Source organism: Myotis nattereri (assembly GCF_964212035.1).
Source record: "Myotis nattereri genome assembly, chromosome: 14".
Classification (NCBI taxonomy): Eukaryota; Metazoa; Chordata; class Mammalia; order Chiroptera; family Vespertilionidae; genus Myotis; species Myotis nattereri.
This window is the reverse complement of record NC_138089.1, coordinates 51,332,026-51,476,204: the sequence shown is the minus strand read 5'-3', so window position 1 is coordinate 51,476,204 and position 144,179 is coordinate 51,332,026. Positions and strand designations below refer to the sequence as shown.

The 144,179-nt window shown below is 42.3% G+C and overlaps 1 protein-coding gene across 1 annotated transcript; it reads right to left on the bottom strand.

Moving 5' to 3' along the window:
- Positions 1-29,534: 29,534 nt before the first annotated feature.
- On the bottom strand, positions 29,535-125,190 carry STAC (SH3 and cysteine rich domain; the record flags this gene model as incomplete). Its single annotated transcript, XM_081106384.1, has 11 exons — positions 29,535-29,633; positions 39,233-39,370; positions 39,486-39,537; positions 51,203-51,291; positions 52,833-52,897; positions 61,794-61,872; positions 64,038-64,153; positions 65,223-65,304; positions 66,782-66,882; positions 88,315-88,591; positions 125,080-125,190. 11 exons carry the CDS (start codon positions 125,188-125,190, stop codon positions 29,535-29,537), a joined length of 1,209 nt encoding a protein of 402 aa, XP_080962510.1.
- Positions 125,191-144,179: the final 18,989 nt, after the last annotated feature.

The window sequence follows — 144,179 nt, the reverse complement described above, 5'->3', positions numbered from 1 at the left end:
TACCCATTGAATGGAACACCTGGAGGTTAGCTGTCTTCTTTAAGGAGTGAAAATAAAGCTTTTGCTGGCAAGGTTGCTTCTACCAATTGCTACCCATGGTGTAGTTAGAGCTTAAAATAGTACAAGGCACTATAGGAGGCAGGAGGGAGTGTTGTATTGACATTTATTTTTCTTTGAATTACTGTTAGGGCCACAATAAAACACGAGGAGAGAATGTTTTGCAAAAACCAGGAAGTTATAAAGTCTTTTTATTTCAGAGCAATTCGGTTGTGCTAAAATGTCAATTAAATCAGCAGATGGTTAGCTATTCTTTTTTACAAGTTAAATGATATAATTTCAGAATTAAAAAGACTGACATATCCTATATACATTCATTCTATTTCTTCATTTAAAGATATGAGACATGTCTTTAAAGTTAATTTTATGAACATTTCCCTACTGCCCCCCCCCCCCCGCCCCCAGAAGCCTGGCAATGAAATAGCCATGGGGTCTAGGGCCCTGGTGTGACTTCATATACGAGTGTCCCCAAAATGTATACACACTGTAACAGCTGACAGCTCAATTTTGAAAATAAAATGTATTTTAATAAACACTGCCTTTATAATTATTCAAAGTGTGTGTATACATTTTTGGGGACACCCTAGAGTTTCTTTTGATTCATCTGGATTATCATCTCAGCTTTTTTGCACTAACGGATGCTGTATGTTTTAAGAGCATTGAAAAGGAAAGATGTGAGAACCATCAACTTGCCAAAAGACACTTAGGTAGGCATTGGCAGAGCTAGAACTGGATTCAGGCATTCTTGTAGCCACTGAGGGCTTATTCACTGGATAGGATAGATGCGGCTTCTTGCTCAAAATACACTTGCTTAGCGCTTAAATCATAAAATCACAGAAAATCATTTAATAGTCACTGGGCAAGTCAGCTAGTGACAGGAGCCAGTGTGACTTCTTTATTGGTGTTTAGACCTAATCTGGAGATAGCAAGAAAGCAATAGGCGCCCTTATCTCTGCCAGAGGCGGGGCAGGGCAGGCCAAGGAATTATGATAGAGATAGAAACAACCTGGGGCACTGGTCTGTCTGGTTCTCTTTGTATTTATTCTTGACAAATGTGATTTATGAATCCCGGCTCTTTTGTCCCATTATACAATGAAGCGATTGGCTTTGTGCCCTGACACCATAATTTTGTTCTAAGCTGTTCTGTCTATCCATATGCATTTCCTGGCCACGTTTGTGCACCTGCTTGTCAGTTCCATAAATCATTATAGATAAGCAAATCCTCCTCATAACCTTTTGGAATGATAACGTGACCAATATTTTCTGAACATATCCTTGCCAAGCTTGCTCTGGGGAGATAAATAGAGCCTGCCTTGATAGTGCATCATTGAGCAATAGCATGATTTATGAGGGGGAGTGGGGCTTGTTTGTTGTAATTTACCCCAAAAGACTTTTCAAATGCCTTTTTCTTGGAAGAACCACGGTGAGTTGTAAGAAGACATAGCAAAGATTTTTGAAAAAACCTGATTTCTGCAGCATTTTCTATACCAAGGCAAAGCCCAGTCACTTGCATTACCTAGATATTCTTTTTTGAAGGATGCGAACATTCCTTACATTTTTTCTGGATATTTACATAGATTCCACCAAGAAAGTCTCAATCAAGAAGCCCCTGTCAGCTCCCCATGGCACATCTATACAGTCTGCTGTTAGAATGAAGGGGATTTAAGATGCAGAGAAGAAGTGGAATGCATATGACCCGGAGAAACAAACAAAGTCCCGACCTCATTCTGCCAACACTGAAGAATATAATCTGGGCATTCTGTGGATTCTGGAGATTGAACTAAATATAAAAGCCAGCCTTGGGAGCTGAAGCTCAACCCCCCAGCTCATGGGCAGTGGGTCAGATTTGAACACCACGAGGCAGACCCCTCCAATTTTCCTCTCCAGTGGGTGTGTTTTGGGAAGAGGAATAAGGATTGGAAATGGGCAATAAAAGGGACAACAAGTAAAGTAATAAAGGAGAGACTCTGCAGGAAGTATGGATAATCACTGAGGAGTAGGTATGATCATTCCAATTCTCCATACCAAAGGGGAAACAAATGCTTCATTGAAAACCAGGATAATGTCTCTCTTAATCTTGACAACACTCTGAGGTACATATACTCCTCATTTCATAAGACAGCAAAACAGGTGAACCTGAGATAGGTTCCCACTAGTGCCCAAGTTCATGCCATTGACAAACAGGGTTTAAACCCCTCCCCTGCTTAATTCCACAGCCTGTGTCAATCATGACAGTCTCCTTCTATGATGCTTATGCTGGACATGATTTTCTATTGATATGTCCTTTCTTTAGATGTGAGATATTATGGTTATGCGATAGTAAAAGGCTCTTTCTCATCACAACTAAAAACACAGTTGGGATGTGAAGTGAAGGACTATTTTATCCTTAAAGCCCAGAACACCCTGGTGTTTAGTCTGGAATCTCTCCCTGTGAACCACTGGAGTAGTGTCTTGGAGGTCACGGTACTTCTCCCTGTGATTAGACTTATTATGTTGAAAAAAAATTGAACGTGGAGCCCAGGCTGGCTCTACGAAGCTGCTATCGGAGGTGAAAAAGTCTATTCTTTTTAAAAAACAGTTTTTTATTTATTTCAGAGAGGAAGGAAGAGGGAGAGAGAATCATTGATTGGCTGCCTCCTGCACACTCCCCACTAGGGATTGAGCCCACAACCCGGGCATGTGCCCTTGACTGGAATCAAACCTGGACCCTTCAGTCCACAGGCTGATGCTCTATCCAATGAGCAAAACCAGCGAGGGCGAAAAAGTCTCTTATTCACACTCCTGGGATGACTTGTCAGAAACCTGGCATCCCAGGTCTGCCTGATGGTCCTCCTCCCAACCCTGAGGACCAATCAGCTTCTCCCAGGTCTCTGGATTCTGCCTTTAGATTTAGCTTTAGCACATGGACGAATGTGGATGGCTCCTCAAGTCATTGGTCAAGACTATATTTGACGTGCAAGACTTGGCTCCAAACTACTTTAGGTCCAACCTGTTCTGTCTGGACCTATCTCTTCAAACTGCTGTCCACCAGCCACCAAACGGCTCATGGTAAATCCTTCCTATCTGAACAGAGGACCCTCTGTCCTTCCTGTCTCTGTGTGTGTGGTCATCTTGGCCTCACCCCTCCTGGTCAGGAATTCTTTCCTGTGTATGAACATTTAGCGATAGAAACAAGCAGCCTCTCATTCTTCTCTGTGTTATCATGCTGCTCTCCCACTGAAGATGGGGTCAGATCCCACCTGTGAGTCAATAATTGGTGGCCAGGGGAGCCAACAGTTACAAACATGGCAATACCCAGTGGAATGATGGATACAGAGTGGTGGCTGGTGGCTGGTGGGGGAAAGGGAGTTTATGAAGAAGGGGTGGTCCTTGGGTTGTCATCCCTTATTGGTATTACAGTAGGGATACTTGTAGGTAAAAGAACAAATGCTAGCTAGGTATTAGTCAGCTTTAGCAGCAGTAATAACCCAATTCTCAACAGAATAAAACCGAACACTTATTTCCTTCTGACATTAAAGGAAGGCTGAGACTGGCTGTGATTCTGGAGGGATTTCCTGGGCTCAAGGCATCTTCTCCTTCCAGGACTCAGGCTGAAGGAAAAGTCTCTATTTTCCATACTGTTCTCATGGAAGAAAGCAAGAATGCAAGAGGCCACAATGAAGGGAGTGAACATTCTACTGATAGGTGTGTCCACACTCTACTGATTCATTTCAGCCATCTGGTCAGCATGTCAGTGGGGTAGCCTGGGGAACACTCAAAGTCTCACGGCAAAGACTGTTGATGAGTGACTCTCATCACTTAACGTGGGGGAGGGAGCAGGGAAGTGAGAGCGAATGGGAGTGAGGGCAGGACCACATGCAGATTTCTCTTTCAAGGAGCTTGGCCTTTAAGGAAATGGAGGTGTGGTAAATTCTAAGGATGAGTGGTAGATCAAGTTTTTCTCTCCCTTCCCTTCTTCTTTAATGGAATAGACTTCTGCATTGAAGCCAAAGGAAAATACAGGGAGAATATGATGAAATGATTTAATACTTTAAGCCAGCATTCTTTGAGAGATTATTCTGTGTGGCCACTTTACATTTGTCATCTTATCAGTCTTCAACAATTAATGAGTCAGGTACTACTAATGACTTCTTCTTTTTTTTTTTTTTTTAACCAATGAGGCAGTGAGGCTGATGTTATATAACTTGCTTAGTCACAGAACAAGCGGAGTTGCTACTTCAGCCAGGTAGATGGACTACAAAGTGCTGGCTGTTTCTTATTTAATAAAAGGAGATGAAAGAAACAGTAACTTCACCCCCCACCCTCCCCTCCCCCCTGGCACCATCCAAGAAATCCAATATGCATGTAGATGGTTCTTTTCATGTCTTGGAGCAGATGTTTGAGGTCATTGAGAGGTGCAGAGTGAGATTGTCCTGCTTATAGGAACATGTCACCCTCCTAACTGACTCCAGGTGGGCAGCTTTGCAGTGAAAACACTGGTCTTGGGAAGGCTTTCGGTCTCTCTGCTACATGTGGCCAAAGCAGACAGAGCTCTTGGCGACTGTATCCAGATGTTGCCTGTAGCTGGAAAACAGTGTACCTCAGTCTCCCTCTGGATCCAACAGAAGACATTTTCGGTTTAGTGTCCTTCTTGGTGGACTTGCTAACACATTTCTTTTTATTTAGGGCCACATGCTAGGAAAGCAGAGCCTGCATTGTGTTTGCCAAACATGCATAAGAACACAAACAAAATTCATGTTCACAAGCTCAAGTAAGTGCTTCTTATGCCTTAAGTGCCTGTTGGAAACCATCCAGTGCCCCAGTATGTAAGCTTTCTAAACAATTCTCCAGAATTGTGTATGCAAAGGGTGTATATTCACAATTGTGTGAATGTCTTTAATTGCCTTTGATTACATGGCACACTCTGTTCTACCCTCTTGCAATGGCGTTTCTTTATATACCAGTGGCTTTCTAAATTTGATATAGGTTCCCGTGGAGTGGAATTTTGTACAGTGAAAATTTCTAATTGGAGCTGGGGTGAAAGGAGAGGGAGGAGAAATGGAAGGGGACACCAAATTCTGAACAAATAAAAGAAAAATCGAAGTGTAAATTGTTACATCCCACTGCTTTTCTCCAAAAACACTCTGTAGGCAGAATAGCATTGGCACCTTAGCCAAGTTCCCTCTGGGTGGTGGATAACCATAAACAACATCTGGTGCTTCTTAGAGTCTTGTTGGGTAAATGTAAAGTTTAGAAGGGCCAACCATAGGCAAGACAGAAGAATGTGTGGGGGAAGCGTATTTTATACTTTCCATTCATGCCCCCAGGCTCCCCAATATTCATCTATGCTGGGGATGAGGGTGGAGAAGACTTATGAGGAACCCAGTTATCAGATGGTGATTGTCCACATGGGATTATTTGGAGGGAAGCTGGACAGAATCTCCAGGATCAGACCAGTGTCAGTCTGCATTAGATGGCAAGGAGGTGGGTTGTGGTCCTTATCAGAAGATAATGAGGACAACTTAGTACCTTCTTGGTTTACTCAAACTCTTCACTCAATGCTGGCATTACAAGGCTGACTCTCCATTTCACCCTCTCTATTCCATCAGGATTGGCCCCTTCACTGCTTTCTCCAATGCTTGGTGTCTTTTATTTTAATATTTAAAAATTTTAAATTACAGTTTACATTCATTTCAGGTGTTCAACGCAGTAATTAGATATTTATTTAATGTACAGAGTAGTCACCCCGATAAATCTAGTACCCATCTGACACCATACATAGTTATTACAGTATTATTGACTATATTCCATGTGTGGCACTTTACATTCCTGTGACGATTCTGTAACTAACAATTTGTACTTCTTACTCTCTTCACCTTTTCCACCCATCCCCCAACCCTCCTCCCATCTGGCAACCATCAAAATATTCTTTGTATGTATCAGTCTGTTTCTATTCCGCTTGTTTGTTTACTTATTTATTTTTGTTTTTAGATTCCACATAGAAGGCATATGACCTTTGTCTTTCTCTGTCTGACTTATTTCACTTGGCACGATACCCTCTAGGTCCACCCATATTTTTGCAGATGGAAAAATTTCATTCTCTTTTATGGCTGAGTCATATTCCATTGTATGTACACACCACTTCTTCTTTATCCATTCATCTATTGATGGACACTTAGGTTGCTTCCATATCGTGGCTATTATAATTATTTACAATAGTGCTGCAATGAACATATGTCTTTTCAAAATGGGGTTTTGGAGGCTAGTTCCAGAGGAGCTGTTTCCAAAGGGTCCTACAGAAGTCTGAAGGTGCTGGAGTAAGGTTTGCCTGCGTGGCCACTTACAGAGTCTTTCTAGACAAAAACAAGGCCAAGTGGGACAATACTCTGCAAAGGGACTGTAGCACTCCTCCCAGACCTCCTGTACTGGGCTGGCGCACCCATCTGCACAGCTTCTGTGAATGTTAGCTGCTACTGTGTCACCGCTGGAAAACTGCCCTGGGCTGAGGGAAGCTACTTGGCCTGAAGAGCTATGCAAGTGACTAATATAGGAATATAAGCTCCTAAGTCCTCCAGGGTGTGGACTTAGCTCTATACCCTTGGCTCTACTTCAAGGGACATTGACCTAAATAGGTTGTTTACTTGTTTGGTCCAATCTGAGCACAGAATTCTGAATGCAATACCCTAGCAAGGTCTATCTTAGTCAAGTAGCCATCCACAATTGTATCTGAAGGGGTCATTTAATGAATTTTAGAAAATATTATAAAGACTATTTGAGCACAATTGAAACCACTTATGGAATAACAACCCTATAAACTTTTCCAAGAAATTAATTTATACATAAGTCCATACAACAACATCGGATTCTTTGTAAAAGGGCTCAATACTAATTTCTTACTCTATTTTCACTTAAAGTTTGGTTAGAGTCCTTGACTAGATAGATTTTCTCAAAGACAAATACCATATGACCTCATATGTGGAATCTAAAAAAACAAAAGGGAATATTCTCTCTTGTCATCCAGTCTGGACTTCCTTTTCTTTCTTTGTCCATGTTCTGCCGAGTGTTAATTGCTCCTCTCAGCCCACTCCATTTTTTTTTTTTAAGAAAAATATACTTTATTGATTTTTTACAGAGAGGAAGGGAGAGGGAGAGAGAGTTAGAAACATCGATGAGAGAGAAACATCGATCAGCTGCTTCCTGCACACCCCCCACTGGGGATGTGCCCACAACCAAGGTACATGCCCTTGACTGGAATCGAATCTGGGACCCTTCAGTCCGCAGGCCGACGCTCTATCCACTGAGCCAAACTGGTTAGGGCTCAGCCCACACCATTTTTGCCTTTTGCAGGTATGTAGGGGGAGCAGTTTCTTCGTATATACTTGTTTGGAGTTTATTTTAAATATTGTCAAATGACTGGAAACATGCGTTAGTGCTACATCCTTATTGTTGGGGAAACATTTCTTTCTCTGCTTTGGGCCTTTGCTCTCTGTCTAGAGCCCACAGCCACGTGCTGTGGCTTTGCCAGTTTGTCCTGCATTACACAAGTATTTTTTCCTAAAATGATCCTGATTGGAGTCTGAGCTGAAAACCAATCCCCTTTGGGGTTGAATCAGGGCGCCAGGAACATTCCTGTGTACATCACTAAACATCATTCTTGTTGCAGATTAGAGGGTCCAACTCTTGACCTACTTCATGTCTGATATACATAAATTGTTTCATCTGGTGTATATTTTTTTGAAGTTTGCAGGTTTCTGAGACTATTGTCCTTTTATGTTTTAAGTAATTTTTTTTCCTTCTGGATGCTTCTTTTGGATTCCTAAAATCCTTGAAGGAGGGGAAGAAAGGAAGATAGGAAACGAATATCTCTGTTTTCTATCTAACTTTTGTGATATAGGAAAGCAATCACTGAAGTTGGCCATGGGTTGGTAAAGTTTTTCTTCTTAATTATATTTTTATTGATTTCAGAGAGGAAGGGAGAAAGGGGAGAGAGAAAGAAACATTAGTGATGAGAAAGAATCATTGATCGGCTACTTCCTGCATGCCCCTCACAGGGGATCGAGCCCACAACCTGGGCATGTGCCCTGACCGGGAACCCAACTATGATCTCCTGGTTCATAGATTGATGCTCAACCACTGAGCCACCCAGCTTGGCGGTAAAGTTTGTCTTTTAATATGCAAGGGATTTTCATCATCCCAAACCCACTGAACCAATTCCTACTGATGTGCCTTTGTTCCCACCAATCCCTCTGCCTGAATGCTTTAAGCTCTTCTTTCCACTAAGCTGCCTGTCATCCATTTTTCAAGCTCACGTCTCACTCTCCTCAAGAAGTCTTCTCTAAGTGTTCCATTCTTACATCATTCCACCCTCTTTTAAATTCCTTGACTATTATCTATATAAAAATATCGAACAGATGTTATTACCTGTTCTGACTGATTGGCAGGGCTTCCAGGTCACTGGATTGAGAAGATGCTGAGATGAGGCTTCACCCAGGCGCACTGGGGGTAGGAGTATATCAATGATGTCAGCCAACGAGATCAGTGATAGGAATGGCCCTATGTGTGCCACACTTGTTCTATACCAGGAATAGGACAATTTTATTCTCCCTACTTTGTTTTTTAGATACCTTTTAGAAACATTATCTTCCCTCCAGCTCTTATAATCACAAGAAGATGACCGTGTACTTGTCTGCAGCCACAGAGTTTGGCTTCTGGCACATAGAAGGTTTTCATTATAATGAGCCATTAATGATCTGTGCCAGATAAGTAATATCTAGACTCCTAAGGTTCCATTGTTCTCTACTCATAGAACTTCTCTTGGGTGTTTAAGCCACACCAAGCAGGAAGTCTCAATTCAAGAGTTACAGGCATGAAACATGGTTTTCCAAAGCTGAGAGAAGGAAGGTGAGATTTCAATTGACCAGAAACATTAGACACATACTCATTTGCCAGTGGAGATGTGAAAAAATTTTTCCATTGCAAACGATGATTTTTTTGAAATGAACTTTAAATTCAAACTGGGATTCTTTAATGGAAAATCAATTATGAATTACATCTTTATTAAATACATGTCCAAAAACACCAGATGAGGAACATATTTCCCCCTTAGTGGGGAAATTTAATATGTAAATCCTAGGAGAGTTTGCATCATTGCTTCACTGGAAAGACAAAATGTTCAAAATCCAAACTTATTAAATAATATAGGACCAGGGTCAATAACTGAATGAACAGTTTTCTTATTTGATATTTTAATTCCTGAAGTTTATGATATAGCATATGGGGGGTGTTTTTTGAGAAAGTGAATAAGTAGAGTAGACCATCACCACCAAGACTTGGACATTAAAGCTTGGTTTGATCATCTAGTGGAAAGTATAGAAATTATCAGGATCATTTTCAAAATCATCAGTCAAGAAGCTCAAGAAATCATGCTTGGACAGTGTGGCTCAGAGGTTGAGCTTCAACCTATGAACCAGGAGGTCGCGGTTCGATTCCCGGTCAGGGCACCTGCCCAGGTTGTGAGCTCCATCCCCAGTGTGGGGTGTGCAGGGGGCAGCTGATCAATGGTTCTCTCTCATCATTGATGTTTCTATCTCTTTCTCCCTCTCTAAAATCAATAAAAATGTGTATTTAAGAAAAAAAAGAAATTATATAAGTTTAAGTTTTTAGAATGACACCCTCCAGTGAAGGAACTAACACTAGAGAATGATACAGGCTAAAAGGCACACATATTAGGTATCTAATGTTGTCAGTCATCTCATACTTTACAAAGATGAATCAATGCAAAGTAATTAGCAAGGGCATGTATTTCACACTTACATAATTATGGATGCACAGCTGTCACTGTAATGGACTAATTTTAGGAGCCTGAGGAGGTTGCTAACCTTTCCTGAGCTTCAGCTTCATCATCTAAGGATGCTGATTCAAGTGCTGTTGTGTGAACTGGGTGAGATGAGATGACGTAGATCTAAAGGTAACTGAGGGAGAAAGAGAAGCTGCCTGAATAAGCCTTGGATGGGAGGCTGTTCACTGTGGGAAGCTAATGCACTGTAAGTTATGGTATGGATGTTCTTCTTGATATTAGTCAGGAATCTTCAGGGAAAACAAACCAATGGGAGATCTGTATGTCTGTCTATCTATTATCTATCTATCTACCTATCATCTATCTGCCTCACACCCATATGCCAGCATATACATACATACATACATACATACATACATACACACATACCTATATGCAACCTCACTAGAGCCTTATTTATGGATAGTTTGTCAATGGTAGAATTGAAAAGAGAACTTGATCTTTCTGTCCTTTCCTCCTAGTCATCTCCTTCTTCCCCCACAACCCAGACTGTTCTCACGTCTGGCTTGAATATTCCATAATCTTAGCTCCAAGTTGAAGCAAATTTAAAAATGATGTTATAGTTCTGTTTACAGTAATATGAAAAAGGAAGTAACTTCTACTTTAGAAGTCCATCTGAAAGCAAACACATACAAATAGGAACAGCAGAATGAGTTTACATCGATGAATACAGCCATTTTAAAGGCAGGAAAAGGGAAATTGTTGGTTATGGCACAGAAAATGTCCTTAAATGGTACATTACAACTTTCAGGAAAGAAAATAGAAATGTGATCTGTTTACTGGATCTCAATTTCTGTATAGCTTTAAACTGCTTTGGAAAAATAAACTTCCAAAGCTAATAGCAGGAAAGACATTTCTCGGCATTACTACCTAGGTTGTTATATGATTATATCTTTTGGAATAAACAGACTATATTACAAATGTGGGCGAGTTTTACCTGAATTGCTGAAAATTGGCATAAAGCTTTACTAGTATTTTAGAAATACCCATTTAACCTTTTCTGAATACATATAGTGTTCCATATTAATCCCTGACAAAATGCTTATAGGAGACTATTTTTAATGATTAATAATTATAACGTATTATATGCATTGATCTCACACTCTGTCTTATATATTTTAGAGTATTTGTGGGAGGATCCAAATGAATCAAAAAAGTTAAGTGCTATTATGTGTTCTCATGTTAGGAATTCATACTTTTCCTTCATTAGCTACATTAGTTATGAAATAGAGGAAATCAGCCTGTTTTTCTGAGCATCTGGCATATGTTGTAATTTATCCAAAGGAGCAGGTACTTGATAATTTTCAAGAGGATTTAAGGATATTTTAGAAATGTAAGAAGGAAAGAAGGAAAAACCCCTAAAATTTTTGAATTTCCATATTCATTGGTGGTCAAACTCCCCTGCATATGTCCATGACGACGAAGTTATTCGTGGTGTAGGTGCCTCCTGATGGAACTGTGCCTTTAGACCAGGCAGTGAGTTGTGAGACACTTATTTTTTCCATTACCTATTATTTTTCATAACGATTGATTAATTCTTAATGAAATTATGGGCCAATCAGATTGAGAAATAGAATTTGGGCAGAGGACAAAAATAATGCCTTGGACTCTGGCCAGTGTGGCTTAGGTGATTGGAGCAGCATTTTTGCAACAAAAAAGTGATGGGTTCGATTCCTGGACAGGGCACATACCCAGGTTTTGAGTTCCATCCCCAGTCGGGGCACATGCAGAAGGCAGCCTATCGATGTATTTCTCACATCAATGTTTTTCTCTCCCTTCCTCTCTCTAATATTAATTAAAAATAATTTAGAAATTAAAAAAATAATTCCTTAGTTGTGGTGATTCAGTAGTTGACAGAGGTGGTCAATGAAGAGTCTATACAACCCTAGAAGGCTGTGATCCTCTGAGGGCTCCAAGTAAAACCAACAGGGTGTGCTCCTAGTGAGCCATCCACAGGAGTCAGCTTAAACGCTGGCTTATCTACCACTGTTAACAGATTTAAAGGGACCACAGGGTGCAGAAGAGTGTCCGCACGGTCTGGAAAGGGGGTCATAAGCACCAGTGGGCTGGTCCTCTTGGCGGCCAGGTGCTCTTGGGGGAGAGGAGCATCAGGCATTGGGACCTGCCACAGACTCCTCCTTTCCCTCTTTTCTGTGCTTCATGCAGCCTTAAGGTTATGATTTCTACCACCATGTGAACTTGCCTGTGTGGGAAAGCATGTCTACCTGTGAATGTGAGTATTAATTTACAGAATGCTGCCATTGTGCCACTTTTATGTCAGGCACTTACTATGCACTATCCTAATTTATCGCACTTTAGCCTTACAATAAAAATATATTTTTTATTGTTAATAGTATTACAGATATCTCCCATTTACCTCCCCCCCCTCTACCCCCCTCTTCCCAGCTCTTACCCCCCACTCCAGGTCAGTATATAAGTTCTCTGGTAAGTATTTTTACTGCCCTGTTTCACAGGAGTTAAATCACTGCCCAGGATCACACTTTTGTTAGGGGCAGAGCTGAGAATTGAAATCCTATACAGAGGAGGGGTGGCAGGCAAGGAAGAGAATCACCATGGAAGGCTGTTTGTAGTTCCCCTGGAGTAAGTAAGTGGCTTAAGGGAAGTTTTGTGAGGAAAAAAATGTTATTTGTCCTCAAATCCACAAAAACTCCAAGTTCATAGGGAAACTATATACTTTTAGAGATTTGGCAATCTGCATCACAAAGAATATGTGTGTATGTGTGTGTGTGTGTGTGTGTGTGTGTGTGTGTGTGTGTGTGTGATGTCAAGGCGTGTCCTTGAGAGAAGTTCCTGATGTCTCTGTATTTGATATGTATAAATATGAGTGGTTTATTTTGAGCCAATAGAGCACTGGTCAAAGGTTCGGAATTTTCAGCCTTCAGGTTCCAAAATGCCCTGTTTAGCTGCATGGGAATTTGAATGACCTCTCCCCCGTCTGGGGTGCCCTGCATCCTGGGCATCCTGTCCTGCCTTGCTCTTTACTAAGTATTGTGCCCTTGATGGTGAATAATCAGCTCAGCCGGTTGCTTTGTCTGAGGCTAAATCACTTTTCTTTTCACTGAGCAGTATTTGGCACACAGAGGGTACCCAGTAAATACTACGTGAAAGAATAAAGGAACCAGAAGTTTCAGAGAAAGTGGTTGGAGAAGAAATAATATCAGAAATGAAAGTAAAGCATTTATCTGGCTCAAGAAAGGCACAAGTTTCGGACTATAATTTCCTACCTGGTGCTAAGGAAGATAAATTTAATGTAGTCAGAGTCTGGTAATGTTTTAAACATTTAAGGGGAAAGAGAAAATTCTAAAACCTTCGGGAGAGAAAAAAATACTTCAAAAGGAACTAAAAGAATTAAACTGACATCAGGCTTTGTATTAAGTGCTAAAAGGCAAATTGCTATAAAAGTCATTATTGGGACAAGGAGGGAAATTTAAATAATATCTGATGGTTAGATAATCGGATTATGTCAATGTTAAATTTCTCAGTCTTGATAACAGTACAGTGCTTATGTAAACAAGTGGCCAAGTGGCCTTGTTTTCAGGAAGTCCACATGGAAATATTTAGGATGAATATTTTGTCTATAATTTAGAAACATCTTGTCTATAATTTATTCTCAAATGAATAAAAAGTAGAGATAAAATAAATAAACGAATACAGAAAAATATGAATTAGTAAATATGCATACAGCATCTATAGGAGTTCTTTGTATCATTATTGCAAACTTTTGGAAGTTTAAAATGTTGTCAAAGTTAAAAAATTAAATTACGAATAAAAGTAGTTTGAATTCAAAACACTATAATCAAAAACTAATGTGAATTAACTGTGAGGGAAAAAATTAAGATATTGTTGCATGTCCAAAAGGAAATAATAACATTTCCCATCCTCTAGGAAGTACTTAGTGATACTAGGTCAGTGAAATAAAAAAGATATATAAGACAGAAGCTTGAAAACTACACAACACTGGTGAAAGAAATCAAAGATGATCTAAAAAATGGAGAGACGCCGAAACCGGTTTGGCTCAGTGGATAGAGCGTCGGCCTGCGGACTGAAAGGTCCCAGGTTCGATTCCGGTCGAGGGCATGTACCTGGGTTGCGGGCACATCCCCAGTGGGAGATGTGCAGGAGGCAGCTGATCGATGTTTCTCTCTCATCGATGTTTCTAACTTTCTATCTCTCTCCCTTCCTCTCTGTGAAAAATCAATAAAATATATTTTAAAAAAAATAAAAATGGAGAGACATATCAAGTTCCTGGATTGGAAAAAAAAAGTCAACATAGCAAAAATGTTAGTTTTCTTGAAACTGATATGTAGGTTTAATGAAATTCTTATAAAAATCCTAGAAATATTTTTTTGTAAATATAAACAAGAGTATTCTTAAAATTTATATAGATAAAAACTAGAACAGTTAAACAATTTTGAAAAGGCAGAATAAAGTAAGAAGGATCAGTCTATCTAATTCTATGTTTACTGAATAGCTACAGTATTTAAGACAGTGCAATATTAGCTGAGGGTCAGACACATAAATCAATAGAGCAGAATAAAGAAGTCAGAACTAGAACACAGAAATATGCCCGACTTTTTTGACAAAGGTATAAGAACAATTCAATGGAGGTAAGGTAACCTTCCCCCAAAATAAGGCTGGAGCATTCATATATGTATAGGCAAAAAACAGACAAACAAACAAACAAACAAAAAACCAACCTCAACTTGTCTTACATCTTCTATAAATGTTAACTGGAAATGAAAATGATAAAATTATTAAAAAAATAATAGAAGAAAATTTGGGGGATCTAAGGCTGGACAAAGAGTTCTTAGACTTGAAACATCAAAAGCATGATCCAGAAAAGGAAAAATTGATAAATGGGACGCCATTGAAAGAAAAACCATTGTTCTTACTCTTGCCTCTGTTTTGGATACCTCCCTAAGTTTCTTGTCAGTTAAGTTTTCCTCTGCAAAGATTACCACATATACTGAGGCCAAAGAGTCGAGTTTTACTTCTGTATCTGGTTTGAGTTTTTGTTGTTTACTTCTCGGTGTTTATGACTGTCATATTGGCACGTACGTGGAAAAATAGGCACAAGCGCTTGTCTCATTCTTGGAAAATTGCAGGTTCCCATTCCCAGGAGAACGTGGGGTGGAGGGGGAGGGTTTTCAGTAAAAGGCAGATCCCTGATCAGTCACCCCGGATTCTATTCTCAGCAGTTGTTGAGGTCATTCACGCATGCAGTTCATGCTTCTTGACGTAGCAAAGCGTCAAAAAACTTAGCCAGTCCTTCCTGGGTGACCACTTCTCTCGCATTCACAGGTCCAGATGCTACATCTGTCCCTTGAGCTTCTGGCTCTGCCCAGCTCCAGATGCTGGTTTCAGGATGAGCACCATCATCTCCTTTCTTAGTCCTGTATCTGTCATTGGCTTCATATTAAACTTCTTGCTGCTCAGTGCAGTCCACTGACAATCCTGCTATGGTCCTTCTGACACCTCTTCTCTGGGAAATCTCTATTCATTCTCCTTTGTCTCCATCGTTCATGACCTATACCTTTTTAAATAAAAGCATCCTGGACTTTTTCCCCCCTCCCTGTGGGAGTTTATTTCTGTCTTAGAAAATTTACTGGGTTCTGCCCTGCTCCCCTGGTAAGTTTCCTTTGGCTGATTTTCTCAGTTTCCCCTCTTCCCTTCTCTGTCTGTCTCTCTCTCATCTGGTCTCCGGCCTCCTGTGTGCTTATGTTTGATTGCTTCTATTTTACTACTAGAGGGTAGCAGGTGTAGGGTTCAGGCAGCCTCCAGAGGGAAATGCCAAGGTCTGGGTTATCAAAAGGGGCTGATGGACCAATGTTGGTTAGGCAGTTTGAAGAGCTGAGCATGCAATTTGGAACTAGAGCAGTGATGGCGAACCTATGACACGCGTGTCAAAGGTGACACGCAAACTCATGTTTTTGGTAGCTTTTTCTTTGTTAAATGGCATTTAAATGTATAAAATAAATATCAAAAATATAAATCTTTGTTTTACTATGGTCGCACATGTCAAAAAATTTCTATATGTGACACAGCACCAGAGTTAAGTTAGGGTTTTTCAGAATGCTGACATGCCGAGCTCAAAAGGTTCGCCATCACTGAACTAGAGTGTATGGTCACATCTGTGTGTGTGCACATGGGTGTGTGCATGTGTGCGCATGTGTGTGTGGTAGACAAACAGATAGCAGAGAGCTACTTAAGGAAACAGGAAAAAAAATTGAATAGTTAAAGGACAGATATAAATAAAAATATAGAGGTCCAGAAGAAGGATGGAGGAAAGTTTTCTGAAGATGTTTTAGAAGTGTTGAAAATACTCTCTTTTCTTAAAAAAAAAAAAAAGTGGTCAGGACAGAAGCCAAACTATGTGGAATTAAAGGTGAAATAAGTAAAAAATTGAAACTCAGGCTCTGGAATCAGACGGTCTCTGTTTGAGTCCAAGCATCACCATCTAAGTGATGGTTGCTTTACTTCCATATTTCAAGGCTCATACAAAATTTCTCTTGTGATCTGCACTGAGTGGATCCATTTGAGGAAGGGAATTCTGGGAGATGTAGTTCCAGCTTAGCTATGCTGTCACAGCAGAAAGCCTACAAAGCCAGCATACCATGTGAAAGACTGGGTGTAGAGTAAATAATAGTAGATGTTCACTAATGGCATGGTTGAGTTAAGGATCCACTGGCGGTGCATGTTTGAGACGCAGGTAATTACTCTGCAAGGTGACAATCTTTCTGCTTCTTCCTCTCATCCTTGTCCACTCTGTCTCAAGCTGGCGCTCACAGCGCACCCTAGGCATGCAGGCTCCCCTTCTTATTCCCTCTTGGGCATCATTTTTCTTCCTGAGAAGAGGCTTACTGTAGCCACAGGAACTTAGCTGAAAATAGGAACTTTGTGCTTTCCATGACAAGTGCCACAACCACGCACCCTGGGAGTTCTAGCTCATCTGCTTGTGCCAACATCACTGACTCGGACTCTTCACCCACTCAAGGCAACCCCACCCTGGGCACCCCTCCCCCATGTCCCACAACCCTCCTAGCCGTGTTAAGAGAATGGTAGGCTTGTTTTCTCATGAGACCACAACCATGCTCTGTGGGGGATCCCTGCTGACACTCCGTGCGTTCCCACGAAACACTGGTCGTCATATATAAAATAGAAGTGCACATAAGAAGTTAAGAATCTGTAGCAAGCCTTCTGATTTACCCCCTTCACGCCTCAGTTTATTTTTATGAAAGATAACGTTGTCAGCCACCTTCCTCAAAAGGATATTCTGAGGTTTCACATTGGAGACTTGACATTTATTAACCAGGATAATCTGAAAGCCCTGATTTAATCTCCGGAAAAATGCTTTGAGTGTTTCAGACATAAGGACCATATAAGCATAAAGAATTTTGCTCATAGCTCTTGAAGGAGACTGCAACCAGTCAAGGGGGGGGGGGGAAGGGGAGCGGGGCCAGGCCTCGTTGTGTCCTGTGTACAGTTGTATCCGGACAAGCTGAAGTGGAGAAACAGAGGAGACTGATATATAATACTCTGGTTTATTAACTATTAACTATTCACATGTTGAACAAAGATATTCTGAAAATATTTACCATATCATAGAATAAACTTTTAGTCAACAGGTTACAATAGGACAATAGCCTCTCGATACGATAATGTCACTTTTGGGGGCAACAACAAAAACTTTATAGTCAGTGACTACTCTATATCCTTTCATATAAATATCTCCTTTAATTCTCTTGAAAATTCTTCTGGTAGGTATTAATAGCTCTGAGGCTCATAAAAGTTAGGTAATTTGTTGGAGGCCACAAGCTAGTAAGAGACTAAATCAGGGTTTCCAATCTAGGTTGTTTGTATTTTTAAAAAATCCATGCTTTTCTCACTATATTAAAACAAACTAATAGTTGCTTCAATGAACATGGGAGTGCAGATGTCTCTTTGATATCCTGTTTTCATTTCCTTTGAAGATATATCTATATATCTATATCTATATCTATATCTATATCTATATCTATATCTATTTCTATATCTGTATCTGTATCTCCTGGGTCACATTAGTTGTATTTATTATTTTTTTCGGAGCCTCCATACTGTTTTCCACAGGGGCTGCACCAACTTACATGGAGGCTTTAGACTTTGTCAGGCCATGAACTAGATACAGACTCTCAAGTGACCCTCTCTAGATTTCAAGGGTTGAAAAGACCCCAGATATTACCTCTGTTTTGGAGAAAATTTCAGTTTAATTCCCAAACCAGTAATGGAACATTCACTATTAGTGGAGAACTGTGTTGGGTATAAGGAAAACAGATTCAGCTAAACATTCCATCAATGTGTATAAAAAAATCAGTCCCTCCCTTAAGTTGCTCAAAATCGAGAGAGAGAGAGAGAGAGAGAGAGAGAGAGAGAGAGAAGAGAGGAGAGAAAAGCTTATAAAGCAGAATGAGTCCTGACTGGGCAGTCAGTTAGAATGAGAAGTAGGGTCAGAGAAGTTATTCTTGCCACATGCATGATGTACATTTATATATATATGTTTCACTGGGTACTTACTATGTACCATAACTATGCTAAGATTTTTCTATTTAATTCTTCAAACAACCCTATGAGATGGGCATTACTTGTTTTATTTTATTTTTTAAACAACTATTTTTAAATTTTCAATTACACTAGACATTTAATATTATATTAGTTTCAGGTGTGCAACATAATGGTTAGGCATTTATATAACTTATGAGATGGTTTCCCTATAGGTCTAGTACTGACATGACCCCATACATAGTTAGTACAATATTATTGACTATATTTCATCCCATGACTATTTTGTAACTGCCAATGTGTACTTTTTAATTGCTTTACTTTTTTCATCTAGTATCCAACCCCCCTCCCATCTGGCAGCATTATTTACAATAGCCAAGATATGGAAGCAACCGAGGCGTCCATTGATAGATGGTTGGATAAAGAATATGTGGTACATATATACAATGGAATATTATCATATAAAGAATGAAATCTTACCATGTGCAACAGCATACTAGTAGACGGACCTAGAGGGTATTATGCAAAGTGAAGTAAGTCAGACAGAGAAAGACAAATACTATACGATTTGTCATGTAACTCCACTTTTATGTGGAATTTTAGAAACAAAATGAATGAACAAACAAAACAGAGGTGGACTCAGATAAAGAGAACAAGCTGATATTGGCATTTAGTTTACGGCTGAGGAAATGGCTGTAAGGTCACACCGTGGGTGAGTGGTGAGCCAGACTGGAACCCAGCCAGTCTGAGTGCAGAGCTCCTACCAGTCACTCCACTGCATGGGGACTGGGACAATTGGTTGGAACAGCTGAGCGAAAGGCTCACAGTCCCTCCTTGTGGATGCTAACGCAAGACTTACAGTGAATCTAAGACACAGACTCACTCAATACACTTTACTTTTAACATCAGTCATGGCTTGAGACTTAAAATCATAAACTGCAAACAGTTCTTATTCTCCCCTCCCCCCTGCCCCAACCCTCATCTGACCTGAGCGGTCTCTAACAGCAATAGAGATGGAGAGGGGTAGATGCACAAAGGGGCTTTGTGGAGGCAGCCCTGCCATCACATGCCCTTTCGGTTGTTTTTCTGGAGGTGGTGAAGGATCTGTAACATCAAACCCTCACCTTGTGACTGGGGCTGGACCTGCATTCCCTGCCAAGATCATGACAAAAACCAATCTCTAGTCCAGGCCTTAACCTTGATCACTATCTTGATGGGCTTTGCTGACTGATTTCACCTGCTATAGGCAGAGGTCATGATCATCTGGTGGGAGCTGTTGGACCTGACAGACAGGACTCGGAACTTTTCTGCTGATGCCAATATTCTGTGGTACTTGAACTTCTCACAAAAGATGGTGATTTCTTTCTCCAAGGCAATGTAGCACTGTGGCCTCAAGGTGTATAGAGGCTATTCACGGAAATAAAATTTAAAAATTCCCTCCGGTCCAACGTGAAGTAGTAGATGTCAATGGAATGGTTTTTTTGGGGGCTGAGCAGTTTTTGAGCTGCTGAACTTCATCTGTACCACCGGAGAAGACCCCAAGGCTGGGCTGGCTTCTTGTATCTGGGAGTCACTGCGGGTTCTGAGCAGAGAACCAACAGGAGCCAAGTGATGCTTTAGAAATCGGATTCTGGCTTTGAGGTGCCCCAAAGAGCCACCACCAGAAAAGGCTTTGCAATGGTGGGAGAGCTGTGAGCACACGGTGCCAGGATGCTGTTGCCAGGCAGACTGGCTGGCCTTGCTGTGCTGCCTGGGTCCCTGGTTGTTGCCCAATATGACTCTAGTCCAGCCGTGGGCAAACTACGGCCCGCGGGCCAGATCCGGCCCATTTGAAATGAATAAAACTATTGAAAAAAAAGACCGTACCCTTTTATGTAATGATGTTTACTTTGAATTTATATTAGTTCACACAAACACTCCATCCATGCTTTTGTTCCGGCCCTCCGGTCCAGTTTAAGAACCCATTGTGGCCCTCGAGTCAAAAAGTTTGCCCACCCCTGCTCTAGTCTCTGCCACTCAGGCACGGGCCTCCCTCATTTCTAGCCTCACTCTCTTGTTTATAAGAGTATCTTCCCCTTAGTGTTGGCTCTCCCAGTAAAGACTCTTTGTCCCTCCGGCCCTCTACAGAATATTGATTTCACGACATCCCATAGCCTCTTCTTGTTTTCTTTCCCCATCCTGAATCACATCAAGCTTGTTATATTCTCTTTATTTCCCCCAATCCTCTCTTGGTTAGACATCTCTTTCCTCCATGTTTTGTAATTTGCTTATGCTGTGTAACCATGGCTCTGTCTTGAAATATAAATCAAAGATAAATTGCACCTGGGGTAGAAATGCTCATCACCCAACCACCTCCTTATCGTTTCGCACCAGCGCTCCTCTTTGACCCTGCTCCCGTATCATGCAAATCAGAGGTCACTGGGCCAAAATTCACCCTTCCCCTCCGGGAGACACAGAAATTGGGAGGAGGAAAAAAAAATCATGTACATGCACCTGAAATTGACAAGATGTAAGTGTCATTTCCTTAAGGAGACCGGGTTGTTTCTGTAGGAACTGAGTGGTAGTCTTGGCTGGTGGTGGTGGTGATGGGGTCAGTGGGGGAGGAAAGTGTTAAAGAGATGAGAGAAGAGAGAGGTCTGTGGAGACCCCTTCCACAGGCCTAGGCAACCAGACTTGCTTCTTGTGTAAAAATCAAGACAGGAATAGTTTTGAAATTCAAGACCAAAAAAACCCCCCTGCTTAAATCTCTTTTTAAAAAATACATTTTTATTGATTTCAGAGAGGAAGAGAGAGGGAGAGAGAGATAGAAACATCAGTGGTGAGAGAGAATCATTGATTGGCTGCCTCCTGCACACCCCCTACTGAGGAAGTGCCCTTGGGCATGTGCCCTTGACTGGAATCGAACCTGGGACCCTTCAGTTTGAAGGCTGATGCTCTATCCACTGAGCTAAACCGGCTAGGACACTGCTTAAATCTTTATAAATTCCATAAATTCCAGTATAAATTCCAGTATAAATTCCATATAAGAAAGTGTGTGTGTGTGTGTGTGTGTGTGTGTGTGTGTGTGTGTGAACACGTGCATGCTTCGCTTAGATGTGGTTCTTCTGGCCAAACTCAGTGATCTCTCCTCACTCTTCTCATCCCCAGAGGCTAGCTCAGTCTATTATTTCCCAGAGAAGAAATTACAGCTCTCTACACTGGTTACACATTACTGCCATGCTATTGGGCTTTTTCTTATTCTCTTTGCTTGGCTTTTTCTGAGTTTGGGAACCTGTTTCTTTGGTCCTAACCTGTATTTTCAGGCTTTTGTCCTCCTTGGCAATATTCTTAAGGCACACCATGAGGTTCAGTTAGATTTCCCCCATCATCTCTCTACCTTCTCAAATGGTTTTCTATTGGTGCTGTGACAGATGACCACAGACTCAGAGCCTCAAGCAATACAAATTTATTATCTTACAGTGATGGAAGTCAGAAGTCCTAAGTGAATCTCATTGGGTTAGGGCTCAAGAGTTCTCTTGTAGGGTTCAAGGAGCCGCAGGTGGGGTCCAGCTTGCAGGCTCCGTCACCAAAACTGTAATACTGCAGGTAGCAGGACTCATCTTCCCTACAAGTCAGGTTAGCATCCATCTGTTGTTACTTCAGCTGGTCCCGTGGGGGGTCTCACATTCCAAACCAAGGGATCTTAAAGTATTTTGTTTTTCAGCAGCCACCTCCCAAAGAGTTCAGAGAAGTACCGCCTGCTCAGTCTTGCTATTGTGCTCGTGATTCTCTAGTGGCAGGTGCTGCTCCGTCCCCACCCCAAGATTGCCAGGAATCTCATCTGAGTCCAGCTCTGCGTCCTGCGACTGCCCTCCTGGCTGAGTCCTTGCACGCTCACTGCCCTCTTTCCAACAAGATTACCTGGAATTCCTCAGATGGCTTTATTTTCTTGTGAGCACAGTAACATTTCTTGGGCCTAAAAGTCCACAGAGTTTTTCTTTTATTTCCTGCACTAGCTCAAGATTCGCTTTGGTCGGCCGCATTGCATTGCATTTTAGAGTTTTGGTATCACATGTCTGCATGAGTCATGGATCTATAAAACTGATTCCTATCCAGCCGGTGTGGCTCAGTGGTTGAGTGCCGACCTGTGAACCTGGAGGTCAGGTTCGATCCCCTGTCAGGGCGCATGCCTGTGCTGCGGGCTCAATACCCAGTGTGGGGTGTGCAGGAGGCAGCCGATCAATGATTCTCTCTCATCATTGATGTTTCTATCTCTCCCTCTCCCTTCCTCTCTGAAATCAATAAAATATATATTAAAAAAACCTGATTCCTGAATATTTAAGATTTGAACTTTTCTTCTATGATGGAAAGGGGGGAAAGCAACTTTTGCAGCAGTCAGGGTAGGCAATTTCATGCCTCTGGCCTCTCTCTTGCAGACAGGCTCTTGTGAAGTTCATCATGAGTATGACAGGAATCTGACGCAATCACAGGATGCCGGTGGTTAACAAAACCAAACCAAACCCTTGTTCTCCCTGTTGTGAAGAAGTCTGTATGTTTTTTTCCATTTTGATGATGTTTTAACTTTTATTAGTCAATGAGTTAATTTTTTTTTCTGGGGTTTAAAATGTCAGGATTGGTGTGGGATGAGGGAGGTCTTACCTAGATAACTCACTCTCCTTGGGCTGTTTCTCTGGAACGGAGGCGTGAAGCTAGACCTTGTTTGGAATGAAATATAGCCTAAAGAAGTAAGCAACATCTTCCTTCTACCCCTGTGATCTCAGCCAACCCCACCCCCCCCTCCTCATCTCCTCTGTTCCCCACCCAATCTTATAGTAATAACTGCTAACGTTGCTCAAATATTCAGCAATACAGCACGAAGGGAGCATACTGTTGGAAACATCTATACTAAAGAAATAAAAAGAATTGCCTTACCTCCACAAAATCTAACTCCACATCATCTCCACAAAACATCCTCCCTTATCATCCAAAAATTCTAGTGAAACTAAAGTGCTAAGAGTGTTAGGGAAATTACGAGAGAGAGCTGAAAAGCTTCCTGATCATTTCCAGCCTAACATTGCCTTTTTGGAAAGTGAGGATACTTTAAGACCTTTTGTAGCCCTTGTTCCTAATGAGACCAATCTAGTTCTAATTCTTGTGGTTCACCGTTCTTTCTATATTGTAGCACTAATCATACATTTTCAGTATTACTGGTTTGATTCATCTGTCCCAGTGAATACCACACATACTCGTTAATTTCACTGCAAACATAATAACCATCATGATGACCAAAGGAAAGTGGGAACCAGCAGCTTGTGATACATCATGTCCAGATTTAGACTCTCAGGTGTGAATACATTTTATCAATTCATTGTGTGATTTTTCTCCCTTACTACTTTGATAGTAGACACTGGAGCCCTTCTAACAGTGATCCCTGATTTCAACCTGTAGCTTCTCTATCAAAGCTCCTTGACCCAGTATGGAAGTTTCCCAATAATACTTTTGGATTCTCTCATCTTAAGAAGTGGTTTCTTTAGAGTTTTCTCCAGGGAACTAAAGATAATGTTTAATGTTTATTTAAGAAATGTCCTTAGTGATTAGTCCTAAATGTGGAAGGGGAAGCTGTGGTGTAGAGCACTAGCTGGCATTTCCTTCCTCTAAGACAGTGGTTCCCAACCTTCCTAATGCCGCGACCCTTCAATACAGTTCCTCGTGTTGTGGTGACCCCCAATTTCATTGTTACAAACTGAACATAATTAAAGCACAGTGATTAATCACAAAAACAATATGTAATTATATATGTGTTTTCCGATGGTCTTAGGCGACCCCTGTGAAAGGGTCGTTCGACCCCCAAAGGGATTGCGACCCACAGGTTGAGAACCGTGCTCTAAGAGCTGGAACTAAATTAAAGAAGCGATTGGAGGTCCTCGAAAGGTGTCTTTCATTTCAGTTCCACTGTTGTCTGGTCTTGACTTCCTTATTTCGGAGAGAGCACATGAGCAAAAATAAGTGAGAACATAGATGACCTGCATACTTTAAGCATTTATTTAGTAAATACATATTGTACTTCATACACTGCAGACATGACTTTTCTAGCAGCATCCATTGAACATTTATAAAGATTACTCATATATTAGAATACAAAATAAAAAATGGTAATTCCTCAAAGCAGAAACCAATATGAACCATAATTTCTGACCACAACACATAATGATTGTAATCACACACACCCACACACGAAATAAAATGCCTAAGAGAAAAATCAAAACTGTAATTACAGAGTAATTATAAATAAATGAAAAGGTGAACACTTTAATATGGCCAAAGCTGAACTTAGAGGAAAAGTCATAACCTTGGATGACATCTTTACCTTAACGAAGAGTGAAAGTAAATGGTAAATGAACTCAGCGCATAATCTTCAACAGCTGGTTTGCAAGGAGAAGATGGACAAAGAAAAATATTGCCGGGCGTAGAACAAGATGGGGTCAGGCAAGCAAGCTGAGCATCCGAGTAAAGGAGGCCGGAGGAGGAATTCTAAAGATGATCTCCCGTTTTCCTTGGAAATAAGTATTATACTTTTCCAGGTGTCTTTTCAGGTCTTCAGCACATCCTGACTTCCATGAGGACATGGAAGATGCTCAGTAGTTTTTTAAAAAAATTGATGATGTGGTGAAAAAAAAATTTCTCTTTTAAATTTATAGAGAGAAACTATAAAGTAAATTGCTGTTATCTTGTAAAATTTCAAGGTACAGTTAAAAGCTTCTACTACCCACAGAAAGATTGAGGACTATTTACAGCTCTTAGTAAGAAAGCTGAGAAAAACAAAACAGAACAAAACATGTTCTAAGGGTCACAAACACCAGGTGTTGTACAAAACACACAACCGAATGGCAACTGAACAGAATCCAAGTGACCTTTACAGGCTGTCATTAAGCTAGTTTTATTTTTTATCGTCTGCTTTGTTTGTAAGGGTCTTGTTTTAGGATAAATCCGTGGAATACACCTGCTCACTCTGTTTCCTGAGGATTCTATTTTGAGCAATGCGGACTTTTCTTTTATTCCCAGATTTATATCAGCCTGTGTCCTGTGGGTCAGTACTTGCTAAAGTTATCAAAGTCAGATACAGCTACTGGTCCTCCTGTGTTTTCCACCCCTTAGAAAGAAGATCCCGCTTTCTCCTGCTCCTTACACACTCACATTCCAGGGTGGATTGTCCGTTAGCCTTCATCTGTACTACGATCGTACACTTCTGTCCTTTTGAACATTTTGCAGGTATCTTAGTGAGATGTAGGAAGAGAGGGAGTATCAGAAAGCATTGGCGCTATTAGGCGGATACAATATTATGTGCTAATTCTCTACTGCAGCATTTTCCAATCTATATTCCTTGGAATGTTATGACCGGTGTCATTAGCTGATCGATGGTTCTAAATCCCCCTTTATTGACTCTCCATGAACATTAGCAAATTGAAGGCTCTGGGAAGTCCTGAGCGAAGAAGTCTGGTTCACTTGATGTAAACTGAAGCTTCTATGTGAGCATACGGGACTTTTTCACAGCTGCCGGGGCCTCGCTCTAGGCCAGGGCTGACCAATAGGTTTCCTTCCTGGCTGTCTTCTCCGTGGAGCAGCCATGACCTGGACCCATTTTTGGACTTTCATGCTGTTTCTTTTATTTTTATTTTTACTTTTACTTTTAGCAGGATTTGGCACAAGGCTATTTACATGTGTTGTGATCTTTTCATGGATTTTATTTCTCTTTAATAGCAAAGTGCATTAACTCTAATAAGCTCCTACTATGTACCACCCCACTAGCTGATTTAAATGTGTAGCCCAGATGCTGGACTCTTTCTCTTGGTGGGAGAGAGGAAGAGGGAGAGGGAGGGGGAGGGAGAGAGAGAGAGAGAGAGAGAGAGAGAGAGAGAGAGAGAATTTGGTTGTGGAGAGTTAGGCAGTTACAGTGCTCTGTGCAATCAGCCCTACTGGTAGCTAGCCAGTCACCTATCCATGGGTTCTCTTTGCAGCCCCACTGCCCACACTAAGGAGGCCTCAGGCTGCTAGTGATGGGGGTAAAAGAAGTTTAATTCTTCGCCTTCTGGAAGCCTGAGGAAGGTTTGACCAGTTCCTTATTTCACACCCACCATGATTGAATGCACATCCTCCAGCCTTGGTGGGGAAGTGTGGGGCACGGCTCCCCTGGGTGTGGTACATATGCACCCCCCCTCAGCTGGAGGCAAGGCCAGGAGGTGAGGGGGTACCAGCCTGTTCCCTCACCCTCTGAAGAATACTCCCCAGGACCTTTGTTCTTCTTCATTTTAGCATTTCCCTCTCCTTCCCTGACCCCTCCCTAGAGTCGGAGTCCTGAGGCCCTCATTTCATTTCATCTTCTGCGATTGTGGCCCTTCTTCCAGTCTCTTCTTGGGGCTTGGAAACCTTCAAGACTTTGGTAGGTCACAGCTATCCTTGTTCTAGCTATTCCTGCAGACAGGCAGGAGAAAAAATGCTGTGGCTCCTAAAGTCAATCTCTCTCTCTCTCTCTCTCTCTCTCTCTCTCTCTCTCTCTCTCTCTGTAAGCATCTGTGGCAGTCTGTGCTGTGAGGAACACTGCCTTTTTCTCTAATATCTGGGTGACCAGACCTCTAAGGCACACTACGTAGATATCTTGCATTTGGAGATATCTTGATGTATGCAAAAACTTTTGGGCCTCATTTTGCTGAAAGTATGTCTTCTCCTTTCTAGCATTGGCTCAAATTACAAAGTCCCTGTTCCAGTTATGCATTTTTTATTTAAAAAAATCACTCAAAAATGGATTGAGTGACCTACTGCAGAAGCGTGTGGTCTCTCCACTGGCCCCACCTGCATGGTGGCCTCAAAGCAGACAAACATACATGGTGGCTCAGGATCCCCCGGGTGAATGTTCCACAAGGTCGAGGCAGAAGCTCCAAGGACTCTTGGACCCAGCCCCACATGCCCTGCAATATCACCTCCGCTGTGTTCTGTTGGTCTCGTAAGACCAGCCCTGACTCAGTGTGGCCGTGGGCTACACAGAGGCAACACTGTCAGGAGGCAGGGATTGTTCATCGGGGGACCACTTTGGAGGCTGCCTATCATAGCCTCCTCTTCAAAGGACAAACTGACTTTTCATTTTATTTTATTTTAAATGTATTTTTTATTGACTTCCAAGAGGAAGGAAGAGGGAGAGGGAGAGAGAAACATCAATGATGAGAGAGAATCATTGATTGACTGCCTCCTGCATGCCCCACACTGGGGATGGAGCCTGAAATCCAGGCATATGCCCCGACTGGAAATCGAATCGGGACCTCCTGGATTATAGGTCAATGCTCAACCACTGAGCCATGCTGGCCGGGCCAAACTGACTTTTAAATGCAAATTTGCATATGATGTGACACCCCCTTACCAAAGGGCTTCAGTGGATATTCTACCAGAAAGAAGAGATCAGGACACATGTTTTCTATGCTCCTTCCAGCCAACGTGTTTGTTTTTATTAAATGGAATATTGAATTAGAGGCAAAGAGCGTTGGTACCTGGCATTCTATGTTACAGAACGGCAGTCATATTATCCACCCTGGCTCTCAAAGAACCCGCCCAACTCTATACACTCGGTTTTACATGTTGTATCAGAGAGGGGGGCTGGCTTGAAAACAAGAGTAAGGCATCCAAAGTACTGTGAAACCAGCAGCCACCCAATTTCCTCTCCCGACTTCATGCTGAGCAGTAACGAAAGAAGTACATGGAGACGGATGAAGCTTTGGTTTCCCAGTGATGCTTACATGCACAGGATGCAGCCACTTAAGTCTTTTTAAAACCAATTGTTCTAATGCTTTATTGCTCTGCACCAAAATACATCAAACTGACATTGATTCCAAGGTCATGGTGAAGCTTAACCATAGTAAAGAGGAATAGGATGCACGTTGGAATGAGGAGGAAGGCATCACAGTATATTGCATTCTTGTAAACATTAGTACAAGTACAGAGTAACAGAGACTCCCCTAGTTGATGCTAAATAGGCCCCACCTTCCTCCGTGTTCAGAGGCTGAAGGACTCAGGATTCTTTTCCATTTGCCCTCTGCGAGGGTAGAATATACTGCCCTAAAGAAGAATGGATTCCAACTTGGCTAATTTTCTCCTAAGATGCTATTGGATCTCTTCCATGTTTCTGGTCCTTTGCAAGGTGGACTCAGCCCTCCAAGCGGGAGTCCCACAAAATGGCATGATGGGAAATGTTCCCCTAACACAGAAGACATACAATGAAAGTGAAGCTCTGCATGGAGAAAGCTTTCTGCCACATTCTCTTCCCCAGCTCCATCTCCTTGGGGAAAGGACTTCATTACGGAAAGGGCTGTATAATCTTCAATAAATAAGGGCCCCTTTCCCTACTCTATCCCCACTCTGCCCTTTGAGTTCAGGCCTCCTGTCCCGCTCTGTCACCTGTCGGTCCCTAGAGCAGCAGGGGAGACTGCCTGTCAGCCATCTTTGAGCAGGTCAGGTCTTTGTAGTTGGTCACACATCAACTTGGCTCTCCCATGTAATGCACACCTCTAGGACCCAGAAGAGATAGCACAACCACAAAGTGAGGGGTCCTGGGGAACCCTGGAATGTTGGGAGCTAGGAAGTGGGACTTCCTGGTGCTCTGCAGAGGGACTGCTTGGGGTCTCAGATGTGATGGTGCTCATTGGTTGGTATTGAGGACGAAGGTCTGGAATCCGAATCACACTTGACTACATGGACCTGCACCTCACACTGGGCCACACTGCAAACTGGAGTCCACTTCAGTGGGTTAGCTTACACCACATGGGCAGGGAGGGAGTTGGGTCCTGGGGAACAGCTGTGGTTGCTGTCCTGCTACTGCCACCAGGTAGGGACCTCAGCTTTGCCAGTGGCTCTCTCGGCCTCATCCCCACCTTGGGCAGCCAGGATATGCTGCGCAATGGACACTCTGTCTTGTGGCTGATACTCCACAGTCTCAGATCCTTGAGTCTGGTCTCCCTGTTTCTTGGGTGGCCGGGTCATTGCGACAGCTCCTCTGGGTTGACACAGTGTGAGATGAGGCATCGCAGCAGGGCTTGCCTACTGCAAAAGGAGGAGGGGCCCGCAGTCAGACATTTTCTAGGACATCCAGGGGGACAAGGCCTCTCTTCTTTCCACTGAAGACTCTGATGAAGCCGTCCTGTTCTTCTTCCGAAGTCAGGCAGATCTGAGTGCCAAGGAAAGAGAAAGCAAGTGTCAACAAGAAAGAAGCTAGAACCCACACCGGAATCCCTGCTGACGGAGGTCAGCGGGGCATTGAATTGGAAAAGAGAGAGCAGTGTGAGGGTGGGAAGTTGTGGCTCTGTGAGAAAAGGTTTGATAAAACATTAGGCAGCCCTGGCCAGGCAGCTCAGTTGGGTAGAGCATTGTTCTGATACGCCAAGGTTGCAGGTTCGGATCCCTGGTCAGGGCATATCTAAGAATCAACCAATGAATGCATAAATAGGTGGAACAAAAATAGATGTTTTTCTCTAATTTTTTTTCTCTCTCTCTTGTTCTGCCTCTCTCTCTCTCAAAACAATAATTTTTTTTTTAAATTAGGCAGAACCCTGGGTTTGGAACTAGTCCAGGGATTGAATACTTTCTGAGATTCAGCTTGATGAATGAGGATCAAGAAAAGCTTGAGAATCTACCATTTTAGGAAGCAGGGGCAGAGCTGGGAACATTTCCTTTCATTTAGAGGTGGAATGGAAAGACCAGCTCAGAAGATTAATTGTGAGTAGAAAGGGGTGGGAGCTGAGGGAGAACCAGAGGAGCTCCTTTGGGTTGAAGGGTCACAAATAGGGTGACAAACTTGTTTTGGTTTGCCCGGGACATTCTCAGTTTTAGCACTGGACGTCCCATATCCTAGAAAATGCCTCGGTCCCAGACAAGCTGGATGGCTTATTATCCTAGCAAATATTTAACTCATTAGGCCATGTCAGAGATACCTCAATTGTCTAAGGAACCTGTCTTATTCCCTGCTTTCTGCATTCAATCAACAAATTTTTATTGGGAACCTACTATGTGCTAGATACCATTCCAGAAGCTTGGAAATTAGTGAAGACAGACTCCTGCTCTCATATTGTTTATTGAGCAGAACTGGGAAGAAAGACATTTCATTGAGTAATTCTGTGCATGTTGAGTGCAAGGACCATGCCTGTGTTAGTCACTGATCATCCAGTGAACAACACTTCGTAAAACTTGACTGACAGCTTAAGTAACTAATATTTTTGAATGATTAATGAGTAAAGAAAAAGGTGCTGATGTGAAAATAGATGGCAATCTGATCTAACCTAGCAGGTAACTTTGTGGCACCTTGGAATGACGAGCTAGAACAATGCAGCCAGAGATGGAGGTGGCGAATGGTGTGAGATAAAGCCAGAGAGGCTGCCAGGGCCAGGCATGTGGGGACATGCAGCCATGCTAAGCCTGCTAAGTCCCTTAGCTGACCTTCTGACCAATCTCACTGACTGGACCTGGGTCACAAGACAACCACCAACATAATCACCAGGAAGGAGAATAGGACCCATTCAATCAGTTCAGTTAGGATTTACCTGAGTCATAGAAGATACAGATGGACAAGAAAACAAAAATCAGGACTCTGCAGCATGGGAAAAAGGCAAAAATGAATGTTGGCATCAATCAACAGTTGGGTGTTAAAGGATTTTAAGTGGAGAAAGGAGAGGGTCAGATTTATTTAAAGCAGTTCTTTTCCCATTCCTTCCCTCTCCCCTCTATTTCTTTTGCTACCTGTTGTCATCCTTCTGTGTCTCCTTTTTCATTCTCTTCCTTCCTTCCTCTCTCCATCCCCTCTCTCTTTACAGCCAAAAGACTTCCAAAGACTGAACCAATTTCCTTCCCACTGCTGACCTATCCTGACCTGTCCACTTGGCTCGTTGACAATGGTGTGGACTTGACTTTGCTGCATCATGTGTAGCTGTGGTAAGCTGGGCATCTCAACACCAAGGTGGGCGCAGCATATACAGAGCAGAGGCACCTCACATACTCAGTATTCCATCTTCAGCCAGCCCAGTGCTTAGCTAGCTACCAAGCCCAGCTATAGCCAGCCCTGCAGCATCCCTCGGAGACTTTTCCTTTCTAATATAAAACAAATATTAGTTATCATTTTCTATCTTAAAGATTTACCTCATTTCTTCCCTGATCTCATGCCCCAGAGCCTAGACTCTTTGCTGGGGTGCAAATTCAGCTTCATAGTTAATCTTCAACACTTAGCATTCACTCTTTGGCCTCTTAGTCTATATTATTACTACTACGTTAACACCAGCCATCCATGCTTCTGCTCCAGTTGGTGCATTTGTAGCTCTACCACTCACCTGTTCTCACTCCCCCTAGTTCTTAAAGACAATGGGGTGGGCTGGATTTTCCACACTCTTATCTCAACTTGATATCTGCTTGCTGACTCACTCCCTGGTCCTCTGCTTCTTCTCCTCTGTTGCCTCAAATTCTGTTGCATAATGGTCAAGTGTCTCTATTGGCTCAGCCCCATTTGGCCCTATCTGGTTAAAATCCCGAAGTCTTCTGGGATCACATGTACTTAATACCATTTAAGGTTGTCCCCTGCATGTCTTCCAAACTCATTAACATTAAAATGATTGCCACTCATAGATGAGCAATCGTTTTATTTAAAAAGATTTTTTTGCCTGGCCTCTTGGATTGAGTCCTCTCCTCAAAATACCTATGAAAAGATACAGGGTTGGAGGTAGAGAAGAAGGGTCATAACCCTAAATGCCAAGACTGATGGCCATTCAGAAGCTGATTGGAATTTCTTTAAGACCTTTGGTGCTGAACTCAGTTGATGACTGAAGCAAGTTGTGCTGCTGTGTCAAGGATAAATCTACCAGCCTAAAAGAGACCTCCTCCTCCAAGGTCAGTCTCAGGCTCACAGATTCAGCAGCTGCCCAGAGCTGAAAACTGGGCAGCCATTTCTCTATTATTAGGGACTCTACTCCTCCCAATCAATGCTTTTCTTTCTATATTTATTAGAAGCTATGGACCTCTTAGAAAAGGAAATGACAGGAAGTAGGGCAAATTAGATAGAGGTGGCACACGTGTCTCCTGGGAGTTAAGGTCCCAACAAATAAAACACAGTGGGTGGGAATGGAGACAGAAAGACTATGGGGGTAACAGACAAAGCTGAAAGTGGTTTTTATGTACTCCAGGAGTTCAGAATGTTGGGGGAAAAAGCAATGGCGAAAGAAGCAAATCCTCACTCCACCTAGCAGACCAACATTAGATAAATGCTTCTCAGGTGCCGGAGGTCAGTATGAGTCATGCACAATTACCTGCTCCTCCAACTGAGTCGACCTGAGTACACCCGAGTGGACCCTGAGCTGGACCCACACTGATCCACTCATCTTTTCCACTGGGAAAGCTCAGCTCTGCACCGATCACTCCTTGTTCTAGGAGAAGTAAATGGCTTGTGGCTGTTGGTTGACATCTATAGTAATTCCTGCTCGTTTCCACACAGCCGAGTTCCGACTTTTGTTCTGTTGTCTTTATCTCTGCAACATGATTCAGGTAAATCCTAATTGGTGCAAGTCTGCTTCTACTCCCCTGGCTAGTGATTCTCTTAGTGGTTCCAGCCAATGAACCAGGATGGGAAAGTGTGTTTTCCTCTTAAAAGAGATGGATTAGGAAGAAAATCTCTCTCCTCATCTGGAAGGGATGCTTGGAGTGGCTGCAGCCATCTATGGCCAGGAGGGGAGGTGGCTAATATCGCAACAGTGGCAGAGCATAAAGGTAGAAAAATCTGAAGCTTGACCATGGAATCCAAGAAGTTCCCTGAATCCAGATCTCTTATTATACGAGTAAAATATACCTTCTGAGCTTGACTCAATTTGAGTTTTGCAACTCGAGATGTGTATTAGTTTGCTATGGTTGTAACAAATTACTACAAACTTAGTGGCTTTAAACGGCATAATTTATTATCTCACAGTTCTGTAGGTCTGCTGTCTGGTGGGCTTTGCTAGTTTTCTCTGCTCTGGGTTTCACAAGGCCAAAATCCAGAAGTCAACGGGGCCCTATTCTTTTCTTTCCTTTCTGTTTCTCTAGGAGAGAATCCAATTTCAGGCTCACTTAGGTTGTTGCCAAATTCAGTTCCGTGGGGTTGCAGGACTGAGGTGCCTGCTTTCTTGCTGACTGTCAACTTCAAATGCCACCTGTATTCCCTACCTTGTGGCTTAGTGCTACATCTTTGAATCCAGTATGGGTGGGTTGAGTCCTTTTTACACGTAATCTCTGATCTCATCTCTCTTTGGTCCTCTTTTTCGGCATCTCTGACTCTAGTCAGATACATTTCACTGCTATTAAGGGTGCAAGTGATTAGATTTGGCCAACCAAAACAATTTAAGATATTGCCCATCACAGGTCCATAACCTTAATCTACCTGCAAAGTCCCCTTTGCATTAGTTTCCTATGGCTGCTGTAATAAATTTGGCGACTTGATAGAACACAGATTTATTTTCTTGCAGTTCTGGAGGTCAGAAGTCCTAAAATCAAGGTGTCAATAGGGCTGCCTTTCTTTGGGAGGCTGTAAGAAAGAATCTGTTTCCTTGCCCTCGGCTATTCGAGGCCACCCATATGCCTTGGCTCCTGGCCCCTTCTTCCATCTTCAAGGCTAGCAGCATAACTTCTTCCAATTTCTCTCTCTGACCTCTGCTTCCGTCGCCATGTCTACTTATCTGACTCTGACCATCCTGTCCTCCTCTCATAAGGACTCCTGTGGTTACACTGGGCTCATCTAGATAATACAGGATAATTTCCCAGCTCAAGATCCTAAAGTTAACCACATTTGCAAGTCCTTCTTGCCATGCTAAGGCAACATGCTCAAAGTTTTCAGGATTAGGACATGAGGCTGTTGTTCCGCTTACCACAAGATAAATGGATCAAGGCTGTTACTATGAAACATAAGAAAATATTGCAGAAAATATGTGCATATGTCTGAAAGAATAAGTGGGTAGAGTAGGTTGAAGGAAGACTTAGCCTCGATGTTTTAAGGAAAGAATCTCTTGAGGTTAAGAATGATGTAATGAGATGTAAAGAGAACATGTTGCAGAAGAAAGGGGGCTAATTGAGAAGAAAACGCTATAAGGAAATGATCACTAAATTAAAATCTGTGTGAGAAGCAATGAGGGACTGAATTGAAACTTCAGAAATTAAAGTGAAGCAGGTCTCTTGAAATGTTCTCTTAGGAAGAAGTGGAGAGTGATAAAGTAGAAAGCGATACAGAGATTAACACTTGAAGGGAAATATGATAAAATGGAGATGGTTCAATCAAAGAATTACTAAGTTTCTGAAGGGAGAAGCGTTAAGATTAAAGGCCAAATGATAAATAAGAAAATGCTGGCCACATGTGGTAAACCAGTTGTAAATATTCTTGAAAGAGAGGAAATTTTTTCAGTAGTGCAAGAAAATAGATAAAGTACTCAAATCGATTATTCTGTAAAAGAAATATAATGCCTAATACATAGTGATAACATTTCAACCTCTCTAACTATCCTGGAAATGCAGATCAACATGAAATATTATTCATCTACCAAGTGATATAAAAAGTACTAATGTTCAATTCTGGCAAGGATGTGGTGACCTGAATATTCTCATAAACAGTTGATGTGGGTATAAATCAGCCCAACCTTTTTAGAGGCGATTTTGTGAATGTATCAAGAATTGTAAAAATCTTTTATACGTTTTCCTATAAGCTCTAAAGTATATCCTTAGGAAGTAGTCAGAGGTATGGAGAAAGATTTAGGTTTAAAGATGTTTATTGTAGTTATCAATAGCAGTTAAACAAATAAAAACTCTAAACATCCAACAATAGAATACTTAAATACTTGTACACCTAGATTAGGGGTCCACTAACTTTTTCTGTAAAGGACCAAATAGTAAATATTTTAGGCTTTTCAGGCCATATGGTCTCTGTTGCAATGACCCAACTCAACCATTGTAGTGTGAAAGCAGTATCAGATTATATATATGCATGAGACTATGTTTTAATAAACTTGGTCCTAATAAACTTTATTTAAAAGCCAGGCCAGATTTGATCAATGGATTTATCAACTTCTGATTTATATGACATGTTTGTTATACAATTTGTAAAAAAAACAACAACTGTGTTTGCATAAACATTTAGTGACTAAGTTTAAAAAATTAGTTGGGAACTAAACAGAATATAATATCAAAATATAAATTAGAAGAAAAGTTTGGTAGGAAATATACCAAAGTGCTTATGTTAATAATAGTAGATCGGGTGAATTACTTGTGATCTTGATTTTTTCTTTATACTTTTCTAGTTTTTCTCCACAATAAATGCAGTCTAGTTTTATAATCTAAAATATTTTTATTTATATAAAGCTTTATAGAACACAAAGAATCAATGAAAACAGTTTTGTAGGGATGACAGGCTGTGGAATGAACTAAAAATACGTTTATGGTGCTTAAAGTTGGTTTAATAAGGATACTTTTAAAATTTCAAAAATGAAGAAAACATACTCATGTCATGGCAGACTCTAGCTGTGTTCACAACAAAAGGGTAACTTAATTCGATTTGGAAACAGAGGCTTTTTGAAAAAATAATATAATGACTTTGAGACAAATTTACCCCAGAGGCAGAAACATGATTTAATCAGAGATGCATTTATTTTCAGAATCAAATTTCTTCTATTTCTCTGCTAATGAGTTTTTTGTCTCTTTATATTTTTAGGGCTATAAATATCATACTGGCTATTTTTGGATGCTTAATAGGTAATTTTAGGCGACATTGCCACTGCAGATGAATTCCCCATTTAGGCTTAACTCTGAGTGATGATGGCAGGAAAGGAAATGACTTTACTAAGCTTCCACTCTGGTCAGGCACTGTGCTGGGACTTTATACAGGTGATAGCATTTAACCCTCACTGCAAGTCAGGAGGGAGATGCTACTATACCCATTTTACAGATGGGAATGTTGATATTCACAGGTGACTCTGCCAAAACCACATAGAATATGGATCCATTTTGGTATGACACTGGAATCCATGTTCTTGTTACTACATTGTACTCACCTCCATTAACAAGCAGGCTTTGAAATTTTATAGCTAAAATAATTTAGGATACTAAAGTGCAGACAAATTTAAGTTTTTTCTCAATAACAGATTTGTAAAATGTAAATTTTCGCCCGGCCAGTGTGGCTCAGTGGTTGAGTGTCAACCCAGGAACCAAGCGGTTGCAGTTCCATTGCTAGTCAGGGCACACATCTGGGCTGCTGGATCCATCCCCGGTAGGGGACGTGCAAGATGATGTTTCTCTCTCATGGATGTTTCTAGCTCTATCTTTCTCTTCCTCTCTCTCTAAAAATCAATAAAAACATATTTTTTTAAAATGTAAATTTTCTTTCAAGTGGCTGACCCTGAAATTGGTTGACACACTGACAAACTTTGAAAATAGAGAATTTGTGTAGCGATAAAGAGACCTCAGTGGCTTTTGTTGATCAGTATGTAATTGGAAATAAAAATGCCTCCAGCTCTCACAGAGCTATAACAGGACTTAAAGTGAGGCAATAAAAATGAAGGTCATTCTCAACCATTAACTTTGATCAGAACACTTGGGGAGTCTGTAAAAGAGACTGATTCTCTGCCTTTTACCCTGAAAGGTTCTGCTTCAATAGGTCTAGGGTGGAGTCAGGAATCTGCATATTCAGCAAGCTCCTAGGTGATTCTGAATCAGGTGGTCCAAAGACCACACCTTAAGAAACACCAGGCTGGGCACCTATCAGGGATTATGTTACTTTCCTACAGAATTACAGGCAGATCTATGTGGTTCTAGGTTCAGGCTGAAAGCTGTGTTGTGTCTTAAACATCTATAATAATAAAAGTGTAATATACTAATTAGATCAGAAGTCCTTCCGGACAAAGCTGGGGCTGTGAGAAAAGCCTGGGTCCCGGGTGCAGGAGGGAAGCTGGCCAGCAGCCGGGGGAAGGAAGGCCTACTCTTGCATGAATTTCGTGCATCAGGCCTCTAGTGTCTAAGTGAAGAGGCTGGGTGGTATGCCCTACCCAACCCCACAGATTGCCATTCAACCATGGAATGTTGCATTTCTATCAGCAACAACTACTGCAATTAGATGCAATAATGGTGGAATGTGGTGGTGTGCTGTGTGAATGTGTGTGTGGGTGTGTGTGTGGGTGTGTGTGTGTGTGTGTGTGGCCTGAGCATGTGTAAAACTGAGGGCCAGAAAAATCACAGCAACCCTGTGTACTTTTACATCATTGGATTCAGAAGATAAGATGGAGCATTTTTAACTTTGCTTCTTTTAAAAGTTAGTTTTTAAACCTTTACTCCATGAAAGTAATTTAAATGCAAAGAAAAAACCCTTAAACAAACCTTCCAATGTTTTCTCTTTCCCCTCGTGTTTGTCTTACTTTTTCACCACCCTTGTATCATTAATACTTCACTTACTCCTTGGCTGTTTATGAAACCACCATTTAAAATGGTGACACAGTATTTGAAGGTTTCGATCCCCTCTCTTAGCTCTGCCCTCAGTTCTGCAAAGGGAGACGGTCTGATTGGAAATGTCCCAGGGGGTCTACCATTATCTCTTAAGGCTTCTCCTTTCTGGTCCCTCTGGGAGGCATCAGGCTACCTTGTTTCCTATGCCAGTTTTGCCACACTCCTTCCTGGCCCATCGTCCTCTATGGGCCACCTGGTGCTGTGGGGTCCTGAGATTCAGACGGGCCTGGGTGGCAGTGGTGGCAGTGGTGGGGCTGTGGTGGAGAGGACTTTCAGGCCCCGAAGTCCCTTCAGATTCACTATTTTTCCAATAATCAAAACATGGCATCAGGTCCCATTTTCACTTCTCCCTTTGGGTTTGCCTTGGGAGAGTGATGAGTGGGATCTGGGTCTGGATTCTAATGAGACTTTATTAAGAGGGAAAATAAATGTCTCATGTCTAATTTCTGAAAGTATCCCCAAATACATCAAGAGCAAACACGAAGATCTGCACATACTATTTCGGTCTATAGTGAGGACACAGGACATGACAGGAGGGGAGTTGCAGTCAGAGGAGAGGGGGCAGGAGGAAAGCCTCTCTCTGCTGGACAGAGGGCTCAGCTGTGCCTGTCTTGTCTCTTTGTCTCTGTCGACATTCCAGGAGGAAATGGGGGAGCATGAAGCAAGGAGGCTGAAGTCATACAGGTACAGGGGGTTCCTGCTTCCTGCCTCACTTCTCAGGAAATCGACGTCATCACAGTGAACTCCACATTCATCTCTATATTCGATGTAGGGCGATATCCAGGGCCTGGGCCTGAGACAGTCCCTGGTTAGGGAGTGCCATGGTTTCCAGGGAGCAGGCAGAGGCTTGGAATCTGCACAAGGAGACTTACGAGGGGGTCTTTGTGACTGAAAGCAAATGCAGTGAACTATGCAACACAGCCCCAAGTAACAGCCAAATATCCCCAGGAGACCATGAAAAGTGAACCACACATTAGTGGAGACCAGCACAGAGCCCAAACTGGAGTAGCTGCCCACATCAGAGACTAGTGATCCTCAGAGAAAAGCATGGGGACCAGACGTCCTCATCCTGCTGCCATGATGTTACGTACATTTCCTCTTGTGGACAGACACCACCCCGTCAGCTTCCTAACATTTTGGTTTTGCATGTTGAGATCCTACTGCACTCATATGGTTGGCGGGAGCATATCTTTTCTCAAGGTGAAGACTTGGCATATGACCCGCTCTTTCAGATTTGTACATGGCTGTTACTCTATTTTGGTCAGACTCAATATTACTCACCTGATTCTCTTTCAGTGTGATCTGTCCCTGTTCCTTACACCCAATGAAGGTTCTAACACATCTGAAAATCTTCTCATTCTGTTGTACTCTCTGAACAAAGTTGGCTGGAAAGAAGCCAATCCTGTCTTGAATTTTCCCCTGAAAAGGAGACATGCATCCACAATTCATTGTAATTATAGCATTCATTGCAGTGACAGTAACCAAATGATTCTTCTTCTTCTTTTTTTTTTTTTAAAGAAAGAGAAATACGTACTTTCCACCAGTCTTCATTGGAGTCTTCTAGAAGAGTGATCATGTCTCCTGGTCTAGAATGCAAAGTGAATGAGTTGGGTGAGAAAGCAGATAAAACAACAAAAAAATGCTACTTAGAAGTCGGAAGCAACATTTTCATTGATACAAATGATCCTAAAATACACAGGAACAAAGTAAACATGACTTTTACCAGTTCTTCCCACTCATGAAAATAGCTTTGTTACATATTGAAAGCAAGTAAAATTTTATAGCTGTATTAAAAAATAATTCTTAGCTTTATTTTTATACAAAAATGATCATATTTGCATCGTTAAAAACTCCAAAATTTGGATGTTGGTAAGTTTCAAGGTGCACGTTGACCTTCACATTCTGCCCTACAATCTCCTCGCATTGCCCAGAGGCGACCACTGTCAATGGTTTCCTGTGTTTCCTCCTAGATCCTTCCCATACACTTACCTTTATATGTGAGTAGGTACTAGTGTATGTATTTTGATTTTTCTTTTGTTTACTAGTGACATCTAAAATTAGTCATTATATTTTCTCAGTACCTTCTTAAAACCTATTATACTTTTGCTTAGCTCTACTTTCCTGGCCTGCCACCTTTTATGTTGGCATAATTTGGAATTTTGTTCTAGACGGGTGCGTGCGCATACACACTATGTCATTCATCAAGAATTACTTGAGTTTAACTGAAGACTTAGATGTTTTGTTGATGTGGTCGTGATTTGCCACTTCTTGTTTGATTTTCACATCTGCATGTGTGTTCGAGTGTGTGGATGTATGTTTTACTTCCCTCTATGCATTGTCATGTCTATTGGGCAAAGCAAGTCATGAGGCCATTTCAGACTCAAGGGATGGGGTAATAGGTACCACCTCTGTGGTAAGAGGAATTGCAAAGTCTCACGACAAAGGGCGTGAATGCAGGTTGGGGTGGAGATACAAGCCACCAGAGACAACTCATGCTCTTCAGTAAATTTGCTGAGTTCAGTGTCTCTTTGTGCTCTTACATTTAAAGTTGTTTTTTTTCCCTCTGAGCATTCCTTGGTCTCTGGCATCTTCATTGTTTTCAACTCAATTCTATATCCTAGGCTGCCAGGAAACTCCCATTTTTGGGCCTCCGATAGCATTATTTCTTGTTTCCTAGTACTGGTATGGATGTACTCTTTAAAAAAATATATATTTTCTGACATTTTTAGGAATTGTAGAAAGAGGGGAAGTAGATTTGTGTGCTCATTTTGCTCTTCTGATTCAATCTCCTCTGCTGTCATTTTCAATCATCAGTTAATATCTATCTCTGTAGGGGATTCCAAATAGAACAGGCTGTTGCCCCTGAAACATTAAACACAACTGGCATTTTGGTATTTCAAAAGTCACAGTTTCATGCTGATGCCACAGAACGCAAGATGGCTGAAAATTACTCTTTTCCCAGGTGAGGGATTTAATTAAGCAGCAAGGATGAAAGTCGATGCAGAAAAATCTTTCTAGCTCCAGCAGATTTTATTTAACCTAATAACCCGAGAAACCATGTGTTAGTATCAACTTCAAAGACGTTGCTGATGGTTTGGTAGAAATTGTAAGTGGAAAATAAAACTGGAGGTGGGAGGGGGCACCTTTTCCTAAGGGTGGAAGAGGGTCCTGCTAAATCCAACCTCTATCCTTCTAGTCTAGCTAGAGCCTCTCTGGCCAAGGTGGACTGCCCCTGTGTGCACGAGCCATGTTAACTAGACACGAATAAGGCACTCCCTGGATACAAGCTATAATTTTATGAGAAATACCAGACATACTCCTGACACTGTAATGGGGATTGTTTTTTCCTTAAAAAGAACTCCACCAGAAGAAAAATAAATTGCTTGTTGAGTAAGGAGAGTTACATTCATCCATTTATTGTTTCATTTATTTTATTTTTTAAAATATATTTTTATTGATTTCAGAGAGGAAGGAAGAGGGAGAGAGAGATAGAAACATCCATGATCAGAGAGAATCATAGATTGGCTGCCTCCTGCAAGTCCCTCACTGGGAATCGAACCCACAACCTGGGCATGTGCCCTTGACCAGAATCGAACTTGGGACCTTTCAATTCGCAGGCCGATGATGCTCTATCCACTGAGCCAAACCAGCTAGGGCTGTTTCATTTATTTTTATTCATCGACTCCTTCAACAAATATTCTAGAATGCCAACTCTGAAAGAGCTGTTTTACTAGGCACGGGCTATACTCTGGTGAATCAAGTAAGTCCCCACTGGAGCTAATATTCTAGTGAGAAGATGAATAATAAACACACAAATATATAGTGAAACACTTAATAAATATATAAATAATAAGTATAGAATGTGCATACATAATTGCAAATGGTCTTAAGGGCAATGAAGAAAATGAACCGGATGCAGTCATAAAGAATGAGTTGACGCCTGCGATCAGTCCCTGCTCTAGTCATCTGGTGAAGACAGCTAATGTCTCTTTTTCACTGTAGGGAGGCTCTTGCTCTAAGGCAGCCCTGGAATTCTAGACGGCAGCTCTCTGCATCTGGGTCAGCTGTGGGAGTTGTGCTGCCTATACTCCTACCTTGCCTCACCCATCCATCTCAGGATGCTCCCTGCTGAGCCTGCACTCAGAATCCTTTTCAACTGGGCTCCAGGCGATGGATCTGAGTAGGCATGCAAAATAAAACCACTTTGTGTCATATAATGTTTTACATTTATTTTTTAAATGTGTCTTGACCCAGTTTTGAAACTCTGGGTAGAGACTAGAGAGTTTCCCTTAAGAGCCGATTAAGTCAACATCCCAACCAATTCCCTTCAAGCTCACAAACTCCAGCCACTAGGCACCAGCCCCAGCCCGAATTGCTCCAGGGCCACATACCAGACAACTAGTTACTGCTTTTGTGTCTTGGAACCTGTGAACTTATTCAAATTAGCTAATTCACAGGTAGCCTGGCAAACCAAGCTTATCCCAGGTACTGGCCCTACAGCTCCAGCCTGCTGTTACCTGACTCCAAGGTGCTAGCCCATGTGACCCTTTTGGCAGCCCTTCTCAAACCAGTTCTCTTCTCCTTCCCGTGGTGTTGGGTGCTATGCCTTGCCATCAAAGAACTAAATCCAGCCCTGGCAAGTGTGGTCAGTTGGTTGGTTGTCATCCCATGCACAAGTACAAGGCAGGCTGCTCTGGGCCTTCTGTGCTTTTCTAATGTTTTGGATAGACTGCATATTTTGGAATACAAAGGATATTATCTTCCTTTATCCTGCTATCTCTGCCTATTGGGCTGAAGGAAATTATATGACAAGTATTTATTGAATGCTCATGACAGGTTAGGCTTTGGGTGTGCACTGAGTGTACAGAGATGAAAAGATTTGTCTAAGAATCAGTTTTCTTATCTGTAAAATGAAGATAATAATAGTACCTATCTTCTCAATACTTTTGATAATTAAGTGAGGTAATATTTGTAAAGCACATTTAGATAAGCCTCCAATAGATGGTGGCTATTATTGTTGATAAGACATAGATACTGCCCTTAAAATGTTGGTAATCTTAAAGGGGAATGAAATGTAAACTGGTAATATATACTAAGCGACTGAATGACCGAACGACTGAACAACTGAATGACCGAATGACTGGTTGACTGGTCCCTATGACGCACACTGGCCACAGGGGACAGATGTTCAATGCACAGGATTGGGCTCCCTCCTGCCTGGATTGGGCCTTTGAGGGTCAGGCCAAAACTTGCTATCCGACATCCCCCAAGAAGTCCCGGATTGTGAGAGGGTGCAGGCCAGGCCGAGGGACGCCACATGTGCTCAAATCCGTGCACCGGCCCTCTAGTATATAAGTGTGATTGCTAAAAGAGAACTATGCTGGGGGCACAAACAAATGTGAAATTTACCCTCTAAACAAAACAAAATATGCCTTTAAAAGACTCAGCTACCTCAATTATGTTTATATAATTACATACTATGCACAACAAATAGATAATGAGTTATATTTACTTTGCAAAGTCATTGTGTGGATTAAATGAGGGTGCATATGTGGAAGTCTTTAGCACTGTGACTGATATACAATAAGGATTTACAAATTCTAATTTCTTCCTAAAATGTAATTTTTCACTTGGAAATTAGAAGATCTAGTGATTACTACTTTTTAATTGAGTGTCCTCTTAGATTTTGGCAGGAATAGTTGACTAATGAAATAGCCTTTGAACTCCCTTGTCTTAAGTGACTTTAGACACTAATCTTCGGGGTGATTCAGAGTTTCAGAAAAGCTTCTTCCTTCTTTACATCCCTCTTACCTCTTGCCCCTCTGCTTTAGGTGGTGACCACAGAGGTGTGGGAAGGCCTGGGGGACCACCACCCAGGGGCTGATTACAGTAAAGAGGCTGAACAGATTGAGGAGGACAGCTCAAGAGCCTGGAGGGAGACAGCGATGTTCACTGAGTGAAGTGGGCATGACATATTGCGTTGTCACACGAGAGAGAGAAGGTTTAGGGAGCCTTCACACTAGTAGGCAGGGTTTGAGTCCATTTCTAGCACCACTAGGGCAGGCTGCCTCTTGTTCTACTCCAACCTTGTGAGAACTCATCAGAACTGCCCTATTTTCTCTGCAGGCACTTGGAGAGATCTTTAATGTTTCTCACCCCTTCCCGTATATTAGGCAAAAAGAACCCCAAATGAAGCTTACAGCAGCCATAGTCACTCAGCCAAAACAGATGTCCTGGAAAAACCAGGCTAAGGGAAACAGAAAAGGGAGCCTGCCCAAGGGCTCCATTAATTTTAGATCTCCTGCTTAGTTTTTTTGCTAGACCCATTTCTCATTCTCCATAGTCCTGGTCCAGAGCCTTTTACAGTCTGAGAACACGGGTAGGTAGCAAGGAACTCCGGAACGAGGCAATTTGATTTTGTCTGAAGCCTGGTATCCATAAGACTGCCTGCACTTTCCCAAGTTCAGAGACCAGCTCAGAGGAAAAGCATTCAGCGAAAGGGCCGTTTGGATGGGATTTGGCGAATGTTCCTGAACTGTCATGGATCACGCTCCCCAGAACCTAATCGGAAGAGGCATTTGAGTGAGAGGGAGGCAGCTAAACACATTAGTGACATTCGGGAAGATCTGGGCTTCTTGACACACTGCAGCATCAGAACCTAAAATGCATCAGAGACTTTCCTCAAATAGCCCTAATTGCATTTTGATGTCCTGGTGACTGTGAAGATTATTTTTAAATCAAATTGGTGCATTAGAATTACATTCAGTTTTAATTATGTTGATGCATTTGCCAAGTAGTAATGTACTTAGAGAATGGAAATGAGACACCAAGGGAGTCTTATTCTGTCTTACTCTGTCTTAAGGGCTCTCCTCTTCTTCTTTTATGGCAGGTGTATAAGGCCTTACACAGTGAAGGACATCATCACATGAGATACGAGACAAAAACCCAACGAGTGTACTGAACCTCAGGCCTGAGACTCAGGAAACCTGCATTCTGGTTTTGGGTCTGCCACTGGCCAACTGTGTATTTTTGGATCAGTTGTTCTCAAATCTGGAGGATAATGAGAATCTAGGAAACACTTAACATACATATTTCCAAATGGGATTTGACTCTAGGCTTGGATGGAGCCCAGGAATCTCTATTTTAATGATATTCTCCAGAAGGTTCGATGGCTTGTTAACAAGTGTGAGCCATCCCAACCACAGTTTTCTCCTCTGTAAAGCACTACTTGCTTGGGTAACCCAACAGATTTGCTAAAAGAACACAAGGGCCGGTCAGAAAAATTGTGAAAGACTTCGAAATGGCCCAAAATGATTGCTGATCTGGGTGTCTAGCTCACCCTCCCAAGTCATCCTCCCCCCTTCAATGTCTTTGAGCTATTATTTTTCATTTCTGCAAGTTGTACGGAACTGATGATGATGCCAATGACTCTTGTCTGTCCATAGACATGCATGGGAATTGTGTCTGGTGGAATGTAATCAATGATTACCCTGTGAATACTGACCACTGTTGCATGTATTTGCAAATTCACATCAGCACCTTGGATCGCCTACGTATGTGTGATGCTTGAATTCTCCTTTGAACCAGATGTGACGTATTAGTGGTTCTCTCATTAATGAATGAGTCTAAAAGCAACTTTGACATGTGTTCATTTTATATTTGTATAAGAGTCATGGTTTCATCTTAATTAAAAAAAATTATCCTTGAACAGGAGTGACTTTTCATGAACACATTCTATAGAAACAAACTTCCTGGTCTTATAAATGAGTGGAACAATAGACTTGTAAGAAGTAATGTGAGTGGCTAACACAGGATACATGAATACACTGTCCGAACCTGCTGATTGAAATATCATCGGCAACCTCATCACAGAGGAATCCTACCACAACAATGCAGGATGGAACGCTAGGGATAAGAAAGATGAGTTGGACCCCAAGTCTGCCTCCCTGGTTGCAGCCCTGACTCTGCTTTCTACCTGTGAGTTCTGGGTTCTAGTTCTCCCACCTTACCCTCCCCCACATATATACAGACCTAGAAATCGTCTCATTTAAATATGAACTAAACAGTTAAGTGTCCATTCACTAAGCTTCACTGAATTTTCAGACAGTCTTTTCAGAATGAAGACTGGAATGGCTGCAATTACCTAAATAAATACGCCCCTGAACCGGCAATGATTGCGCACCACCCCTTCTTCTAATGGAGTTTGCATCTGCACCCCCTCCCCATTTGGTGACTTTGGAAGTCATCCTGTTGGACTGTTATGTGAGCTGTTCTTCCCTATCCTTTCCTTGCGGTGAAGAGAGAATGCGCACTAACAAGCGGAAGCCCGAGCATGGCTGTGATGTCACCTGCCTGCCAAGTCTTCCTTGGTTTCCCAAGGCTGCTTGGGTGCCTCCCCACCCACAAGACCCCATGCTGAAGGGCACCGTCTTCTCTACTCCTCTGCCACCCACCCCAGCCCTTGCCCACTTGAGCTTTCTGAGCACAGGGCCTGGGCATTGTTCCCCCAGAAGAGGGTAGGTGCTCACTCACGATGAGTGGAGGAAACAGCCATGCACGGGTTAAAGTCAGTTCTAAGGTGCTTTGAAAAAATCGGAATGAGATGAATTCAGGCCATCCCGTCTCCAGAGCTTCTGATGAATATTAGCTAATGAGACAAATAGCTGCCTGGCTTCATTCAGACGCGCCCATGGAAAAATCCGAGGTCCAGGCTGCCAGGAAAGAGTCTGGTGACTCAAGAATCTAAATCCTTATTTGGGGTTACAGCAGCCGACAGGTTTCTCTTTGAAGCTTCCCCCCCCCCCCCATGTAGGTGTTCCAACACACTGAAGTGGCAATTAATTTGTGTCTTTCTTAGAATTTAATAAACTTGGAAAAGTGGTTCCTGCTTTCCCTTTCTTGGCTCCTAAGCTTTTTTTCTCTTTCCATCTCATTCCCTTATGAAACATGGTCATTATCATATAAATCTGTTTGGGGAGAACTAATAAAAATGAAAATGACTTAGATGTGGGAAACCAAAATGGTTTCTTTGGAACAGGCATTATATGGCCACTGAAATATGCATTTGAATCTTTAAGTCTTCTATTTACTCTTGATCCTTTATTTCAGAGTTCTTATGATGTTTAGGGGTTTGTGCTGACTTGGAGTTATTTACATCTGCTGATTGCTTATGTGATATATCAACTCAGCAAAGCCATAAAAGTAATTCTTATTGGTTTTTTAAAGGTGCGTTGGTGTGAATAACAAGCAATGGCTCTAAGATTGCAGACTTCTGACCCCCAAAGCAGTGAGGATAATGGGACTGGTTACTTTGTACATATGGAGGGCAAAACTTTCTTACTTTTTAAAAAAATATATTTTTATTGATCTCAGAGAGGAAGGGAGAGGGAGAGAGAGAGATAGAAACATAAATGATGAGAGAGAATCATTGATTGGCTGCCTCCTGTACGCCCCACACTGGGGATTGAGCCCGCAACCCAGGCATGTGCCCTTGACGAGGAATCAAACCATGACCTCCTGGTTCATAGGCTGATGCTCAACCACTGAGCCACACTGGCTGGGCAGGATTTAATTCCTTTAAAAAGCTAAGCATGCATTATCAAGCTTGCACTCATGATGTGTGTGTATGAATGTGTGCACATGAATGTGTGTGTGTTCATGCAGATCTGACTGTGAGTGTGTGGGAATGGATGTCCATAGGTAAGTATATCACACACATACCCACCCACTTGGCCAAGAGGATGATTCAGCAGGAGGCAATATGGGATGATAATGATGTTAATACTGATGAGAATGGGGTTCTCCAGTTTGTATTTCAAAGCATTTTAAAGAATTTTGCTCATAAATTAGGCTGGCAGTCCATGAAGTGACATTTCCCCAGCTCTTTATAAAGCTTGATAATAAGGGTTATTGGTAGACATTGTCTAAGACCCTTAATTACAGAAGGTTATCTACTTACTATACAAGCTCTTCCACTCAGAGGAACCTGGGTGGCCCTTTAATGTTAGGAGACCACAAATCCTCAGCAATGAACTGGAGGTCTCACACAGGATGGCATCGTGTCTTTCATGTCAGTGGTAAAATTCCATACCTGTGACATGTCACACCAGCAACTGCAAAACCTGCTCAGAAGATGAGGGACAGGGTATCACAGCCTCCTTATCACGGGGCCAGTGAGATAAAGTCTCACGGGATGTGCTCAATGGCCAGACAGAGTCTTTGACGGTGTTAGGGTTGTGTTAATGAGGTTGTTCAGAAAACTAGGAAATGAAACCTATTGTGAAAAGATGCAAATTATGAACAGAAGGCATCTACAATATAGTGTGCACCTTGCTTTGTACTGGGAGTGAAATCCTAGCTTTTATTTTAAATGATCTCATTAAATACTCAGTCGCCCTAGGAAGGAGAGAACAGAGAAGAAACAGTGTACTCAACTGAATGCAGGTAAAGAGAGGTCTCTGGTGGCTGGAAGCCTGGGCAGATGGTGATGTCATTCACCCTAAGGAGCAGGTTTGTGGGAGGGAGGGAAGGAGGCCCTGCTATTGCCATCCACTCCTAGGGTAGGCAGGTAAGGATGTGCAACTGGAAGTCGATAGGGAGATCCGGACTGCTAGCTGTTGGCAGAAAAGGCTTTCCTTACTATTGAGCAGGCATATGACAAATGCTTGCGGAAGGGATCTATGATTGTTGGGCCTTCTTTGCCATCAAGCTCACACTCCTAACGTTCCCTGTACTCTCGCTTCTTTTGTTCTCTTTCCTGAGGACAGTACCCAGCGTGCTCCCTGGATCACAAAGCAGGTGGATGAGAATGGTTATTTTGTTAAACAGAATTTGTTTTTCTCCTTTATGGTTTAAGGAGAAAACGATAATTCACAAAGCTCCAGTTCATTCACAGAATTATATGAAATCCGCATTCTAAATCAAGTGCCTGGCTTTTAAAATGGGGACCTAGAATCTCTTGGCAAAAGAAAAAAAATGTAAGTCTGACTTATCCCTCTATTCTTGTAGTCGGTGTAATGCAGACATTCCCTCCTGGGGATGAATAGTCCTGTGTGCCTCGAAGAGGACTGTAAACGTTTGATTCGTGACCAGACACTCTGGCTGTGAAAGGCCTGAAACCCACTAAAATAAGCATGAAAAGTTATGACATGTCACATCAACAACTGCCTGACCACCAACAGGCAGCTAGATGACATTCCTCAGTAACATTCTATATTTATCAGGAATTGTGGGGGGTTTTTTCCTCATCTGATGGCTTCAGACAATTTTCTAATATAAAACGGTGTGACCTGCACAATAAGAAATTGTTAAATTTAAAATTTTAGATACCCCAAATGACAATCTCAAGAAGAACAAAATATACTGTATTTATTGCAAAGTAAATATATGTCATCCTTGTCTTCATCAGCAGGTAGTCCATTGGGGACCGTTTGCTGAAGGGCAGATACCACCCCAGTGATGAATCCTAGGGGGGCTCTAACCTTCGGGGCTTGTTATATCCCCACTAGAATAGGCCTGCACTTGACAAATGCCACCTCTCCTCCTGCACCGATGCCAGACAGTTCAGGCAGTGTTCACAACTCCAGCTGGTGATTTCAGTGTGGCAATTCTTACCCAATGGTGGAGAAAACTCAGAGCCTAAACGTCTGCAGGAATCTAAGGAGCTGAGTTCCAGGCTCTGAACTGTGCTCTGCAAAGACCCAAGAATGACTGGGAGCAGACCAGGGCGGACACTGAACACAGCTGACCTCCGTGTAAGCCAGGAGGTACCAGACTCCGGCAGGATACACCCATCTGCTGTGGAGTCTCACTGAATGCTGCGCCCTGAGGGCTGCTGGACTTGACCCAATAGCCTGTGGAACCAGGGATACAGGGTCTAACTAGACCCTTTTTGGCAGCTCTGTCCTTTTGAGGGGCTCTGGGGAAGAGGCAGGGGAGCGGCTGATTCCACTGAAGTGGGAAACCACATTCAGGCAAGTACACATGGACTATTCCTGGGACGTGGCACAAGCCTGAGGACGGAGAGAACCCACATAGCCCAGGACGGAGGGACAGGTCCCTCTGGATGCCATTTAAGGGGAATGACATGACTGGGACTTGGTCTGCGGGGCATTCAGGCAAGGGGAATCCACCCCAAATGGAGGCGATTTCACTAAGACTGACATTTCAGTAGTTTTTAGTGTTAACATCTCTCCATTCTCTTTGGACTTGGAAAGAACCAATGTCTAAGGGCCCACTGGACGAGCAAAGCAGCCCTTTCTCCCCTGCTCTGGGATTGGGAAACACCAAAGCCTTCTCCCCAGGCTACTTACGTTTTAGGGCCATGAGTGGAGGAGGGGAGCCAAGCCTTTCCTTGGAGACAGGCCAGTGAACACACCATATTATACAAATTGGAATAACTACCAGTTACTGAGTGCTCACAATGACGGGGCACCATGCTATATGCCTTATGCACTACTCATTTCACCCTCACAAGTACTGTAGGGGGAAGAGGTCATTCTTATTCTTTTACTAGAGGCCTGATGCATGAAATTCGTGCAAGGGGCTTGGCCCTCACAGCCCCAGCTTTATCTGGAAGGTCGTACGGAAGGATGTCTGGTCTAATTAGCGTATTATGCTTTTATTATGATAGATACCTAAGATGTTTATAAAGTGCGTCAGGTCACACAATAAACAGGATGTGAGCAGAGGACTGACTCTACACTGAAACGCAAGGAACAAAAACTGTGGTCAAGAGAAAGATTCCCAAAGCTCACCTTTCTGTCCCCAGGGGTCAGTTACCGTAAGTGGGATGGATCCTTGTGAGCCAGGCAGAGGTGCCCGTCTCCAGCAGGAGAAATAAATGGCTTTAGTTTGATTCTTCAATCAATGCTAATTTGGGGATGAAATATAGTTTTTTGATTGCCTGGACTCCACAGGATGACAAGTGCATCTTATGCGCAACTTTCGTGAAAACTCCCATGAGCAGTTCTGTTGGCGGCATGCTAAAACCGCGTTTTTGAGGTGTGGCCCTGGGTCAGCAGCAGCGTAGTCACCAGCAGACCAGTTAGAAATACAAATTCTCAAGCCCCGCCCCCGACCAGCTGACTCAGAAGCTGCAGGGACTGGCCCAGCAATCCCAGCGAACCAGCCCTGCAGGCTGCATGCACACTAAAGTGTGAGAATTGCCCTAAATATCCCGGAGGTAACACAAATTGAATTATTCTTTCTTTCATTCTTGCTTTTTTCTTTTCTGTAAAAAAATGCTTTTACCTCATTTCCAAATCTTCATTCTCCTGTGGTACAAATTTGTACAAGGCAACATAGGTGTTCATCTGTAATGGGTCTTTGGAAAGAGGTCCCTGAAAGAGGAAATGAAGACAAATTAGGGAAGGAAGGAGGGAGAAATGGAGAGAAGCAAGGGGAAAAAAAGGCAATGGTGAAGTGAATGCAAAGTAAGTCAGTGTATGGCTCTTAAGGGTTAAAAGAGCTAAATGTTATTAAAGACCGTTTCAACCATTGGTTTATTTTTTTAAATTTCTTAGCTGAGATTGATTTTATTGCAAACCATTTGAAAACAATTATGTGGAGGTCTTTGTCAGAAATACTGTAATTTTTGCCTGGCTGGTGTGGCTAAGTGGTTGAATCCAGAGGTCACTGGTTCAATTCCCAGTCTGGGCACATGCCTGGGTTGCGGGCTCGATCCCCAGTAGGGGTTGTGCAGGTGGCAGCTGATCCATGATGTGTCTCTCTCATCGATGTCTCTATCTCTCTCTCCCTCTTCCTCCGTTTCTCTCTACAAATTAATAAAAACATTTAAAAAAGAGAAATACTATAATTTTTTTCAAAATAATATTTTTTATATGGTTGTTCATGAAAAGTGATACAGGATTGGCCCCAGGAGTGAGAATATCCTCTCTATAGAAAGATGGACATGTGAATAGGAGTAACACAACTTTCACTTCCTAAAATTCAGTTTTTTTTAAAAAAATTATTTTTCAATTACAGTTAACATTCAATATTATATTAGTTTCAGGTGGAAAGCATAGTAGTTAGACATTTATATACTTTTTGAAGTGATCCATAAAACTGACTTCTTTTCAGTAAGCCTAAAATTTGGTGTCTCAAGTATCCAAGGGGACCAGGTGTATATACAGGGCAATTAGTCCATTCATCCTGTGAAGAAAGCACAGATTTTGCCATCAGGCAGATTTTGGTTATGTCATGGGATCACCATCTTCTGGCTGTGAAGCCTTGCAATAATGATGACAAGAACTACTGTTTTGATAACGTACCATGTGCCAGGCAGTGCGGTACATGCATGAACACGCTGGATCCTCACAAAAGCCCTGTGAGGTGGATTTTATTGTTGTCCCCGATTTGTCGACTATGAAGAGTATTGTGTTATATAAATATTAGCTACCATTATTAACCAATTAAATATGAATGCTATATCAATGCTTACACCTTATAATACATATGATAAATTAAAAATTATATAATATATAACATAACTGTATAATATAGACACATGTATATATATAATATGTACAGACATATTATGTATTACATAATATATAATTCTATACTATATTGAAATACATTATGTAATAAATACATATTATCTATAAAACAAACAAAAGTTGTGCACAACTATATCCTTTTTATTTGATTCACTCTGCTATCCAAAGCTCAAGTATCTTTTATTCTATCAATTTATTCTATTCTATGGATTCTATGCTAATTATATACAAATGAACATAAAAATATAATAACTATATACTTATGTACTATAAAATACAGCCGCTATATTATGTATAATGTACACACGAGGGAGTCTCTATCTACTTGTGTGTAACACATATGTGGACACAAACACTGCCTTTGCGACGCCCGTAAATACCTGGTGGTTTAAGCTCTTCGCTTGGTCTCTGAGGTCGTCAGTGCCGTTTTCTGGATACGTAAACACTGAGGAGACAAGGGGAAGCAGGAGCTTTATGGATCCAGCCACTGTGTTTGAAAACTTGGTTTCTTACTCCCTGTCACAGAGTCTATTTCACTTCTGCCTCTGCCTTGCTCTCGGTGGCCCAGCTTGCCTGCTGTCTGTGGGACGCCTCCCGGGCTCCCTGTGCGGGCTCGGCACCGCCTGCTCCGCGCGCTCACACCCTTGCACACGCCTCCACGGGCACATCCTCTCGCTCGCCTGGCCGTCGCGTGTTTACAACTGGGCCTCCCTGGGAAGTGCTCTTCTCATGAACAGACACCGCGCCCTGCGTCCCTGTTCCATGTATCCAATCACTCGTTATGGGAAGGAGGGTGATGGAGGGCCCGATTGAATTGCATCCGAATGACCTTTTCTAAATACCGGGTTTTTCCTCATCTATTGTCAATATCTTGTTTCTAGTTTGTTAATGTTATCTCTATTCTATTTTTCAGCTTAAAGTGTTAGTTTTGAATTTCAAAATAGTTCCTTGATCTCTTATTGTCAGTGCACCGAGGCAGTTATTCGGATTAAAGAGTAAAAGTGTGGTTTCTCATTTGGTTTGTTCTTGGGCTGCGGAATTCTCTTCCTTTTGGGTTTAAGCAGCCACTCGGTGGCCTTTGCTAAGAACAGGGCTCTGACCACGGGCAGGCGTTTCCGCTGCCCATTGCACAGCTGCGGAGGCCCCTGGTGGCGGTGAGGGCTCTGCCATGGCCCGTTCCAGGAGCCGGGTCTACCCTGGTGACAACGGCATGGCCTTATTCTCACTGCGTGTCTCCTCCTGAAACACAAATGTGGCGAATGTTTCCAAGTTTATAGAGTACAGTCACGGTGTCCAAATTAACCCGCCTTTGAGAAGACTCCACATTTAAACGTAACGCTGCTTTATTCTTCCCTTTGGTCTCCCTGCAGATTATCGAGGCAATCTCGGGAGAGGAAGAGACACAGGCCACCCAAAGCTCTACCCCCTACTTCAGTCAGTGCACCTCCGTGTCCCTAAGAGGGACTCAGTCACTGGTGTAGAGAACACGCTTCAGAACAAGAGCCGCTGTAAATGTGCCGATGCTTAGCAAACGTCTCTTCTCCAGAGCCTGCGGACACAACCCCATCATCCCTAGGAGGCCAAGATGCACTCGTCGGAGGAGCTCTGGTGGGTAGGTAAGTGGAAAAGGAAGGCCCAAACCGATGGGCCTTGTCTGCCTCCATATTTGGCCACTCAGTAGTTAAAATGAGTAGAGGCCAGGTGATATAATGTGATGACCTAAAATCTTGGTGTAAATATTTGATTCCCTAAGTAGAAAACTGGAAACTTCTAAAAGAATATTAAATTATTGAATGAAAACACACAAAGAGAATCTTCCTAGATTTGATTGGAGCTAAAAAGGGGAAGTACATAAGGTGCATAGGCAATGAACAGCTTGGATGGCATTTACAAGTTGGTAATTCCACGTTATTTTAGCTTTTTATTGAATATCCCTTAAGTATCTGGTTTGAAATGTGTATCACTTTTGTGAACTACATTAAAAATCACTTGAAGTGACCCCAAATGTGTTTTTAACTATATTGTTGCAAGCAGAACTGAACAGTGCCAAAATGATTTTTAAAACCCATTCCTTGCCCTGGCCAATTTTGTTCAATGGTTAGAGCGTTGGCCTGTGGAATGAGGGTCTTGGGTTCGATTTCCAGTCAAGGGCATGTACCTCAGTTGTAGGCTCTGGCCCCAGGAGGGGTGCTGTCAGGGCACGTGTGGGAGGCAACCAATCAACGTGTCTCTTTCACATCTATGTTTTTCTCTCTTCCCCCTCCTGCCTCCCTTCTACTCTCTAAAAAATCAATGGGAAAAATATCCTCGGGTGAGGATAAAAAATAAATAAAACCCATTCCTTTCAGAATCAAGTCTATTTACCAAAAATATATCATACAACTTTTATGTTTGCTGCTTTAAATTATTTTATTAAAAATAATTTGATTGCTAATTTCATTCAGAACAAGTATTCAAAGAATATATCCCTAGTGCAGGCATATTTTTAAAATTAAATTTATTGGGGTAACACTGGTTAATAACATTATATAAGTTTCAATTGTACATTTCTATACTACATCACCTGCATATTGCACTGTGTGCTCACCATCCAAAGTCTATCTCCTTCAGTCACCATATATTTGACCTTCTTTACCTTCTTCATCCTCCCCTACCCACTTCCCCTCAGGTCACCACCATACTGTTATCTGTGTCTCTGAGTTTGTTGCTTTTTGTTTTATAGCCTACACATGAGTGCAGTCATATGGTTCTTATCCTTTTCGATATGATTTATTTCACCTAGCAATATTTTCTGGTGTTATAGATGCAAAATGAATCTTTAATGTTGTCACATCCCCAAAGGACTGTCTTCTGTTCCTTTTCCATATTCTGTCTTTCTTTTTTGCTTTTCAGTCCTGTGAGACCCATGCTCACTACTGTGCTTTCTAATGAGATGATTATTCTTATCTTTAACCTGATAATGCAGCCAGTGACCTTATTGGCTTATCTAACATTGACCCAAATTTGCATCCCTGGAAGAAGTCCAACTTGGTAATTATGCATTGTCTTTTCAAAATACATGATTGGATTCAGCTTACTAGGATTTTGTTTCAGATTTCTGCTTCCATATTCAAGAGGGAGACTAGCCCGTGATTCTCCTTTCTCCTACTGTCTTTGTTGGTTTTAAGGTCAGATTCATATTAGCCTTATAAACTAAATTAGACAATGCTGCTATCCTTCCTCCTGCCACTTTTCGTTGTCTAGAATGAGCTTCTGTAATATGGAAACTCTCTTTTCCTTAAATGTTCGGTAGCATTTACTTACACAGTTGCCTGGGCCTGGTATTTTCATAGTGCAAACATTGGAAATATTGATTCCATTTCTATCATAATTAGAAGCAAATCCAAGATTTCTACTTCTATTACTTCTTGAGTCAGACTTTGCTCAATGGCATTTCTCTTGGTATTTGCCTATTTAAAAATAGTTTTAAAATGTATTGGCATGAAGTTGGCTATGAGATTCTTTTATTTTACTTTTGATCTGTTATATTCATTCTTTTTATTATTGCCTTTTGGTTTATCTCTCTATTTTATTTTTAAAATTGTTAAATGTTATGCATTTAATTTTTAAAGAACCACTTGTAGGATTTATTATCTATCTTTGCCATTTAATCATTTCGCTCTAATCTTTATTTGCCTTTCTTTTGTGGGCTCTATTCTATTTCTTTTGACTTCTTAAATATAATGCTTAGATGATTACTTTTTAGCATTTCTTATTTTTTAATTGAATAGTTTCAAAGGTATATAGTTACAACTTTAGCTGCATTCCAGTTTTGATATGTACTGTTTTCCCTATTACTTAGTTTTAAATATATTCCAATTTTCATTGGAATATACTTCATTTCTTTTTTAATACACAAGCTTTTTAAAAGTTTATTTTAATTTCTCAAATTATAGGTTTTCCTACTTATCTTTTGACTATTGATTTTTTGGTTGTCAGAAAGATGTGTTCTATATAATATTAATTTATGAAGCTTGCTTGTGGCCTACCAGGTGATCAATTTTTATAATTGTTCCAAGTGTTCTTAAAAAGAATTTGAATTGTCCATTTGTTAGATGGAGTGTCCTTTTTAAGTCAATTAGAATTGTCAAACATGTCCTCATTTCCTCTATGTCTATACTAAATATTTTTGTCTATCCAACTTGCCAATGATTGAAAGGTGTGTTAAAATCCCACACTATGAAGGGGAATGTCAATTTTCCTAATAGTTCTATCAATTCCTCTTTGAGTTTCTGTAATTTAAAGGCTACACATTAGGTGGATGGAAGTTTAGAATTTATATCTTCTGGTGAAGTTGATCATGTAATGATACTATTCTCTAGTGATGTTTCTTTTTTGGGGGTTCTTAAAGTCCACCCCCAATTAATATAGCTATATAATCTTTCTGTTGCTTAATATTTGTCTACAGTAACTTAAAATTTTAAAAAAATTTTTTTTAATTACAGTTGACATATAATATTATGTAACTTCAGGTGTATAGGACAGTGATTAGACATTTATATAAATTTTGAAGTGATCACCCTGATAAGTCTAGCACCCATCTGACACCATACATAGTTATTACAATATTATTGACTATATTCCCTCGGCTGTACTTTATATCCTTGTGACTGTTTTTATAACCGCTCTTTTGTTAATCCCTTCACCTTGGCAACCATCAGTTTGTTCTCTGTATCTATGAGCTTGTTTCTGTTTTGTTTTGTGTGTTTTATAGATTCCACATATAAGTAAAAATCCGATGGCCTTTGTCTTTCTGTGTCTGATTTATTTCACTCAGCACAATACTCTGTAGGTCCATTCACGTTATTGCAAATCATCTGGACGCTAATTATGTGTTGCAAAAACACACCATAATATTTGCATTTGTAATTTGGGAATTGTCCACTGGAGGGGGACCAGAACCAGGGGCATCTGCCAACAGAGCCATTAAAAGATTTGCTTCCTTTTTTCTTTTCTTTTCTGGTGACAACTCAAAATTTGAGATATAGAACCAGTGCATACTAAAGGCAAGCATCAATTTTACAAACATGAGCTTGCCATTTTTCTTCCTGGGCAGAATTTCTTTGCTTTAGTGCAACGCAAGGTACTATTCAGCTTTGTAATATCCTCAAGTGAATGTGATCACCCAACCCTTTTAAAAGAATAGTTCTAGGAATCTGTCTTGCTTATGTTCTCCCCGCACCCCCCGCTTCTTTTCCAGGAAAGTTATGATCACATCTAGTTAGACTGAAATGCAATTATTGAAGGCAGCCAGTAACATCATTATTTGGCATTTCATGCTGAAATAGGCAGCCTAGATTTTTCTTCTCCCTTTGCTCATTACCTTGCTTCCCGTGGAGTCGCTGGCAGTTAAAGCAAAGGTGAAGACCAACAATTCTCCCCGTCTACATTTCTAATGCATCCAGCAGTAGTGTTGAAAACAACAACCAGAAACGCTCAGACCTGCCCACGATCTTCTCTAAAGGAAATGCAGACTGCATTCTTACCAGTAAAGAAATGAGCATGAATTGTACCCTCTTCTAAGGTGGCTTTGGAAATATTCCTCCAGGTCTGACTCGTGTGGCTTAGTGGTTGAGTGGCGACCTATGAACCAGGAGGTCACAGTTCGATTCCCAGACAGGGCACATGCCCTGGTTGGGGGCTCGATCCCCAGTATGGGGGGCGTGCAGGAGGCAATCAATCAATGATTCTCTCCCATGATTAATGTTTGTATCTCTCTCTCCCTCTCCCTTCCTCTCTGAAATAATTAAAACTATATTTTAAAAAAATAGTTCTCTGGGATTTGACATGCTGCCTGGCTTGGCAGAAGTAATATCTGTGTGCACTGTGCATGTTTTAGAACATAAAGGAAATATGTAATGCAGAACTGCTAGTGACTGGAAGCTCAGGCGCTGCTTCTGCAAAGCCAGCACCATCCTTGCCATGACGGTGAGAGGACTAGTGAGACCTGGGACCCCGTAAGCAGGGGGTTTTCTCTGTTGTTTCTCAAACTGCACGGACAGAGGATTAAATCAAATCAAAGAAAATGTTCTGAAGCAAACTGCTGCATAATTAATCTCTCCTGCTTCCAAGGGTGCATTGTAAAGAAAGCTACTGCTGATCAAAGGAATGGCTAATAGATCTCCAAAGCTTTTTAGAGGTTTATTGCTTGCTAAGTTCTTTAACAGATTTCTTTGAATAAGTCAGTAAAAATGCCCCTTCACATAAAAGAGATGGTGAATAATCAACGTTGAGTCTTTGAGTGTGTTACTCAGTGCCTTAGTTTCTTTATGTAACAGGATGTGTTGTGTGTAGAGGGGAGAGGGGGGTTTGTTCCATGATTTCTAATCCTGCTTCTTGAACTTTAATAAGATTCATATCAGAGATTCACATATAAATTCTGATCCTGGTCCTAGCCAGTTTGGCTCAGTGGATAGAGCGCCGGCCTGTGGATCAAAGGTTCCTGGGTTTGATCCCAGTCAAGGGCACATGCCTCAGTTGCAGGCTCCTCCCAGGCCCAGGCCCTGGTCAGGACACGTGCAGGAGGCAACCAATCAGTGTGTTTCTCTCACACTGATATTTCTCTCTGTCTTTCCCTCTCTCTTCCACTCTCTCTAAAAAAATCAATGGAAAAATATCCTTGAGTGAGGATTAAAAAAAAAAAATCTGATTCTGCAGATGATCTGGAACAGCCTGAGATTCTGCATTTCTAACGGGCTCTCAAGGGCTGCCCGGGTTGCTGGCCCAGGGGCCACACATGGAGTTGTGAGGCTCTAGGCTGCATCCCTGACACTTTATGACCTTGTGATGACTTAGTTAATAGCAATCCTACTTCATATTGATGATTCCTATATGAATGATGATTCCTTCACATTATAAAATCCTATGAAGACTGCTTTTGGAGTAAAGAAACCCTTGGACAAATAAAGACCATAACTATTAAGGGAATGGGCGAACGACAGCTTCAGTAGAGCTGGACCAGGATGACGGAGACAGAGAGGCAAGGTGAGGGGCACATACTGGGCAAGAGTTTGAAGAGCAGCAGATAAGACCTGCTGACAGATCAGGTAGGAGGTGTTAGAAGAATGGGGAGACAAGGCTGATGCCCAAAGGTTTGGCCTGATCAACTAGTGGAATAGAGTTCCTACTTACTGAGCAGAGGCAACCTGGGAAGAGCCGGTGTGGGTGTGTGGGTGAAGCAATCAAGAGTCCAGTGTTTACTTAAAATGCCTATTCTGCATTCAGATGGCCATGGCCAGTAGGCTGCAGGGGTCTGGAGGCAGCAAGGAAGCCTAGTGCTGGAAACGAGGTTCCAGAGTCATCAATGCATACATGGTATTTTCTTCAAAAAAATTTTTTTTTAAATTGATTTCAGTGAGGAAGGGAGAGGAAGATAGAAACATCAATGATGAGAATCATTGATTGGCTGCCTACTGCATGCTCCCTACTGGGGATGGAGCCTGCAACCCAGGCATGAGCCCTGACTGGGAATTGAACCATGACTTCCTGGTTCATAGGTCAGTGCTCAATCCCTGAGCCACACCGGCTGGGCCATTCTCATTTAAAGATGAAAATATCCAATGGATTTGGAGATAGGATTATCCTCACTTTACAGATGAGTCCATAGAGGCAGAGAGGCTGGGTCACTGCTTCATAGCCATGTGATCACCAAGCGAAGCCCAGCAGGCTGTCTCCAGAGCAAGGAGGGATCAAGGACTGGCGTGGTTAGTGATGAGGAGACCATCACATTGTTGAGAAGTGTCAGGTAAGGGGAGCAGGCAGAAGGCAGACTCAGGGACAGAGCAGCCGACCAGACCTGAAGCATGAAAATGCAGGCACGTCTGGTTTATATCTCGGTCTCTCGTGAGTTTGTTCTCCAGATGCTGAAGGACTTAGGGTTGCTGTCCAAATTCAGTTGCTGGACCTGTAATGCTGGACAGACTTGGGCTGGATGGCCCTGCCATGTCTCTGCTTGTTGTGAGGGTCCCCTGGCTGTCGCACTCTTTAATTTGGCTCTCCAATGGCTCTGCTAAGTGCTCAGTGCATGTGTGCACTGACCTGAAGGGCAGTTTTCCCCGCGTGGTGCAAAAGAAGCCTTACCCTCGCTGTGTGCTTTCGCAGATGTGAGCAGGCTTGGAAGGGGGCCCGTGCTATTTAGGAGGAAGGGTCATGGGGGAAGCTAAGCATGTGCTGCCTTCAGGGACTCACAGAGGCACAGTCCCAGCGAGACAAGGGGCACACGGGAGTTCCTAGAACTGAGGGAGGGAAAGTGATACCTTGCCAGACAGCCACTGACAACGCAGCTGTGGGATACCGTTTCCGGTCTGGAAGAGGCAGGGCAAACAGTCAGGTGGGAAACTGATCCAAGGGGCACATCCCCACGCTTTCCATGCAGAGTCGGGCGGGGTCACCTTGAGGATGCACTCAGCCCATGACTCAAGTCGGTACATGCAGCCGCACTAGATTATGAGCGACCTGAGGACAGCATTGGTGACCTAGGTACCTTTGCAGGTGATGGCAAATGCTCCAGAAATTTTTTTTTTGAATAATGGAGTGGAGATTAAGTAATTTCCAGTATCCACATTAGAGAGCATTGGCAAGATGAATTCATAAGAGGCTCATTATGTTTTCTTAAACTCTAGTTTAAGAGGCAGCTTTTCCTTAATGTTAGCAAGCAATATATGTAGTTAGCATCTAATAATTATTTTAGAAATCATTGTAACAGGGCATAAGTAATGAAAGAATAATAGTGTGGTGAAGGCTGGGGGTGGGGACAGGTGCGGATGGACGGGGGTCATGGGGGGAAAAGGGAACATCTGTGATACTGTCAACAATAAAGATAAATTTTGAAAAAAGAATGTTTGGTTAGATTGCACATACCAGAGACTTAGTTTTCTCTGCTGGGGAGGAGCCAAGTGTGAGGCCCCTACTCCCCTCCCTGGCACCACCACCCGCCTGGTTCGAGTACTTGAGGTGTAGCCTGGAGTAGCTTCTCCGTGGCTTTGCTGATGTTACAAAGGTCAGTGCGGGAAATGATGCATTAACAAAAGGTCTGCAAGTGACTCCTAAACCCCATTATGTTAAGCCCATAAGGCATGAGAATGCAGGAGACAGAACGCAAGGAACAGTGTAGTCAAATCACTGACACCCACCAGCAACGATGCCCTGTTTCTCTGCAGAATGCCGAGCACTTGCCCTGGTTGAATTCTAGGGCGAGCAGAGAAACCAGGGGACTGGACATGGACTTTCCCTGCCCCCTGACTCAGGCTAATGCGATTCACCTTTGTGCCAGGACCTGATTTCCCATTCATTCCCTCACTCACCACTGTTGCTGCGTTTCCGTAGGTCGTACCCATCTCCTGGCCCGTCGGCTTCTTCAGGAACCTCCACCAGGTCCGAAGTCTTGGAGAAAAGAGGGAACAGCATGGGATGAGCAATGTCACATCACTAGGCCAACTGAACAGAGATTTCCATGTCTGAACATCGAAGGTAGGATTTGCACGACACTGTCCTAAGAATCTAGTCACGGCTGTCTTGTCTGCCTGGCTAACTTCAGAGGGTGTACGTTCCCTCTTGGGCACCGTCCCTTTTTTCAGATTGCCTCTCTCCTAGGGCCAGATGCCCCCACTTCTCTCTGCCTGGCTCCATAAAAGAGGAATTTAAGGGGCCTCGATGGAGAGTCACACTTTGCAAACATTTTATGTGTATCTTATCAGAGGAGGGCAAGGCTCCCTTCCTACCTCTCCCAGTCCGCTCTAGAGCACTTTAGCACCAGTCTCCAGAGACTAACTTTTATTATAAAAAACTTGTCTAAGGTTTTTCTCAGCCTTTCTTACTCTCATGACACCTCAGAAATAAGAAATGTCACAGGGTCTCCAAGCCCTCTGCATCCTGCTCCTTTGAAGCTCACTATTTCTGAACAAAAGTTGCTATTGTGTTCATTTAATTTTATGAAACTGAAGACTGTTCATGAATCAGTCAGCCAACTCCCAGGAAGTGTTTTGAATTCGGTTTCAGCAGGCCTTCCCCAAGCCATCAAACCTTTTATATTCTAGAGCACTTGAAAGCCATTAAAGGAGACATAACGATTTAGAAACAAGCCAGGCAGTGACTTCCCAACAATGTAAAGCAAATGCCTCTCTAGCCCTGGGAGAAAAGCAACCTGTGGGCCCGAGCTTTGCGATGTGGGAATATGTTAGCTTGCGGCCATAACACCGCAAAACCGGCAAGAGGCTGAAATGCATTATGATTTGCCCCTGCAGAAAGGAAGTAAAAGCATTTTAAAGTACCAATCAATCGTTTCTGTTTTCTTCCATCGAGTCCAGTTGGACTCCGGGGAAGGAGTGAAGTGACAGATACTTAAGCACAGTTGGATTTATCTTGGTCTCCCTGCAGGTTTTAGAACAATGCTGTCACAGAGCAAAATTCCAAGAAATCTTCCCTGATGGAACCAGTGCCAGGAAGCGTAAGTGGACTGTGATAAATGGACACCTTATTGACATTCAGAAAACGATGCTCTTTGCTCCTAAAACCAGCCTGTAGGGTCCAGACATTGCTAGCAACAAAGCTATTTTAGACATGAAAGGGAACTGGACAAATGGGCTCTCTGATGGTCTTGCTGCTTCTTGGCTTGAGCCCAGAATGTGGAGGCCGAAATGGCCATTGCCTGCTGGGAGTGCATCTGAGGCGTCTCCTCCCACAAGGGCAGCGCCATGGGGTTGATGAGGTCAGGCCATGTCTGGGGAAGCCTTTCTGCTCTTCCTTCCCGGCTGGCTTTGCATCTGCCTTCCACACAGGCCAGCCTCGGGCGGGCACGGGGGATGCATGAGCTGAGAGGGGCTGAGGATGTGGTGGCTCACCCCAGAGATGTGAGAAAGGCCTGCTCAGGATGCAGGGCAAGGTGAGTGGACAGAGGTCTCCCTGCTCTGGCCAGCGCTGTCTGTGCTTTTCTTTTGGATTGCTGGGTGGTGTCCACACAAAGGCTTGACATGCACAGAGCACTCCTTTCCAGCGAGGTGAAACACAGGAGAGGGGCGTGGGAGGGGTGACTGTCCCATGGAGAGAAGCCCCCCTAAGTCACAGGTCAAGCACCTCTGGGGAGGGTTTTTTTGTGTGTGAATCCAAGGGTATACCTTGCCTTAGAGAGAAAGGATTGAGGAAATGTGAGAAATGGCTGTATTGTTGAACTGGGATGGAGCTGGAGGGAGAACTGGGCCAGCTGGGACTCCCTGCTTCTGCCCATTATTTGAGTCAAACCTTTCTGTGTTGTTCACATGTTACATAACATTGGTGGGGGGGGGGTGGCGGGGGGCGGGGGAGTGAATGAGTATATAAAAGAGAAAGTCAAGGAACATGAAACCAAGAGTGAGGTCTTTGAGGGGGAAAGTTAAATGATTCCTGGGTGTTGGCAACAGAAAATTAACCTTCAGTGGCCCAAAGGCTTTTGGGTTTCCATTTGGAGGCTGTCTGACTCACAACAGCCCCACCCTCATGATGCATTTAGGTGGAACCCACTGACCACAGTGCCTGAGCCCCACCCTGCCCAAGGGCACCAAGAGGACAGTTACAGAGGTTCTGTGAGGGGAGTCCGAGCCACTGCCAGAGCTGCTCTTCTTTGTCCTCTGAGCCAGGGAGGTGCCGAAGCGGAGGGCCTCGTAGACAGGGTCCACCTTATTGCCACAGGCTGCAACAGAAGAGAAAGCTCATCTGAGAGAAAGGTTTGAATTCACTGTCAGGAATGCAGCCAAACACCTTTCACATATCCTGGGCTGCATCATGCATCGCCTATTCCATGCACCTGAGAAGTGGGTGCTGCTCAGACCCACTGCCCCCTGGGAAAATGGGGCTTTTGAGGTCAAGCTTTCCTCACATGTGTGTCCACCATGACATGTGCCCATTTGCTAGGGACCCCTACTGCACCTGGCACCCTCTACTCCCAAATGTTTCCTGATGGATTGATTTTCCTCTGTTTTTAATCCACCCCCCCAGACTCCAATTTCAAGGTTCTTTCCAAAGATCATCTTTACTTAATCAAGTGCGAAGTGAGGCTTTCCCAGGTATGAAGCCTTTGAGACCTGAAGTTTGCAGGAGGAAGCAAGTGTTTTTGAAAGATTTGGACATTCCCAGGCTTCATGAATTGTAATGCCAAACACTTTAGTGTATACATTTTTAGTTTAAAACTTGCCACTCTGCTCCCTGAAAGACAAACATCGATGTAGAGATTTTGTTAGGGAGAGAAAAATAGAAGTACACTGAATGATATTGTTAAAGAATAAATTCAGTGTCTATAAATATAAGGCATTTTTTTGGTCTCAATTGAAGAATAGCTGATATTCACTGAGTTCCTTTCAGGCATAGCCATTACTGTTCTCATTTTATAGGGTTTGACAGGGTGGGTAGCTTGTGCAGACACACATTGGTCAGCGGGGAAGCTGGGACTTGAACCAGGTCTGTGGAATGCCGTACCCCATGCCCTTTCCACTCCATTATGCTGCTGATGGGTGGGGTAGCATATCAGCAGCCTTTGGGATTTGGGTGTTGTTTGAGCTTCATTAGGGAGAGGATGCATATTCCTGCAGAATTGGGTCCACATTATCTTTCCCTTCCAGCAAAATACACAATCATGACCCCATCAGCCACCAAACAAATGCACACACACACCCCATGGGTTCTGCAGTCCTGGGAGAACAGCAGCCATGAATGCTGACATTGCTGCTCAAAACCCAACTCAGCCCATCAATGTCCCAACTCACCAATAGGCATAACTTCTTTAATGCATCCAAATTGTTCATGAATGAGCAAGGGGGAGCTGTAGTAACGCCGAAATCCTTTTGGCTGGGGAGAGAATGAGAAAGAGAAGGGCTTAATGTCACTGATGAGAAGAAGAGAACCACATAAGAACTCTAAAAATCAAACCAGTTGATTTTTTTAGGGGCACCTCCTTGTCTCCCTTCAAGATGTTGACTTGTGCTATCGAATTCCCTTGGAGGGTGGCAATAAGCAAGCCACGCTCCATCCAGAAAGCGAGCCTCAGCGCTGCCCTTCCCTGTCCTGCTTCTTTCCTCTCTGTGGCCCACTGCAGCCTCCCCTGTGTCTGGGATCTTCATTATCTTCCAGGATATCATGGACCATTATGCCTTATTTCACTACAGCTCATTGTTGTGGTTGGTTAAAATCAGCCCCGGAATGGGAAAGCAGACCCCCAGGGGTTGGCTTAAAGGCCTTTCTATGTCTGATTGAGCTCTACCAAGAACCATCTGCTTTGTGTTCTAGATTCCATTCTGTTTTCTGACTTCTCATCCATGGTCTTTGCCTTGACTTGTGGAAATAACCTTTGGAGAAGGAGGTAGGGTTTTAAAGAAGAGGCCATTGTCAATTACAGTAAGTTGATGAACTCTCTAAGAACCTTGACTTACTATATTCCAGGATTGAAAGAAAACATAGTGGCCCAGCCTTTGCTAGAATTTCACAGTCCTTTCCAAAGTTCCTGGCAGTGGTATCTCCTTTGTTTGGACATTGCCAGTGACGGAGGATGGATGGGGGAGCCCTCGCTAACCCTGGAGGTAGGTCTTTGGTGACTTCATCTCTGACTGTTAAGACTTGGTACATAGTGGTCCTAGGTCTTTCTTCCTGGAGCCACCGAGGACAACAGAATCCCTCTTCTGTGTGACACATCTTATTATTATTATTTTTTGAAGTTAGCTGTCATGCCCTAAGTATCTCCAGGGTAGAAATTCTTGGTTCCTTCTACAATTCTTTGGCCATCCTAGTTTTGAAATCTCTGGGTTGCTTTTGAGTGATGTGTGGCACCAGTGCTGAATGAAGCCCACACTCTTGAGATGGTATGATCAGTCCAGAATGGGCCAGGGTCACCCAACCTCCCTTGGTTGGGCCACCATGAGTCTATTAAAGTGCTGTAGCTTTTTATTACTCTCTCCACTTTGGGGACGGTGGTTAATCTCTATCCTACTTATGACTCCCACTGAGCTGTCAGCCAATTAAGTACTAGAATGACCAGCCACCCTAGTTTGCCTGGAGCTGGGATATGGTTCCTAGGGTGCTTAACTTTCACTTTTAAAACCTGGAGAGTCCTAGGATGTGGGACTTCCCGTGCTAAAGCTAGGACAAGTTGGTCACTATGGGGAGCATTCATCCCTTGGGCTGACAGTGCTCCTCCTCTGCTCTGTCACTTTGCCAACCAGGAAGCCAAGCTGGCAGACCAGGGGTTCTAGGGCTGCCTCCTGGTGTCCAGTTCTCACGGGTGCTGCAGAGAAGGAGTTTGAATGGAGTGATCTCAGGGGCAGGCCCTTACCAGCTTGCCCATGCACCGCTGGGGTGCTAGGCCATCCATGCACTTGTGGTGGATGCTCATCTTACAGGCTTTGCAGCGTAGTCCATGCTTAGCATTTGTTCCTGTCAGACATACAGTGAGCTTTGGTTAGGATACACTCTGCCCTTTGCTGGTGACTAGTATGAAATCCCTGGGAAAGTGATTACTTCCATAACCCAGGGAATTCTTTTCTATGACCTTTGCATGAACCTTTCAAAAAGGGCAAAATATTATGGTAGAATCTTTTACCTTCCCCCCAATTTCTACCTGAGGTGTTAGCTGTGGTCTCCCCCCCGCCTTTTCTATTCATTACTCTAGAATATCTTAGCTGCCTCCACTTTCATTGTTTTCTCAATTCAAGGCAGAAAATAACACTTTCTTTGCTCTTTATCTAGGTCACCTGTTTCTGCTCTTCTGCTTGTGCTACCGAGTAGTGTGAGTCCTGAATGATTTGGTGGGAACCCACTTCTAACTTTATCTCAGGCCAACCCCCTCTTGTTCACTATGCTCTAACCACGTGATCTTCTTCAGGTTCCTTGAAAGCACAAGCTCTTTAATGCTTTAGGGTCTTTGCACATGTTGCTCTATAAGCCTAGAATGCTGATTCTATCACTCTTCACTTGTCTTGCTACTCCTCATCCTTCAAATCACTTGTCATTTCTTCAATGAGGCTTTCTTGGAAACATTCCCCTTCCATTGTCTAAATGATCTTTTTCCTATTATTCTTTTTCACAGCACTCTGCCACAGTATTTCTAAAATCACATTTATTTATTTTGAGAGTTTGTTTCTGTCTGCCTTTTCCTCTGGACTATGAATGCAATGAGGCTAAGTTTGTCACTGTATAACCAGCTCTGAGTATGATGGTCAATGTATTACATAAATTAACAAACAAATCCTTTCATAGTCACATATGTATTAAAACAGTGGTGCCTGATTTAGATAGTAAATTGAGGCTGATTCATGAATGGCTTAGAGATGACATTCAAGAGCTGAAAGAGGACTTGAAGATCATTTATATGTATGAGATTATTTTTTATTTATTTTAAAATATATTTTTTCTTGATTTCAGAGTGGAAAGGAGAGAGATAGAGACACTAATGATGAGAGAGAGCCATTGATTGGCTGTCTCCTACATGCCCCACACTGGGGATTGAGCCAATAACCTGGGCATGTGTCCTGACCTGGAATTGAACCATGACCTTCTGGTTCATAGTTCAACGCTCAACACTGGCTGGGCTGTTTGAGATTATTTTGCAGATATGCAGCCTGGGGGTCTAAGCAGTGGAATGGTTTGCCTCAGGTCAGGGAAGTTTCTGCCTGGTTTCACTCTTTCACTGCTTGACCCAAATATTCTCTCCTTTTATTTGGGTTGCTTCACCTACATGAAGATGTGCTTGGTGATAAAATCTGACATTCAGTGGAAAAAACCAATGGGCAAATGTTTGATTGGGAAAGTACCTGGAAACCCTTCACGAGGTAATACCTGAAAAACCCTTTCAGGAACTACTCATTTAACACAAAGCACGTCTGCTGTTAGAACCACAGAAAGTCTAAGTGATGTATAAACACATCATAAATTACTGGCTATGTGTGCTTGTTCATAAATAGTAGTTGGAAAATCTTTTTTCATTTTCGAGGAGAACAACTTAGCTGAAAGACTGCAATGCCTTCAAAAGACTGGACTTCCAAAGAAATCACTTATTTTTTGTTTTTGAATTAGGGAAAGCTATTTGTGCCCTTTGTGAAAATGTAAGTAAAAGCTTCAAAGAAGAGAGTTATTTCATTGTGTGCTGGACTCTGAAATAGCACCATTATATATTAAAGAATGTTTTCCTTCAGACCTGCACACCATAATTTCAGTTTTCCTTGTCTGTTCTAACACAATCTGTTTTGTACGAGTCAGACCATCAGCAATTCTTTGGTTTTAGGTGTTCCAATTTCTACTCTGGAATAACAAGAATGATTGAAGAGGAAAGCTTGTATGCTGTGGCTCGGAGAATAGTTCAAAAGAATAACTCACATTTGAAGCAAGATATGGGAAATCTGTGGTTTGACATCTGCTATTAATAGTTACCACCATCACAAAGACATCACTGAACGTAACCCTATGCCTCAATAGAGTGAGAAAAACACGAATTAAATTCAAATCTGTCTTATGCTGGCTCTTTAAACTTAAGAAAACTATTAACATTCCTAGAGCCTCAGCTGTCTCTTCATAAAATGGTAATAGTATTAGCTAATCTCAGGGTTTCTAATAGTTACAGTGTCAAAATATATGCAAAGGGGATTGTAGGGGTTGAAATACTTGGAAACATAAAGATACCAGTGGACACTGAGTAAACATGATAGAATGACCACATGGTTTTCAACACTTATTCATACAAAAATTCATTAAAATTACAGCCCACAATTAAAAACGGTATAAATCCCAAATAACAAGATTACTGGGAAGAGTAGCAAAAACAGAAGAGAGTTCAACATATATTTGAAAGACAGAGATTGGAGGAATAGCAATAAATTTAGCAGAAAAGAGGAAGATTGGATTTTCCAACAGCCTCTTGAAAAATAGAAGACCATGGACCTTCAAAATCTGTGGAATTTAAAAATTCGGAGAGAAGATAATTTTCAACCTAGAATTTTATATCCAGTCCAATTACCAACAAGTATGAAAGCAGAATAAACACCTATCAGATCTTCAGGGATTCAAAATATTAACTTTCTATTTACCCTTTCTTAGAAAACTAATGGAGGATGTGCCTTAGAAAGATGAGGGAATGAGCTAAGGAGGAGGAAATTGCACATCCCGTGCACAACCGAGTAACTGACACAGAGAAGTAAATAATATGTCCACCTGAAAACTCTGAACTAGCTCTAGACAGGTGCTGCAAGATGAGATAAGACAGTAGACTTGTGGGAAAACATGGAACAAACTTTGAAGTTTATTGATGCTTTTGAGGTTTCAATATTGTAATAGATATGGCATTTGACAGCTATATGGGAACATTTGAAAAAAAACAATTATAGGTGCATGAAAGTCAAGAAAATGGAAAGGGTGATTTTTTTATTTTTATTTTTTTATTGATTAAGGTATTACATATGTATCCTTATTCCCCTACCCCCCGCTCATGCCCTCACCCCCCTGGTGTCTGTGTCCATTGGCTAGGCTTATATGCATGCATACAAGCGAAAGGGTGATTTTAAATTTGAGGAAATATAAAATCCATGTAAGGAAAGAAATATAATCACAGTATAATGCTTGAATCAGAAGATTGCAATAGTCACAATAGTGTATAAACTGACTATCCAGTGAACACAAAACTGTGATAAAACTACTTGGGAAGATGAGAGCAAGGGAGCCAAGACTGTGATACAACTGTTTTGGGAAGGTGAGAGTGAGGAAGAGGGAACAAGTGAGACGGTGTTGGAGGGGTGAGAGGTGAATTCTCATCTATTGCAGAAAACCAATAAATATTTGGTTAATCAATAAATAGTAGTAGAGCCCTAGCCAGTTTGGCTCAGTGTATAGACCAATGATGGCGAACCTTTTGAGCTCGGTGTGTCAGCATTTTGAAAAACCCTAACTTAACTCTGGTGCTGTGTCACATATAGAAATTTTTTGATATTTGCAACCATAGTAAAACAAAGACTTATATTTTTGATATTTATTTTATATATTTAAATGTCATTTAACAAAGAAAAATCAACCAAAAAAATGAGTTCGCTTGTCACCTCTGGCACGCGTGTCATAGGTTCGCCATCTCTGGTATAGACAGTGTCAGCCTGGGAACCAAAGGGTCCCTAGTTTGATTCCAGTAAAGGGCACATGCCTGGGTTGTGGGCTCGATCCCCAGTAGAGGGTATGCAGGAGGCAGCCAATAAATGATTCTCTCTTATCATTGATGTTTTTATCTCTCTTCCCTTCCTCTCTGACATCAATGAAAATATATTTTAAAAATAGTAGTAGAAGCACAGCATTTAGAAATACTGAAATAAATGTTAGGAAAAAAACCAATGAAGTTGAAAGTGGTTGCTCATTGGAAGGTAGTCTGGGTTATAGGATAAGATAGTTTCTATTGTAGAATTTCCAGTACCATTAGTACCTCATTTAAACTAGCCTCATGAACTACTGTGACAAAAAGAATATAAGTAAAGTTGCTGGAAATTGGGTCAAGTCAATCCCTTGCAATAATGTGACCCTTGGTATATGAAGGTCGGATTACAGGCTCCACTGCTCTAGAGCCCAGTACAGACCCTTGAAAACATGCAGAAGGAAAGTGCAGGAAACAGAGAATTCTTCCCACAGCTGACTCTATTGCCACACCCTCTAAGCTGGGGATTACTCACACAATCAATAATGCATTAGGAGTCAAGGCCGCAAATGCATTAGCCGGTATAAGTGCACACTGCTGTTCCTAGTTTTGGTATGCTCTTATTCATGGAGTTATTTTTTTGTTTTGAAAATGACATTGATGTCATAAGTGCCTTCAATGAAAATAGTTTTCTCATCTTGGTTGAATCTTTTAAAAGGAAGAGTGGAGCTGGAGGGGAGAAGTACAAATGGAAGCATACGAAAGTACAAAGGCAGGGCAATTGTTCTACAACTTATTACAACTTCCATGCATAAATTGTATTACATGTGTCTGTTCATATCTGGATATGTGTGTTTGTACTTGCATACATGATATATAAAGAGATCATGGCGGGCTGGAAGAAGTCATCAAAATGTTTAGGTATTAGTCCTTAGCTCTGAGACATTGGACAAGACAATTATCTGAGCCCGAGTCTCCCCATCTGAGAAAGGGTGTCATGAGCACAAAATGGGAAACCCAACAGGCATAACTCACTATGCAAAAGTAAGCGGTGATTTGGCTGGAAGGTGTATTATCTGAATAGTGACTTTCCCTGAGAGCATGATTCCCAGTGCCTTAAGGCTTAACTGGATGTTTTAAACTCATGACTGGATCAGGCATGACCCACATAGAACGCGGTCTACATCCTACTGTCCTGGGTGTACCAAATCCCAATCCCTTCCTTATCACTCAATTTACAAACAAGTAAGTTGATCCTTGTTTTGTAAAAGTATGTATTAATATGATAAGTTAACTGGCCTCTAACAACCTGAGGTAGACCAAAATAAGTTTATTGATTTTAGAAAGGGAAAAGAGAGAGAGAGAGAGAGAGAGAGAGAGAGAGAGAGAGAGAGAGAGAGAGAGAGAGAGAAGAGAGAGAGAGAGAGAGAGATACACCTCCAATTCCTTCTTTGAAAAACACCTATATTCCAGGAATGTGAAGATTTTGGCAACAGAATGAAGGATCTCTACAGAAGAAAACCCTTCAACAAGGCTGATCTTGGACGTTAATTTAGGCAGATATTTTGTTTTTGTTTTGTCTTCCTTCTGAGGAGTTAGATTAAGTCAGAAAAGTTTTTCTGTAAAGGGCAAGAGAGCAAATATTTTAGGTTTTGCAGGCCACATGGTTTCTATGCTATTGTAGCATGAAAAGAGACATAAACTTTTTTTTGCAAAAAAGCCCGTTACCATAACTAATGTGGGTCTTTCTTAAGAGTGAAGTGGGCTACCCTTCCCTGTGTGCCCTTTTGGCTTACAGAAGGTTTCATAGAAATCAACCTATTCAGCCTACAGTTTCCCCATCTCAGTTGATGGCAATATGACTCTTCCAGTAACTTGGGCCAGAAACCTCAGCAGCATCCCTGTTTTCCCCAGGCAGCCCACGTGCAGAAAATCTTGCTGGGTACTTCCTTCAAAATATATCATGAATCTGGACCATTGTCAATTCTTCCCGCTGTACCGTCATCTCATACCTGCATTACTGTAATAATAGCCTCCTAATGGTCTTTGCTTCAATCCTTGTCCCCATTCCAGCAAAGTCTGTTCTTTACATAGTAGCCAGAGCAACCCTTTGTAAGGATAATTAGATTAAAGTCTTGTAGTTACTTTACTGTGTAAAAGCCAAAGTCCTTACAATGGCACAGGATCTCTGCCCTCCTTCCCTCTCTGCTCTTCATCAATTCTGCTGCACCCCATGCTGGCTACCTGGCTGGTTCTTACACACAGCATGCTCCCGCCTTAGGCTTTGCTCTACTTGTTTCCTTCACTTGGATGCTCTTTCCTCAGAGTCGTCTCATCTTCAGGTCTTGCTCAGACCTGGTCTTACCCTGACCATCTCATGTGATACAGCAACCTGCCCCTGGTCTAGGGATTTCTGATCTTTCCCACACTGCTTAACATTGTTCTTCTTTCCACATTACCCATCACCGTAGAAAACTCCGTCCGTCCGTCCATCCGTCCATCCATCCATCCATCCATCCATCCATCCATCCATCCATCCATTGTCTCCCCAACTAAAATGTCAACTCTAAAAGGGCAAAGATTTTTCCCTGGTTTGTTCACTGATGCAGCCTAAGTGCTTAGAGCAAAATCTGCCCCAGAGGAGATACCCCATAAATATTTTTTGAATGAATTCCTATTTAAGTTGGAAAGAAGACCGAGATGCCTGATGTTGCTAGTACTCAACACGCTATTATTAAATAAGAAAAGAAAAAAATATCCATTGAAGGGATGCCAATTTTCTCCAAGTAGTTCTGTAAATATACCAGAATTCTAGCTGACATCTCAATGGGATTTGGGTGGGAGACTTCACAAAATGATTCTAAAATTAATTTTGAAGAGTAAATACTTGAGAATAGCAAAATATTTTTGAAAAATAATCTATTATAAACCACAATAATAATTAAACCAGAAAGCTATTGGTGCTGAACTAACAAAATAACCAGTAAAGTAAATTGAAAATCTAAAAAATATACTTAAGTATCTTTAAGAATTTAATGTTTGATAAAAGTGACTTTCAAATCAGCAGTGAAAAACAGAATTATTTAACAGATATTGATGAGTCACCTGGTAAGTTATTTTGGGAAAATACTAATTCATAGCATATTCTGAACAAAAGTGTGGATGTCTTAAGAAATTTACATAAAAGTTAAAACTATTATATTAATTGAAGAAAATATAACACCAGCTTATTTATTCTTAAGTAGAGAAGATCTTTCAAAGTAAGGTTTTTATGAGAGAAAACAATATACCAAAAGGTTGGTAAATTTGATTATATGAAAATATATTCACTAGTACAGATAAATTGGAGAAAATATTTGCCTTATAAAATTAAGGGTATTATACTGTAATATATGAGATTTATGAGCATTTCTTTCCATTTAAAAGGGAAAGATAAATAAGCCAAAAATATATTGTCCAAGACATAAATTGAGGGCTTATAAAAGAAACTGAATTGAAAGTTAAGCATGCAGTACAGCAATTTTCAATCTTTTTCATTTCATGGCACACATAAACTAATTATAAGATTCTGTGGCACACCCAAAATATATATTTTTGCTGGCCCGACAAAAACAACAGGTATAATTTTGATTCATTCACCTGAAATGGCGATTGTTATGTTGGCTGTTGACTTTTTTTTTATTTGAGAATCTGAGGGAAAAGAGGCCAGTGCCCCTCACTAAACAGTCAGGTATTGCATATTTTAAAAATTCTTGCGGCGCACCGGTTGAAAATCGCTGATTTAATGAATGGCAAATTTAATTAGTAATCAAAGAACTAGAAACGAAAATAGCAAGATATCCATTTTTTTTTCTATCAAATGTACAAAGATGAAAAGTAATGAAAAAATAACTATAAGTAGTTGGATGTGGGGTACGGGCACTCCCAGATACTGCTGCTCGGATTGGAAAATGGTACCATTGTTTTCAGGTCACTTTGGGGACATGCATCAAAAGCTTTAAACATATGAATAATTCTTTGATACAGCAATTTCAGAATTGGGTCTTAGGAAAATAATTAAATATGTTTGCAAAGGCTTAACTACAAAGATACTGTAGCTTTGTAACTAATATTAGGAAATGGGAAATGACTAAAATATCACAGAGTAAGGAAGGTATTAATTAATGAAAGTTTGGTGCACCCATAAACAAAATCCTTTTTGGCTACTGAGATCATTTTTTATTTTAATAATAACTGACATAATATGATATTTATAATAAAATATTAAAGTGTCAAAATCAGGGTAAAAACAAAACATTTAGGAAACTCTCATTTAAAATGAGCATATACATGCATGTAAAAAGGTCTGGCAGGGCACATTAATAATATTTCTATCTGGGTTGGCGGGATTATAAGAGCTTTTTAGTTCTTGTTTTTGTTTATTTGCATTTTTTCATTTTCTAGAAACAACATGTTTTCCCTTCGTAATAAGAAATAAGACACTACATAGTCTTGAAAGGAAGTGTTTTCACTTTTGAAGAATTATCAAGTCACGCTGAGAGGAGTCACTTTGGTGGTTTTGATTTTGGAGCTTCCGTTGTTGGGAATGTGTGGTTGGGTCGGGAGTCCAACAGCTTAGGAAAACAAAAGGTAGCAGCAACTCCTCATCTCCGCTTGCCGTGACCTAGGACTTGGGGGGAGTGCTGTCCTGGACGCCATGTCCTGCCATCATTCCGCGAGCCCGGCTCCCCCTCCCTCACCCCCTGCGCGGCCTGTGCCCTGTGCGTGCTGACATGCTCAGCAGGCTTTGTTTTCCTTTCCTGGAACTGTGTCCTTCAAGGCTGGGCCTTCCTCTGAGTGACCCAGGGAACGTTCTGCAGCAGACGGGCAAGCTGCGGACTTCACAGACGAGGCCACCTCCATTGCCTCTGATTGACAAGGGAAGGTGTCCATTTCTCTTTATTTTTGCTTCAAAATGTAATGGACAGCTTTCAATGCTTTATAGATTTCAGAGAACTTTTATTTTTTAAATCCAAGTTTTCTGAGCAGATTTTTTCAGTCCCTACACTATGGACATTTGGGGCCTGGTAATTTTTTGCCGTGTGTGTGTATGCATGTGTGTGTGTATGTGGAGGGGCAGGCTGTCCTGTGCCTTGCACAATGGTTGGCAGCCGTTCTGGCCTCACACCTGATGCAGAAGTACCTCCTCCTGAACTGTGACAACCCCTAACATCTCCAGATATTGTCAGATGTCCCCAGGGGCAGGGTTTCTAGATTAAATATAGAAAAGTCTAGTTAGTCCAGCCAGCATGGCTCAGTGGTTGAGCGTTGACCTATGAACCAGGAAGTCACAGTTCCATTCCCGGTCAGGGCACATGCCTGGATTTCAGGCTTGATCCCCAGTGTGGGGTGTGCAGGAGGCAGCTGATCAATGATTATCTCTCATCATTGAAGCTTCTCTCTCTCTCCCCGTCTCCCTTTCTCTCTGAAATCAAACTATATTAAAACAGAAGAGCCGAAACCGGTTTGGCTCAGTGGATGGAGCGTCGGCCTGCGGACTGAGAGGTCCCAGGTTCGATTCCGGTCAAGGGCATGTACCTGGGTTGCGGGCACATCCCCGGTAGGAGATGTGCAGGAGGCAGCTGATCGATGATTCTCTCTCATCGATGTTTCTAACTCTCTATCTCTCTCCCTTCCTCTCTGTAAAAAATCAATAAAATATATTTAAAAAAAAATAAAAAAATAAAACAGAAGAAAAGTCCAGTTACATTTTAAGATAACAAATTATTTTTTATTCTAAGAATATCTCAAACATTGCATGAACCAATTGTATCTCAAATACTGCCTGTGACACACTTATACTAAAATGTTATAGGTTGTTTTTCTGAAATCCAAACTTAATTATTGGGTGTCCTATCTTTTTATTTGCGAAGTCTGAACCCCTATCTGCGACGCAAAATTGCCCCCGGTTGAGAAACGGATGTAGAGCAACAATTATTTTTGGCTCTCTTTCATGCTGAGGGAACTGAGGCTTAGGGAGGGCAGTCCGTGGTCTAAGGCCACTGGAGAAAGGGTGCAGAGATGAGATCTGAGCCCAGGAACCCTGATTACAAATTCCCTCTTCCTTCTTGTATAGGAAAGAACTGCCTGTTTTTATTCCTGAAAAGATGAAAACTGAGAGACTGTCACGATTAGGGCCACTTGATTTGGGGACTGTGCTTAGGATCACGAGGAATGAAGAACCTTCCACGAGTCCTAACACAATGATTCCTTCAAGTTAGTGTTATTCCACATTCAACAGATGGAAAATTGAGCATCGGAGAGTTTAAATCATTTAGCTAGTACATGGGCAGAGCTAGAATTCTAAAGCAGATCTGACTTAATCCACACCTGACATTGTATCTGTTTGGCATTCTTGCCTGATTCTACCCCTGCCCCCCTCTTCCCCGCCTTAATCAACTACGTTTGACTGAAACCTTTTCTGATAGCATCTTTGATCCATCACATTTGAACATTAGGGATAAAAGAATGAATTGGTCCAGAACTCCTTTTAAATGCTATTTCAGAACAAAGCCAAGTAGTGATTTGCCTTTTGGATGTGGTGCCTTCCATGTGAGGAGGAAGGCGGTGGTTAACCGGGATGGATTTGTAGGCTCTATCACCAGCTTTTGAGAAATTAAGAGCTGACTCTGTTACAGTTTTCTTTCAAAGAATATATGGCATGTGTCCATTCTTTGTCCTCAATGGGAAAGTACTTCTAAGAATTATAATGAGTTTGGTAGAGAGCGGTGAACTCCTATTTGTCCTCTAATGCCCCACTGAAATGCCACAGTCATTCTGGAACTTTCATATCTTCGTCCTCAGATAGAATGACTGTTCCCTCATTGAGGCTTCCCAAGCACTTTGTATATGCCTTGGTTCAGATATTGATATGTATGAACCCATATATTTGTTAAGTATCCCATATTTATTTTCTGAAAAAAGGAAGAATAAAATGAATATCTACACAAGAGACAAGATTAGAAATCTTATAAAAATTGAGAATTAGCAATTTTCTCTGTTCATTCTGTACTTCATTTTCTCTTTCTCAGGTACCTACGGCCTTCTACACAGTTCTTAGGGGCTTTCTGACTTAAAAGTGGAACAGAATTGATTAGGAAGATACCTTAGTACCTTGCAACTTGAAGTGGGGCCCATAGTCCAGCATCATTGACATCACCTGAGACCTTGTAAGGAATGCAGAATCTTAGGACCCGAGCTGGACCCACTAAATCCGGATATGCATTTCACCAAACTTTGCAGGTGATTTGCATGCGTATTCAATTTCTGAGAAGTCCTACCTTAGAGATCAGTAGCCTAGGAATGGCAAATACATAGTACAGGTGTTGAAGAAGCCTTTCATTTTGTGTACATGGCAGACATCACTAATCAATCACGATCATTTTCTCACTGGGCTATGGTGCCACTTTAGAAGCTTCTCTGGGCAATCAGTGTCAACCAATTAATGTGGAAACCAACTGGCCCTCCCAGATACAGCTTCTCATTTTGCAGATAAAGAAACTGCGGCTCAAGGAAGCAAGGTGCTTTGACAAACATTACACTGCTCCTCCGTGGCAGAGCAGGAATGAAAATACTAGTGTTGGGCCTCTTGGGCTAATGGTCTTCGCATTGCAGCCTGCTGGGAAGGTAAGCAAAGCTCAAATCAGGGTTTACAATGACCTGTTCCTCACCACCCTGAAAGGGCCCTAGGTGACCTCCTACTGCAAAGAGCTGGCGCTCTGGAGTTAAAGCAATACAGCTTAAACTGCTCCTAAGCTTCAGATATCACTCAATAGTTAGAAAGTTTTCTGCAAAAGGGGAAAAAGGGGAAACATATTTTCCATCACACTTGAACTCTAGTCATGAGACCTTGATTAAAAATAACCCATCCTATCTCTCCCCTGCTATGAGTTCAATTGAACAAGATGGTTTCCAAGTTTTCCGGGAAATTCAGTAATATAGTCATTCGCCAGAGACTATATCAAGCAAGCAGAAAGGACCTTTAAAAATGGTGAAGACCCCTGGGCCATCTTTCCCTGCCTATATTCCCCACTCCTTGCTACACTACAACTTTTCCAACCCCTTCTTAGCTATAAAAAATTAATGGCATTCATTGTTTATAAATGCCTCTGTTGATCTTTCCTATTTCGGTTCTTGACTACTAGTGGAAAAACTCTCCCTACTTTCCCCGCCCCTCACCCGCACTGAACTTTAAAAATAGTAACAGGAGTTGGGTTGGCTCAGAGCTTTGAGTTTGGAGTCCATAGCCTTTCCCCCCTGGGCCATCAGTTCACACTGTAATATCATGGCCACCAAGCTTTCCTTCTGTCTTGTGTGCTTGGCTTAAAATTCTGAGAGGAGATGTCCTCCAGGACAATCACTTTTTCATGACCATCTGTGAAACAGCTGGACTGGACACCCCTGACCCCGGTATTAATAATGTCTGCTGTCTGCCTCCTCTTCTCTGAGGTCTGCGGTTTTCATGGTCTCATTTGCTTTCTTCACAACTCTTCTTCCAGCGGAAGGCTTGAGAATTTATATTTATCCTCAGGTCTCTCAAGAATGGATTAGCCAATCGATGTGCTCCCCCTGCGCCACCCCCCCCCCCAAAGTGCTTTTCTGAGAATTTGGCATAATACTAGTATCAACCTTTAACACAGAAAGATAGTTTCAATAATAGTGAACAGTTTTAAGTTTTGTAGTTCACAAAGAACACTCATTTATGTCACTTAATTTGTCAGGAATTCCATGAATTAGGTATTTTCAATGCCATTGGAAAGACACTGGGTTGAGAGAAGGTACATTAGTTGTCCAAGGTCAGCTGAGCTACTGAGTGCAGAGCCAGAATGCAAATACCCACCGGTGACCCCTGCACCAGCTGCCCCTCTCCCGGCTCCCTCTTGCAGGTCTGCATTGAGAGTTTATTTGTAACAATCCACTTACTTAGAGATGCTCACCAGTGCTATTGATGATGACTGTCAAGAGTAGGGAACAAAGTTTCACCTTGTGCAAATCAGATGGGATAAAGTCCTTATTTCTTCACCTTTGTCAGCTCTCAGAGGTTATAGAATAAGCACCAAGCAATTCTTTAGGCAAGGAGGCAGTACAAGCATTCCTGACAAAATCAGCAATTCAATGTCTGTTTGCTTTCAGAAGGGGTTTGGCAGCATTTGCAGAGATGGATAGAAAGAACATCATTTAGGAAGTTCTTGAAACAGCTCATGTGAGATGTGTTGAAGACTGGACTGGGGCCGGAGCGGAGAGGAAGGGAGGAGGGGCCTGACCATAGAGAAAGCACAGAAGTAGAAGAGACAGTTTGTTCATGGATGGGCTTTCTGGAGAGAGGGAGAAGGGGGGAGTCCAAGATGGCCTTGAGGTTCTGGCCAGGTAGCTGAGAGCACGCAGGTACCGTCTGCCCCAGCAGAAGAGGGCCTCAATGAAGTGGCAGATTGTATGGGGGAAGAAGATGCGTTGTTCCACTGTGGACACATTTAAGTATTTCGGCATCGACAAGGAATCTGAGCAGCAAAGTTCTGGCAGTTGAAGTGAGAGGCTACCTTGGGAGAGAGGGCAGGTCAGCAGCAGGGCAGGAAGACAGGGAGAAGGCTGTCTTGTTACTAACTGAGCACTACTGCTTTGGGGTACCGTCTCAATCTTTGTATCACCTCTAGCAGATGTTTTTTTATTTCTCTTTTTAAAATCAGAAAACAGATGCTCAGAAAATGTTCCTTGAAATCTCTTTTTCAAACAGGAATACCAGGCAGATCTCATGCAAAGTGATATAGCCCTTCTGGGTGAGAGTCAGGCTGGTTCACGGTCCCTCCTCACTTTTAATGATATGTGACCCTTGTTACTTCTCTTTATGGCATTAGGAACAGAGTGAAGATGGTGCTTGGGTCTTAGGCTGAAGTGGTTGTGAATTCTTTAAAACATGATCCTGCTATGTCCAGGGAAACACATTTCCTGTGTGATGAAGGTGAAGAGTGTGTGTGTATGGTGTGTACATCTACACACATGTATAAGTATGTGTACACATGAACTTGTTTGTTGCCATGTTGTTGGGGTGGGGAGTGCAGCAGAGCTATAGGCTTTGGGTTTTCTTTCCAGATAAGCTTAGCATGTGGAAAAATAATCTATGTTTTGTTTTTCTGCTTGTGCAACCAGGCAGTGTGGATAAGCTACAAAGTAGTGCCTAAGTTATTGGATTTAACCATGTATTTCTATTGCCTCATCCTTTTTCTTTAATGGCCGTGTCACAATGTACAGGTGTCTCCCATAGACACACACAGGGGATGCCCCATTTTTTACCACTGGCCCAGTTCTGTCATTTTATGATGTGGTATCCGCTGTGGCTGCACAACCGAAGTGACCATTCTAAAGTAGGTCAGTGGAGCATTCCCTGTTATGGCAGCTGAATGGAAGTGCAGGGTACACATTTTCCAACAGCTCTTTATCTCCCTGTGTTTATAACGGGAGGTGGCCTTTTCCTACAGATCCCTCGCTTCCACCATGGTACTGCTCCTGGGTCTAGAGGCAGGTGGCCAATGTACACTTGTCTGTCATGCTTGTCTGAACCTCAAGCAGGAAGGCATGAATCAGCAATAGCACAGTCATGAAAAGGTTTGCAGCTTCAAGTTCAGGAAACTCTCCAAGTGTATCCAGGAGTCACAGCAGTGTTAGTGTCTACGTTCTGTCTCCAAGCTCCATCTTGAGTGATTTCTCCTCCCTTCTTTCTACTGGGCACCATTTTTATTTCTTGGTGGATGGAACAAGGAGAAAATAAATGTAGCACAGTAGGTTGGAAGAACATGCAAATGTATATATATATATATATATATATATATATACATATATATATATATACATGTATATGTGTATATATATATACATTTGTATGTGTATATGTATATTTGTATGTGTATATGTATACATATATGCAGTATATATTTGCTGTGATGTTACTAAATAGCATGTAGCTGGTGACCTATAGGAAATGACTAAAATTTAACAAAAGACCACCTTAAATTGTAATCTCCACTCTGGTCAGTTATATACACAGTGAAAATAGTTCCTGTATTGTCATTTCTTTCTGCTACAGTATGGTCTTAAAGGGCTCCTAAAGCCCTAACCAGTTTGGCTCAGCGGATAGAGTGTTGGCCTGCAGACTATGGGGTCCTGGGCTCGATTCCGGTCAGGGGCATGTACCTTGGTTGCGGGCACATCCCCAATAGGGTGTGTGCAGGAGGCCGCTGATCGATGTTTCTCTCTCATCGATGTTTCTAACTCTTTATCCCTCTCCCTTCCTCTCTGTAAAAAAATCAATAAAATCTATTTTTTTTAAAAAGGCTCCTAAAATGCAAATACACTGTTTTTCTGAAAGATCGCCTCTATGTCATGATTTAGCACTTGTAAACATTATGATCTATAATTTAAGAGGGACACTCTCTTTTCATTGGCTGGCATTTTAAAAATTATTTTTCCCAAGTTTGACCATTTAAGCCTTGACTCAATTACTGGTAAAATAAACAGTTCGCAGGAATGAAGTTCCGCATTTTCTTTCTTGCATTGATAAGATAGCAGTAGCATCTGGCAACTTGGGAAATGTTTATTTTCTGGAAAGTTGCACACATATAAAGATTCTCTTTTCACCACTTGGTCCCTTTCTAATAGTTTTTCTTTTTTAAAAAAATATTTTTATTGATTTCAAAGAGGAAGGGAGAGGGAGCGTGAGATAGAAACATCAATAATAAGAATCATTGATCAGCTGCCTCCTACACGCCCCCCAATGGGGATTAAGTCTTTGCAGCCTGGCATGTGCCCTGACCTGGAATTGAACTAGGACTTCCTGGTTCACAAGTTGATGCTCAACCACTGAGCCACACTGGCTGGGCACTAATTACTATTTTTAAGTGCCCACTAGTTGCCGGGTGTGTGCTCTCCTAGCTGCTGTGGGAATAGGCACATGAATCAAACCTGGTCATGTCTTCAAGGAGCTCACTCACATCTAGTCTGTTTGGAAAATGACAAGCAAATTCAGAGAAAATAAGTGGTCAGGCAAGACCTGGTGGGAGAATTTTAATCGGGTCTTGATCGATTTGAGACTGGGATAGATGAAGAGACAGAGAAGGAAGGAAAGGCATTCCAGATGTTCCAGAAGCAAGATGCCAGGGCACAGAAAGTGGGCTCAGGGAACAATATTAGGACCTTCCACAGGGAAGACGTCTGAGGGAGAGTGACGAGCAACACGGTATCAAGCGCAGTCCTCTCCATCTCCCTTGTCCTGTCTTCTGTTTTGGTGGCAGGCCACGGGTTTTTACATCTTCAAAGTGAAGACCTGCGGGTCCCCTGGGTGCCCCGGAGAGAGCATAGCGCTGGCGCCCAACAGGTGTCACTTCCATTCCTGTGTGAGACTCTAAGAGACCTCCTTCCTTAAGGCCAGCCCATATCCATTTCTGCTCCATCTTTGCTGGGTGGACTGTGGCTTACTTCCTCATCTAGGGAATTTTCAGTGAGAGGTTTCTTAAAATAAACAGTCCTTGGCAGCAGACATACAATTTCAGGAAACTAATGGAAGATGCTAGCTGAGAAAGCATTTTGTGTGTCCCTTTAGCTGAACGGTGCTGGGTACAACGTTTCTTGAGAACACTGGGCCTGAACTGAAGTCTTAATAACTCTTTAATGAATTTGCTTTTGTAGGCATCAGAAAGGCTCTCTGCATCGGTCACAGTGCAGAGATCCATGCCAAATAGTGCTCAGTAGCAGTCAAGATGAGTTAGGGAAGAGTCGATGTTAGGAGAAAGAACTCTTCAGTTATAACCCACTTGCTCCTCCACTGAGAACACTTGGCAGTTTTCAGGACAGGAGGACTTTGAAATGCTAGTGTGCTAATGAATAGCCAAGGGGAGTGTAGGGTACAGCGTTTTCTAAACATATATTTTACCATGCAAAATCTTCTCTCCCCAAATCTACAGTGTCTATTTCATTTTTAATTCTCACAGGAGGATATTTTTCCATTGATTTTTAGAGAGAGTGGAAGAGAGAGGGAAAGACAGAGAGAAACATTGATGTGAGAAAAACATATCGATTGGTTGCCTCCTGCATGCCCATACTGGGTGGGGATGGAGCCCAAAACCGGGGCATGTGCCATGACCTGGAATTGAACTTCGACCTCCTGGTTCATAGGTTGACGCTCAACCACTGAACCACACCGGCCGGGTGACATTTGCTTTTTAATATTCCCCTTGATTTCTGTTTGGCCTTTCCTGCCAAGAGACAACTTAATTGATAGTGAACCCAGCTTTGTCTTTTTAGATGTGTGTGTGTGTGTGTGTGTGTGTGTGTGTTCAGTCAAGTTTGGTTGATCTGGCTTTTTCTGAGCAATTGGATGAGGTCAGAATAGGTCAGGAAACAACTAAACTAATGGTCAAAGAAGAGCAGAGCAGAACAGAGCAGAAATATTACATCTTGGACTCAGCATGATGTAATATTTCCTAATGTTATATTATTTATAACTAGAGGCCCGGTGCACGAAATTCATGCATGGGTAGGGTCCCTAGCCCTGGCCAGCGATCAGGGCTGATCGGGGCCTTCCAGCTGCTGGCTGGGGCCTTTCTTCGTTCCACACTGCCTCCTGATGGTCAGTGCACATCATAGTGAGAGACTGAATTCCCAGTCTCCTGGTTGAACTCCTGAGGGGACGCTTTGCATATTAGCCTTTAATATATATAGAAGATTGTAACATAGTGTTATAGGTACAATAATGCCAAGGCTCCATCTGCATTTTAAATTTATTCCCAGAGGAGGATGCTTTTATATTGCATCTTGTAGAATTAATATGTTTTCAGAGGTTGTGATGCTGTTGGTACCTTGTCCACATCTTATTTATCATGCTGATGCTGTGAATGATGGCTAATAATGGCTCACGGGTGCCCTTTTTTCAGAGAATTGTTCTCAGCCAAATGGGTCCTCCTTGCCTGGGATGTCATATCCCCACTGCCTCTTGGGGGCAGCCATGGCCAATGACTGAGTGACAGAAATATACAAAGGCCAGCCCTTTGTCTCAAGGTGGTATCACCAGGTGATAGGATCTGTGTTCCAGAGCTCCCCATGGGTGGGACCAATCTGAAGCCAATTCCAGCTGAGACCACATCCTCACTCCTTCCCTTGACCCTCCTGCTTCTCTGACTCCTCCTGAGGGCACTCTCCACAACCATGTTGACAAGAACCTCTATCTCAGGCCCTGCTTTAGGGACTTTTACCGAAGACAAAGACATTATTATTACTCCCCCTCCCCCATTGTTGCTACCGAACAGATTGAAAGTGAATGATTCATAGACTCTGCATTGAATGTATAAGGAAACTTGAAGTTTTAGGCAATGAAATCCAGCCATTTTGCGAAATATTTGTATAGAAAACATGAATTCATTTAATATGCTGTGTCTTGTAATTGGATGCCAACTAAAAACATTTAGTTAATTTAAAAACATTTTTTTATCTATTTGTAAATGGAAGAATGGAGTTCCTTGGAAAAAATTCCTTAATTTATGGAGTAGTGCATGTTGACTTATTCAAGTCTTGAAACTTCAAAAAGATGCAGATTACCACACGGAAATCCAAAACTCTCTTGAAATGAGTCTTTGTAGATAGTTAATTCAATGTAAAGACAGAGTGTCATAGATGGAATACGTTAAGTTGATGCACAATAAAGGTGGGACCCCACCCTCAATTCCCCTTGCCAAGGGCTAAGGATGGCAAGAGAGGATGTGCTTGGTGGAGGGAGTATGTTTACCTAACCAAGTACAAGAGGATTCTCCTAGTCTAAGACTGAGTATTGAATCCTGTTGACTCAAAGACTGGGACATCCAGCATTGGGGTAGACAGACACACCTGACTGTCTATTTCTCTGGCGTCTCCAAGAAAGCTTGGGTTGGTCACCTTTGGCTTGTATAGGAGACAAGAATTTCCAGAAAGACATAGTCTAAGGAAGGTCAGAAAGGGTAGCAATCTCCTAGAGGCTGCTTAACCCAAGTGGCATGGGAGCCAGATCAGTTGGGGATGAACAGTCTCAGGTGTCAAGTCCAAGGGCCAGGGCAAAGCTGAAAATAGGGAATGAGTTACAGAGTGCAGGAGCTAAGGAAATTATAATCAGATGGTCAGGGACTGAGGCTGGGGTCCAGGTGTACTTTTATTGGTCACGTTCTTCTGGCAAATATGTAGCCTTGCCAGCTCTCAGGCACAGGCAGGCAGGCGAAGCCTGATGTGAGGCTTTGTAAACCCAACGCTGCGTGTCCATTCCAACTTAGAAATCCTAGACAGCGAGAATGCCAGATTCCTTTTATTTTTAAACAAATATCCATCAGCTGGAAACTGCTAAGATGAGATTTGATTGTTCTTGGCCATCATTATATAACCCTTGGTTCTCCTTGAAAGGAAAAAGTATTTGCTTTAATATATTTTCTGAAATGTCATTCTAAGAGGGTAACAGCAGGTGGTCTTTCCCTTGAATTTAGAATATAAAGATGACCTGTGGCTTGAAAAAGCAAACCTTCCAGTGATCTATGTAGAGAAAGGAGACTAGATTTGAGGAGCAAAAGGAAAAGGGGCAGAGCAACCATGCTCTGTTATCACGGAGGACAAAGGCAGGCATGGTTTCAAGAAGTTAAAACACTCAGCAGCCTCTCCTTCACCTCACTTCCCTTCCTCTCCTCACCTCCTTCCTCTTGCCTTTTCTCTCTCCCTGTTCCCTCCTGCCTCTATAATCCCTTTTCTTCTTTCCTAGAAGGAGCCTACTATTTGGTTTACTTTCTCATCTTTGAAAAGAACAGCATGCCTTGCGGACTGTATTTTTTTCTCTTTCTTTCTTAAGGAGAAAAGGCAGCTGCAATGTTCATTTAATTCTGATAAGAGAAAAGTATAGTGCAATTCTCTGCAGCACAGAGTCTTTTTGTGTGTGATTTTTTTCTCAAAATAAAGTCTCAGAATTGTTGCTGTGTACCTAGAATCCTCTTTAGGGTAACGATGGTGGCATTCCTCAGAGGTGAATTCATTTCCCTTACTCATTTTGAAAACACGTGCTCTGTTTGTCTTTTCACACTGGTCACAATGAGATTTAAAATAGAGACTCATCATCACCTACTTACCGGTGATGAATAGCACTGCCTTGAAAAGGCCTGGTGGAAATTTGTGTGGAAATTGAAAGTGATGCGTCAGACACAGAAGCTAAGTAAGGAGGCAGACACAAAAACTAAGTTGGAGGCCAAATTGCCTAGGTATTCTGAGCTTGGAACATGGTGAGACACTTCCCCGCCATGCTCACAGTCAGACGCCAGGCCTCACTTCCAGGTGGAAAAGTGAAATGGCTGGGTGGTATGGATCTAAGAATTAGCTGAATCTACCAAACAAAATGGTTTAATAATCCAGAGGCCTTCCTCAGCACTGTGGTAGGTTGAATGATTGACCCCATTCTTCACACGTCCCTCTACCTGTGCCCTTTGGCAGGTGGCTTTAAAGTCCCTGATATCAAGGCAGAGTGAGTGCACTTCTCTGTCCCTTGACATGAACTTGGCCCCCATTCTCCGGGAGGAATGCCAGTAGAAGGGACATGTCACCTCCCATCCAAAGCCTTAAGAAGAGCTTTGTATTCTTCCACTTGTCCTTGCCGTGAGAAGAACATGATATGGTTACCCCACTGGTCCAAGGAAAGAGTGAGAAATAAGGAAAAGAGAGAAGACAAACTAACTGAGCTGAGTCTGGATCAGCTAAACCCCAAATGATCTGAAGATGTCTGACTGAGAGTAAAAGTAAGCTACATTAATTGCAAGAGTATTTTTTTAACCAGCATTACTGTGGAAATCCTTGACTGACACAGCACTGATCCTGAATGTGGCCTGTTTGAAGGAAGCACATGAATAATAGTGATGAGAAAATGAGAATGTGAGTAGATAATGGTTTTCAACGAGGAAAGCCCTTTGTGTACAGTCACAAGAGGGGCTGACATTGCTCTCATTCCGAATATTATACTCCTTAATTGGGTCTTGGTCAAGGGTGAAGGGAGTTGCAGAATCCTGCCTTCCTGACCATATTGGAAACCACAAGTTCGAGTTCAATGATGACAACTATTGGCTTCTTTGGGAAGCAACAAACATGCCATGTTTCATTTGAAAGAATATCAGATATTTAAGTAAAAAAAGACCTTTGAGATGATCTATGCCTGACAGAAGTTAAATCATTTGCTACTTACAAGGCAAGCCATTCAATGACAGGTCAAGTGCATCAGTTAAAAGGTTAGAGTCTCGCTCAGCCAGCGTGGCTCAGTGGTTGAGCGTCAACCTATGAACCAGGAGGTCACGGTTCGATTTCCTGTCGGTGCATATGCGCAGGTTGTGGGAGGCAGCTGATCAATGATTCTCTCTCCTCATTGATGTTTCTGTCTCTCTCTCCCTCTCCCTTCCCCTCTGAAATCATTAAAAATATCTTTAGAAAAAGGTTAGATTCTCACTGAAATTTACCTTTTAACTTTACCCCTTGTTCCCAACCCTTTCCTCTAAAGCCACATAAAATGGGCCTCTTGACTTTTCCAATGCAGTATTTTAAAACACAGCTGTACATCTTTTCCACACCAAACCCCCAGGGTTTCCCCACAATTTTATGTTGACATACCTGGAGGAAGTGGCAGGGGAAAGACTTACCCACGATCATGTGGTTGCAGACGTCACAGAAAGTGGGCTTCTTGAAGATGTGCTCCTGAAAGGCATGGGCCTTGCTGCTGCCTGGGTGCAGGCCAGCCCTGGTGGGTGTGGACGTCAGGCTTCCTGGGGCGGGGAGAGGGCTGGAGCTGGGGCTGACCTCAGCCAGCATGTCCCCTTGCAGCTTCACGTCGCTGTTGGTTCGCTGGAAGAAGTTGTCAGCACTTTTGCTCCGTAGACTCTTGGTCTTGAAAGAAAGTGATCGTTTTAGTTTCTGGAGCTGCAATGCAATGACAGAACAGACGCTCTTATGATCGATCGTGCAGACTCATGCTGGGGGGAGGCGGCTGCTCCATGCGCTGCACTGTTCCCACCGACACCCTCAGCCCCTGGGGGCTCATAGAGGTCTCCGTGTGGGTGGGCTGATGTCAGTGCCAGAGGGAACTCGGCAGCCAGACTATAGAAGGAGGTTCCTTGTTGCCTTAGCTTCTGCCACTGCTCCTCCACCCTGCCTCCTTGTGGTCCCTCCAACGTGCTATCAAAATATCCCATGACATTGGATTTTGATACCACTTGCCTTTAGAATTTGAATTGCCTTTAGAATTTGAATTACAGTACAAACTCTTGGGCTCAAAGGCTGGGTCTGTAATGCCGGGGCCTCTGCTGGCCTTTCTCAGGGTCACTTAGCTTCTGTTTGTCTCTTTACACAGCAAAGCAGGCGAGGCCACTGCCAAACCCAGAATCAATCTGGCTTAACCATCCAGAGAACACAAGCATGTAACTCTCAGGCCTGCTTGGGTCTGGAGCACATGGATAAGTAGCGTGTGTGTGTGTGTGTGTGTGTGTGTGTGTGTGTAGGACACACTGTGGAATTATCTATTTTACATTCTCTGCTCTTTCCCTTGCCCTTCTGCTCATTTTTGACCATTTGGCAAACTAGACTATTTCTTTTTTGCCCCTGGGACTCATGAAAAAGCTTGGAAAAGTTCTGACTTCCAAAAGTCTGGGGTTGGTCCAGTCTGAACCTCCAATCCAGTCCTCACATCGGAGCTAGAAGGATCTTTTGGAAACAGAGATGTGAGCATGTGTTTAAAATTCTTTACAAAGTTTCATTTCTTCTTAAATATAAAGAAAAGCTCATTGTCATGGGCTCCAGTGACTGGCACATTCTGGATCCCAAAGTCCACCACGGTCCACCTTGCTCTGTCCAGCCCAGCCACAGTGGCCTTTTAAAAGTCTCTGGTATTTACTATGCATTTTTATCACATGCAGTTTTCCCTCTGCCCAGATAAAAGAAATGAACCACTTAGTGGCTATCTGGCCTACATGCAACAGGTCACTTTGCCTTTAAGATAGTTCACATAAGGTGATTGATCTGGCTCTGCATCAAACCCCCAACTTCCCTCTAAGAAGATCAGAAAGATGTGATGACTTTAGTGCCGGGCAGTTGACTTCAAAAACACCACAATTCCCTCCCTTTCCCTTACCCATTCCCCTTTGCAATGTGACTGTATAGCTCCTCCCAGCAAAAGGGGAGCATGTTTCCCCACTTCTTGAATCTTGTTGGTTTGGGGAATGTGATCAATGGAAAGTGGCAGAAGCGACTTTAAACCAGTTCTAAGCCCAGACCTCGAGGTGCCTTGTATGCTTCTGCCATCTCTCTTGGAACTGTGCCAAACTGCCATATGCACAAACCCAATTCAGCCTGAAGGACGATATGAGACACATGGTCCAGTCACTTCCGTCATGCAAGTGAGACCCCAGGGGCAGAGCCACCTGCTTCCCTGCAAGGACTAAAGGAGTCTAAACGAGACCAGAAGAACTGTCCAGCGGAGTCCCGCTCAAATGGTCAACCCACAAAACCATCAACTACAGAGAGGGCTAGTCTTTTAAACCATTAAGTTGGGTGTCTATTGTGTGTACATGACACCACGCTGTTCTCCTCGCTTTCCTAGTATGTGGTGGGAATGTACCTTGTTGCTCATTTGAAGTTGACTGTGGCCATGTGAGACCAACTTTGCCCTTGAAGTTCAGAGGGGAGGCCCTGCAGGGTCCTCTAGAGAAGCCCCACTGGGCATCTCCAGCCAGAAAGGGCTAGCCAGAGAAGCAGCAACATCATTCATAGAAAGGCAGAAACAGTGGGCCAGCCAAGACTTTTCTTTTGTCTTGTTCCCTCTGCCCTACAGTCCAAACCCACCAGAGGAATTGGGGCTGTTGAGGAAGCAGGAAGAAGGAGGTGCTCCTGAGTTATTTTGGAGTTTGTTGCTATACCCTAACCTAGCAACTCCTGATAGATAGAGGGGAATGGAGTCATGTGCCCCTGGGACACCGCACTTGTCTGGCAGCGGACCCTCCATCTCCACCAAAGGTAAGTGAGAGGGAGGTATGAGACAATCACTCTGAGACCGAGCCACACTGGGGTGAGGATCTGGGGCAGCAAAGGAGCAGAACAGACTTTCTACACTTCAAGTGCTTCTGGCTAGATGCTGGCCTAGTGTGGAGAAAGGGAGGCAAATAGGAGGTGACATTGGAGTTTACTTTGAATAGATTTTAATAAAGTGACCAGGAAGTTAAGGAATCTGTTGAGATTTTGTCATGGGCTGTGCAAACGAGGGGGAGGGAGGTTTGTCAAAGCCAATGCTATCACATAGCAAAATAAAGTCATTTTCTGTCCCCCCTGCCCTAAGCTGTTCAGATGGTTCAATAAATTGGCTACCCTTATAACAAAAATAGAACAATAACACCTTCTCTGATTATATCAGGGCACAATTATGAAGGTAGCAGAAGACAACAAACATATGGAAGAGCTGAAAATTCTTTTTTTTAATGCTTATTTTAATTTTATTTTTCAATTACAGTTTACATTCTGTATTATTTTATATTAGTTTCAGGCATACAGCATAGTGGTCAGACAGTCATATACTTTACAAAGTATTTTCCCCGATATTTCCAGTCTACACCTGGTACCATACTATGCTGTACTTCACTTCCCCGAGACTATTTTCTAACTGCTAAGCTGTCAATCACTTCACCTTTTCACCCAGCCCCCATCCCTCTCCCCGCTGGCAACCATCAGTCTGTTCTCTATATTTATGAGTCTGTTTCTATTTTGTTTGTTTGTTTATTTTGCTCTTTAGATTCCACACATAAGTGAAATCATATAATATATGTCTTTGGGAGAGCTGAGATTTCTACATGATACAAGTGGAAGGAGGGTGATGGGGCAGATCAGGGGAGGAGGGAGCTGGGAGTGTGGAGCCAGCCTAAGTGTTCCACCAGGTGATCCCTCTTCATCTTCCCAACCATTCAATGAAGAATTTGTTATGTTCTCCCTGGAGAAATGGAGGCCGAGAGAGGTTAAAAAACTTGTCCAAACCCGGCTGGTGTGGCTCAGTGGTTGAACGTCGACCTATGAATCAGGACCCATGACTGGTTCAATTCCCACTTAGGGCACATGCCTGGTTGTGGGCTCGATTCCCAGTGTGAGGCATGCAGGTGGCAGCCTATCAATGATTCTCTCTCATCAATGATGTTTCTGTCTCTTTCTCTCTCTTCCTTCCTCTCTGAAATCAATAAAAAATTTTATGCATGTGAAAAAACTTGTCCAAGGTCACACAGCGTAGGTGAGGAAACACCAAGGTTCAAAATTAAATCTGCCTTCCTCTAACCCCCATGCTGGTGAGTTGGCAGAGGTAGATGTAGGGATGGAGAGAGCTACCCCTCCCTCCCAGGGGGATGGAAGTACTGGTGGTCAGGGAGGGTGGGAAGGGATGCAGAGTGGGAAAGAAAATCCATTTGGAAGCTACTTCCTTTATTTTATATATTTCAGATTTCTTAAAAAGAATAAAGGGGCACTCCCTGTTGATCAAAGTGAAGCATCAGGCATCATTGTCTGGTTTCTGCTGCCAATACAGGGAAGGCGATGGGTGACACCTGCAAGTGTGCAGTCTGGCCTCCCTTCTGTGCTCACGTGCTGCTTTTCTCCCTTCAAACCCATCCATCACCTGCTGCTCTTTGTTCCCCGAAGTTTAGTACGATGCCAAGAAACCTGTAGCGTTATCCTTGCTCTGAGAGATGTAGCTGGAAATTGTCAGACCTTCAGAGCCTGCCTGCTTCAAAAGCGGGAGAATTGGCCTTGGAAGCCAATGTGACATTTCTTATTCAAGTGGACAGCTTAAGAGAAATGCCTCCAAGTTAAACAAAGTCTGAGCAGCGAGCTCAAAGGCACATGCTTTCTTCAATTACCCCTACAAGAGCAGAGGCCAGATGGGAACATCCAAAACGCAGAAATAGAAGCAAACTCTGATAATAGCAGATGTCACAAAATGATTAGCTTCCATACACCACTGCCACCTCCCATCCACTCTGTTTATAACAATAATGGTAAAAGGAACAGATAGTCTAGAGACCTTTACCATGTGCTAGAAATTGCTCTAAATACCTTACTCCCTGCAATCACCCCAGGAAACCTATGACTAGAGAATCATTCATTCCTTTATTAAAAGAGTTCATTTAATGAATGGGCTACTACTATGAGTTAGACATAGTCCTTGGCTTTGGGGATATAGCAGTAAAATAAGCAAATTCCTTCTCCTTAAGGTTTTAATGTCTAGTGGGTAGAGATAGAAAATAAATAAATAAAGATATTTAATAATATGGGTAGGGGTAACAGCCGGAGCCAGGCTTTAGAAAGTGACAAGCAGGGCTTCTGGGACAGGTGACATTAGAACAGAGACATGAAGGAAGTGAAGGTATGAGCTACTTTGGAGAAGAGCATTCTGGGTAGTGGGAAAACCCAGGGCAAAAGCCCCTACAAGAGAGCAAGGTGGGGCGCTTGAGGAACTCTAAGAGGGCAGTGTGTCTGGAACAGAGTAACGAGGGAGAGAAAGCACAGAGAGGTCAAGGGCGGGCTCCATGCTGGAATTTGCAGGTCATGCCAATGGCTTTGGAATTTATCCTAAGGGCGATGGCTTTGAGTAGGAAAGTGATAGGGCCTGATCCTTATTTCAAAAGGGTTACTCTGGCTACTGTGTGGAAAATAGACTATAGGAGGGCATGGTGGAAGTAGGGAGACCAGACTCTTGCAGTTATCCTGGTGGGAAGTAATTTTGGCTTGGCCTAATGTAGTAAGATGTGGTTGAATTTGGGGCACAATTTGAAGGTAGAACCAATTGGATTTATTGAGGGACTGGGTGAAAGTATGAGGAAAAGAGAAGAGTCAATAATGATTTCAAGGCCGAAACCGGTTTGGCTCAGTGGATAGAGCGTCGGCCTGCGGACTGAAGGGTCCCAGGTTCGATTCCGGTCAAGGGCATGTACCTGGGTTGCGGGCACATCCCCGGTGGGGGATGTGCAGGAGGCAGCTGATTGATGTTTCTCTCTCATCGATGTTTCTAACTCTCTATCTCTCTCCCTTCCTCTCTGTAGAAAATCAATAAAATATATTTTTTTAAAAAAATAATGATTTCAAGAATTTGGGCTTGAGCAACTAGGTAAATGGGGGCGACTTCCTGAAAGAGGGGACACTGGAGAAGAAGCCAGTGGTGTAGGGAGCGGGGTGGGGATCAGAGTTTTGGGTAAGTTTGAGATGCTTGCTTCGAATCCAAGTGTTGCTGCCACGTAGGCAGTTAAATACACGATTCTAGGATTCAGAGGACAGGTCCAAGCTGCAGTAACACACTTGGGAGTCGCGAGCAAATAGATGGCATTTGAAGACACGAGACTAGATGACATCACTGCAGAGTGAGTGCGGACACTGAAGAGAAGTGATCTGAGGACAGAGCCCTGGACGTCAAGAAGATTAAGAACAAACAGTTAGATGTCAAGAAGATTAACGACAAACCGAGAAATCTGAGAAGGGGCTAGTGAGGAAGGAGGACAAAAGAGAGGGATGTTTTAGAATCTATGAGAAGAAAATGATTCAAGAAAGAGAGAATGACCGGCAACTTCCAATGGAGCTTAGATCTCAAGTCATTGGAGGTGGAGGGGTTGGCCGTCGCATTTGGTAAAAGGAATGTCTTTGGGAGATCTTGATAAGTACCCTAAACAGGAACTTAACATATTCGGTGAAGTGGTGGGATGAAAACCTAACTGACCCGATTTTAAGAAAGAATGGTTGGAGGGGAAGTGTGTGTGGGGAAAGCATGGGCAGTTTTGCTATAAAGGGGATGAGTACAAAGAGGCAGATATGGAGAGGTTTTCTGTTTTGCACTGTTTAAACATGGAAGATTATTTTAGCCTGTTTTTAAGAACTCAGGAGAGAAGTGATGACCTTGAGTAGAGGAGAGGTGATGAAGTGCAGCGCCTGGGAGGAAAGGCTGACTTTCAATTGGAATGAGGCAGTTTGTCCATCAGGAGAGAGATGCATAAGGAGACAGTTGGAGCTGGGTGGATCTTCTCTTTTGATTGTCTCTTTTTTTTTATCAATGAAAATGGAAACAAGTCTGCCAGAAGCCAATTCCAGCATGACAGCAGGGCTGAATCTGGGAATGGCTGATGGCATTTCCCCAAACCTGAATAGGATACATTAAATTGATTGTTTGCTACCAGACAGCTCAGGGCATCTTAATCTACATGTTATTGCCTCCTATTGGCCAAACACCTGAACAGCCATAGGCTAATTCCCCAAATCTGACAATGGACTCTATACAAAACCCTGACCCTTTGCAGTGTATATGTCTGTCTCACCTCAGGACAAACTATGTTAATAAAAAGCATGGGGTCCTGAGATGAGGAGATCTTAGTTTCCTTTAAACTAGGCTCCTCTGACCCCCAAATGCCTTTAAAAATTATATTTCATCTCTGGACTCCTATTTAATCTACGCACAGCCTTCTCCAGATTTCCTGAACCCTTCTTAATGCTTGAACAAGAACCCTGGTACAAGTCTATCTCCCGAGTGAGCAGAAAGGGGAAGTAAACGGAGGAGGAGATGTTGGAAGTTGGAAGAGCTACTTCAGAGAGTAGAGAGCACAGACTAGAGCCATGCCCAGTAGAAGGATGGGAGGGTGGCACAGAGGGTCCATTTCAGGTTATCACCTCATTTTACAGAGTCAAATGGCTAGTAAGTTGCAGAATGAAGATCCACATACAGGTCTCTCTAACACCAAAGCCCCTTAAGCCCAAACAGACTTTCAGGAGAAGGTTTTCCACCCTGACCTCTTTTTGGTACAATTCCTCTGCTTCGTGTGCTTTAGAGCCAGCTGGAATTTCAGCAATAATCCATGTGGTTGCCATGTTGAGAGGCACTTCAATGGCAATTAATTGGGGGAGAGCAGAAATCAGGCGTCATTAGAGCAATGGAACACAGAATCACAGCCTGAAGGTGACTGTAGTGGCATGCCTATTGATTTACCAGTCGGTTCTGCAGTGGCCCATAAAGTTAATTAACCAGCATGCGCTTGATCATTACAGTCAGATCTGAGGTCTGCACTCTGTGGGGAAGGGAGAGGTTTGAGAGCAAACAAGTCTCTGCCCACACAGGCATAAACCAGGAGACATAGTCCCCATGTCAGTTCAGTTTCCTGTCTGTTGACATTTAACCATGAAGTCGCTTCTATGAACATTTCCTTTGCTATTGAAGATCATACCAACAATACAGTGGCTTTTGCTTCAGAATTGAAATGAGGTCATCAGAGAACATTCCATAAGCAAATGTCCAGATGTCTCATCCTGGATGCTCATATGTGACCTACATCTTTGATTTTAAGAGGAACGTGCTTTTCCTTTTCACATTTTAGATGTTTTCTTTTAAACAGGGCTGTGCCTTTGGTCGAAATGCTCACTCTTTTCTTTGTTTTCCTGAAGAGTTATTATTAAATCAATTGATGACAAGGAAATAGGTTATTTGTCATGCTGCAGCAAGCTGAACAGTCCCTGCGAATTGCCTCTGAAACCCAGCTCCCTTCACACTCCATCAGCCACGCAGATTCGCTTCTTCTATTCCTAGTTAGGCTGTGGTTTGTTAGAGCTCTTCCCACACTCACCCTAAATATTTCACCCAGGGCTCTGCAGGGAGGGAGTGAATATTGGGGTCTTTAAACATGTAATGCCTGTGATGAGGACTAACTTTCTTGCCAACATTTTTACCCACCAATAGCCTCATTTCCTTTGAGGCAAGCACAGTATATTCCAGCTCCTGATTTGATTTAGTTTGGATAGAGATGTCAAGTCGGAAATCATCTTCTTGCATCTACCTAGCTCTGTCACAGCTGCAAAAACCAGTGGTCAATGTGAGGAGGAAACTGGTCTTGCAAGGCGTGTCAGGCCACAAAAACTGAACAATGCACTGCCCTGGGGCGGGGAAGGTCGTTATCACTGGCCCCAGGACAGATCATCTGATATGACCTGGGAACCCCCAACACCTGGGGGCCTTCCTGTAAACCCACAAGGGGGCGGAACCATATCTGCAAGACAAAGACCCCAAAAGATTATAAAAAGCGATGCCTTTGTATGTTAACTTCACCCTGATATGGAAATTATTCCCAGAGTCCACTAGTCACTAGTGTTAATAAATGGGTTCCTCCCTTTCTCTAGGAAGCATGCTTGCTATTTCTTTGCTCTTCTGTAACAAATGAATATATCAGTAAAGCAACTGCTCTGCCACCAATGCATTGTGTGGTTTGAGCAGGTCCCTGAAGCTCCTTGACTTGGGTTCCATCAGTTAACGGAGAGGATGAGTTCAGTGGCTGCTAGGTTCCCTCCAGCTCTGGCAATTCAGCACTAGGAGGGAATACAAAAGACTTTCAACAGTCTCTACTTATAGGAAGTTGAAGATCTAATCTGGGGACAAGTAGATGCTTAAAACTATCTGAGGGTGACACGAGACCCTATGTTTGTATTATCAAGCGATGAGTAGAGTGTTGTGATTGCTGTCTGCTCTACTTTGTCATAAAAAGGAACGATAAATGGGGGCTGGACATTCTTTCAAACCTTGAAGGATGAGCCAACTTTGAAACATGTAATTCAACTTGTTTAAGTGCTTTGATGGCCCTCTCACTTCTAGGTTAATACCAGGTTCCTTCTGTGGGATATAAGACCCTTCCTGATGGATGGGGGCACCCACCTGCCCATCATTATGTCTAGTCACCCCTCCTTGACCCCAGGCACACAGATACACTAAGACCAGCCCCCAGATTTTCAATGATTTTCAAAGGCTTTCAGTACCTTTTTCTGCCTAGAAGATGCCTGATGCAATCTATGTGGGAAAATGCAGATTCTCCTTAAGTACTTAACTCTTTTTGGCATCCTGCTTAAACTTCCTTGCTGGTGATTTGAGACCTTCTCTTCTGTGTGAACCCAGAGTTGACTACTCCATGCAAAGTAGACAGAAGTGATTATCTAAGATGGAAGCGGACTGTTTGCAACTCTGCTAAACACCTTACAATAGTTTTTCTTTACACTTAAAATAACCTCTAACATCCTGTCAGTGGCCTATAAGGCCCTACATGATCTGACCATTCTTACCACCACCCTACATCACTTACTCTGTTTCCGCCCCTCTAGTCTCCTTGCTGTTCCACAAACACAGCAGAAACACTGCTGTGTCAGAGCCTTGGCTTCTGTTGTTCTGTCTTCCTGAAATGCTCTTTTCTTTTCAAAGTTCGCTAACTTCTCACTTCCATCAGCCTCTACTCCAAGGTCATTTCACAAGGGACTTGCCCTAACCTCAATGCTCCATCTCCCCCATCTTCAGAGCACTAATTACTATTTTTTTTTAAAAAACTTTTTATTTTGAAAACTTTTTAACTCACAGAAAATTGACAAGAATATTTCCAGGAATGCTGATAATACCTTTCACCTAGATTTACCAATTATTAACATTTTTCAAAATTTGCTTTTTATTGTTCTCTCTAAAATATAGGTATTATTGCAATTGTTCTTGTCATTGCTATTGTTATCATTGCTGAACTATTTGGGCATTCGTAGCAGTCATTATGACCCTTTATTTCTAAATACTTCATTGGGTATCTCCCCCAAACCAAAGTATTTTGTTATGTAAATACAATATAACAAATTAGTGTTGCAACACTACTATCTAATATGCAACTCATTCAAATTTTGAAAACTACACATATTTTGAAAAAATATTCTTCGCAGCATTAAAAGATCTGCTTCTAATATACAATATGCATTGCTTTTAATTTTCATGTATTTTTAAGTCTCTTTTAATTTGGAATAGTGTCTCAGCTATTTTTTCTCTTTTGTGACATTTTTTATTTTAAAGAGTACAGAACAATTGTCTTGTACCATGTCCCCCAATCTGGGTTCATCTGATGTTTCTCCATAATTAGATTCAGGTTACATGTTTTTGGTAGAAATATCACAAAAGTGATGCTTTGACCTTGGTATGTCATATCAGAAGGCATATGATATTTATTCCCGACTTTGTATTTTATATCATATACTCATTTACTTGTTTGTTGATTATCTGCCTCCCAAGCTAGAATGCAGGCTCCATGAGGGCTGAGGTGTTTCACAGGCTCACACACTTCTCAGCACAGTCACGTGAGCCCTGGGGGCACTGGGAAGCTTCTGCTCTACTCATCACCTATCCAAGGTGGGACGTGATTGAGTCCTAGAGCTCTTGTTTGTCAAGTTACCTATTCATTCAGAAGTGGGGGATGTGTGTGATTGGTGGAGAGGAAAAGCAAGGTGGAGGCAGAGTGTAAGCACAGACCACTGCTCACTTTCCCATTGCAGGTTCTCAACCCAAGGGTTGGCCCGAACTGGGGTGTTTGTGGATTGAAGCAAGGAGGAGGTTTGGTGGTGGGAATGAGGGGATCAGCAGCAAAAAAAAAGAAATCCCAAACAAACAAACAAAACACAATTGTCAGACTAACATTTTGCTTCAGATGGACTAAACTTTTTATTGATTTCAGAGAAGAAGGGGGAGGGATAGAGAGATAGAAACATCAATGATGAGAGAGAATCATTGATTGGCTGCTCTTGCACTCCCCACACAGGGGATCAAGCCTACAACCGGACATGTCCCTGACTGGGAATCGAACCATGATATCCTGGTTCATAGGTTGACCCTCAACCACTGAGCCAGGCCAGCCAAGCTGGACTAAACTTTCAATACGTGACAATGAGATTCTTATGATCAACAGCTATGACATATGCCCAAATGTTAAGAGGCAATGAACAAAATTCTATCCAACCCTGTTAGAAGAGTGTGAGAGGAGAAAAATAAGACTGATAGCTGAGGGCACAACACCCAGTTCAGGCCCTTAATAAACTGGTTTCCTTATCTCTATGTAAGAATGATAATTAGGGGCAGGAACAGAACTTGAACCCCAGCTTCTGAGTTCACATCTGCAGTCCTTTCCCATAGCCTGATTCTGGTATTTTGTATGATAGTAACTCATAATATTTATGTCTTGAAAAAATGTGGCTAATAAAGTCAACTTGTATGCTGAATCCTTTGTGTGTCTCCTACACTATGCATGATCCTTGACTGTTCATTTTCAAAGCCCTGCAGAATGCTTACATTTATAGGAATCTAGTGAATGGGTTTCGATTAGACAGCTTGCAGCTTTAAAGGCTGCTTGGAGAATCAGAGCAGCAAGTAGTACTCTGTTTAGGGACTCATCAGGCCTTGCTCTGGTTTTAACAATCTATCTCATTAAGGTAAGATAAGGGCAGTTTCCTTTGCCAAATGAACAACAAAAACTCTGCTTCTTCTAGATAAGAAAACAAACCCAGAGTCAGAGTATACCAAAGGAAAGACTACAGATTTTAAACATTAGCTCTTAGGTGTTGGAGAATTATTCTGAACTTTCAATTTAATAGGCTCTGGATTGCTTTCCTATGAAAGAGCAACCCAGTGATGAATTGCAGAATTTATTTCTTTTTTCCAACTTTTTACTTTAAAATAATTTTACTCAGAAAATTTGTAAAATACCTTTCACCTACTTTTCCCTAATGCTAAGTCTTACATAACCATAGTAAATCAGTAGCAACTGGGAAATAAACATTGATATAAAATGATTAACTAATGTACAGTTCTTATCAGAATTTTGCCAGTTGTCTCATAATGTCCTTTTTTTTTTTTTCTGGTCCAGGATCCAGTCCAGGATTCCATATTGCATTTGGTTATGTTTTCTAAGTCTCTTCAATCTATATCAGTCTTTCTTTGTCTTTCATAACCTTTTGGACCCTTTGGAGACTACTAGCAAGTCTTTTTTATTGCATAGATTTTTCTTTTACTTAAAAATATTTTGTTTATTGATATTAGAGAGAGAGGAAGGGAGGGGGAGAGAGAAAAACATCAATGAGAGAGAAACATTGATTGGCTGCCTCCTGCACTCCCCCTGCTAGGGCTGGAGCCTGCCACCCGGGCATGTGCCCTGCCTGGGAATAGAACCTGTAACCTCTCAGTGTGTGGGACGATGCTCAATGACTGAACCACACCAGCCAGGGCTATTTTATTTTAAAAATATATTTAAAATTTTTAAAATTACAGTTGATGTACAATATTATATATTTCAAGTGTACAGCCCAGTGATTAGACATTTATATAATTTAAAAAGTTGATCCCCCTGATAAATCTACTGTCCATCTGACACCATATACAGTTATTAAAATATTATTGACTGTATTCCCTATGCTGTTCTTTACATCCCCATGAATATTCTGCAACTTCGTTTGTACCTCTTCATCCCTCCACCTTTTTACCCATCTCCCCAACCTGTTCCCATCTGGCAACTGTCAAAATGTTCTCTGTATCTGTGGGTCTATTTCTGTTCTGCTTGTTCATTTATTTTGCTTTTTAGATTCCACATTTGTAAGTGAAATCATCTGACATTTGTCATTCTCTGTCTGACTTATTTCACTCAGCACAATACCCTCTAGGTATATCCATGTTGTTGCAGATGGCAGGATTTCATTCTTTTCCATGGCTGAATCATATTCCATGGTATACATGCACCACTTTATCCTCTCATCTACTGATGGGCACTTAGGTAGCTTCCATATCTTGACTATTGTAAATAATTCTGCAATGAACATATGGATGTCTCTTTGATTTAGTGTTTTGGGTTCGTTGAGATAAGTGCCTAGAAATGGAATCGCTGGGTTCTTTTTGTCTGTTGTTATTTAGCCTTTGTTTTAAAGTTTATTTTGTTTGGTATAAGTATTGCTACCAAGTGGGGTTTTTTTTGTTTTGTTTGTTTGTTTCTTTGTTTCCATTTTAATGAAACACCTTTTTTCATCCTTTTATTTTCATTCTCTGTGTGTCTTTCTATCTGAAGTGAGTCTCTAGTAGACAGCATATGTAAAAGTCTTGTTTTGTTATTTATTCAGCAACCGTATGTCTTTTGATTGGAGCATTTAATCCTGGCTGGGGCCACTTAGCAAGATGCACGGGGCATGCTGAGGCCAGGTGCAGCTTATTTGGGATTTGTGAACCTTTGAGTGATTTTAGGAAAGTCAAAAGCATGAGGCAAGATTGGCTGTTTCTATGGAAAAGCCACTGAAAACTGCTTGGGTTTGGCCGGCCAGTTGGATGGGGCGGGGTCTCAGACACTAGGGCGGGGCTAACAGTGTTGTCCATGTAGTTGGAGTCTCAGTATATGGCTCCCACCGGCTTTGCTGGGGGAGAGCTCTGCAAAGGAACTGCAGCCGCTGCCAGCACTACTGTGGGGGAAAGCTGCCCATCCAGCCTGATGCTAGGCACCTCAGCTCCTTCCCAGATGTCCCTGGTGCCTTATGAGCTGCTGCCCCATCGCTGGAGCTTGGAGTGAGTTTGGGTAAGTTTGGGAGTGAGCACAGGCCCATTAAGAGGAATGCCTGGGACTCCAGCAGCCGCGCCCCCCCCCCCCCACCTCCCACCCCCAATCCCCGCTGCTTTCACAGTCATAAGTTATGGGGACTTTTTCTTCCCAGCCCTAGGACCCTGGGCTTGGGGGCCTGGTGTGGAGGTGGAACCCCTTGCTCTTCAGGGGGGAACGTCCACAGCTGAGATATCTCTCCTGATTTTTATCTGCCACACCTGGGTGTGGGACCAGCCTGTATTGCCCAATGGTGATGTTCTATTTCCATTAGTCCTTCTGTATTTATCTTGCCATTGAAGTCAAATCCAGGAAAACATCTCTGAGACCACTATCCAGAAGCTTGGAACTTATGTTTTCTTCTATTTATTCCATCTGCCTCTTTGCCCCTCCCTCCAGTCTCTATGTGGCTTCTTTAGATCCTTAGTTGGAGGATTTCTTTTCAACGAGGTGAAAAGATGGTTGTTCTATAGCAAGCATGTCAAACTCAAAGGCTAACATGGGCCAAATAAACAAGGTTTAAGTTTATGTGGGCCGCAAAAAAACAAAAGCTTCAATGTTCATAGAAATGTAGGTTTATTTTGATAGAGACATGCTGAACACAAAGGGATAAAATAAAGGAGTAATCATTAACATAAAATAATAGAACATTTTAATAAAAATTAATATTTTTTCTTGAATATTAACTTACCAGACACTGAATAACTGCACAAATTAATAAGTGTAACACAAATAAACCTATTTTTCTTGTTCTCTGGAAGCAAAATATTTCCTGTTGTGCACACCAAACAAGTCAGTACAAGACTAATGATGTGGCCATCAGCTGCTAAAATATTGACTGCTAGTATTAGTGGAGAGAAATGGTGCGCCTGCGCATAAGGCGCGTAAGAGAAATGAATGCAACATGATTATAGTAATCAGTAATTAGCGAATGTTGTAGTTCGTTGTTAATAATTATGTATAACAGGATATTGTAAAAATTAAGTTACGAAATTTTTATTAAAACATTTCTTACATACAGTTATATTAGCTGGGCCACAAAAAATATTCGTTGTGGGTGGCGAGTTTGACATGCTTGTTCTATAGCTTAGCTGTAATTTTGATGTGGTTGTGGGAGGTTCTGAGTACCGTCTTTACCAATGCTGCCATCTTGACCAGAAGATCTACTAGCCAGTGTTTTGTAGAATGTTCTTTGATTTGGGTTTTTCTGACGTTTCCTCACTGTTAGATTGAAGTTATGTATTTCTGGTAAGAATAGGACAAAAGTGATGCATTCTTCTCAGTGCAGCAAAATAATGTTAATATGTCCCATTACATGGGATATTGACTTTGGTCTCTGAGTTGAGGTAATATTTGCCAGGTTGTTCCACTGTAAAATGACTAGTATTCTCTTTGTAATGAACAAATTTCATGGAGGGGAAATACTTTGAGACTATGCAAATATCCTGTTTGTCATCAAACATTTGCCTTCTAATTTCAACATCCATTGATGATTCTTGCCTAAAAAACTTATTACCCGGTGTTTGCTCAATGGTGATGTTCTATTTCCATTAGTCCTATGTTATTTATTTTTGTTTATCTTGCCATTGAAGTCACATCCACGAAAACATCTCTGAGACCAATATCCAGAAGCTTGGTACTTATGTTTTCTGACATGGGCAGAAACTGAATGCTTAAAACTTAATCATTTTTTCTAGTAAGTTATAGATCTTTTTATTGATATGTAAATGTGTAGATTTATAAAAACTCTGTCATTTGTGTGGTATTTTTCTCAGTTTGTCATTCAACTGACTTTATTCACTGACTATGTTATTAGGAGATATCTGTAACACTTTTAACAATAAAGGTAAATTAAAAAAATAGGGAAATGTAAAAGTAGAAAAAGTTATTCAATGATACGGAGGCATGTTTGAGAAGCTCTCATGGAATACCAAATAAGATGAAAATCATTAGAGAAGATACTATTAGAGAAGATATGAAGAAAAAATTGGGTCCTGAAGACTTCAGAATGACTGACTAGAGCAGAAACACTCAGATGAGAGAGTTCCTGGGTTAAATGAGGAACGAAGATCAGATCTGTCAGGAGGGCACCATGTTGTGTCGGTCAGCCCACTGAAAAGAAGCATCTCTTTTCCTGCCAGTGGGTTAGAGTGTCCTGTCAGAACCCTCACGTGTCAGCGTGGAGCAGGGCATCCAAGCACACAGGCAGGAAGATGGGCCATCCACGGAGAAAGAAACCCGAGCCTCACTTCAAACTTCTCTTCTAGCATATGAAACAATGTAAGATGAAGCTATGACCCAAGTGTTCTTAACCCAGACAAATGACCATTCATGAGCAAAGAAAACAAAAGGTTGGAAACTATGGAAAACATGAAGCTTAAAAGGACTTGTGCTTGGAATAATTTAAACATGGTTGAATTAAAAATGACTGCTATAAACAGTTCACAAAGAAAATTCACCTGTTATACATACTTAATGAAACAGATGACACATAATTTAGAAGCGTCTTAGCAGTAATAAAAATACCATGACTTGTAGTAACAAAACGCAAGCTGTGGAGGCAGGTGGGGAGGGGGGAGTGAGGATGGAGGTGGGGTGAGGGGAGATGGAGGAGAAAGTCAGGCTGTGCTTGTTTCCTCATTTCATATGGAGGACAAGTAACAAGGACAACAACAACAATGGCACCTGGATTAGTTATAACTGACATTGGAGTCCTTACTATGTGTTACGTATAATTTAGAACCTTAGATGTATCATCTCTTTCAGGCTGCAATCCACCCTATCAGATAGACCCTATTTTTATTACCCTCATTTAGGATATAGGAGGAGATGGATGTGCTATTCCATTTCCAATATTAATAATTAGGAGCACATAGTTGCAATGTGTTAGTCAAATTTTAAAAGTAGACATTAGCATATTTAAAAAATTGGATTGTCTTCAATTTATTGGGGAAAAAAGTTCAGATAGCAGAGTATCTAAAACATCGATCAGCTGCCTCCTGCACACTCCCCACTGGAGATATGCCTTGACCAGAATCGAACCTGGGACCTTTCAGTCTGCAGGCCGACGCTCTATCCACTGAGCCAAACCGGTTATGGCCAGAGTAGCTTTTTAAAAAAGAAAATAAAAGAATAAGAGCATGAAAGCCTCCAGGAGCAGAAAATAAAATGACAGAGATAAAAATCAAACATATGACAGTAAATATTAACAGTTATATTCCTCATTAAATAAATTGAAAATGTAGATTAGAAGATCCCTACTAAAACCCAAATAACTCCTGGAGATTAAATAAGAGAATGAGCAAAGAGTGACAAATGCTGGCAAAGGAGATAATATTGCACAGAATAGAATTTAAGTTAAAAGAAGTTCGTGGGGCGGAGTGGGAAGTTAGTCAATGGTGAATGGTGCAATCATAATGAAGTTTAAACTGTTATGCACCAGAGAACAGAACATTAAGAATATGTAAGAGGAAACTTTTAAACTGTAAAAATGAAAAAGAAAGAAATGAATCAGTAATGAAATACTTTAACTGGTTTCCTTCAATCCATGACAAGTCTAACATCGTAAAAGAAAGTATAAAAATCTGAACAGTTGAATTTATAACGTATTTCTAATCATGAGTATCAAGCTCTTTACACTTCAGTAAATACATATTCTTTTCAATGGCCTGTAAGACACCCACCAAAAATTATCTGATAAGCAACCACAAAGGAATCCTCAATGAGTTCCATAGAATAGATGATTAGACAGGCTACATAAAATGAGCACAGAGCTGTAAAATAAGAATTTAATAATCAAAAGGCAAATAACATAAAAACACCTAACTAATTGGAAATTAACCCCCTCTTCTCATTAGCTTGCAAGTGCACACACACACCTACTTCTGTTTTACAGTGCTCAGAAAATAAAGATGGGAATAATAATCATAAAAATTGAAGAGATATAATCATGGTTGTATTCAGGAATGATTGCAAAGCCATAAAAGCTTTCATCATAAATGACAGAAGAATGAAATTTGATGAACTATGAGTACAACTAAAAATTATAGAACAAAGCAAGTACAAGTAAATCAGGGACAGTGCTGAATAAATAAACACAAAAATTAAAGAAAATCATAGATAAATCCAAGAACTAGTTTTTTGAAAAAAAAAATTAAAAATAGAAAAAAGTCTAACCAAGAAAAATGAAAAACATCTCCACTAAAATATGCAAAATTTTGAATGATAAAGGAGGTATAATCACAAATGCAAGTGATTTGAGATCCTTTACTCATATACTTGAAAATTTGTATTAAAAGGATGACTTTTTAAGAAAATATACATTGCTAAGATTAATTTAGAAATGTCAGAATAGCTGATTAGCTCAATTACTATAAAAATGAGAAATTCCTTTAAAATAATTATCTGCAAAAAGGTGGCTGGACCCAATGTTCAATGGGTAAGTTCTCACAAAATGTAAAGGACACATAAATTCTATGCATAGATACAAATGGATGTATCTATGCATAGAACTTCCAAATTCTGTGTTCCAAATGCATGCTGTTGTTCAATCTAAGATAAACACCAATGCTAGAAGTCAATGATGAGAAGGTGCCCCAAAGTATAGAAACATCCACATTCTACAAACCTATTCCATTTTTGAACATGGAGAAAAACATTCTAAATATAATACTAGGAAATCAAATAAATCTATATATTGAAATAATGACATCCTATGGCCAAAGGTTTTTTTCTAGGAACAAACATTACTATTTACATTGTTCTGTTTTTCTTTCCCCATGGCAGACTCTGTTAGCCGTATCCCCAACTTCCTTTTTCTTTGCTTCTCTTTTTCTTACAAAACCTCCATTATGTTTGGAATGGCACTGCATCTAGCTTTCCTTACAGCTGGAAATGACCCTATGACACAGTTCTGGCCAGTGAAATGGGCATGCCATGTAGATTTCTCCAGAGACTTGACTTCTTAAAGAGAGAAGGCTTAGGTGGCCCTGCCTTTCTCTCTTCCTTCTTTTCTTGGACATTAGACATGGTGTCTAAAGCTACAGCAGCCCTCCTGCTAACTCAAGACAATAAACAAGAGGACATAAGCCAACTGGGGAAGGTGGCCAAGGAGGGAAAAGGAAGATTCATGTGGCTTTGCTTGTTTAACAAACCCATACTTGTTTAAATTATTGTTAAACTAGAGGCCCGATGCACTAAACTTTGTGCAAGAATAGGCCTTCCTTCCCCTGGCTGCCGGCACCGCTTTGCTCTGGCCCAGAGCTGCCTTTCTGCCTCCGCTCTAGCCTGGAACTGCCTTTCTGCCTTCACGTGCTACTCAGAGGCCCGGAGTGGCTGGGGTGGGGTGGAATGCCTGCGTCGTCACCATGGCGATGACACAAGTGTCCTGGCCCATCTGCCGCCATCTTTGTTGCCTCAATTTGCATATTCCCTTCTTATTGGCTGTGGGTGCCACCATCTTTGTCGTGAAGTGACAGTTAATTTGCATATCCTGTCTTTATTAGATAGGTTTTTTGGTTACTTTTAGCCAAAATTATCTTTAACTCATACAGCTGATTATCTTTAACTGGTACAGCATACCAGTGGTTATATGCAGATTTTTAAGAGTCAAAATATTATTGCAGGAAAGTAAATCACTGCAAAATTGTGAAATATGAAGAGACTGACACTCAGAGAGGTTAAGTGTTTGCCCACTGTCATGCTAACAGTAAGTGGTGAAGTCAGGAATCAAAATCCAGGTCTCCAAAATTTATGATTGTGCCCCACCCGTGTTGCCTCATCGCAGGATGTGCGTGCTGCTTGCTGTCACATCCCTTGGCCTACTGGAGATTCAGGGACCTCTCACTACTGCCCCTCAGAGATCACACCCTAGAGGAACACTCTTTCCTAGGCTTAACTCCCATGGCCTCACTTCCTATGACGGGGTTCAACTTTGTTGTAAAAATATTGCCTATCTTACTTGGCTACTTCTATAAGAGCCACTTTATAGCATTCCCTACCAGCACACTTCGATCTTGGTCATTCTCTCACCAGAGATGGGACTGTATTTTGTGTGTTTGAGGAGTGATAAGGAGCTTGGCTGTTCGATGACTTGAATAGACTGAGAGAGGAGGAAGCAAAGGATAAAGATAGTTACGATGCAGAGGCTAGATCCTGTAGGACCTCAGAGGCCTTGGTAAGGATTTTGGATTCATTCTCCGTGTGATGTGAAGTCATTGTCAGACTTTGAGTGAGCTGTATATTAATAAAGGATTGCACTGGCTTATGTGTGGAGAAAGGACCACCATTCTATAGGTAGATGGCAGCTTGAGCAGGGCCATGGCAATGCAAATGGTAAAAAAATAGTGTGTTTTGGACATATTTTGAAGTACAGTCAACAAGATTTCGTAGTGGGTTGGATGTAGGATGTGAGAAGTGAGTAACCAAGGATGCGTCCAAGGCTTTTGGTCTGAGCAGTTGCCACTGGAGAAGCGGCCACTCACTGAGACAATGGACTGTGGGAAGAAGCGTGTTTGATGGAAAGAGGGGACAAATATCAGTCAATTGTTTTCGATGGGTTAATCTTGTGATGACTTTAGGTATCCATGTGACGATGTGGTGTAAAGACACTTTAAATCCTCTAAATTTACCGTCCTAAACACCACACCAAACGGTTTTTATAAGCCAGAGGCCAGATGGCAAGGCACCAGAGCGAACCGTATGAGTTATGAGATACGTTTGAAGATGAAGACAAATTTCAATCAGGAATTACAAACAGCCCAAGTGTCTAGCTTTTCAATCTCAGTTTGCTGCTGAACCCATCACGATGTTACCAAGAAGATGGGTATGTTTATTTGGTTGGTTAATTATCTCAGCCTCAGATACGTACCAATTCTATTTTAATGCAGATAATAGAACTGCTCCCCTTGAAGATTTTCTCCAAAACAAACAAAAATATATAAACATGGTTGTCTTACAGCATGGTAATATAACCAATGACAAAGGGCTCTGGGGAACTGATGGCCCAAAATGGTCACGCTGCCTGGGTTTGAATCCTGGGTTTGATTCCTAGTAGCTCTATTAACCTCTTCATGAATGGAAAACATAGGCTGCAGAGATCATTCAAACAATCTCCATAAAGCACTTAACACAGAGTCTGGGACATAGTTGCAACCCAATATATATTAACTGTTATTTCTTAAATTCACAGAAGCATACAATATAGACACACGACCCACTAAGCCCATATCTTTACAGCCAGGCACTGATAAACACACAGTAGTAAATCTACATCTGTGGTACATGCACACATATGCTCTAGAAACATGCCTTAAATTTTCTCATTCCCTCACTGCCTGTCTTGTCTGCCTTTGACTTGATGACATTTTCTTGTCATGCTTTTCAAGAATGGAAAGATTATTTTTCTTTTTCTTCCAAGAGCTGGCTGTTACTCCGGATGCCTGCCATGGCTCACGGCTGGCTGTCCTCCTGAATGAATGACAAATACTCTCAGTAAATAATTCTTCTCTAAAAATAGACCACCACGATGATCTTTAGCTTTAATTCTCAGTTCCACACACCTTGGGAAGAAAAATTCCATTCTTCTTAGAGATTTACTGCTAATCTATCCCAAGCAATGTGACTTGGTGAAAATGAACAAATATCCTCTCCCATTTTGCAAAGAGTCCTAGTTTTGCCTCGTCTGTTTATTGGATTCATGTAAAGTAGAAATGTGGCAGATTTCTTCTATCAGTTGAATATTCATCTGTTTGGCTTTGGGGAGCTTTTTACGTGGAGTACCCTATCTGGATAATTTAATGCGTGACTTGCCTGCTCTGTCGTCCTCCAGATGCACATGAATGAATTGAGTGGGTACAGGATACCTTCAAAGTCAAAGTCACTGTGTAGAGGAGCTAGATTACTCTTAGCACTATACTAGTAAGCCAACTAAACTTTTGATGGACCCACCCCGCAAGAGTTCACTTGGCTTTCTGGGGCAAGGCCTACTCAGTTCACATCATCTATACTGCTGCAATGTATGTTTTTGGCAATACAGTGGGGCCTTGACTTACGAGTGTCCCGACTAACGAGTTGTTTGAGATACCAGCTGTCTCTCAGCCGATTTTTTGCTTTGAGTTGACAGAGTAATTTGAGTTAACGAGCTCCTTAACGAGCTCGGTCTCGGAACGAATTAAACTCGTAAGTCAAGGCCCCACTGTAAATAAAAAAAAGACAACAACACTTGAACACTGTATATTGGAAAAATGAACACTGTTGGCACAATGCTAATGGAGCCTAAGCATGAATTCTATTTATCTCTTTACAACCGTAATATCCATAAACCAATTAAATTTGGAGTTGAGCCACCCTGCTCCCCTGATTTGGATTGGAAAGAGGCAATCAATCAAGATTTTAAGAGGGGCCTCTGAGATCTTGCTCTAAAGCCTCTGTTGCCAGTTTGGCTCAAACAAAGTAAGAAAAAAAGAGATCTTAATACCAAATCATTAACAGCTCCTCTAAAGCTGTCTTGGCACACTTACTCTGGATCTTCCACTGGGGAACCCAAAATCTGGAAGGCTACTGGAAATATGTCAAATCTATATTTATATCCTAGACATCACTCAGTAAAATCAGGGGCAATGGATTTTGCACATTTCATGCTGGTGACTTTGATATCATTCCCTGGACAGAGGTAGCTCCTCTCTGCATTACTGCTGTTTTTATCTTTGTAGCAGTCATCATCATTATCATTATTATTATTTCCAGCCTTAGTATGTGAAGAAAGGAAGAAAGGAAACTATAATATTTTGCACTGATACACACACACACACATACACACACACAGTCATTTAGGTACCTACAATGGCAAGTATTAAAACACCCAGAGTAAACCTGGCTTAAGCAATCAGGATATTACCTCAGATAACACGAGGTGTAATGTAGGCAGACACTGGAGATGGATAAGTCAGTAGCAGAATGACATCATGAAGGACTCAAATTCTTTTCATCAATTTACTTTGCCTTCCTCATTCCAGCCTTGAAGCTGGCTTCCTTCATGCTCCGAAAAGGCTACCTGTTTGCAAATATTCAGTGATGGCACCTTCCCTTAGTCGGTTCTCATCAGCGTGGAAACCCTTTCCCAGACTTCTCATCAGAATTTCCTTCTCTCATTGGCCAAAATTGTAACACATGTTATTCCTCAACCAATCACTGGTGAGGTAAATGAAACCACCATGAGGATTTACCTCTTTGGTACTGACGTTGAGAACAATGTTTCCTAAAGAACATGGCTATATAGAGAAGGGTGGAAACCCCAGAGCAGTGTTGGCATTTTATAAGACAGAAGAAAGGAGTACATGGCTCTGGGATTGGCAACCAACAGAGTCTCCTAAATATACAGAGACCCTGGTGGAGAATGACTGGAATAGTGGTAGGGGAAGGAGGAGGAGTTGAAGGAGGTAGAAGGGGAGGCAAAGCGAAAGAAGATAAGAAGGACTTAGGGAGCAAGAGTATGTAATTCCCTCCCCTGGAGTGTGGGCAGGGCCAATGAATATGATGAGATAGTCACTCCCTTTGTTAGGTCCTATGACATGAGAAAGGTGTGGGAAGATCACTCTGGTGATTACTATGTTATATTAAACACCATCCTAGCAGAGTGGAGTGAGACCATCCTGTTGGCCTTTAAGAAGTATGTTTTCATGTCATGAGAGGAGGGTGGCCACGTGGCAAGGACCTGAGGTGACCTCTAGTTACTGAGAGCATTCCTGGCCTGCAGTTAGCAAGAAAATGGAGACCTCAGCTATATAGCTGCAAAGAACTGAATTTTTCCAACAGCCTGTGACCTTGGAAGAGGACCCCAAGCCTCAGATGAGATAGCAGGGCTGGCTGACACCTCAATTTCATTCTGGTAATTGTCTAGCCAAATGGGCCCTCTGGCTTGTTCCTCGATTTCTGACTCACAGAAACTGTGAGATAATAAGTATGTGTAGTTCTAAGGTGGTAAATTTGCGGCATTTTGTTATGCAGCAATAGAAACTAATACACCGACTGTAGACTATTGGATGAGTGAGAAATATACGTATTCTTTGTGTCAAACCATTAAGCTTTGGCGGTTCATAGCAGCTAGTGTTACCTTAACTGTAAGTGGCATTAATAAGGATGCTCATAGAAAGGCAGTAAATGCCCCATCAATTGTGCAGGGACTGTCTCCTTTGGAAATCTTGTCCTAGAGATAGTCTTCTGAGGCTGGCCCACAGCACTGCTGTACCTGATAATGAAATGGAATTCCGAATAGCAATGACATATTAGTTGTCACCTCCAAATTACAGCACTTTTCATTTATGGGATCTGGCTTGCTCCAATTAATTAGAATCTGGGCCAGATACATAAAGCATGATACCTCTGAGAACCATCAGGACTGTCTGTCACATTTATGCAGTAGAAAAGGCATTGTATTTCTGGCAGGATCTAAGGGGTTTTTATTTTTATTTTTTTAGTGTGTGTGTGTGTGTCTTCTTTTTTAAATAAAGCAAGCATACTAACATCTATTCTACTCAAATAGGGAAATAGGATTCCAGCTTTTTTCAGCCTTAAAATGTCATATAACTTTTAGAATAGATTCCCTGGCTTTCATGAAAGTGAACATATAGTTAATACCAGATACTGAGATGGTAATCCATATATACTTTCTCATTTAATGCTTACTATACCCTGAGAAGAAAGTATGAATGAAAAAGGGGCTATGTACAAGTTTAGTGACCCAAAGTGACCCTTCCTCCCTCTATCCCTCTTTCCTAATATATTTTCATAGATGGTACTAGAATATTATGAAGCTTAAACTGACAGGTGGCATTTTAATCCCACTATTGGAAATGAGGTCAAAGCTTATGCTCTCTCCATGGGCCTCTGTCTGTCTCCCGGCTGCTGTCCAGAGCCCAGGAACCAGGTACAGGAGGCGTGAGGGCTAGCTTCAGGCTCTCTGCGCAGCTGCCCGACCAGGCTGTGGACAAACTTACGAATGAAGTTTCAATGAAGAACCAGAAGGGGTCCTGCCATGAAGCTAGGTGGCTTGGCATTTTGCTCTTGGATCCTGACAGACAAGTTTAAAATACCTCCCATCTTCAACCCCATGATTTATTACAAATCAGAGGATCAGTTTTTTTGATTTCCTGCTATCTGCAAAGGCCACCTTATGGGTAGTCTATGATAGGAACATTGCCAAAATAATTCTAATCACAAGAACAAACAAACAGATCACAGATGAAACAATGTAAATTGCTTTGAGACAAATTCATAAAACCCTTAACATTCTAGAGCACTGGGATCATCAGAACCAGATGAATGCTATTCCTTCTGGAAGAAAGATCACTCACCATGATTAAGAAGCAGCTCGTTTGAGGGGCTGCAGTGGGCTGAGGTGTGGTTCGACATGAAGCCTCTTGGCTTTTACTCATGTTCTTTCTTCTATTCATCAGAAGAACCATAAATTGCATGTTCAATCCTCACCAAGGAGTATGTTTTTATTGATTTTTAGAGAGAGAGGGGAATATCGATGTGAGAAACATCAATCGGTTGCCTCCCATATGCACCCCTACTGGGGATCGAACCCACAACTTATTGGTATATGGGATGATGCTCCCACCAACTGAACCACCCAGCGAGGGCAACTGCACACTTTAATTTTGTAAGGTGGATTTTTTTTTCCCTTTTGCCACCCCTGCTTTTTTTTTTTGCTTTGTACAACTTATTCATGAGATACTTATTTTGATCATTTCACTTACAGGCTATCTACCTGAGTAGAAGAGATAAAGTCCAATATAGCAGTTAGAAAAAAATTCACTCCATAGAAACTGATAATAATGAAATCTCATACCTAGGAATTTATCTTTTACAATGTTATTTGGAAGGTCGTGTCCACTGGGGATGATCACTAGCAAACTGATCAACATACTAAGCATCGGTAAAAATGTATTAATGAAACAAATGAAACCAGCAACTTCAGCTTAATCACATTGCCTTTTGAATAAGAATGGAAGAATATCAAACCTATCAGGGCAACTCAGCAACTGACTTCTAGAAAATGCAGCCAAGAACTAGGAAATGTAAGCAAAAATTCTGAGAAATCATTACCAGATGAATCATTAAGTAAAAGTTAAAAAACAATAACATAATACCCCCCACCCCCCAAATCCTCTATTTAATTGCCTGATATTAGGTTCAATTTCTATTTTGCTTTAAGGACCATGAAATTCCAACAAGTTGGTGATTTATTTTCCAATACAAAAGCAAATCACAAGGAGCCAATGAGAAGCCTCAAAGAATCCTGCAGAGAGAGATGGCCTTTGTGCAGGGAGAGATAGAAAAATGTTGGAATCACACAGCAGTATGGAGTCATTAGTACAAAGGAAAAAACTACAACATGCGAAAGTTCAATAACTGGTGTTTAAAAGGGCGATTCTGAGTAATCAGGAAAAGGAAATTACAGAAACAATATAATGGCTTTGAAATTTACAAAGCATTTGCAGTTCTGTTGTATAGGAATGAAATTCCATGTGACATATTCTGCCTTTCACAGTAGGGAAATAGAAACCAGATTATAGAACAATTTGCAAGCAGAATTCCCAACAGGGAAATGCTTGGAACATAAAATGACATCTTCTCTCTTATCAGTAAGGCTTGCCTCTCCAGGATGCCTCCTCTCTTGAGCACCCTTGCCTGATGAGGTTTCCCTGGACTTCTTTGCGATGGAAAGAACTCATTTCCCCAAAAATATGGAACTCCAAGAAAATGTTTCAGGAGGAAAAGTAGCAGCTAACTTTGCAAAGTAGTAATAATGTGTTATCAGAAAATGATTTTAGCAATTTCCAATCATGAATCTCATTTAAAAGACTCATTGCATTTGTGCCATGTGATTTTTGTCATTTTTTCAAGGAACTTCTCAAATTTCTTAATGAAACTCGGTAGGAAAATATTGTTACACGAACAGAGATCCAATTTGCAATTGACTTTTCATATGTACACCCAAGTCATATATACCCCATTTAATGAAACTTTGGTTCAATATCTGCTGAAAAGATATAGTTAAAGAAACCAGTTCTAAAAATCTCATTAAGCTTATTAAACTCCAGGGTGAGCACTTCCATTGTACTTTTAGAAAAAAGATTAATCCAGGGAGGAGGAAACAGTCCTCTGCCAAAACGATGATCAGCGAGGTTTTTCTATTATAGAAATAACAAGAGGCCCGGTGCACAAAATTCATGCACTCATTGGGTGGTGATGTCCCTCAGCCTGGATTGTTAGAGGGCGCAGGCCAGGCCGAGGGACCCCACTGGTGCACAATTGGGGCTGGGGAGGGACATGGGAGGTTGGCCAGCTGGGGAAGGGTCACGGGAGGGCTCCAGGGCATGTCCGGCCAGTCTCGCTCAGTCCTGATCAGCCGGACCTCAGCAGCATGCTAACCTATCAGTCGGAGCGTCTGCCCCTTGGTGGTCAGTGCACGTCATAGCAAGCGAGTAAGTGGCCTTAGCATATCATTAGCATATTACTCTTTGATTGGCTGAATGGCCAACTGGATGACCTGATACTTAGCATATTAGGCTTTTATTATATAGGATAACTATTATTTACCAGCAAGACCCCCTGACTGAAGGAATTTATTCCAATCCAAGGCCTTGCTTGTTGACCCACACCTGGTTTTACATTTTGTGGAGAGATGACTTATGCCAATGGAACCCCAAAATCAAAGTCTTTTCTTGGACAAGTCTGGTCTTTGTTGCCATCTTCTTGCCACATGAGGAGATTACTGTGTTGATTACTGTGACTCACAACCAATCCTTCCAACTGAGGGTTGTCTGACAACCTACATGGACCAAACAACATTGCAGAGAAAAGCTTCAGTAAAACATGGTGTTCACAGTCTGAATTCTTGATGCCTTTGTTTCTACCTCATTCCATCCTGCTCCGTATTTTCTTTACTGCTAACATCGGCTCTTAAATGCTCTCTTGACTTCCTTACCTCACCCTTGGAGATTTTCCTGTCTCCATGGTTTTCTCATCTTGCTAGTCAATTATTCTGGTCACTGATTTTTTCTGTAGTCTCCGGCCAGATAAGGGCCCTCTTGGTTGAACCCAGCGTCCACCCCCAATCAATCTCTGTGAAGTGACTCTCTGAGGAGGAACTGGACAATTTTACTTGTCTTTGAAAGTTCTTTCCTGTGTGCTCTTTTCTCTTCCCATTTTCTCTCTGTCATTTTCTTAAGACTGAATTGCTCACCTCCCTGGCTCAAGGTTCTCTCTATGACAATCCATCCTTTGCTTCAATATTACAACATTAAAGGTACCTCCTATCCTCACCCTTCAAAGTGCAAATGTGAGCACTGCTGTTTAACTCTCCTGACTCCCAATCCAGATCTAAGAAACTCATGTTATATAAACAGAGAACTACAAACAAGGGTGTTTGCAGGATAGGAGCACCTAGCAATCCTGCCAAAGAGAGTGATGAGGAGGCAAGGTTGAAGGAAGATCTCTGGCTGTCCTACAATAACTCATCCAGAGATGTTAGAAAGATTTAAATGAAATGGATACTTTTATAGAAAAATAGAAGCTAACCAACCTGACTTGAGCAAACAAACAAAAAATAGAATAAAAAAGTGAAAAGTTTTCCAATCTTTTTAAAACAATGGGTGCTAGGTTTATGTATTATTGACAGTTTTTCCCCACCACAAACATTCAAAGAGGAGATGGGTTCTATAAACTGTTCCACAGAAAAAAAACAAAAACATCCATGGAATCTTCACAAATCATTTTTAAAACTTGGCATATTCTTAAAAATAAAATCTGACCAAGGACACAAAGTTACAGTCAGAGAACAATCTCCCTTATGTACAGAGATGTAGAAATAATAAAGCATTGGCCATCAAAACCCAGCAGTTTATTAAAAGAAAATCCCCATGGCCAAGTAGGACCTTTTCCAGGAATGTAAGAAGAGTTTAATATTAGGCTATCTATTAATATAATCCATCACATAAAGAGGCCAAAGGCTCCCCAAATCACATGATTACCTTGATACTTGCCAAGAAGTCATTTGAAACAATTCCACTTCCATTCCTGATGGAAATTCTTAGTAAGCTAAGGAACATTACCCTTCTTGCACACAAGAAAGACAGTCTTAATTTAATTGCCACATGAATGGGAAATTGGGAGTTGGTGTAGAAGGGGGGGCTTAAGGAATGATTTAGTTGGAAATGAGTTTGTCTTGAAGTTAAATTTGCAAAGCCCCACCTTATATTTCTCAGGCTGTATGTCTACATTTGCAGTGGTTTCCAGAGTGGCTTGAAATATAATGGAGCTGAGACCACTCCTTAGCACTAAACATGCACAATGTACACTTATAGACAATGTACACTTACAGCAAAACATTGGTCCTACCTACTCCCCCCAAAAAGGGAGAGAATGAGAAAAGCAAAATTATTATTGGAGACATTATGACAATCTCCTATAATAGCTAGCATTTACTTACTCTGTACCAGGTGCCATGGTGAGCACTTAGCACACACTAATTAACTTAACCCAAGTGACAGCGCTTCAGAGGGCATTCTGATGCTCACTTTGCAGAAAGAACAGTGACGCCCAGGAGAGTCAAGGACAGAGAAGCGTGTTAAATGGCTTCCCAAAGTGGTGCAATGGGACTTCAAGATGGCTGTGTCTGATTCCAGAGCCCATGCTCTGAGCCAGTAAGCAACACTGTATTTCTTTACTAATGAATAAGAAATATAATCTAAAGTATCTTAGATTATAAGGTTCATATAAAGCAAATTTCCTATGTCAGCTATAACCAGCTAAGAAAATATAAGAGATGGTTCTTAAGAGTAACCCAGCGTATACATACCCAGGCCAGAGCTAACAGAGAAGTAGGCAGGAATTATTTGAAGAACATTACCAAGCATATGTGAATGGCATAAAAGACATTTTAGTCACTAAAGATATATACTATGTTCTTGGATGAGAAATCTCATTATTTGTGAAGATTTCACTAAAATGATCTTAAAAGTATAATGCAATTACTTTCAAAATCTAATTTTTATAACCTGAAGGAAAAACAAAAAGGCGAGTGCAGCTAAATAAATAAATAATAAAACTCCCAGGAGGGTACTTATATTATCAATTGTCAGTCTATTATAAAGCTACAATAATTAGCCCTGGCCGGTGTGGCTCAATGGGTAGACCATTGGCTCATAGACTGAAGGGTCACAGGTTCGATTCTGGTCAAAGGTACGTACTTTGGTTGTAGGCTCAATCCCCGGCCTGTGTGGGCTGGTGTGTGCGGGTGCCAACAAATCAATGTGTCTCTCTCACACCCATGTTTCCCTCTCTCTCTGTCTCTCACCCTCCCTTCTACTCTCTCTGAAAATTAATAGAAAAAATATCCTTAGGTGAGCATTAACAGCAACAACAAAAAGCTATAATAATTAAAACATTTAAATAGTAATGCAAAAGTACAGGATAGTAATAAATGCAAAATCATTAGACTATAACAGATGACTCTAAAAGAGAACCCAATACATATTGTCATTTATTATATAGTAAATGTAACATTTCAAAAAAAGAGAATACATTATTCAAAAATGGTTATAGAAATACTTATTAATCATTTGGGGAAAAATTGTATTTCTTCTGTACCCCATATCAACATAAATTCCAGATGGAGTAAAGTGATAAAAGTAAAAAAAATGTATATGTTAAGGATCTTGAAAAACATATGGGTTAATATTTAATCTGCTCCCAGGGTGGGGAAGACTTTTCTAAATATAAATGGAAAGAAGGAACCGTAGATGAATTTGTGACATTTAACGACATAAAAAAAGAAATCTTCTATGTTGAAAATGTAATAAAATTGAAAACAAATTATAAGTTGGAAAAATGTTAGCAACATATATGGAAGAGCATGGTTTTAATATTTATAAAGAATTCTAAAAAATCAATAGGAAACGGATGAATACTTTATTAAAAAGAAAAAAGACAAATAATTTGAAAAATATGTAAAACAATCCTCTCTAGTGAATAAATGCAATTCAAACAATAAGAAAATTAAATGCATCTTTGTCCTTCAAATTTACTGACTCCGCAAGAAAACAAACAACCCAATTTAAAAATGGGCGAAGGCCTTGAATGGATATTTCTCCAAAGAAGATACACAAATGGCCAATAAGCACATGCAAGGATGCTCAGCTTCCCTAATATTAGGGAAATTCAAGTCAAAATCAAAATGAGATATCATTTCACACCCATTAAGATCTAAAGAATAGAAAAAAAATAAGTGTTGGTGAGGATGTGGAGAAATTGGAACCCTTTGCAATGCTGGTAGGAATCTAAAATGGGGCTGCCATTGTGACAAACAGTATGATGATTCCTCAAAAATTTAAAAACAGAATTACCATGTAATCCAGCCATCCCACTTCCTGCTATATATTCAAGCAGGACTTGAACAGATATCTGTGCACCCAAGTTCATAGCAGCATTATTCAATAGCCAAAAATGGAAAGCAACCCAAGTGTCTATTGACAGACGAGTGGATAAACAAAAATGGGTAAACAATTGTGGTATAGACACACAATTGAATATTATTCAGCCTTAAGAAAGAAGGAAATTCTGACACATAACACAACATAGATGGACCTTGAAGATTTATGTTAAGTGAAATAAGCCAGTCACAAAGGAACAAATATTACATGATTTCTCTCACATGAAGAATCTAGAGTGGTCAAATTCATAGAGCCAGACAATAGAACAGTGGTGGCCAGGGGCTTGATTGAGAGGATGGAGAATTAATATTTAATGTGTACAGAGTTTCAGTTTGGCAAGAAGTTCTGGAGACAGATGGTGGTGACGATTGCACACAATGTGAATGTATTTCATGCCACAGAACTGTCCACTGAAGAAATGGTTAAGACACTATGCTTTATTTTATGTATATTTCACCTTAAATAGAAATAAATGTAGGGGGTTGGAATTGGATGCCTACATGAATTGGAGATCTGAAAAAGAGAAAGGAATGAACTAAAAACAAACTTCTCACCAACTCAGGTAGATGATAAAGAAATTTAAGCATAGCTAGAAAATGAATGAATGAATGAATGAATAATTTCCCTGGGAATTCATAATCACAGACCTGAGGCTCAAATTTTGACCTGGGAAGCCCCCACGTTCAAAAGTAATGCAATTATGTTCTCAGTTAATGAGACCCCAAATGCAAAAATAATGAAATTCTGTTCTCAGCTAATGGCAGAAGAAAACATACTAGTGTGGAATATATTATTGGAAGAACTTCTAGTATAAACATGTCCTTTCGCTCCAAATGGATTTCTAGATTTATTACAACACCAATCAAAATCCTAGCAGGTGTTTTTGTGGAAATTGATTAGCTGATTCTGAAATGCACATAGAAATGCCAAAGGCCCAAAGAAACCAAAACCATTTTTGAAAAAGCAAAGCAAAGTTGGAAGACTTAATCTGCCAGATAGCAAAACTTTTTCATAAAGCCTTTACATCAAGACAGGGCTGCCTTGGTACCAGGATAGACAAACAGACCAATGGGGCATTACAGAAACCTCCACATAAACTGGATATGCAGTCACTTGATTTATGGCAAAGTTGGTGGTGCAGTGCAATAATGAATCTTGACCCCTACCTAACACCATGCCAAGAAACCAATTCTAAATGGATTAGAGAGCTATGTTGTTAGAATTCTGTCAATAACTTGGTAGGAGAAAAGACATTCATTGAGCCGAAACCGGTTTGGCTCAGTGGATAGAGCGTCAGCCTGCGGACTGAAAGGTCCCGGGTTCGATTCCGGTCAAGGGCATGTACCTTGGTTGCGGGCACATCCCCAGTAGGAGATGTACAGGAGGCAGCTGATCAATGTTTCTCTCCCATCGATGTTTCTAACTCTCTATATCTCTCCCTTCCTCTCTGTAAAAAAAAATCAATAAAATATATTTAAAAAAAAAGACATTCATTGAAATAAGGGACGCTGAAATGTGAATTTTTCCTAGTGTTCCATGTTCTCTGTCAAGCACTTAGAAAATAAATTAGGTTGTGGTTTTTCTGGAATAGTTAGTGGAAAGATAGATGGGAGAGGTTCATGGCTTTCAAACTTTTTCAACTCAACTAATTTGATGAAAAAGAAAACCATATGAACTACATTGCCACTTGTGCTTACAGGAATTCGCTCTGAAGAAACTGCATTGGGGTATCCAAAGTTCAAGACGGGGTTTTTAGACACGGGTATTGCCAGTAACTAGCTGTGTGATCTTAGGTAAATCAACACCTCCCTCTGGGCCTGGATTGACTCAAGAGACAAAATAAAGGGGATTATTTAAATAAATGTTGAAGGTATAGACACGTTACTGATCTGGTATAAGCTAATAGTCCGTTCCCCGGATGATGCACATGTCCATGTACTTGCACAATTTTGAGTGTTCTGGTTGTTTATAGATCTTCAAAAGATCATTCGTGAACCTCCAAAGAATATATTGACCCTTGAACACCTGGAACATGTGATAATGGGTTTATAAAAGGAGGCATTGCCTTTTAGAGATGTGACCTGAAATAGTTACAGATGAAATAAGTTGATGTCTGGAATTTGCTTAGAATTATCCAGTGTGTGTGTGTGGGAAGGGTTAATAGAAGAAACAAGATGATAAATTGACAATTGATGAAGCCAGGTGATTAGGTACATGATGTTTCTTCATACTGTTCTCTCTACTTTTGTGTATGTTGAAATTCTCCACCATAAAATAAATGTACATAATAAAATTATCCATCATTTAAAAATTACCTGGAATAGATGATCTTTAGTGTTTCCAATTCTGATATCCCATGATTTAGCATCGCAAAGCATCTGCCAAGAAATGCGCTTCTGGAAACATTGTTATGTGCTCAGGGCATTGAATCATCATCATTCCTCTTCTATTGAACCCTCTGGACTAAGGGGTTTGTCGTGGGCCTCATTTTCCAGATGATTCTGTGATATTCCATTTAATTACTTCCGCAAATATACTTTCAGGGAAAGGGCAGCAAAACCAAAATCTAGAACCTGGACAAGAATTGGTTTGTAATCATTTCATGTGATACTGTGGCTCAATTCATTTTCAAATATTTCTTAAGACAAGAAGGCCAAAATAACTGCTGTAAATGACTTTTAGTGGCATGTCAAATACTGGGTTAGGATGTTAGGTGAAATGGGAGATGTTGTGCTGTGGCTGAGAACTCACACTCCCGACCAATGCCACCTGAGTCCCTGTCCTTGCTGTGTCACTCAACTATGAGTCCTTGAGGGTAAGTCATCTTTCTGAGCCTCCACTTGCCTATCCATAAAATGGAAATACCAGTGCAAGTGCCCTCAGAGGGTAATCCTGAACAGTCAGGTTGTGCCGGACATGTAGCAAGCATTGAATAGATGCGCACCCTTGCTCTCTCAATTGTGCAAATATAAAAGAGATGAAAAAGGACATACAATATAGGTCAAACATTATCAGTAGCTGCCGGTGGGTTTTGGCCAATAGGTGATCTTACTCTTCTTTATTTTTGCTTGGACGTTGCAAATTTCTACAAGAAGTGTTTGTTACTGTGATCATCAGAGAGAAAAGTTTCCTTAAAAAGTTATTTTAAAAATGTTTCTTGAGAAAGCTTAATGCCCAGGGTTGTCCCACTCGGTGCTCAGACAAACAAAGCACTTCAGAGGAGTAAGATGGAATGATTGCTACTGTCGTGCTCACATTTTCCTCCCCAGGCTCTCATCTGTAGGAAGATTCTTGCAAATGCCAGTGAGCCTTCAGATGTGGCGTTCCTGGTGTAGAATGAACGGAGGCTGCCTCTGCCCCCTTTTCTCGCCATCCTGTCTCCTCACCACACATTCCTCCACACCATGGGACCCTCAGAGAATATCACAAAGGCTGTGCCAAGGAGAATTCATTCGGGTGCACTGTTTTGTGTTCCATCTCCTGGGGTTCATGTCCCTCCCCCACCCACCCCCTAATGCATAGCCCATCTCCACTGATTAAGAGCACCTAAGCCATGACAGCAAATTTAGGAATGTGTAAACAGACTTCAGGCATGTTTGAGAAACACGGACGTGTACGAATCTGAAACCATAAGCCAGATAAATTGGTGGTTAATTATGGCTATTACATAGGTAGTTTTTGTGTTGCCAAAGAATTTACATTAGGATATCTATAAATAGCAAACCCATGTGGTGTGCTTGAACCCGGCTGCTGTGTATCTAAATGCTAAGCACTTTCCAGAACTCACCTACTGCAGAGCAACAGGCCCAATCAAAGAGTTTAATGCCATCCTGGCCGGTTGGCTAAGTGGGTTGGAGCGTGATCCCGTGCACCAAAAGGTTGCGGACTCGATTCCCAGTCAGGGCACATACCTACCTAGGGTGTGGGTTCAATCCCCAGTTGGGGTGCCTACAGGAAGCAACGGATTGATGTTTCTCTCTCCCATTGATATTTCTCTCCTTTCCTGTCCCTAAAATTCAATAAATGCCAGCTTCGCTCTTGAGTATAGCTACATTCATTTTCAGTATTCTAGATCACCTTTGAAATGGCCACTAACCCTATCACTTAGGTGACTGATGGTCAAGGACGGACAATGAGACTCCCAGACACTTCTGGGTGGAGAAGAGTGGTACATATGTGTGGGTTGTGAGGCTGCCCTGGAGCGGATCGTCTGGGGCCAGATGGATGCCATCTCCTTTTCTCAGGTGGGAGTATACCAGGGTGGCCTTCAGCTCATCTCACCTGTTCCTCCCGATGACTCTGCAAAGTGAGGCTTTGCCCTTATTTCCAAGTGTTTTAGAAAGGTGGATACACATGCCCCAGCTCTAGCAGAAAAATTTACATAAAAATAAGCAGCATGCAGAGCTCTCTGTCTTGGATTAATTACCTCCTAACTTCGGGGGCTGGGATATGTACCGTGCCCAGCGACGCTTAAACTGAAAGCCACTTAGCTGTGATTTTGCTCCTTCCATGTGTCAGTGGCTTCCAGGGGTGTGTGGGGAGGCAGAGAAGGGGGGTTCCTTTGCCCCCTCAGACCTGCCCTCCAAACTGGCACCCCTCTTTCCTTCACTCTTACACAACGACTCCCCCCACCCCCCAATATGCTGGGGGAACTCACTGGGAGACCTGTATAAAGAGCCAGGAACCTTGCACTTCTAAAAAATCCATCCAACTACCAAGTAAGTCCATCTTACAGTTTTCACTCCAAACGGCATCTCCCTGCCAGCGGCGGCATTTCCCTGGATCCTCTTCCAAGGTTGCCAAACAGGTGCCTGGCACCCACGAGAGTTTCCGAACAGCAGCGACAGGAGAGGTGCCGCGGGTCGGTTCTGTGTATGTGTTCGCGTAACTCAGAGAAGCAAATCAAAGTTCCGCGAGTGTTAACTTCCACCAGAGGAGCATCCCCGTTCCCGCCACCACAGCCTTTCCCACCGCCCAGTTTTCCTAAAACCCGCGGCATCCCAAGTGCGGGCTGAGCTCTGGTAAGCGGAGGGTCTCGGAGACCCTCGGGATTCTGACAACCCTTTGCTGGCCCGCAACCGCCCTCCTGGCTTTTCTGGAGGAATAGCCCTGGGCTGTCCGCCCCCAGAAGCCGCCTAATACCCACAGGCGTTTGAGCACAAACAGGCAAAGAACAATTAAGCCATCAGCACCCAAGAGCGCGATCGCTGACCCCGGAGTCCAGGTGAATTGCGTGAGCTCCAGGGGCAGAAGCCCAGCGGAGCCCGCGGGGTGTGAGGGCGAGGAGGCTGGGTCCACAGGAACGTGGTCCAGCACCCTGAGCAGCGAGGCAAGCCGGACACTCAGGTCTCAAGGGAGGACCAGTCCTTGAAACCTGGTGGACTTAGGGGGCCCGTCTCAGCCCACCCCCCTGCGCCAGCGCCAGTTCAGAGGAAACCAAGGTGGCCAGAGAGGGGCACAAATGGAGAGTTTGCTTCTCTTGGGGCAATGCGCGCGGTACCTTGGATTCCTGGCTGCCGGTGGATGCCGGAGAGGGCGGCTGCTCGGCGCTCGCTGCCTCCTCGGGCAGCCTGTCCACGCCGTCCTGGCGGGCGCCGCTCGGGGGGATCATCGCGGCGGCGCGGGCACGGTGCGGGGCTCCCGGAGGAACAGCGGGGCTCGCCTTCCTCCGGTGCGCCCTCCCCGCCGCGCGCTGGGCGGCTCAGCTCGGGGTTCCAGGGACTCCCATCCTCGCCGAGGCTCCGATGCGCCCTCCACCGGCCTCACCCCCGCCCTGCCCACGTCCCCGCGCTCCCGTGGGGAGAGGAGAGCGCGCCCCGCCCCGCCCCGCCCCGCCCCGCCGAGCCCACAGCCACCTCGCTGGCGACCCAAGGGTGCTGACAGCCCCCGGCAGCGGGGCGAACGGGCTCCGATTCAGGCTCGATCACCCCGGAGAAGCGGGAGGCGGGGAGACGGCTCCGGGCGGGGCTGCGGGGCCAGGGCCGGTAGCGAGGGCAGCCAGGGGCGTGCGGGTGAGAGCCAAAGCTGGGGGCTGGGCGCGCGCCTGCCGGGTCGGGGTGGTTCTTTCGCAGGGTGGGGGTTTGGGGGGGGGGGGTGCCGGGGAAATTCTGACCAAACCCGGGAATGAATAGAAAACCCGAGAGTGACTCAGCCAGGAGGAACCACCTGCAACAACTCCCTCATTCCTCACACTGAGAAGCAGCCACTCAAAGGGAGGCAGTGACTTAGCCAAGTTATTTATAGGGTTCGGTGACGGAGATCAGGGACCAAAGCTGGGGTTCCCTGGCTTGAGAGCACCAGGCTTCCCGCCATTCAGCGTGGGACTAAAGCAGAGAGAGAATGAAATGCGCCTGTGTCCGCAATTGGTTGTGCTTTCCGGAGCTAAAGCCCGTTAGGCTTTTCGTCTCCCTGGATGCCCAGAGCCACACTCTTGGGCTAGGTGGGTACTACTACTTCCATTTTATAAATGACACGACTGAGGTTTTAGGGAGGCTCAGGTCTTTGCTTTAAGTCACTGGACGATAAGTAGTGGGGCTAGAATTAGATAGAACCCATTTTGGCTTCAAAATCCATGCTCTTTGGACTGTGGAGCTTCCAATCTCGGCCAGACCTTCATCGCTGTAGAGCAACTGGGTGTTGCCCTATAGAAATGAGTTCAGGGCCGTTCACAGATAGGCAGGCCATTCTGCCTGAACAGACTTAATGGAAACATAGACTTGGCCCCATTGGATAAAGTGGCAGAAGGATCCAGGATTTTTTTTTTAAATATATATTTTTATTGATTTTACAGAGAGGGAGAGAGACAGAGTTAAAACATCAATCAACTGCCTCCTGCAGGACCCCTACTGGGGATGTAGCCCACAACCAAGGTACATGCCCTGGGTCTGGAATTGAACGTGGGACCCTTCAGTCTGCAGGCCGATGCTCTATCCACTGAGCCTAACCAGTTAGGGTGGATCCAGTATTTTTTGAAGATACAGGGGAAGGAAATACATCTAGATTTTTAAAACACTTAAAAATATGCAAAAGTCCATCCTTAATTTCCTAATAGAAAATAGTAAACTTAAGTTTAGATTTGCTCTATTAGCTGTGAATGTGTGCAAGGCCAGCCTCATGCTTGCAGCCTGTCACGTGACCCAGACTCCTGCACTTGGTTCAGTGCTCTTCTGTTGCTTCCTGAAATTTTTAATAAGTTTTGAACAAGGGGCGCTGCATTTATATTTTGCCTTGGACCCTGTGAATTATGTATCTGGTTCTGCATGTTCGCTTTAGCTCATGCCCTTTGGAAAGAACTTATTGCTTTTTCCATCCATTGAAAACTCCTGTTCTGAGTGACAGCCTCTCACTGGACATTTGGCACTCAGAGAGCTCTAGATATCACGGTATCCCATCGCCTCTCATTTGATCAGGCCAGGATGACTAACCCAATAACCATGGCTTTATCCTCCTCAAAACACAATTCCTGATTGTTCCGTAGAGACAATTTCTGACAGCTAACATCACAACAGCAGCAAACAGAGCACACAATGACAGAGCAACAGTGTCAACACAACTTTCTCAAGCATCTCTTCTGTACCAGGCATTGTGCTAGAAACGAACAACAGAGAGAAAATATAGATTAAGTCTGTTCTCCTGGAACTTAGAGCCCAATGAGAGAGACAGGAATTAATTAATACGCGCGCGCGCGCGCACACACACACACACACACACACACACTCACTCACGCATTTCCCATGAACTGTGATAAGGAAAAGTATAGGACTTGAATGAATGTCTACAGATGTGAAGCCTGATCTAATGCGAGGGAGTGAAATCCCCAGGGTCTATGGGCAATTCCAGCCTTGATGGCTTACAACATGGCCTTACAACAAGGAATTTTTCAACCTTGAATTTTATTTTACTTTTGTAAGAACTGAAGAGCAGCTGTAAGATGGAAAGGGATTTATGTGAAAGAAACACAGGGGCAAAGTCTTGATCAGTTCTGGAAACTACAGGTAGTTCCAGTTTCCTAAGAGAGGTAGCTATTATGCATAAGACTAAGGATTTCTGTGACTAGTTAACACGTTACCTAGTTAAATTGTCTTATTCTTCAAAACACATCTCCAAACATTTTTTTTTACTCTTGAAAAATCTCCTTCCTTGACCCCGTTAATCTGATTTTAAGTCCCAAACCATGTTCTCATGGCAACCTCTTCTAAGTAATCAATGATGAAGCTGCCTGTCCTCCCGCTGGGCTCTGAGCTGCACTAGGGCAGGAACCATGTCATGTTCATCTTGTTTTCTCAGCCTCTGGCACAGTGTTTGTTAATGAGATGTGAAAGGAGATTGTCCTGGTAGCCCCCTGAGCCTTAATGTAGCCTCGGCATTCGTTAGTCTGAGTGCCGTCCGTGCACTGAATGGAGAAAGACACTGGGATGTTTCTACAAAGCAGTGAGATTTAAAATTACACAAGCTCCTTGATAGTAAGGATTTTGTCTTGATTGGATTGAGAGGATCTTAAACTGAGAGTCATGGCTGTCTGTGAATGTGCGGTTCATTGGTTTGCAGGAAAGTAAAGGGTCACAGCTCATCTCTGGACATAGGCGTGGAAGTGGACAGGGCGCTGCGTTGTCTGAGTCTGTGGGTGGAGGGCTATGGCAGAAAGGGATGGCACCCTATTTGAGTAGGATGCCTTGAGGCTTGGGCCATATGCACCGCTGCTTTGGGACTAGATGGCGATGCTGAATCTAAGTCCTGGAGGGAAGAGTGTCCTCCCTCGTTGTCATGAAAACCAACCCTAGCCTGGTACTAAGGGGGCATTGATGTACTGATAGTAACGCCCAGAGGACAGACAGTGGAGAGGACTGATGTCCTTCATGTATTGGAGGTCAGTGGATGGTAGGCCAGCAAAGTGATTCCCAGGGGACACCTGATAAAACACACATATGAGCAGAAGTGTACTTTTTCATGGCCCCCTGTGAGGTACCCCTCAGGACTCCCACTTATCCTGGGGGTGAGACCTCACAGAAGACTGGAGGTCCTGCATCAGCAGCTGGAGTGATATCTGAGCGATGATGGTCGAGCTTACTTCTACCATAGGCTGCTGAAGCGTGGGGAAATTCAAGTTGCAAAGAATTATCCTGAGTCTCCAGTTTGTATCAGGACCCTGTGATTTTTGTAGCTTCCTTTTATGGTCCATTTATTTCACTCTGGTTGCTGGTTAAATATCAAGCCAGCAGAAGTATGAGGTGTGCAGACATTTATCTTCACAAACTTGAACTGGAAACCCCCACTCCTGGTTCATTTACACATTCATCAATTTGTAAGAAGGGCAAAACCTTCCCCCTGGTCACACACACCTGTGTCCGCAGTAACGCTGCTCAACAGAACAGTGCATAATGCTTTCAACCTTCTCTCGTTGCTTTGCTCCAAATCCGGATAAAAGTTGCTCATCACTTTTGGTTCTTTGTTTTAGTAATTAGCATTTAACTTTATATACCCTCTCGTATGAGTGCAGGGTAATAGTTTAAAAGGCACAAGATCCAGCCCGCCCTGGCCTTTTTGCCCCTCAAAAATGCCAGGTCTGTTCGCTCTCCCAGCTTTGATGCGTGTGGCCATTCCCTGCATCTGAGAATCCCACCGTGATTCCCATGGCCAGCTCGTGGTGTTGGGCTTCAGTGCCTACCATCTGAAAACATCCTGCTTTTCTTTTCTCCTCTGGTGTCTTTTATTCCCAAACATCAACCTGGCAAGGCACCATGCTATTAGACCCATTTTGTAGATGAAGTCATCGGAAATCTGAGAAGCTGTATGACTTCCCTAATGGGATATGGTAAGTGCAGAGTAGAGAGTACAGCCCCTAGATTCAGACTCTAAACCTCAGGCTCCTCTCAGTGTAAGCAGACGTTGTATAAGAAGTCTGTACAGCCCTGGTTGGTTTGGCTCAGTGGCTAGAGCGTCAGCCTGAGGCAGACTGAAGGGTCCCTGGTTCGATTCCTGGTCAGGGCACATGCCTGGGTTGTGGGCTCTATCCCCAGTGGGCATGCAAGAGGCTCCGATCCATGATTCTCTCTCATCATGGATGTTTCTCTCTCTCTCTCCCTCTCCCTTCCTCTCTGAAATCAATAACAATATATTAAAAAAAAGTCTGTACAGCATGATTTGAGGGCACAGGCAGGGGAAGGATGAGGTCCACCAAGTGGAAAGGATGTTGGAGAAGGTTCCAGTGGAATTGGAAGGTGACTACAATTTTCCCTGGAAGAATTCTTGAGCAGACTATACAGTATCAGCAGAGACATAGAAGTGTGCTTGTGCAGGGGATGTTCAGGTTTGGTTCTTAGAACACCATGGTTTCTTGTTTTTCTTTAAATTGACTTTTAGAGAGAAAGGGAGAGGGAGAGAGAGAGAAACAAAAATCGATGTGAGAGTGAAACAATGATCACTGCCTCCTGCATGCCCCCTACGAGGGAATCGAGTAGGTGTCCTGACCCGGAATCGAACAGGCAACCTTTCAGTGCATGGGACGACGCCCAACCAACTGAGCCACATCAGCCAGGGCTGTTTTCTGTTCTTTGTAACTTTTACTGATAAATAAACAATGCTTAAACAAACAAACAAACAAGAACAGCAATGAAGGGAAAGCCTGGAGCTGGAGAAATTCTTTGAGTAATAATTTTAGGTAAGTTTACAAATGGCTGTTGGGGAGAGCTGGGTCTCTGTCAGCTTGGGAAAGACAGTTTTGGTTCATAACAGAGGGAGGGGAAAAGCATCAAAAGGATTCCTGGAGGTTTAAATGGGTCACGGATTATGAAAGGGCCAGCATTCAGAGAGTCTAACACATAGACTCTTCATTCCTGGCAGCCAGGCACGGAGAGCTCTGGTTCCCCGAGAGGCAGGGACCCATTCGTGTATAGGGCCCCAACATTCAGAAACACGTGTCACCTGCCCATTTACAATCTCTAAAGGATTATGAGCTTTCAACTTGCTCATCATTATGTATCTTAAACGACATCCCTGAAAGTGAGTAGTAAGACTTTCAAAACAGAAAACAGGAACTCGAGCCAAAACGGGGAATAGTTCCTGCTCTTTATCTAAAAAGCTTTGCACTTACTTTGAAATGTGTTCCAAAAGCTTGGAGAGTCGTGCTGGGGGCCAATGAATCTCAGAAATTCTCTTTCCACTGTTTCCCAGGGAGGGTTCTATCGCTGCTTTGTCCTGCTTTCTGGAACCCTCTGTGTTCCTCCAATGACCTGGCAGCCCTGGGCCAGCCATTAGGCCCTTGACAAGGGGCCTGGAAAAGATGACTCAGGCCTTGAGCCTCAAATGCCATGTTCTTCCCTCCATGGCTGAGGACAACTTACCCAGAGAGCCTGGACGTAGGAAACATACCTGTTTCATCTGTCTTTATTATTGCAGAGTTGGCCAGAAAATGGGGATTTTATCTCTTCCGTTCTCAATGATAACTTACCAGGGTATATAGTGGGAGACAGTATCAATGAGGTTGCTATTCAGACAGACCAGAGGTGCTTGTTGATGGCATCTTTGTCCCCTGTTTTCTCCCTGAAATGCAAGCTGCCACAATGCCCAAGTCTATCAAGCAGTGGTCTAATACTTTGAGGAAGCCGTCTAGTGAGTCACCGTGGAGTGTTGCTTCTACCTCCTGTGTGGTGGTGGGGGTAAGGAGTTATTATTCAGCTTAAGATAGTTGAGAACATTACAAAATAAGTAGAGATGTCTAAATAAGTGAAGTCCTTATTTTATTTGCTGATTTACTTATCAACAGTTGCTGAGACCTACTAGGTACCAGGTACTTTAGAAGTCTAGGAATAGAGAGAGAAATATGCAGATTCCCTGAACCAAAAGAAAATCCAGCTTAATAAGGAAGGCAGACTCAGGGACAAATAATAATCACTGAGGAGCTAGGGGAAGATTCACCTAAGGGAAAAAGATTTAAAGAAATTTCAGAGAGGGAGAGAGATATAGAAACATCAATAGTGAGAGAGAATCATTGATCAGCTACCCCCTGCATGCCCCCTACTGGAGATCAAGCTGAAACCTGGGCATGTGCCCTGACCAGGCATTGAACCGTGACCTCCTGGTTTATAGGTTGAGGCTCAACACTGAGTCACACTGGCCAGGCACCAAAGGAAAACGATTAATATTGACAGGTCAGTAGCAGTTTTCCAGAAGGAGAAGAGGAAGGTCATTCTGGGCATCATAAGAGGAGCATACCTCTCTGCTTATATTTCCTGAGTATGTTTATTTTATTATTGTTGTTTTGGGGGTAGTGAAGGGACCTGGAATTGTCATCATCATTGCTTGCAAATCCCCTTTCTCATTTTAATTCATTTTATTAATTGTCCTGAAAATAACCCAATTCCCACTCAAAATTCCCTTCATTCCATGACACCCCCTATAATGTTTTACAAATATATGTCTTACACATGTAGGGATATTTGAAGTTCATTAGTGTGTTTTAAATTGCATAAAACATTGTGCTGTAGCATATTTCCTCCTAACTTATTTCAGGAAAACAGTGTTTAAACTACATTAAAAGTAAACTATGCAGAGATCATTTAAAATGGATGAAGACGTGTGCTGTGGAATGTATTCTCTTTCGCTGCTGTGGAGAATTGGACTGTCCGAGTCTGCCATGGTGTATTTAATCCGCGGTGTGGTGATGGACTGGCAGGTTGTTTTCAGTTTTCGCCTGTCACGACCAATGCTGCTTTGGCTATTCTCAAACGTGACTCTTGGTGCTCGTGCATAAGCATGGATTACGACTGCCGGTTGTCTTTTTCCTGCAATGGACACTGCATTATTTCTAATGTTATCTCTGTGGCTTTATTTGCATTTCCCTGATGGACACCAAAGTTGAGCGCGTTCAGGTGATTTAACTTCTCTGAAAACAGAAATCTAACTTTTTAGATGATCTGACTGGTTAATCTACTTCTGAGTACATGAACAATTTTTATTTTTACTGCATTTGTTTTCTTGTAATACTGAAAACTCCCAGATTCCTGCATCTATCTTAAAAATCCGTACGAACCTGGAGAAGCCATTCCTCTGTTTACATAGTTCCCCCCCCCCCTCCCCCGCTATTTTCTACTGTTTCTTCTTTCTTCCTGGGACTTACTTTCCCCTGATTCCACATCACACAGTCCCAAACTTTGGGAGTTCGAAATGATCTTAGAAAGGTAACCCGTCCATGAGAACGCTGAGCCGGTGATTCACCTCTCCAAGGTCATCCAACCTTCTAGTGCAGTCTTTCCACTCAGCGACATCCCTGTTTTTATTTTTGTTTTTAAACATTCTCTTCTTAATAGCCAGCCTTTACCTCCTCAACCTTCAGGCTTCTATTATCTATAATAATAAAAGCGTAATATGCTAATTAGACCAGACATCCTTCTGGATGACCTTCCGGACAAAGCCAGGGCTGCGAGGGAAGCCGGTGCCGGCAGCAGGGGGAAGGAAAGCCTACTCTTGCACGAATTTCATGCATCAGGCCTCTAGTAAGAAATAAAGGAAAGAAGGACCATGACACAAAGCATCTGCTGAGAAGGGGGAAAGTTAAGAAAGGCTGCTTTTTGTGGGTTTTTGGAGAAAAAATTTTAAAGCTACATATGGTTCTTGCTTCAAACAATTTCCACACAATCCCAGACTATACTAGTATATAGTATTACATAATAGTGTTTGGTCCCAGCCAACTTGATAGGCAATCCTTCAGTGTTGCAACCTCTGTCTTAGGTGAGGGTCCTACTACATTGACTATTGTGCCCTGTCCAAAACAGCGGTCTGAGCCATGCTACCTCAATCACAGGACACATTCAACAAGGGTCAAATGCTCTAGCCAACTTCAACAAGCATGTGCTGAGTGCCGATTATGTGCCAGCCATTGTTTTATGTGCTTTGACGTGCCTTGTCTTGCTCAGGCTTGGGAGGTAATATTATACTTTGCAGATGAGGAACCTGTGGCCCAAAGAGCTGACACATCTTGCCCAAGAGCACAGAGCGATTAAGTGAAGGCATTCTGATTACAGAGCCACACTCTTGGGTGTTATACTGCCTCCAAATTGAACACCCTACTAGGATTCAAAAATACAAGTGGGAGATTCAGAAGTGTCCTTTTAAAAAAATATTTTTATTGATTTCAGAGAGGAAGGGAGAGTGCGAGAGAGATAGAAACATCATTTATGAGAGAAAATCATCGATTGGCTGCCTCCTGCAAGCCCCACGCTGGGATGAGCCTGCAACCTGGGCATGTGCCTTGACCAGGAATTGAACTGTGACCTCCTGGTTCATAGGTCAACGCTCAACCATTGAGCCATGCCGGCCAGGCATTCAGAAGTATCCTTATCTTTTATTTCTAGGCACATATAATTCAAACAGAGGGCGTAAATCAGTTCAAACAAATGGAGGAACTGATGCTCTGAACATAAACAAGGCTCTTTTTGAAAGCCCCCTCATTAATTGTCTTTGTGATTGGAAATTTGGTTTTGCAGCCCTTGCGTATGTTCTTAGAGACATTCATGTTTCAAGTTCAGATAGAACTTAGACTAAGGGTATGACAATGCTGTTGCCTGCCAGGAAACTGCTATTTGTAAATGCATTAGTAAAGGTTCTTTTGATAATTGTATTTGGAGGATAAGCCTGCTATCTTGAGCAAAGTTTTGCATTTCAGGATTACTACAATGAAGGGGAGCACGGAGGGTAAGGGGAGCCCAGTTCTAAGCTGTGAAATATTAGCATATCACTAATTTTAAAAAGGGGAAAACATTCACAATGTAAAGATTGTACAGTAATTTGCAGCTACTTTAAATTTACATCAATTTCCGACTTCAGTGGGACTATAAACACTCATGTCTATCAGATATTACTTGAAGTTACTTAAAATTATACCCACATTATTGAAAAGGGAACACTCACATAGTTTCATAATTGTGTTCCATTAGGAGAGAATTTTAATTTTTAGAAAATTAATTCTGTTAGCCTTGATGTTTCAGAGAGAGAAGTGGAAAGAATCGAACCACTTAGCACTTAATATTTTCAGAAGGCCATTAGCAAACCCACATCTTCTTCCTGTGATGTAGTCAGGTATGGTTTTCCTCCTCATGGGAGATGAATCAGGAAGATATCATGTTCCACTGAAGTCACAGAAAACAGAAAACTCAGCTGCCCAGACTTTGTTGGGCAGAGGCAATGGTTAAGAAAAAAAGTTGAACTTAGGAAAAAGAAAACCTATAGAAACATAGCATTTCACCAAATAGCATTTTAATACCTAGTAACTGATATATGAAATATGCAAATAAACAGAAAAAAACCCCAAAACCACAACAACACCCCACTGTTTACTTTTAGAACATGTCCCAGGAACTGTTATGGCTCTCATAGTTACAGCACCTATAGCATCCCATTGGGCCGCTTCTGATCTCTGGAAAAATGAAATTCTGGGCATAAGTATGCCATCATACTATTAGTGGCTAGATCAGCCGTGGGCAAACTACGGCCCGCGGGCCGGATCCGGCCCATTTGAAATGAATAAAACTATTGAAAAAAAAGACCGTACCCTTTTATGTAATGATGTTTACTTTGAATTTATATTAGTTCACACAAACACCCCATCCATGCTTTTGTTCCGGCCCTCCGGTCCAGTTTAAGAACCCATTGTGGCCCTCGAGTCAAAAAGTTTGCCCACCCCTGGGCTAGCGAGTGTTGGCACTATACGTATTTTCCATGCATCATCTATTTAATACTCCCAGCAACCTCGGAGGCAATGACTGTTGTTATCTCAATGTTACAGATGAGGAGACCAAAGTTTAAAGAGGTGAAGTAAATTATCCAGAGCCGCAGAGTGTACCTGTTGGATTTTGCTCTATAACAAACCATGTTCGAATTGCTTAGGACAGCAATCACTCTTCCTCTTTGAAATCTGTAGCAATCAGGGTGGGCTCAGCCGGGCACGACTGAGGTCACGTGCTAGCTCTCACAGTCCCTTCCTTACCCAACAGCAGGCTAATGGCTGTGCACCTGATGGTCCCAGTGTTCCCAGCACCCAAAGAGAGGACAAGCCACAATGCTCAAGTGCTTGTCAAGCTTCTGCTTGTGTCACAAAGCAAATGACGTGGCAAAGCCAGATGCAATGAGGAAAGACATGAACTCTACCTACTGATTGGGAAGGGCAGTAGAAAGATCTGGGCCAGTTCCCATTGGGAAGGGCAGTAGAAAGATTTGGGCTGCCTTTTAAAATCCACCATAGTAAGTGACAGAGCCAGGCTTTGAACACTGATTCCAAAGCCCGTGTCCCCAATTCTGATTCTATAGTGCCCCTCAAAACTGGATCCCTATAGTTTTCAAGGATACGGTCCCATTCTTTGGTGGGACCTTGCCTTCTCTTTATGTTATAAGCCCATGCTCTCTTCCAGCTCCTACAAAAATCAGTTCTCTCTGTGCACTCTGGTTATATACATTCATTCACTGAAGCATGTATCCCGTTATAATGAAACATTTATCGTAATACAGTGTTCACTCTCTAGACCAGGCAGGGATTATGTCTGATTATTAGGTATAGCCCTGATGGTTTTCATTTTTCCATGTTCCCTTTCAGTCCTTATCCGTATACATAGGTATTTTTTTCCTGGTTGCAATCACTGTCAAGAACGTTTTTAACATTCTCACTTCGTGTTATACCTTCAAAAATATGTCAATCGTCTGACTTTTAAAGGTTCAGGTAACGACAGTGAGGTAGGGCACCAGTGTTTTCACCTACAGTAAGTTACATGGTTCCTTATGTTTCCATAATGGTTGCAAGTTTTTCTATATGCATTTTTTGTTTAGCACAGTAATCTTGGGAGATTATAATAATAAAATATGAATGATTATAAATAACATTTTGAGAGCTGACTCTGTGCCCAGCCCGGCCTAAACATTATTATCCCTATCTGACTCCCATGGAAACCAAGTGGCTTACTCCGTGTCACAAGTCCAGTAAAATGCTGAAGGGAGCCTAACGATCCAGATCTCCCAGCGGTCGCTCCTTTCTTTTTTCCACTTTACCACCCCCTTCCAGAAAACCACAATTGGGTCCCAGTCCCTTTGCGGCATACATTTCCATTGGGCACGTGTGTGCTGCCAGGTGGTTTTCTGTTTCATTGATTCACGTGCATGCTTTTAAAGCTTGCTTTGGCTTGGGCACAACCTCTCATGTTGGCAGGATCAGCTGGTATAACCTGTAGGCATTTATTGTAGGCATTCATCGTCTTGAAGCTCCTATATAAGCCTGACCACAGTTTTTAAATATATTTTATTGATTTTTTACAGAGAGAAAGGGAGAAAGAGAGTTAGAAACATTGATGAGAGAAACATCGATCAGCTGCCTCCTGCACATCTCCTACTGGGGATGTGCCCGCAACCAAGGTATGTGCCCTTGACCGGAATCGAACCTGGGACCTTTCAGTCCGCAGGCCGACGCTCTATCCACTGAGCCAAACCGGTTTCGGCCTGACCCCAGTTTTTAAACCGCGAGCAGGGAAAACAAGCAGGACAGCAGAAAATCCAAGAGGAACTTCTACCCTTCACTTTAAAGATGAATGCTTTCTCTGTCGGTGTCATTTCTATGAGTACATATTTCTTTTTCCTGGAGCACACGGAATCCAAGTATTGCCAGCTCAGATGTTCTCCTTTCACATGCAGTCATTTGATCTGGCATTATTAAAACCTCACAAATCCAAGCATTTGTCGCTTTTGATTAAAAGGTTCTAGATAGGGATTTAGAGTTGAGCCGGCAGTTACCATAAAGCCAGAGATAATTGTTGTGGCACGGCAAAATAACGCGGCAGATCTGCTCACTGCCTTAGGTCTCTTTCCTTTTGGTCAAATCAGGACCTTCAGGGAGATGTTCTTTATTTAACTATTCTACCTGCATCCTTTCTGCATTATGATTCCGTTGCTGTTTCCTGATGCATTCACCCACCTACAACTACCTACTTTGTCAATTGTATAGTTGGAATTTTAAAAATTCCGTATCATCACAAAGACATTTCCAGGAGAGCATCCTGTGTGTCCATTTTCTTGCTAAAACAACCACATCAAAGTGCTACTCGAGTTCTTAAAACCTTTTCTGTGTGGGTGCCTGAATTCTGTTATGTGTTCACTGAACACATAAATATTAGACTTGCTAAAATTATAAACACGATGACTAATGCCTAGAGGAAGATATATGAAATAGCCTAAATGCAAAAAGTAGACAGACTTCTAAAACTGAAACCAAATGCTGGCAAGTATTCAGCCTTGTAATTCCCATTTTATGATCCTCGGAGTGTGTCAGTTTTAGAGTTTATCTTTGGTTTGTAGGACCAGGAGATGAAAAGGGATTGTACTATGAAGTTCATTAGGCATTTTAAGCTTATCAATTTGGAAAAAACATACATGGCATAATTGTGTTCTAGCAATAGAACACAATATATTGAGATGACACATTTTTAGGTAAGAATGTTCTTAATATTGTTAATAAGCAATTATTTTATGATTCAAACTTGTTAGTTTTTATATATTCTTTGGGTCTGAACTCACCAGAAATTCTGCAATCCGGGCACTAGGAATTCCATTCTAAAGTTTAGGAAGTTGAGACTTAGTGAGCAACTGAAACATTGTTCTCAGAGTTGATATCAAAGAGCAACTCAGTTTTCTCCTACTAATTAGAATACAGAAAACAACCACTTGCTTAACTGGCTGATCATATTTCATTTTCTTGGGTATATTTTTCAAGATTTTCTTCCTTCTCTCCCTCTCTCCCTGCTCCCCTCCTTTTATCCTTCCTTCTTGTTTGCATAAGCACAAATAAGATATAAAACATAAATATTAATTACAAACACTCATGCACAAATGATTCAGTTAAAAATAGAATACTATCCACACCTTCATCGTCTCCCCATCAACCCACAGCTATGGCTTCATGGGGAGTTTCCTAGGACCAATTAACAGAGGAAATAAGTGGTGGTGTCTTAGTCTGTTTGGGATGCTGTAAAATACCAGAGACCAGGTGGCTTGAAAACAGACATTTATTCCTCACGATTCCGGAGCTGGTTTCCAAGAGGGCTCTGACCTAATTGGCTTTGCTCCATGATGATGTGACAGCTCCTGTGATCTCCTGTTTTCCCTGTGTTGGAATTTGGGACTTTTATAGATAAGAGGAAATGCTGGATGTGTTGGGACAAAAAAGGTGAGCTAGTGGGTGTGTCTGTTTGAGTCCCTGATGGGTTTAGGCATAGGTGTGAGTCTCCATCCTCATAGAACTTATCCTATATAATAAAGAGCTAATATGCTAATTAGACTGAACAGCAGATGGTCATCTGGATGAAGCCAGCGCTGCAAGGGCCAAGCCCCTTGCACGAATTTCATGCATCGGGCCTCTAGTAATCTAATAAAGACACTATGGGAAGGAAAGCAACTTTATTTCATTATCCTTTCAGCTGTTTTATAGACATTTGCTCAAGTAATTCTCCTAACAGTTCAGTGAAGAAGTTGTTTTACCTCCACAGATGAAGGAAGTGAGGCTCAGAAAGGTTAATGGAAAATTTAAGCCTCTTTCCCAAAGTCTTCCCACCAGAGCATACCGAACCCTAGTTATAATGAGGCTCACTTGCCCAGCAGTAAGCCAAGATTTATTGAGCCAGGCATTGTTTTCAGAACTTCACATACATTTTCTAATTTATTCCTTCCTAAAGCCCTGTGAGGTAGGTATACGTATTAAAATCATTTTACAGCTAAGGAAATTTGGCACAGAAAGGTAGAGTTCCCAAGTGGTCTCATCGGCAAGAAGTGGTGGGTCAGGGTTTGAGTCCATTCAGTTGAAGTCCAGAGCTCACGTGCCTCTCCATCATTCCACAGTGTCATGTCTAGCCCCAGTTGAAGGCTGTTCTTGATCTTTTGGGTCAACTCCAAGAAACACATGAGAGAAGCCAACTGATGTGGACACCTGGAGAAGTGGTCTGCGTGGTGCTGGCCAAAGGGTCTGCTTCCTGCCAAGCCAGACACTGGGCAATCCTGCGTATGGTTGTTCCTAGAGTTTGCTTACATAGGGGAGGGATGTTCTCTGGTTCTGGAGGGAGCAGCAATAGCTGAGGTCCTCACTTTGCATCAGAACCTTGCACAAAATAGAACATTGCCTCCAGCTCTCCCAGAAAGACCTCACCCTCAGAATCTGGCGAGAGCAGATTTTGTGCCTTGCTTCCACCTCCACCGCTGAAAGCCACTGAGACATGGAAATGTTGAATTTTTCTCTGAACCTCAACTACCCCCATTCCAACATAGAGTATTTTATTTCAAGCAACATGAGACAGTTCAATTAAGGAAGGTAGTTAGAGCAGAGAGAAAGAGAAGGATGAAAGGAGTGATATAGCAAAATGTTAAAATGAATAGTATTGTTATTTCTCAGAGGGCATAGTTGTCTACCTGAAAAGCACAAGAGAGCCAACTTAAAGACTATTAAAACTCATTAGAGAGTTCAACTGGGTGGTTGGTTAGAAAATTAAAGTGGAAATGGCAGTAGCTTTCCTCTCTACTTGTAATAAATGAGAAATGTAATGCAAACAAGGTCTCATTTAAACAAGAATACTTTTTAAAAATCTTAAGAAAATAGACTTTATAAAATTATGCAGAACATATACAGCATGTCCCCAAAAAATGTATACACACTTTGAATCATAATTAATTCCAATGGCTTAAATCTGAAAAGAAAGAATCATTAATTGAGCTATCAACTGTTAAGTGTGCATATATTTTTTGGGACACCCTATATATAATAAATGAAATAAAACAAAATAATAACAAAAACTACTACATGCCTGATGCACACACTAGGCTCTTAATCCCTAATTGTCGAACCAGTAAATGGACAGCAAAACTCGAGGTTTTTAAAAATATATTTTAATGACTCCAGAGAGGAAGGGAGAGGGAGAGAGAAATAGAAACATCAATGATGAGAGAGAATCATGGATCGGCTGCCTTCTGCAGACCCTCTGGAGATTGAACCCGCAACCCGGGCATGTTCCCTGACAGGGAATCGAACTATAACCTCTTAGTTCATAGGTCGCCGCGGCCAGGCAAAACTTGAGATTTTAACAGATGGTCAGAGGTATCTTGTTTCTGGATGGGAAGGCATATTACCAAATAGATATTGAGTGCCACCAAAATAATTATCGATTTTATTTCCCTCAAGTCTTATGCTTGAGATTTGGGCAAGTTTGAACCCGGACAAGTCAATGAACTCTCCCATGTTTTCATTTCCTCATCTTTAGAATTTAACTCATCCCATGAAGTTGTCAAAATGGCTTACTAAGTTGTCTTTGAAAGATGTTTTTATAATGTGACAGGTTATACACGAACCCTTTGGAAAGAGAAGTCAGACCTGTCAGTAGATGCATGCTACTGAAAGGGGTCACTTGGACAGGGTCAACACTGACAGCTTATTACTTAACGACGGGGACCTGGGCACTTCCCGGGCATGGCAGGCAGGTTCCACATACGAGCAGGCAGCCACAAAGCCAGGTTTCAGGCTCGGGCTCTTGACACTGCTCAGAGTGACCTGAATATGTCATGTCACTCAATCTGAGGACTCAATTTGAGGACTGCCTCTAGGATCTTTGTGCTTTGAGGTAAGGACTCCTTCAGCCTCTACAGAAACAACTGCAGACTACTCTCCAGCTGACTTGCTACGCCATAAATGTCAAAAGGGGATTATGATCCCCACCAAGTTACTGGGTTTAGCAGAAAGCTTAGGGGAGTATAATTATGTGGGCAGATATTTTTAACCTGAAACAGGAGAAAAATGGGCAGAAGAATTTGATAGTCTCATGCAGAGGTTCTGATTGGAGTTTACATGGCACCTAAACGATGCTCACCCCACCTCCTGTCCTAATTTGTGGCCCAAGAGTTGAGATCGCTGAGGTGAACACTTCATTGGAATCTGTTGTGAAAAAGCAGCCACCCCTGAAAACACACACACACACACACACACACACACACACACACACACACACCTGGAGCACGTCAAATGCAGGAGTGTTCCAAATTAGTCTTGAAGTTCAAAGCTCATCATGTAAATCGCCTTGGTAGGACCACCTAGCAGTGGTTCTCAACCTTCCTCATGCCGCGACCCTTTAATACAGTTCCTCATGTGGTGGTGGCCCCCAACCATCAAATTATTTTCGTTGCTACTTCATAACTGTAATTTTGCTACTGTTATGAATCGTCATGTAAATATCTGATATGCAGGATATATTCTCATTGTTCGTGACCCAGAGGTTGAGAACCGCTGAAAGGAGCTTTCTTTGGCAAGTCTATTTTTAGCTCAGAGCCTGAGAACAACAAAGACCCAGCAAAAACACGGCTCCTGCTTGACAAATGATGGAATGCACATACACTGGGGTGGGCTTGCCTTCCCTTTTCTCCAGCACCGGCTCGTAGGGTCAAGGTGGAATCCAAGGGTTAAGGGTGTCAGGAAAAGACCGTGTCGCCTTGTGTCTTTCATGCTGTGATCCCAATTTTTCTTCGTTTTTTTGTTTTGTTTTGTTTTGTTTTTTTTGGTGGCAGATTTTTCTATCTGAAGGGATTGAAAAGGAGTGGGCAACTTCTTAGCTGAATCACTTTCTTTCAAGCACAGCACACCCATCCTGACCTTTATTGGCATTGCGGCCGCCCTGTTCTGTGCCTTAGCTGCTCTCCTCTTCAGCAGGTGAAGGGCAACGGCTGCACCTTTGAGTCGCTGTGCTTCTCCAGCCCCTTAACCCTTCCCATGACCACCTCTCCTCCCACCCTCTATCCCCATCAAAGGAAAGAAAGGAAGAAAAAGAAAAGAGTGTAGCACACCAACTCTTGCTCGCACCATTAAAGCCAACTCCCAGATGGTTTCTCTTTCTATTCTGCCCATTCTTCTGAAAACTGCTGAAGGCATATTTCCAAAACAAGCCGATCATGAGTCCCTTGCAAGTTTATAGGCTCCTGGAAGGAAGCAATCATCTTTGTGACCCTGGCTCATAGGGGCTGCTGAACAAATGTTTGCTTGATTGGGATAGAACCGAAGGTCTGTCATTCATTAACGTGCATGACAAAGCTTTCTCCTGAGAGTCAGTGGAACTCTGTGTGTGAGCACCCCCCTCACACACACCCCTCCCCAAATATCCACAGGCTGTATGACTTCCCAGTGAGTCCATAAAATGCTTTGTTCTACAAATGTTTCCTTGGCAAAGAGTTTAATTACCTACCAAGTCTTAAAAACAAGTGGGAAGAAGCAAGCTGGGAAGCTGCTGAGTTCTGTGTAAAAGCTTTTCACCAACCTGTGAAAGATGTTCTGCTAAACAACCCATCCCTCAAAGGTGTGCTTTTAAGAGTTGTTATTCAATTGCTGTTATTAGACATTTCATGACAAGTAAAACAGCAATTTCACATAGTTCAATATAATATTTACTGAGACCCTACTATGTGCCAGGCTTGCAAAGAATATAATGGAGAGTAGGCAGACTCAGTCCCTGCCTTTATAGACTTTGTAAGACTCACATATAACATGTGCATTGGGCTTTGTGAACAATAAATGTCAGGTGCTATAGAAATAAATGATGGAGGGGGTAGAGAAGGGAGCCTGTGGCAGAATCTGCTACTTTTTTTTGGTCAAAATTTAAATTCTCCTCCTCTTCCTGGGAAGACAGCTGCAATATATTTCCCAGTCTCCCTTGCAGTTAGGCATGGCCATATGACTGACATTTAGATAATGGAATGCGAATAGATGTGATAAGTGTCAATTTTCCGTTTGACCGATAGAATCTTCCATATGAGCTCCTCCATAGTCCTACCCTATTCCAGCTGACTAGGAAGGATATAATCATGGTAACCTTAAAAGCCATGTGCTGAAGAGATTGGATACCACATCAGTCTTTGTCCTGTAATTTTCCTGCCTTGGACTGCTACATGAGTGAAACACACACTTCTATTATGTTTGAGTTATTTTTGTGTTGCAATCTATTTGTTACAGCAGCTAGCTTTACCCTAATACAGAGGAGGCCTGGTGGAAGCAGCATTTGAACTGAGACCTGAAATCTGAGTTAACTTTATTAAGGCAATGCTTGAAAGGGAAAGTTTTCACTTAGAAAGGAAAGCCGAGACTTATAGGATCTTTTAATCATGTTAAGAATATGATTAAGTAAGATCTGAGGATCTATATATATAAAAGGCTAATATGCAAAGTGTCCCCTTGGGAGTTCGACCAGGAGAACAGTTCGATCGCTTGCTATGATGTGCACTGACCACCAGGGGGTGGCGCAGAACATGGCAGGTGACCCACAGCGGTGGGGTGCTGAGGGAGCGAGGAAAGGAGGAGGCAGGGAGGCACAGCGAGGCGGGGAACCTGATCGGCCCGGATTGCTGGCCAGGCCTAGGGACCCTACCCATGCATGAATCTCATGCACTGGGTCTCTAGTCTTATATAAAACATGAAAAGAAAATATGGGGCTTTTTTTTTTTTTCTGGAGGAAATCAAGGAATTTTTGAAGAATTAGAACCAGGGAATGACCTGATTACATAGAGCAATATGTCAGCCCTTTGGGTAACATTTCCCTGAGTGGCTGTGGTTCT